At 34.4% G+C, this 144,179-nt stretch overlaps 1 protein-coding gene across 3 annotated transcripts; it reads right to left on the bottom strand.

The window, feature by feature from the left end:
- Nucleotides 1-34,528: 34,528 nt before the first annotated feature.
- Nucleotides 34,529-112,418, bottom strand: CYTIP (cytohesin 1 interacting protein). Of its 3 annotated transcripts, XM_051986352.1 has the most exons (10): nucleotides 112,322-112,418; nucleotides 71,123-71,442; nucleotides 70,143-70,219; nucleotides 58,823-58,872; nucleotides 58,556-58,610; nucleotides 52,834-52,936; nucleotides 52,327-52,420; nucleotides 50,393-50,462; nucleotides 39,889-39,955; nucleotides 34,529-36,719 (listed from the first exon to the last, which is right to left on the bottom strand). In XM_051986352.1, exons 2-10 carry the CDS (start codon nucleotides 71,133-71,135, stop codon nucleotides 36,244-36,246), a joined length of 1,005 nt encoding a protein of 334 aa, XP_051842312.1. In that variant the 5' UTR covers nucleotides 71,136-71,442; nucleotides 112,322-112,418; the 3' UTR covers nucleotides 34,529-36,243. The 3 variants fall into 3 exon arrangements, with proteins under 3 accessions (XP_051842312.1, XP_051842313.1, XP_051842311.1); XM_051986353.1 differs by lacking the exon at nucleotides 112,322-112,418 and having other exon boundaries at nucleotides 71,123-71,516; XM_051986351.1 differs by lacking the exons at nucleotides 71,123-71,442; nucleotides 112,322-112,418 and having other exon boundaries at nucleotides 70,143-71,101.
- Nucleotides 112,419-144,179: the final 31,761 nt, after the last annotated feature.

The following is a 144,179-nucleotide window of genomic DNA, read 5'->3' as shown; positions in this document are numbered from 1 at the left end:
GGGTTTTGCCTCTCTTCCTATTAGAGAAAGACCCTATAAAAGACAACTGATTATCCTATACCATGGTCCTACATTCTGATCACTCCTCAACCTTAGGCACGTCCTCTCTCTCTCTTACTCTGCATTGATCAACATATAGAAATTCATGAAAAATTCATATCCAGCCAACTATTATTGACCATACTTGAAGATGATCCCTGGGAGGTTCCCTGGGTTTCCTCCCAAATAATAAAGAAGATAACATCTAATCTAAATGCAAGACAGTTCATGGACCCATAAAGGTATGCAAAAACAAGCTCATATGCAAATAAACCTCAGCTCTATCATTCAGTTTCCTTAATTCTATTTTCAGTTTCTACCACAAAGACAGAAGGAAGAAACCAGACTTAGTTTGGAGATTTACAAGTTTTAGAAAAGCTTAATGTTTGAGTCTGAAATGATCATTTGGCAGAGTGGAAAGTTTAAAGGATAGGTAGGGAATCAGGGCTAAAGAAGAAAATGCCAAACCACTTCAGTATCTTTACCAAGAAAACACCATGAATAATAATGACATGTTATGGTCCGCAGGGTCATGAAGAATCAGACATAACTAAAGGACTGAACAACAACAAGGGTATCAAGATGCTTGGATTCTCTCCTTGGCTCTGGTACCATTTCATTCTAAAAGTTTAGATATGTATATTCTGTGATAGAGGAAATAGCACTAGATTTGAAAGATCTTGAGCTGAATCCCAATTTTTCTATGCCCTCCTAGGAGATCTGGATCAAGTTTCCTTTTTGTCTCAAACATAGTTATCTGTAAAATGAATGGTTTGTGGTAGATGACCTCTCAAGTCTCTTTGCATTCTAAAACTTACTGTCTACAGTTATGTCACTTCATTGGGTCTCATTTTACTGATCTAGAAAATGAAGAAATAGGATTATATAAAGCAGGTAGGTGTTGAAGTGCTTACCATGTTGGACTCAAGGAGATCAAAGTTCAAATTCTTGCACATGCTTGTCATATATTGGATTGCTTGCTGTCTGGGGAAGGGGGGAAGAAAGGAGGGAGAAAAAAATTAGGAGCACAGGGTTTTTCAGAGGTGAATGTTGAAAAATATGCCTTTGTTTTGAAAATAAAAAGATAAAAAACGTTCAAATTCTGTTTCAGATCCCTACTAGTGACTGAGCAAGTCACTTAGTTTCCCTATTTATAAAATAAGGATGATAATAGGACCTATATCACAGACTTATGAAAATGAGATGATTTAATTTAAGCATTTATATAGAGCTACTTATTATATATCTAAGATTTCTTCCAATCTTAAAATTCTATAGATGCTACAACTACTGATGTGAAGGATCATCAAAGGTTAAGTAGGGACAATAACTAAAAAACTGTGAAAACCACCAGATTAAATTTGATGTCATGTAGTTGGGAATTCAGAAACAAATGAAGAAAAGGGAATAGTTGTCTTCTAGAAACGCACAGCATGTTCTCAAATACACACACACCACACACACACACACACACACAGAGTGTTTGACAGGAAGTTTGCAGACCTAAAAATGAGGACTTTAATCTGAAGTTTGAGGTGGAGAAAGGAGGGCGCAAATGACTCAAATGTTAAAAATAGTCAGATTAATGCTATTAAGGAGAATAGATAGAATGTAAAAAAACAAAACCTTAATGGAGAAAGAGTTTAATAATTCTGAAGAACAGGCAACAAAAAATTATATATATATATATATATATATATATATATATTATATATATATATATATATATATACATATATATATATATATATATCTCCTGTGGTGTCTGTGTACCTATATACAGTGTTAAAAATAACAATACTGCAATACGACAATGAATCTATGATTTCATCAAAGGAGATTTTTCTTCAATGCTAGGGAGAAAGAATTAGAGATTGCAATTCAGCCATATCTGCTGATTCTTATAAACTTAGTCATGTTCCCCAAAAGTCCTCCATAGGCAATAAAGTCACATTTATGATGTATTGATGGCTTTTCTTTATGGCTTTTTGGTTTGCATCAGCAGGATGATTTTAGAGAGGCCTGGAGAGAGTTAGATGAACTGATGTTAAATAAAATGAGCAAGACCAGGATTTCATTGTACATAGCAACAGTAATATTACATGATGATCAGTTCTGATGGATGTGAGTTTTCTCAACAGTGAGATGATTGATGCCAGTTCCAATGATCTTGGGATGATGAGAGCCATCTACACCCAGAGAGAAAACTGTGGGAACTGAGTGTGGATTACAACATAACATTTTCACTTCTTTTGTTGTTGTTTGATTTTCTTTCTCATTTTTTTTCCTTTTTGATCTGATTCTTCTTATGAAGCAAGATAATTGTATAAATACATATGCTTATATTGCATTTACATATATTTTTTACAGTGTTTAACATATATTGGATTACTTGCCATCTAGGAGAGGGGGTGGGAGGAAGGGGAGGAAATTGGAACCTAAGATTTTGCAAGGGTCAATGGTGAAAAATTATCCTTGCATATGTTTCGAAAATAAAAAGTTTCAATAAATATATATATGTGTGTGTATATATATATATATATATGTGATAATATACATTTTTTGGTTTGTGATTATTAATAAATTATTTGTGATGAAACCAAGAATCAGAATCCTTCTATAGTAATAAAGATTTTTAATTAAAATTAAATTCTTAATGATGTCTTTCTTGCTAAAATAATTTTGATCAAAGTTGAAGTTTTTTTCCACAAAAAAGTTCTGGTATAAAAACTTGATATCCTAGAAAACATACATACATTATATGGAGAGAGAGAGAGAGAGAGAGAGAGAAAGAGAGAGAGAGAGAGAGAGAGAGAGAGAGAGAGAGAATGTATAATATAAAGAACTAATACTAAGCCAAGTATTAGAAAGACCAAGCAATATGATAGACTATAGAAAAATCCAGGAAAAGAGTCATAGCCCTGAAAAGACACTATCTAGCACCTGTTTTGTATTATAGAGTTAGTTTGACTCCTTCTTGACCTGGTGGACAAGAGTGATTAAGTTAGCCATCCAAGCACTAAGAAGTATCTGTTCACCAGGTACAGATAGACACTTGGCACTAGAAAAGAGAACATAGAAAGGAAGGAGAGGATTAAAAATAGTTTCATGTTTCTTCTATCTTCAGGCTCAAAAAAAAAAAAAAACTCCCAAGAATGCTATAGCTGAAGGCAGTGCTGGGGAATGAAGGGAAATCTCTCTCTCCAGAAGGGACAAAGGATAGTTAAATCCAGAAAAGGTAATACAACTCACTTAGATTTCCTGTCTACCTAAAGGTTGTTGTGGGATGATACAATGGAAAGAGCACTGAACATAGGATGAGAGTTCAAATCCTAATTCTACTACTTACTTCATTTATGACCTGGGCAAACCATTTCATTTTCTTGAACCTTGATTTCCTCATTGATATGATAAAGGATTTGATTTGATGAGCCATAAGTAGCCTTCCTCTAGATCTATGATCTTCTGATCTCATAAAGGAGGCAGTGATAGCATAGATCATCCTTGGGTCAAGATTGGGACCACAGGTCAGTAGGTATGAGGCTTTTTTGAAGCACATAAGACAGCAAGTCAACATAAAATAAGACAGCAAGTCAACATAAAATTTAAAGTACTATTTAGACAATGACTAGGCAGATTTATGATGACCTAAAAGTTATGAATAGAGAAGTCTCCACATGTTGTCAGAATGTGCTCACTTATAGAATGTGTATACTTTGCATAAGATCAATACCATATGATGTTTTGTGCTTTATATTCACACTTGATTTGAATAATTGGTTTGCTATATGTAATATAAGTTATAGAATATATATATCTGCTTCCAGTGCACATAATTAGGATAATTTAGTTGCAGGTAGTGGCTTGTGCCATGGTTTAAACAATTGCTTGCTGCAAACATCATACCCTAGACTTAGGAAAATTATCTCTGGGTTCCTAAGCCAGGGCTTGTTAGACATCAGGAAGCTCCAGTTACATAAATTTTGTGAAATTACTAATGTCAATCCACAAATTTTCTTGTTGACAATTTCTCACAAATTATTGTTAATCTGCTTTCTAGGAATTTAAATTTTCTGAGAATATGTGGTAAGAGATATACAAGCTAAATGCTATTTTGGTACCCACAAAATATTTAAATAGAGAAATTCCTGTAACAAGTTGGATAGATATAGGGGATTTATGAGTGGACAAATATATTAGGACGATATAAACAGAGTGAGCTAATTAGATGAAAAAACATACTCTGCATTGATTTGACTATGGAGTCCCTAAAGTATATTGATGTTAAGAATGATTTTTACAAATCTTATCAAAACAACTATGTGGAATAGTACAAATATTACCTTCATTTTATAAAAGAGGAAGTTGTGATGCAAAATGTTAAAAATGATTTGATTACAATTAAACTGATTTACTCCTGGAGTTGAGATTTGATCTCAAATCTTCTAACTTAAAGTCCAATGGTATGCACATGAAGATTTTTTTTTGTTTTACAAAACACTTGACTTCATAACCTCATCTTGGAAATTGTATTTTCAGTCCCAAATTCTTTCCATTCCTGCACTCTACCTTCAATCACTGAAAAGGCAAGAAATACAGTACTCAGCCCATTACTACTTTCCCATATACCTTCCAACATTTGTCATTTTCCTTTTCTTCCATTTTTATAAATCTGTTGGGTATTAAATCATATCTCAGACTTGTTTTAATTTGCATTTTTCATGAATATTCATTGCTTTGATTTCTTCCTCTGAAAGCTACCTGTTCATAATTCTGGGCCATTTATCAGGCAGGAAATGGCTCTTATATTTAGAAATTTGACTCAGTTCTTGACATATTTGAGAAAAGAATGCTTTATTGAAGAAACTTTCTGCAAGATTCTGAAATACACAAACACACTAGTTTCTTGCCTTTCATTTTGGCTGTATTCTTTTTTTTTTTTTGGTCAAAAGGTTTTAATTTTATGTAATTAAAATTATTCTTTTTATCTTCTGTGAAGTTCTCTTTCTCTTATTTGATCATAAACTATTCCTCTATCCATAGATCTGACAAATAAGTTCTTCCTTGATTCCCTACTTTGTTTATGGAATCATATTTTATGTGTAAATAAATACTCATATGTTATCATTAATAGAATTGTTGATTATTTCTATGATTATTTCTCTGACCTGTTTTTTCTTTAGGATTAGATTACTTCATTCCCAGTTAATTTTAATTTATTATTCAAAGATCCTTTGTTACATAAAATTTTATTGCATTATGGTTTTTTAAATATGTATTTAATATTTCTGTTTTTCTGCATCTGTTGATGAAGTTTTTGTGCCTTAATACATGGTCAATTTTTTCAAAACATATGCAAAGATAATTTTTCACCATTGACCCTTGCAAAACTTTGCATTCCAATTTCCTCCACTTCCCTCCAGCCCCTCTCTTAGATGGCAGATAATCCAATATAGGTTAAACATAGCAAAAATATATGTAAATCCAATATAGGCATATGTATTTATTCAATTATCTTGATGCACAACAAGAATCAGATCAAAAAGGAAAAAATGAGGAAGAAAATAAAATTCAGGCAAACAACAAAACAAGTGAAAATGCTGCATTGTAATCCATACTCAATTCCCACAGTCCTCTTTCTGGGTGTAGATGGTTCTTATCATCACAAGATTATTGAAGCTGGCCTGAATAATCTTTGGTTGAGAAGAGCTATCCATCAGAAATGATCATCCTATAATCTTGCTGTTACCGTGTACAATGAGATCTGGTTCTGCTCATTTCATTCAGCACCAGTTCCTGAAAGTCTCTCCAAGCCTCTCTGAAATCATCCTGCTGATCATTTCTTATAGAACAATAATATTCCATAACATTCATATACCATAATTATTCAGCCATTCCCCAGCTAATGGGCATCCACTCAGTTTCCAGTTTCTTGCCACTACAAAGGGGCTGCAACAAACATTTTTTGCCCATGTGGATCCCTTTCCCTCCTTTCCTGTCTTTTTTTTTTAAACTTCCACTGAAGCATAACAAATTCTACTCAGACTCTTATTTTACCCTTGGTTGTATCTTTCTGTTCCAAATGTGTTTCTTATAAACAACATATTGCTGGATTCCAGTCTCTAATCTAGTTTGCTATCTTCTTCCACTTTATGAGTAAGTTTATCCATTTCTCTATTGGAATACACGGGAGAGCTGCTGGAAAACACAGCAGCCACCTGACAGTGGCTATTGGAGTTCCAACTCAGAATGGATTTCCTCTTGTGAGAGGATGATACAAGGAGACTGAGGCAGTTGCTATTTTTCTGATCTCTCTTCTTCCTCGGCCTCCAATTTATCTCATTCCCAGCCCGCAACACATGTGTCAGCAAAGGCTGTCCTGCAACTCTTTCAGATAGTATGATCCACAGCTGTGGAGCCTCTTGGAGAATTGACACATCCCTTAACAATTCCCTGGGTTTTTGTTTGTTTGTTTGTTTGTTTGTTGTTTGTTTGTTTGTTTGTTTGTTTGTTTTTGGTTTGTTTGTTTGTTTTGCTATTATTTTCCCCCAACAGCATGGTCCACACACTGAGAAATGCAGGCAGCACTATCACTTCTGGATGATTGTAGCAGGTGTTGATCTTATCATGGAAGCAAACTTCCAAATGTAGAAGAGGACTATAGTCAGACATTTAAGTCTCTCATCAGTCTTCTGGCTCAGCCCTTTGATCTGCTGGCCCATTTAATTACCTTGACTAAAAATGTCTTACCGGGATTCTTCTTCCTTAACTTTGGAAGGATTCTTCTCATGAACAGCTCTGGTTCTTCTTGTAATTCTTGCCCCTGAATGTGGGGCATATGTTGGAATACACAGGAGAGCTTTGGAATACCCTGAAGCCACTTGACAGGGGCTGCTGGACATCCAATCCAGAATGGATCTCCTCTTTGTAAAAGGATGACACAAGGAGACTGAAAGGCACTTGCTGTTCTCTGATCTCTCTGACTGAGAGGACATTTGTTTTGTCCGACCTCTCTCCTCTTCCCTCTGCCTCCAATTTATCTCATTCCCAGTCCCCAACACCTGTGTCTGCAATGGCTACCCTGCCACTCCTTCAAATGCTATGATCCACAGCTGTGGAGACTCTCAGAGAATTGACCTATCTCTCTACATTTCTTCATCCTGTTCTCTCATATATATCCTTCTCTTTTTTGCCCTCCCCTGGACTTAAGAGTCTTTATTGCTTCTGACCACTTAATAGACTTCTATCTTATTCTTCCCTCCCTTTGTTTTAATTTATTTCTCTCCAATTTAGCTATTGATTTCTACTTTGCCCTCTGGTTCTAAAATTTCCCTTTTAATTCCAGGTTTCCTTTTTAATGTTTTAAAATATATCTAGACCTGTTTTTGATCATGATTTTCAATGATTCTTAAATGATCTCTTCTTGATATATATCTAGGGCAATTGTTTTTCTTTAGGGATATTTCACGTGTACTTTTTTAATATTTAGATTTTTAAATCGTTTCATGATGTCTTGTGGAGTCAATAGCTGCTACTCAACCAACTATAATTTTTAAGGAGTTATTTTCTTCAGGGAAGTTTTTTTTTTTTCCTAACCTCTTACAATTAGCCATTTTTTATCCTTAAGAACTTATTTTCTTGCATATTTCTGTCTTTTTATCCAAGCTATTAATGATATGCTCATAATATTCTTCTATAACTCTAATTTCCCCCCTAGTTTTCATCCTTCCATCCTTATTTAATTTTTTAAAATAAATTTCTTGCTCTTTTAAAAAAGTTCAGGAGGCAGAACCAAGAAGAATAAAGGCAGGAACGTGCCCAACCTCTCCCCAAAACTGCTCCAAATTCCTCTTAATGATGACTCTAACAAATTTTAGAGCATCAGAACACCCTAAAAAAAAAAAAGAACATTTTCCAACCAAAGGCAACTGAGAAGCTCCACAGAAAAGTTCTGTGACAAGAGGATGGGAGTCCAGCATGAAGTCCCAGTGAGAGGGCCTGCTGGTGCAAATATGGACCTAGCCCTAGCCCTGGGAGGACCTCCAAATCAGCAGCAGTCCTGGTAGCTTCCAGATTCCTCAGCCCAGACACCAAAAAGGACCTGGGAATTCAGCAGAAAAGGACTGTGGAACCAGAGAGAGACTCCAGTATACAATTCCAGCATGGTCCTGGCCCCAGACCTAGCCTGGATCCTGCATCAGCAATACGAGATCCGCTGCAGTGCTGGAGACTTCTGGACCTCTCAGCCCAGAGCATGAAGGCAAGAGAGGATCTATGGCAATGAGATGGGAGTCTAGTGTGCAATCACAGTACAACCCCATTCAGCAGAGCCCCAGCCCCAGCCAGCACACTTCTAAAGGCTCCAAAGCATAAAAGAGTATTTGTGGTCATATTCCTTTTTTTTCTTTTAATAACTTTTTATTGACAGAACCCAGGCCAGGGTGATTTTTTACAACATTATCCCTTGTACTCACTTCTGTTCTGATTTTTCCCCTCCCTCCCTCCACACCCTTCCCCAGATGGCAAGCAGTCCTATACATGTTAAATATGTCACAGTATATCCTAGATACAATATATGTTTGCAGAACCAAACAGTTCTCTTGTTGCACAGGAAGAGTTGGATTCAGAAGGTATAAATAACCCGGGAAGAAAAACAAAAATGCAAACAGTTTATATTCATTTTGTGATCATATTCCTAAAAGGATTTCTGAACACAGCTGCATAAAATCCCTGAAGTTTGGGACAGTGCACTCTCCACCCTGGAAACAGAGCCCTATTTTAACAAAAGGTTAAAAGCAGAGTAATAGGCTAGGAAAATGAGCAGAAAAAATAAACAAAAAAAAAATCTGACTATTGAAAGTTATGGTGACAAGGAGAATCAAAACATACATTCAGAAGATGACAATAAAGTCAAAGTTCTTACAAGCAAAGCCTCCAAGAAAAATAAGAATTGGGCACAGGTCATGAAAGAGATCAAAAGGGACTTTGAAAATGGAGCTAGGATTGCAATCAAAAATCACCTACCCAGCAAAACTGAGTATAATTCTTCAGAGGTCAATGAAAGAGGATTTTCAAGCAGTCATGATGAAAAGAACAGAGCTGAATAGAAAATGCTCTCAGGAAAAAAAAAAATCTAGAAAGTCTCCATGAACAAAATGAAATATGTTATATACAAAGTAATAGCAGTGTTCTGGGATGACCAGCTATAAATGACATTCTTAATTCTCAGTAGTACAATCCTCCACAATTACTCTGAAGGACTTATGATGAAAATTCCTATCCATACTCAGAGATGAAACTGATTGTAGCTGAATACAGATTGAAGAATTCTCTATTTTTCTTTCTATCTCTCTCTTTCTTTTTAAGTTAATTTTCTTGAGGGTTTTTATTCTCATTAGCTCTTATTTTCATTCTTATTTATTCTCATTTCTTTCATAGCTTGACTTTTATGATCCACAGAGAATCTATCACTCTTCTGATATGTGCTCTGCTTCTTATACAAATAGGACTCCTGTTCCCTAGCTACCACAACCTTTCTTTCCCTGGAACTATGACCTGGAGCTGGCTATTAGATAACAAAACTGTTAAATAGTATTTGTTCCTGTCCCCTGTGCTAATACAGGAGTATTTGGGATCTCTTTTTTCTCAGGCCTTTAGTCCCTTTAATATCCCTGGATGTTGGATTCATCACTTTTGCCATAACCTGGTACTGTGTCTTCTATTGCCTTACACTTCTAGCCAGTTCCCCAACCTTTCTATCTTTGTAAACTGTTCTGATCTTTTTATCAAAAATAAATGAAATTCACCTGTATCTTTGAATGTCCATCTTCTTCCCCGAAAGATTATGCTCAATTTCGCTGGTGCTAGTTGATTCTTGGTTGCAATCCAAGTTCCTTTGCCTTTCAGAATATCAGATTCCAGGCCCTTCAATCCTTTAAAGGTGGAAACTGCAAGGTCCTTGGTAATCCTGATTGTGATTCCTTGATATTTGAATTGTTTCTTTCTGGCTGCTTGCAATATTTTTTCCTTGATCCCTAATTCTGAAATTTAGCTACTATATTCCTTGGAGTTTTCATTTTGGGGTTTCTTTCAGGAGGTGATTAGTAAATTCTTTCAATGGTTATTTTACCTTCTAGTTCTAGGACATCGGGGCAATTTTCCTTGATGATTTCCTGAATGATGAGGTTTAGGCTATTTTTTTCATCATGGTTTTCAGGAAGTCCAATAATCCTTAGATTATCTCTCACAGATCTATTTTCCAGGTCATTTGTTTTCCAAAGAGGTATTTTACATTTTCTTCTATTTTTTTTCATTTTTTTTTGTTTTATTTAATTGATTCTTGATGTCGCATTGAGTCATTTATTTCCATTTGTTCAATTCTAATTTTTAGTGAATTATTTTCTTCAGTTACCTTTTTTAGCTATTTTTGTATTTGTCCAATTGAATTTTTAAATTAATTATTTTGTTCATTGCATTTTTTTTCACTTCACAAATTCTGTTTTTCAATGAATTGGGTTTTTTTTCCCCATATCTATTTTGTAAGGAGTTAAATGCTTTTCCCATTTCATCATATCTATTTTTAAAAATCTTTCTTTAGATAATTTCTGTTTTTCCTTTTCAATATTCTTTTGCAAAGATCTAATTTTCTTTCTCCATTTTCCTTTTAATTCTTTTAAGATCCTTTTAAAATTCTTTCAAGAGAGCCCTGTGAAATGGGAACCAATTCACATCACTCTTTGGGGCTTTATCTGGAGTTGATTTGACATTAGGAACCTCAGGGTGTGAAGTCTATTCTTCTCTTTCTCCATAAAAGCTGTCTATGGTCAGAGGTTTTTTTTTTTTTTTTTTTTATGGATTGAGATCTGCTCTTGAGGCAAAGAGGCAACAGCCTCTGGGGCCAATGTTTCTAACTGACTTCTGATGTTGAGTAGGGTAGGCATAGCCAAGTCTTGCATTCTGGGTTTCAGGAACTCACAATTTGCCTTTTATATTTGCTTTGGGTGTCTTACAGCAAATCTCTGTAGCTCTGGCTTCAGTGAAAAAAAAAAAAAGACTGACAGTAGATTTCCTAGGGTGAGAACTCCACAATGCCTTGACTTCCTAACCCAGGTCCTTGTCCACAGGCTCTCTGAATTGTGGTTTGGACTCCATAGCCTCTCCACAGCCTGCTGGACTGAAACAAATCTTTTCTGAAGTTCTTCCAAAGTATCTTTTTCTGGAGATTTATTTTACTCCAAATATTTGTGGGTTCTGCCACTCCAAAACCAGTTCAGAGGCTTAATCTGCTTTTGGTTTGAGAGAAGGTTGGAGGAGGTCAGATTGAAACACATCTACTCTCTACCATCTTGGCTCTGTCCCCAGCTGATCTGGCCTAGAAAAGAGATTCATTGTGATTTTTCCTAACTTTTCCCACTCAAGATTCACTGTGGTGCAGTTTTGGATCATTTTGGAAGACATTTTGGGGGAGCTGATTAAATTTTCCCTCTCTATCTTGATACTGCCCATAACCTCATTTTGGAAAAGAAACAGGAGTAAGAGTTTAACCAGAAGAACATAGTTTTGGACAATAAGAAAGAACTGATTGGCAATTTGGAAGCTGTCCTATTAAAGTAGATAGGGATCAGACAAAGACTTATGACCAGATACCATACTTAGTAAGCAGTATTTCATACAGGATTGGGATTATTAATACTCAATTTTATGTTTCCTCACAGTTCAAGCCAATGATGTTGGTGAAATAATAGTATAGCACTAAAAATATTAGTATATTCCTTCTAACCTCTGACTAAACAGTAAAAAAATTCTTTTGCTTGCATTGTAATAATAAATTCTAAAGTGAAATATTAAATAAACTAGAGTCAATAGTCAGAGATAAGGGGAGACCACTGGCTGTTGAGCAAGAGTCTATTCCTGAGAAAGAACAGCAGGAAACCAACAAATGAATTTGAAAAGTAATAAATGCATGATTTGTCTGGTTTTTTGTTTCATTTTGTTTTTACATTACCTAATTGTGGGATCTGGAAGGTCTCTCTTAAGAGTAGTTCACATGACTGGATCACACAATGTAATTATGAATAACATTTTGGTACAGATGATAAAACATTTGATGCCCTCTTAGATTCCCAAACTAAAGGAGTTAATAGTCATATTGTACTTTCATTAATCAAACCCCATTTGATATATTCTTCTGTTAGAATGGAAGTTCTGCAAGGGCAGAGACCTTGTTTTAGCTAAACTTGTGTCTACTTTAGAGTCTAGCACAATGATTTGTATACAATAAGTGCTTAATATTTGTTGGATGAATGTGTTACCAAAAAAAGGTAGAATATATCCAAAAGAAGCAGGATAGCAAGAAATTTGGAAACCTTGCCAAAAGAAAAACAGTTGATTGAATAGGGATTGTTTCATGCAGAAAAGATTTGGAGGGCAGGGATTCCAATCATCTTCAACATTTGCAAGGCTGTCTTAAGGAAAAGTGAATAGACATAGACATTATAAAGATGATCTGCATGGCAGAACTGGGACTAATAGATAAGAAGTAAATGGGAACAGATTTTAGTTTAATAAAGAAAACTTTCCACAATAAAATCTGTTATATGATAGAATGGACTACATTCTGAAGTCCTGAATTCCCTCCAGCTAAACCTGTTTAAAAAGTTGTATAACCATTTTCTCAGTGGTATTCCTGAATAGAATTGATTAGACTGCATAGTTTCTATTTGTCTTTTCAGTGATAAAATTTGATGATTTGACTTGAGGTTCATCACACCTAGTAGAAAAAGAACTTTTTAAATAGCCACAAATATTTCATTTAAAGTCCCACTTCTGATACATACTGGCATGTGACCCCAGGCAAATCTTTTGTTGAACTCCCAGTCTGCCAAGAAAGATTGCAAGACTAGAAGGTGCAGGGTAGGTGCTTACTTATACTTGAAGCGGGACTTTTCTTATTAGGGCCTCCCTGTATTGATGAAACCACAAGTCTAATAATAGTAATCATCATAATAATATTTGGGGAAGTATGCATTTTGTTATTTTATGAGTGATAAAAGATTACAAGGATAATTGCAATGTTTGGGCTAGCTTTAAATGTAATGTACAGGTTAGCTTTCTGGGGGATCTCTAGACAGGCCTTGGTCTTGGGTGGAGAAGTAATGAAGGCAGGAAAGCCACCAGGAGGCTGGTCAAAGATGGAGACCCGAATCTTCTCTGCCTCTGTGTCTGAGACTCCTTTAAATACCTTAGTACAATTGCATCACTGCAACACACTGAGCATGTGTCAGCTGTAGAACCATTACATCACCATATCACACTAAGTATATGCCAACTAGAGTGATTACATTATTACATCACATTAAGTATATGTTTAGAGAACCATTATCTCACACTGAATAGATGCTTAACTCTAAGCATCCTGCTGTCCTTGATTCAAGTATACCTTTTCAGAGTTCAGGCCCTGTACAGATAATCAATTTAATTCAAATAAAACTGGAATTATACACAATTCTCTATCATCAGATCACAAACTAATTAATGCCAATTCCTAAAAGCCAACTTTAAAGGGCTAGATGATATGATTTCACTGAACCAGTTCATACCTTAACTGGTGAAATATTTTAGTGATGAATAGAGAAACAGAAAAATAAAGAGAAGAGTGAATTTAAAATTCAGGGAGTGATTTTTGAGTGTTCCAATGGATATATTCCATTCCTACTATTTCAAAAATCCATTGTCACTGCCTTCTACAAATTGAACTAAAATGCATAATTATTCATAAAACAAAGCATTAACTAAAAGTACAAGAAGAAAAATAATAAAAATCCATTCACTGAATATTCCAGGATAACTGAAACTTAACAGTGTTCTGTTGCTCTCTGTGTCTGAGCTACTTCCTGGAAGTAAGTTGAGTTTTTAGAAGTCTAATGAACTTTGTGAAACAACCAGTAATGGGAAAGTTGTACAGGGCTCTTAATGATCCCAATCTGTTCCCTGGCACAAAAAACTTCCATCTTTTTAACACAAATGTTCTCCCAGTGATGCTGTATGTTATGAATCTTGGCACAGCTACATTTCTGATGAATCAAATTTGCTAGTAATGCAAAGAACAATAGAGAGAAAAGATGGGAAAAAAATAGACTGATGGATATTTCTTTCTAGCCTGCACACAATAAATAGTATAGTGAGGATCTAATCTCCAATTCTGTTAGGAAATCCTTTATGCTATACCTCTGGGAATATGTTCATATATCTTCTTCTTGAGCACTTCCAGTGAAAAGCAATTCCCTGCCCCTTCCATTTTTAAATAATCCAGTCATTGGGAAATTTTTACTTTCATTTAACTAAAACTTGCTTTCCACCTACAAGGGATTTTAAACATGATTTAGTAGAAGTCCTTAATTTAACATATAGGAAAGGTAGGCTCAAATAGGCTAAGTAACTTGCTCCAAGTCACAAAGGGAGAGACAGAGTCAGAATCTGAATCATTTAACCCCAGAGGCTGTGTTCTTTTAATTCTAAAATCTTGTTTATTTTAAGGAAATGTCTGATCAAAAAAGGAAGTGGGACAGTATGAGGAAAACAAGGAATAACAGATGAGTAAGGGAGCATTCATCACTGGTCTCCCCTGAAATATTAAGAGACTTAGAAGTTTCCAATAAATTTAGATTCTCTGTGCAAGAACAAGGGCCAGAGGATAAAAGGATAAGACAGTTGTTTGAGTTAGATTTGCACCAATGGGAGAATTCTTCATTGTGATGAAGTCACAAATTAGTTAAAGAATCTCAGTGGTAACAGCACTTTGCACGAAGCACAAAGAAAGAGTCAATGAACTTCTAGTGGCTTAAAAGGTAAAGCAGTTACTAAATACCTGAGATGACCTCAGAATGCTTAGTATAGTTATTTTTTTCTTTCCCTTTGGTCCATGCAGTCAATGCTTTTGGAGATTCTTTTAATTCTAGAAACCAAATTGAACTATACCTTAAGCAGTAAATCCAAAAATATGATGACATACATTCTGTCATAAGAATAAACTTCATTAATTAACATTTGAAAAGTAATTAAGAAGAGAGGAACCACACTTTATTGTCAAAAGATAGAGTAGTTTTCTTGTGGAGCTTAAAAAACACCTGAAACCATTAAGTTGTACATTTTTTTTAATGTTTGTTTTAGTGAGTTATGAGTTTAACCCCTGGGAATAATTTCATCAAGTAGTTGAGAAATTGTAATAAAGACATCTTCACTACCACAGTGATAAGTAAAATATTTATTTATCTTTTTGTTCACAAAGATAAATTTGTTCAGGCCAAACTCCGTGTCATGGTTAACACATAAAGAACTCATGATCTTGGTTGGAGGGGTGTGCCATAGCTCTTTTTCTAATGCATAACTTAGATAAATGTCTGTAGGTTCCACAAACTTTTATTTCTCATTACATTTGAAATTTTTCCTTGCTATAGAATACTAGGAAGTCAGTAGTGATATGTTTTCTCTTTCTGCTGCTTATCAAATGAAGTATGTAGCTCATACAGGACAGCACTTAGAAAATTTCTGTTGGGCTTAGGTATATTCTGCTCACAGGAAATTCAGGGAGGGGCTCCACAAGTCCTTTTGCTGTCTGCAGAGAGGAAGAAATAGAAGTCTTGAGTGTGTTGCTTTAAAAAAAAAAAAAATTCTGCTGATTAGATTGCTCTTTTTGCCTCGGTGTTCTGTCTTCTCCAAAATAGCCATCTCTCTACACTGTTGTCATAGGGATCAAGAAACAATCCAGTGCTTATTTTATCCTTTCAGAGTCAGATCTTTCAGAACCGAATTGGTCCAAGTGACCAGAACAAAGGTGTTATAGAAAGGGTCAGCTTCAAAAATGTTTCTTGGAATGTACTGTAGCAAGATCTTCCCTTGATCATTCCCACTATGAAAAGAAATTATAGAATCTAAAGGTTTGCTGTGAACTTAGAGAACATTTAATCCTATTTTCAAACTGATAAATCCTTTCAATGATGAGCAACTAAATAAATGACATTGTAATTCTTTTTTTTTTTATTAAGCAGTTCTAATTTTCAAAGTTTCCTTTGTTTTGAACTTTATATTACTTCTTACAACTTATATCTATTGGCCCTTGTTCTGTTTTCTAGTTTGGATAAACTTTTCAAATATTTCAATGTCACACTCATGACCTCTCTCTTAGATTTCTTTTCTTTAGGCAAAATAGTTCCAGCCAAACAAAATACTTTATAATTCTGTGTTTCTTCATTAGTTTTGCTTCTTTCTCTAATTATGCACAAGTTTTACCATCGCTCTTAAAATATAGCATTTACAATGAATTCTAGACCTGTCAAAAAGCAACATAAAAACTAGAACTAACCTTGTTTTGGGGACTGTGTTTTGATAAATAGAGCTGAAAGCAGAGATGAACTGGAATGAGATCATCCAGCTTGCAAGAGGAAATAGTTGAATTAATTTTTGTGAGCATTTGCATCTAAGAAATGAACAAATATTATAAGTCAGGTCTTGATTTATTATTTTGTTGATTATTTAGGCATAAGAAAGTGATGGAGCGAATGTTAATAATGCAGATTAAACTTTAAAGTATTATGTGCATTTTTTAATTCCATAGAACTAGTCATTAAACATTTATCAGCATACCCCTGGCCCAAAGTCCCATTAACTTTTTTAACATCCCACTAAGAATCTAGATGACATAATCAGTGGAACTTATAATCAAGAAGACCTGAATTTCTATATTGCCTCAGACAAGAAAGGAGCGTATAGCTTAAATTCATTAAGAGGCAGTTTGTCAATTACAAATAAATTAACTAACATAAATGTGTGTGGGGATGGTAGGGGTAGTGGTGAGATTAACCAAATTGGATTAAAAGAAGAGAAAGAATACATAAAAGATTCAGCCTTATACTCTTAGCTTTTTGGAAAGAGGTGGGTTAGAGGAACAACAAATATTTGTTAACCCATTAAACTAGGTCTTTGACTAAGCTTTTAAAAAAGAACTATGATAATTCATTGAATTTCTCTGATTATACAATCCAGGGACAATAAATACCCTAACTTTATCATTCAATTGCTTCCTGGTGCTCATTTATTCAATATTATATTTCAGTGAAATCCTCTCCTTTTTAAATTTCAGGAATCCCAAAATATATTAGCCATCTCATTCCCTTTTTTCTTCCACTAAAATCCTATCCAAGTCCATATTCTTTTTTTTTTCCCCTAATGTCTCAAGGACTTCTGGAATGTAATGGAGAGTAATGAGAATTAAATATGTTAATCACAAAATTTTCATCATAATTTGGACCTTTGCCTAATTCCTTCATTAATTTCTAACTTCCTTAAAGGAAGGAAGTATCACTTACAAAATCTTTTTTATGTTCTCTAGAATTTTTTGCAGAATTTAAATTTAATTTTAATTTTAATTTTAATTTTTTTTTTATTTTTTATTTTTTAAATTTAAATTTTAATATTTCAAGAGTCTATAAGAATAATTTCAATGATCCAAACTTGAATTTCTCTGCAACTGGATAGGTAGCCTCCAAAAGTTGATACAACTGAAAAATTCATCACTGACTGGCCAGTCTGATGATGAACCTCTCTCTAAATTAGGCCAGTCTTAGGATGGCAGACATCAAATCTAGCACCAGCCCCACACTTGAAGTTTATTAAGCTTAGTAGGATTTACCAGAGTTTCTTCTAGCATGACTTTCACGAATCCATGGTTGCACCAAAATAATGAATCAGATCATCAAAGGCTCAATACACAGTAGGCACTTGAATCTTAAATGAATTTGAATGAAATTGAGAATTGGTTCCAGCCTGATGGTCTAGGAGAGAGGTTTTCTGAGTTTTTTGAAAGGCCAAGGGGTAACATTTCTAGATAATACTCAGGACCTTCCACCAGCCCTTCCAACTATAAGCATCATTAATGACAAATATTTAGGGGGATGTAAAATATTTATAGCAGCTCTCTTTGTAATGGCAATGAACTAGAAATTAGGGAATGCTCTTCAATTGGGGAATAGCTAACACATTGTGATATATTAATGTCATGGAAAACTACTGTGCTATGAGAAATGACAAGCAGTTTGATTTTAGAAAAAAAAATTGAAAGAAATGAATTAGATACATGTGACATAATAATCAAAACCTGTAGTAATTCAGTATTTGATAAACTCCCAAACTACAGCTTTTGGAATAAGAATTCACTATTTGACAAAAATTGCTAGGAAAACTGGAAAATAATATGTCAGAAACTCAGCATAGACCTACATTTCACACCCCATACCAAAATAAGGTCAAAATGGGTACATGATTTGGGCATACAGGATGATACCATAAACAGATTAGGAGAGCAAGGGATAATTTGCATATAAGATCTTTGAAGAAGGGAGAAATTTATGATCAAAGAAGAACTAGAGAACCTTATGAAAGGCAAAATGGACAACTTTGATTACATTAAATTAAAAAGTTTTTTGCACAAACAAAACCAATAGAGACAAGATTAAAAGAGCAGTACAAAGCTGAGAAAAAAATCTTTACAATTTGTATTTCTGATAAAGCTCTCATTTCTAGAATATATAAAGAATTCTTTCAAATCTATAAAAATACAAGTTATTCCCCAATTGATAAATTGCCAAAAGATATAAACAATTTTCAGATGATAAAGTAAAGCCATTCATAGTTACATGAAAAAAATGCTCTAAATAACTACTGATTTGGAGAAATAAAGATAACACCTCACATCTCACAGATTGGCTAAGATGACAGAAAAAGATAATGATAAATATTGGAGGTGATGTGGGAAAACTGGGACACTAATATATTGTTGGTGGAGCTGTGAAATGATTCAAACATTCTGGAGAGCAATCTGGAACTATGCCTGAAGGACTATAAAACTGTGCATACTCTTTGACCCAGCAGTGCTATTGCTGGGTCTGCATCCCAAGGAAATCTTAAAAGAGGGAAAAGATGCATATGTGCAAAAATATTTCTAGCAGCTCTTTTTGTGGTAGCAAAGAATTGGAAAATGAGTAGATACACATCAATCGGGGAATGGTTGAAGAACTTGTGGTATATGAAGATAATGGAGTATTATCGTTCTATAAAAATTGATGAACAAGTTAATTTTAGAAAAGCCTGGATAGATTTGCATGAACTGATGCTCAGCAAAACAAGAAGTCTTTAGGGGGAGAAGTGAAGGAGACAGACAAACTGCCATAAGCTCACCACCAACCTCCCTTTTCCTGGTCCTGCTGCAAAGTGAGTCTGGCTTATCTCACTCCATCCCCTAATCCCTCCTACAATTATCTAGACACACAAAAACATCAAGCCAGCACGAAACAGTGAGAAGGACCATTTTGTAAACACATGTAATAGAATCATTGTCCAATAGGTAATTAGCCTTAAGTGCTCGGTTGTCTTATTCAAGCACACCTTTTAAGAGTTTCAGCCCTCTACAACATTGTACAAAATAACAGCAAGAATGTGCAGTTATCAACTATGAAAGACTTGGTTCTTCTCCGTGATTCAATGATCCAAAGCAATCTCAATAGACTTAGGATAGAAAATGCCATCTGCATTCAGAAAAAGAATTAAGAAGATTAAATGTAAATCAACACATGCTATATTCACTTTTTTAAAAATATTTTTTAATTTCTCCCATGTTTTTTCCCTTTTGCTCTGATTTTTTTCTCCCAATATGATTCATAAAGTAATATGTATTAAAAATAAATAAATTTACTAAAAAAGAAAAAAGAAAAACATGAAAAGAATTGAAGGAAAAAATGAAGAATGAAATGAGCAGATCCAAGAGAACATTGTATACACTAACTGCAATATTGTTCAAAGAATAAGTGTTATGACTAAACTTCTCTATTATAAATATTCAAATCAATACAAAGGGCCCTATGAAGGAACTTGGTGCTGTGCTCTATGAGCAAAACAGAATTGAAATTAGTCCAAACAAAATGTGAAATGTACAAAATTAGAGAAGCTACCCCAAATGTTCAAATGGACTATTTGTGATCAATCTGTGGCAAAGCATTTCAACCTCATATTGGTCTGATTAAAGCCACAATCAGGCACACTGTAATATAAATGTCATTTTGGTCCTTTTTGAAAATGAAGAACAACAACTAGTTCCATGATTCCCAGTAATATAGTATCCCCCCAAAGAAAATTGTTTTTCAAATATGGTTTCTCATCAAATGTGGAATGGTTAAATTAATTATGGTATAGAGTATTATTATAACATAAGAAATGATGAATATTTTGGAATCAGAGAAACCCAGAAGGACTTATATGAACTTATACAGAATAAAGTAAGCAGAAACAGAAGAACACTATGCAATAACTGCAAAAATGCAAAATTAAATGCCTTTGGAAGACTTAAGAATACTTATCAGTGAAATGATTAATCACAACTTGAAAAGATTGATGATTAAGTATGCTTTTTGCCTCTTAGCAGAGATATGATAGAATAGAGATGCAAAGTAAAAATTTTGCTTTTATTTTTTTCCTTAAATTCTAAACTCATTAAAATGAGCTAAAATGAGCATCTCCATATATAAAATAGAATAGAAAATGTTGTGAAACTGCAACTCTATACTATGAACTGTTCCTAAAGTACACAATAAACTCAAAATGTAAAATTTTAAACCTATCTTGCTTGATTGGCCTGTCTTAATACTGCATTTTCTTCTATTTTTTACAGTACATTTCAAAAGCATGTTTCAATGAAACTCTTTACATTTCTTTTTTTCTGATTTTTTAAAAAATCAATCCTATCACTAGCTCTCCTTTCACTCCCTAATAGACTCCTTTCCCTTTTGAGAAAAAATAAAAACAAAACCTTTGTAACAAATATTAATGGTCAAACAAAAAACTTTGCGCATTGACTATGTCCAAAAAGGGAAGGCATATATTCAAATGCGCTGATTTATTTTACTTAACTACACATTTTTTTTTTTTTATTAGAGGGCTTCTATTTGTAGGTTGGGGAGTAACAGTGATGACATTCATGGACCAGAATTGGGATTGTAGACTAGTAGACTTGGGCTAACAGATAAAGAATTTATACTGGCAGCCAGTATCCCCAAAATAGAGATTACATAAAATACCCTATATATGTTACTACATATAATTTGTATAAATTACATGTGACATATATCTGGTCTCCTGTTTGTAATTCTGATGCAAGAATATACATTATATACTTGGATGAATCCTATGTGCTTGCTCTGCTATATGTAATTTTAATTTGTGTATTATTATTTCATATTTTCTGTCTGAAATAATTGTCTGGGACAATCCTATAGGAAAATTAGAGGTTGTTTTTGAAATACACTACAAGTAATCGCATCTGGTGTGATTTGCAGAGATTGAAAATTTTTAATTAAGGGGAGAGTGAATAGAGAATTTTTTTTTTATTCTTTACAAAAAAAAACTCTTTAAATGATAACCACCTTTAAAAAAACTTTTTATGAAAACTACAAAGTCAGCTAAATGGTGCCATGAATAGAATGCTAGTCCTGGAGTCAAGAAGACTCTCATTTTCTTGAGTTTAAATCTAGCTTCAGACATATACTACCTGTGTGACCCTGGACAAGTTACTTATCCCTGTTTTCCTTGGTTTCCTCATTTGTGAAATGAGCCAGAGGGGGAAAAATGACAAACCACTCCAAGATCTTTAACAAGAAAATGGGTCAGAAAGACTTGGACACGATTGAAATGACTGAAAAATAAAATGAAAATAGCAACATGATATTACTAAGTGCTACATAAAATGATGTTTCCCTTTGTCTTTGGGTTGTGGGTTGTAAAACTAAACTAACTTTCATTCCATAATCCACTTGTCTGAGGAGAACCTGTGTCTCATATATGTAATCATCTGTCACTTCTGTCATTTTAAGAAAAAATGTAGTTCATTTTACCCTGTAAAGTTGTTGTTAGGCAAAAATGTGGCATGAAACATGTCAACAATTAAATAGATATTTATGAATGATCTCAAAACTATGTAATCCCGTCATTATCACTCCCTTTTTACTACCACTTCATAGAAGTAAAAGAGTGCCTCATGGAGTCTCATTATGTACTTTTATCTACTTTTGCTCTTCAATCCTTTTAGTTGCATTTGACTCTTTGTTACCCATTCAGTGTTTTCTTGGTAAAGATACTGGAATGGTTTACCATTTCCTTCTCTAGCTCATTTTATAGATAAGGAAATGAGGCAAACAGGATTAAGTGACTTATCCAGGGTCATAGGCTGAATTTCAACTCATGAAAATTAGTTTTCCTGATTCCAAACTCAGTGCTCTATCAACTGTGCCACCAATTTTCCCTTATCTGCTCTACCTTTTTTATAAATAAAAAATTAATAACTGACCAGCCTTATTATTCCTCCTGGGGATGAACTAGATTGGTTCCCAGACAATAGATAAGGAAAGACATTCCAACTTAATGGAAACTTTCAAAGCTTGGGAAATTAGTGACAAAATCTTCCATATCTTAGAGTTACCTCTAAGTCAGAGTGGCCATTTGTAAAGTCACTGTTTGGTAATTTTTTTTTTTTTTTTTTTTTTACACAATGGAGAAACTAAAATCTTTTTATACATGTAAGCCCATTCATCCAAGATAACTTTGAAATAGACAGGAGAAAAATAGATTATTTTTTTCTTTTGAACTTTTTACACTACAGGAAAAATCAAGGAGTCTTCATTCATCTCCCTGTGAAATTCATGGCTTGACTGTCTATAAGCACATTCACTTTTTGTTCTCCTGATTTGCCACTACACTTCTTGCTTCTTACACTTCCTCTATTACATCAAAGATCTGTTCAAATACTTTACTTTCTACCTAACTGAGGCAAACTGTAGTTTTCTTTATCTTTAGTGCTTACTACCACCCCCTCACAAAGTTATTGGTTTTGTTGTTATCTAACTACTCTGTGTTTATCTTCCTGTACACATTCAAAATCTACATTTTCCATTAAATGGGTTACCCTTTGTTCTAGGATTCTGTATGTCATACCTTGCATACATGTCTGACTACTTCCTAAAATTATTGAAGCATCATCCCCGTATCATTGCTAATAATGTATTAAAAAAAAGGATTTTTTTTAATTTTCTAGATTTCAAAGATGAAAGTGAGTAGCTTTTGACTCACTTTTAATGTCACAGATAATGAGATGACTAAGAAGGTATTTTTCCAAGTATTTTCACCACAAGTGTGGAATTATGATTAACTGTAATGCCAGAGAAATTGAGGCAAGATAGAAATTAGAGAGTTTTTCATATTTTATTTGAGAGGGAGAGATTGTGTTGGGACCAAATGGAACCATATTTTGGTCCCAGGGCTGAATGAGACTATCATCTCCAAGAATCCAGCATCCAGTAGGAAATGTGAGGTTCCTATGAAATATATATATATGCGTCTCCAAGCTACTGGGGTAGACTGAGGCAGGAGCAGAGTCAGAGCACTGAGAGCAGGAAAGGACCGGTTCTGACAGGTGGGGGGAGGCAGGGGACATTCTGATAATTTGGGATCAAGAAGAACAATGACACAATGGGGGGAGACAGGGGACATTCTGATAAGTAGGGAAGATCTGGGGTCATGATGTCTAAGATAGAAGATCTTTCTCCATATCTGGATTTAATACTTACAGTTTATAATCTTAGCATAGCCTGCCCTAAATTATATCAATTCTAATGATCAGGAGGGAAAGGTGGTGATTAAGGCAGAACAATTAGGAACTGAGGCAGAACAATTTAAGGGAAACTGAGGCAGAACAATTAGAAAGGAACTGTGGCACAACATAACTTGTCATTGTTTGAATTTATAAAAGTCAGTATGGAAACAACAAATGTGCTGACATGCTAAAATCCAACAATTTTCTAAAAATAAATTCCTTACTTATCTGAAACACCTATCAATACAATATAGCCTAATTTCTGAAGTTTTGTCTTGACTATACAGGGCCTAGGTCCTAGGGCATCATGCCAAGTGAAAAAAAATCTGAGGTCCCTAAAAAAAAAAAAAATTAAAAGAAAATAAGTATTTACTAAAAATTAAGGGAGTGAATTGCTTTTATTTCCTGAATCGCCAGGTTGGATAAATTAGAACATATTTAACAAATATGATTATTCAGAGAGATAAATAAAAAGAAGCATTGTTATGAGGGGAAAAAACAAAACAAAACAAAACATTGGAAATGTGGAAACTGAGTATTATAGTAGATAGAACTCTGCAATTGGAAACAAGAAGTCAAAAAACATTAATTTAAAAAGTACAGTCACAATAATCTATTCCCACTCAATAAATGTGCTAATGCAAAAGCTACAAAGAAAGACATAGTCTCTAAGCTCACATTCCATGGGGGAGACAAGTCAGATCTGATTCTTCATGACCCAATTTTGGGTTTTCTTGATAGATACTGAGGTGGTTTGCCATTTCCTTTTCCAGATCATTTCACTGATTAGGAAACTGAGGCCAGTGAGGTTAAAGAGCTTGCCCAGTGCCACATAGCTAATAAGTATCTGAGGCTGGACCTGAACTCAGAAAGATGAGTCTTCTTACAAAAGATGGAATTTTAGCTTTGATTTAAAGTAATCCAGGGAAGCCAGGAAGAGAAAAGGAAAAGGAGACATTTTAGGTATGGGAGACAGCCTGCAAAAATGCACAGAAATGAAGTGACTGGTGCAAGAAATAGCAAGAAGACCAGTGTCTCTGGATTGCATTGTACAAGGAGGCATGTGAGATGTAAAAAGATCTGAAAAGTTAGGAAGGAACTAGATTGTGAAGATGATCACAGATCTTCGATAGGGAGCTGCTACAGTTGATTAAAAAAAAAAAAAGGAGAGCATTTTAGTCAGACCTGAGCTTTATCAAGATTAATTTGATAGCTGAATGGAAGTTGAAAAATATAGAGATGACAGAGGGAGATCAACCAAAAGTCTATTGCAATAATCTAGATGTGAAATGATGATGGCCTATACCAAGACGGTGGCAATGTCAGGGGAGAAAACAAGTTTATGCAGAGATGTTAACAGGATGGAAATGAAGGAAAAAACAAGTTCAAGTCTTGCCTTTTACATTTATTGGTCTGTAATAGGCAAGTCACTTAACTTTTATGAGTCCCAGTTTTCTCTGTAAAATGGGCATAATACAACTGCCTATAAAGATCCCTAGACCAATTTTTCCTCTGACTGACTCCCTACAGAATACCAAATAACCAAATATAGCCTCAAAGGCCCTGAGGCAGGCAACCACACCTCCCAGCTCTACCCCCTCAAACATTTTCAATCTCTCTCAGAGAAATTCTGAGACAAAACAAAGTATATAGGAGAGGCCATCAGGGCAATCAGTGTACCAATCCAGCTCAAGCATCTCTACCACAGAATTCCTACCACTCCCCTAAATATGAGTATTGGTAATCAATTCTATGATTCCTTTTTAGCCTGTTCTCCTTTTTGGAGAGCCTTTCCCTCACATTCCCCCAGCTATCTAAGCCTGAACTCCAGAAATAGTAAGAGCAAACCTTATCTTTAACCATTGATTCTCAAACAATTTGGTCTCAGGTCTTTTAAAAATTAAATATTCCAAAGAGCTATGTCTCTTTATATGCACTATATTAGAAATTAAAACTGACCATTTTGAAGTACTCATCAGTTCATAAAAAATAATAACATATGTTAAAACATAAAAGAATAATAAACCCATTACATGTTAAAACACTAAATAATAATCCCATTAAATATTAACATATTTTATTAAACATGGTTTTATATATATATTTCATAATTAGAAAAGTAGCATTGTTTTACATCTTTTTGCAAATCTCTTTAATGCCTGGCTTAATAGAAAACAACTGAATGCTTGTGTCTGCTTCTTCATTCAATCTGTTGCTATGTATTGTTTAAGTTGAAGAATCTGAAAAAACCCTGCTTCTTACAAATATATAATTGGAAAAGAGAGAAGTATTTTCATAGTCCTTTCAGACAATTGTGGATATTTTTCTTTTGTAAGATACCCAAATTCAATAAATGATAATTTCTTTAAGTTTAATTGCAGTGGAATCTGAAACCATACCAATAAAGTTTTCTTAATTGTTAACATTCAAATCCGTTGGTCTGTCTTGTACTATGAAAGGATCTATGCATAATCTTATGATGTTCATTTGGAAAATTTAGGTTTACTGAATTATGTACATTTTCCAAACATTAACACATTTCACTGTGTAATAGGCAAAAAGATCCCATTCCTTAATCACACTGCCAATCTCATCAGAAAAGTCTTTCAGTTTTGGGAAGTTTTCAAGCTCATAGTATTGGAAACAAGTTTTCCAAAATTCTAATTTTTGCCTGAAGGCTCAAATGTTATCATTGGCAACAAAAACTGTTGATTGTTCTCAAAGTAACAAGCTCCCTACATTCATTTTTGAGCAAACATCTGCCAAATATTCAAGTCTGAATAATCATTGTTTGTCTGTCAGTCCTTCTCTTGAGTAAAAATGATGTTCCATGGGAAAAAGCTGCCAGTTCAGCTCACAAGTCAAACAGTCACACAGACAAGACAACCACTAACCTTCAGTTGGTAGCAGAAGTTCTTCCTACCTGCTTCCCATTTCATCACCAGAATACTCAAACCATGTACTTAAGAGCCAAGATTTAATAAAATTAATCATTTTAATTTTTTCATTTAGAACATTCTTAAGTGAAACTGACATTGATTGATTGATTTGAATGTATACTACAAAAAATACAATGGACACTCTGTGCAGTTGCTACAGTTTTATGTTGTTTAATCATTTTTCACTCATGTCCAACTCATTAAGATCCCTTTTGGTTTGATTTTTTGGTCAAAGATACTCAATTATCTCCAATTCATTTTACAAATGAATAAAGTGAGGCAAACAGAGTTAAATGACTTGCCTAGGGCCACACAGATAAGTAAATACTTAAGACCACTTTTGAACTCAGAGGAGTCTTCCAGTGCTCTATCCACTGTGCCACCTAGCTGACCTATGTTTTATATTAAGGTGGCAGTAATTTTATTCGTCATTGGTTGTGTGCCATCAGTGCAAATGCCAAACCAGTTCCAGGATACACCTCAAAATTGTTTTTTTTTTTTGTTTAAGTTTTCAACACTTGAATATTTCAGCATCATTTGTGTTGTCAACATTGACATAAAATTTTTTCTTTAATAATTATTTAGTGCTGATACCAGATAAACACATGTTAAACAGCAAGTCAGGCCACATCTGTAAATTCATCCATTTGTAAGGCAAAAATATAATTCTACAGATGAGGCATTAACTCAGTTTTCATGTTTGCAGCTTAATCTTTCTTTTACAAGTCATGTGATTTGTACAAAATTTTACTATATTTGTGAAAGAATGAGAGTGAGAAAGACAAGTAATATCTTAGAATACTTCTGAAAATAGTTTTGACCTCTCCTACCCCAAAATGGGTTTTGGGGATGCTAGAGTGCAGGGACTAAAATTTGAGAATTGCTGTCTCAGACTATCAGCTATTGCCCAGAACCAGTTGATATTCCAAATTCTTTGAGTGACATAAAAAACCTAACAGGGCCGAAGAACCACTTAGCAACTATAACTTCCATGACCCCTTTCTCTGTGTTTACTGATAAATCCCCAGTCAACTCTGATATGATTTCTCTTCTTCAGTTTTGGCGTGTAAACCTCCTACCTCTCAATTATGTCATTACAAACTTTCCAAGTATATTTTTGAAGTGTAAACCTCCTCAATATAAACCTTACAGGTGTATTTAGGTAAAGCAAATCTTTCCTTCTGAGAAATTTTATATTCATCTCTTTATTTTTGTAGCCACAAATCTAAAAAAAATGTTCTTCTCTCTGATATAAATAGAAAATATATAAACTTTAGGAAATCTCTGTTCTTTGCTTAGAATTAACTGAGAAACTCTAACTAAACTTATGTTGAAGTATTGTATTTTTATTTTTTTGTTTTTAAGTATTTTTATAATTACATGTAAAAACAATTTTAACATTTAAAATTTTTTTAAGTTCCAAATTCTCTCCCTGCCTGTTCTCATTGAGAAGGCAAAAAATTTGATATGGTTTATACATATGCAGTTATGCAAAGCACATTTCCATATTAATCAGGTTGTGAAAGAAAACACAGAAAAAAATAGCAAAGAAAATAAACGAAATTATGCTTTGATTTGTATGCAGACTCCATCAGTCCTTTCTCTTGAATTTGCAAGCATTTTTCATCATAAGTCCTTCAGAATTGTCTTGGATCATTGTATTGCTGAGAATAATTAAGTCATTCATAGTTCATTACCACAAAATGCTATTACTCTGTTCAATGTCCTCCTGATTATGCTTACTTCATTTTGCATCAGTTCATGTTTTTCCAGGTTTTTCTGAAATACGCTAAAGTATTATAATAAATCTGAGCTTTACCTCCTAGATGTCTGTTTTAATACTTTAGGCCAGCAGCAGTACCTATTAAAATATCTATGAATATCTCCATAACACACCTAAAACCAGAGTTGGGACTAGGAGCCTTGCCCCTCCTCCATATCATGTTCTCCAGGTTTCCTCCCCTCCTAACAAAAAAAAACAGCAAAAGAAAGGGTATTTAATACTACCTCGCAGTTGTGAGAACACTAGTTCTTCATGCTTTACAAACTCTAAATCATCATGTAAAAAGTAGCTATTATTAGTAAAGCTTAAGTAGCCTTGATATCCTTTGTACTCAAAAGTATTCTTGACATAATAGACATTTATAAAAACATTTATTGGATTTTATTTGGTACAAAAAGAAGATAACTGTGATGATGTAACTAAAAAAAAAAATCCAACAAATGTTTCAGCTATTTCTTCCATCCTCTTCCCAAAGGAAAATGTCTAAAAAATAGAAATGTTTTCCCAGTATTGCCAAAATTCCTATTTTAGAAAGCTAAGAACATAGCTAGGTGTCTGAGAAACCAGACTTACCCAGTATCTATATTGCTATTTTTTTGCTCTAGGGAAGTTACTAACAGAAGGGACTTATGGTTTGATTAGTAAAGAAAAAACCTAAGTGAGGAAATTTTCTATCAGTAAAGGTGAGCATCTTCTATGCAAATAACAGTCTAAGAAAACTATCTGAAGCATGGAGGAATTAAGTAAATTGTCCATAGGGCCCAAATAAGTCAGATATAGGACTTCCATCCAGTCTTCCTGACTTCAAAGCTGTTTCCTCTCAAATAAATATTGAGTTCATATTAATAAAGGAATTTACATTTTATAGAGCCTTTCTCTCACAATATCCTCCTGAAATATTTAGTATTAGTAATCCCATTTTAAAGCTGAGATACATAGAATTTGATCAGAACCACAAAGCTAGTATATGATAGATCTACTCTTTTAAATCATTGTTTAATCTGTCAGGTGCTTTTGTCTATATACCGCCATCATTTACTTTAAAGATTTACCTTAATTCTTTTTTTTCTTTTCTTAATTCTTGGGTTCTACTTACTGTAGACTTTGGTACTAAAACTAAGGCAAATTTTTATATTTTATCTTCTTCCCTGACCATATTTTCTTCTATTCCTTTCCTTAAATCTTTGACATTTTTCACTCTACCACTATCTTTTACAAATTTCTCTTCCTGAGCCTAATCTGTGTCATTCTTTTTTCCTGTCAATTAATTTTGCTATTTTTCTTCACTCCATTGTCTTTCTTCTAGTTATTCCAGATCTATGTATCTACTTCTAATCAATCAATCAAGAAGCATTGATTAAAGGCATACTATATCATGGGCATTATGGTAGGCACTAAGGATACAAATATAAAGAATGAAACAATCATTACTCTCAAATTTATATTCAAAGGGATGATACAAAAGAGAAACAATGCAATAAGAATAAGTATATATGTGTGTCTATATGTCCTTATAGTCAAATATGTATATAAAGTCAATATTGGTTAGATATATGTAAGATACATATAATCATACATATAGAAACATTTATCTAGTCAATATTATTTATATACACACATATTAATATAGATATGACTACAGATATATGACTATATCTATGTGTATATATGTACATATATTGATATATGTATCTATATATGTGTAAGTATATATATATATATATATGTGTGTGTGTGTGTATGTGTATAAAACACAAATGTTCTGTTTATCTATCCACCCTTTCTTCCATCTTTTCTATTTAGGTATTACCACACTCCTTCCTCCAAGTTGTTACTTCTATCCCATTGATTTATCTAAACAAAACAAGGAGCCCTTCAGATTTCTCTTTTCCTCCCTTCCCATTTATACCTCCTTTATCCTCATTTCTTATCTGTCTGTACCATACTTTGCCAAATGTTTGGTCCAAAGAACCAAAAGAAAAAAAATAATTTGAAAAGATTAATGGAAGAAAGAAAAAGACAAGAAGATATGGAATATAAAGAGTGGAAAACAAAAAGAAAGACAATGAAAAATAGAAAATAAAGTGGGCCAGGGGTACCCTAATCAAGTATTCCTATTGGTCTTTCCCCTGAAAGGCTATCCTTCAGTTATAATTGCAACCTGGAGTCAAAAAAACAAAATCAGTCACTGTATGATCTAAGACCATGGCATCTCTCAGGTCTCTCTTGTTATGTTCCTTTATTAATAAAATGAAGTTTTAGGCAAGTAAATCTCTTAGGCCCCATCTACCCAAGCGTGTGTTGGTAAATATTTAAAATATGATCTCCAAAATTTAAGCAGCATCATTAACATTTTCTCCATCACTTTTTAAAATGTAGGCAATTAACAAAACAATAAATAAAGTTCCGATTTTTGTTGTTTACTGATTGCCAACTATAATGCTCACACTGAAAATTTAACAATCAGATTTCAGGTTCCAGCTGGTTGTCACACACCCTTGTTTCCAGCTCTAAACTCTATATTTCTGTGATTTGGTTATCTTCCAAGATAGGAAGCCTAAAACATTCATGAAAGGACATGCTGCTGCACAGCTATCTTTTGGGTTCTTTGCATTTTTCATTATTCTTTTTATAGAATTTTCCATATTACTCACAGAAATCTATCTGTACTTATCCTCACTAATGTTGAGTCAGGATAGAGAACTAAGATGCTAAAACTTTGTTAGCATTAAAATCAAATTCAGAAACAGCCTCCCTTTATAATAACTACCTTTATTGCACATTATAAGATTTAGAATTATATATGTTATTTTTCCAACAACAATTTGGCCAACTTGAAGTCTAAGAAGTCATATGCTTAACAATCCCACCCACATCCTGTTTTTTAATCAGTGGCAGTCTCTTTGATTCTGAAACTCAAGATCAGTGTCACAGACTGTGGTCAGGAAATGAGAACACTGTCTTCAAACAGACCTAGTTAGATCTAGTCAAAATTAACTACTATAGATTTGGACCTATTTTCAGAGCATTAAAAAAAAATCACCTCTTCTTTCCATCTTTCCTCTCTTCTCCTCTTCTCTTTTTGTCCTACCTTCAATCTCTCTCTGTGTGTCTCTCTTTTCCTCTGTCTATTTCTCCCTCTCTTTCCCTCTCGCTCTCCCTCAGTGAAAAAAGGCTTTTCATTAGCATGAAGTGGTCTATAGCAATTAGTTACAAGTAGAACCATGCACCCACATCTGGAGCAGAAAGCATTAGCCTTAGCATATAATTTGTTACCATAAAAGAGAAGCAAGAATGAAACTTGAGTGTTCCCACTTACTTGTATTAGTGTTTGTAAATGGGAGGTAAGTCAAGGAATTGGGTTGTGCATTGAAAAAGTTTCATTACTTTACTGGTATGTTTTTCAGTCAGCTTTAAATTCTGTCATTGCTAGGCTCTGGAGTTGACTTGTAAGGACAATTGACTATGCATTCTTGGGCCATTTAATGTTTTACTGATTTATGATCAATTCTAATCTATTGTTATATAAGTTTAAAATGAATTTAAACCAGAATTACCCAACTTGGTCATGGTGCAGTTATATAAATCTCTCTGTTAACCCAAATAGTCACAACAACTCATAATTAATATATCAAAACTTCATTTCTACTGGACTCTAATTCCATATCACCAATTGCCTGCTGTAGATCTGTACCAGGATCGATAGAAATATCTCAGAATCAGCCTATTCAAATCGGAATTCATTATCTTCTCCCCAAATTAGACCTCTCTTCCTAAATTCCCTGTTTCTGGCAAGGGTACCACCATTTCCAGTCATCCAAATTTGGAATCTTGGAGTAAACTTCAATTCTTTATTCTCCTTCATACCCAATTAGATTCCAAATCTCACTAACTTTATCTTGACAACATTTCTTACATCTGTCCCTCTCTCTACACTCACATGGCTACCACCCTAGTTCATATCCTATGATTTTCATCTGGAATTTTTCAATAATCTTTTAATTGGTATCCTTAATTCCAGTCTTATCCCTCTCAATTTCCCCCTCCAAACTGTTGCCAAGTTGATGTAACTAAAGCATAAGTCTGATCTGGTCATCCCTCTGTTCCAGAAAGTTTAATGGCTATATATGATCCATGGCAACTGATTAGATGGCTTCTGGGTCTCTTCCATATTTACATGTATGATCATATAAGTGACCTATAATAGGAAAAATGTTTTTGGCATAACTTGGCTGCAGAATGTTACCAACAATGCTTTATATTTGAGAAGTGGCATAAAAAACTATCAAAAACATTTTCCACCCCCACCCCCCAACATCACCTCTCAACTATGTCTTGTTTGTGTACATTTATATGTTGTCATCTTCACTAGAATGTAAACTTCTTAAGGGCAGGGCTTGTCCTTGTCTTTTCTGTACACCTAGAACTAAGCATAATACCTGGTTTAAAAAAATGTTATTAACTAAATATTTGTTGACTATTTACCAGTAGAACATATTTTGGAAATAGATGACCCAATATGCCATTGAGAGCTTTGAATTAGAAAAGCTAGATCAGGAGTAATTTTCTGTCACTTCCCCAAAAGTTTTTGATGACCAGTGTGTGTATCAAATGCATCAAATATGATAATGCCCTTGCTTCCTGCATTTGTGCTGTTTTGTTAGATTTTTAGATATTGCTTTTTTGGAATCTATTTACTTCTAGTTTTTCTCCTACTTCAGTACTGAAAGAATCTGTGATTTCATTGGCATATATCCCAAACCTTTCTACATAGTTGACCTTGGGTATGACATTCCTAAACATGACATTCTATTTCTGGATTGTAACTTTATATATCAGGGATATCCTTTCTCTTTCTGTCCCCAATTACTTTGTATAAATTTTCTATTGGCATAGCTATATATGTTATTTTCTATTCCCAACTTCCAAGTAAAATGTCATTTCATCATGAGCGGAGACTATTCTCCTTTGTAGCATAGTATCTTGAACATAGTAGCCATTTAATAAATATTTAATATATGAGTGAATGAATGCCATTTAACTCTTCTGGGGCACAGTTTCCTCATCTCAAAGATGAAAAGATTGGACTTGATGATCTCCAAGGTCACTTGCGGCTCTAAATTTCTGATCCAATTATCCTGTCACTTGACCTGTAAGATGAAGAAACTGGAAGACAATTCTTAGGTTCCTGTACAGTTCTAAATCTATGACTGTATTACAAAGGTTTCTGAAGATCAGTTATGGCTAGAAAAATTCATCACCCAGTAGCCACCCTCATTAGCCTCTCTACACTTAGCTAGCTGGTGCTTGGATCAAAGATTCATAGTTCATCAATCAGCCTATACACAAATATTTTTAAATTTGATAGGACTTGCTTATGATCTCTTTTCATGGCCCTTTATAATTCAAGGTCACCTCCATATTACAATGGGCTACTGGAGTCATAATAGCCTAAAATAATTACCAATTATAATGAAACTTGCCTATGTCATGATTTCCATCCTGTTAGATGTATTCCAGTAATTTAAAAGTATATCTGACATCATAAATGATAAAGAATCATTTCACTACCCTAGGAAGATCTGAAGCAGAAATTTTCTCAAAATTGAGCCAGGGAATTCAAATATTGAATGTATCATCAAAAGGTGAGTAAATTGAGACCTGAGAGAGATATTGGTTAAGCCAAGCCCACAGTCCTCCTTTCCCACATATTCTCACTACTTACAAAGTTTTGGTTTCCTGTCTTGTGCTGGGTGACAAAATGTGTTTTTCACTTTAATTGCATGACATTCTGCAATTCCCAAAGAATATGGTAAGACCCAAAGAACTGCTGATTACTGGAGGGCTGATTTTCAGGCTTCCTGTGAGTTGTTCATGAGGCAACTATCAAGATACATGAGGTTTTGAATTCAGTTTTCCTGAAATAAATAAGGCTTATTTATTTCTACTGGCTCTCAGAGAGGTACGATTAAGTTGAAATACTGCATTCATTTGTACCAACATTTAGTCTGATTGGTCTATCACAAGCCTGAAGAGAAATAATTACATCTAAAAAAAAACAACACACACAGTTAGGACTTATTTGGCATCATCTCTCAAAATATTGCTACTGAGCATAATTTATTGGTAAGAGATAAGGCTATCAATTGCTCTCAAAATAAACAGGATAGAAAACTTGCTTGTGGATGACCAGAACAACAGAAACAATCAGAACTTTCTTTTCACGTAAATTTTTTCTCAAATAGAGTACAAATGACATGTTTAAGCAGTATCCTAAAACTGTGAATTTTAAATCCTTCCTTTCATGGTGGCATAATTGTAGAGGGAAGTGTCCTATGAAAACTTGATAGCACCAATGCAATATCAAATATTATTTACTGGAAGTCCAATTATATTTCTTTCTTCTAAATTCTATATTGCTATGAATTCAGAAATTTTTAAAGATCACAGTAGAAAAAGACTTTTCATTATAAATGCTATCAGGTTTTTTTTCACTATTTCTCCAAAATTATGAAACTTTTGGATTATTTTAGAAGCCTATTCATGTGTGGTAGTAGACCAAACTCTTCTCTCTTTTTCCCCTTCTCCCGACCCCCCCCCAAAGAAATACATCTTATTTGAAAAAAACTAAAAATTATTATTGGTAATTCAGATGATTTTCTCCAGGGTGAAAGTAATAATCATCTTCATCCCAGGAGCTTTGAAGCCTTAGTAACTATGCACCCTGATGGATAGAAGAATGTTCAAAAAGGTACAAATACAATTTGGGAGGTGACAAGGAGAAATGTCTTGGGATCAAATTTCTTAGGCCTTAGGACAATGCAGAGAAAATTATCATAAAATCTAAATATGTTGTGAAGGGATCCAATCCTTATCCCATCTTCAAGAAAGAACACACTTGAACTAGCCTTGAAAAATGAGAATCTCTCATGCTTTTAAAGCTTTCAGGGGAAAGAGAATTAATAATTATGCTCAATAATCCATTTCAAAGTTTTGATAACCCCTTTTGTTAGAAAGGATTTTTGTTAGTTTTTTGTTAGAAAAATGTATCCTGATTCCCAAATTAAATTTGGCCTGATATATCTCTGATGATCTTTTATTTTACCCTCCCTTTATGGCATAGAGAAGTATTAGTCTCCAGAATCTGCAGTTAATTTATACATTTAAACATACATTGATTTAAAATATACCAGATTATACATTGGTTTTAGGGAAATCCACTAAGCAGCCTGTGGGGAGAAAAAATTATTTCAAGCAGTCATATTGCTTGAGGCATTCAGGTTGGTTTGTTTGTTTGTTTTCTAATTTGAGTCTAAAAGCTCAAGCTTATTTTTCATATGGGCAATATAAATAATAATATTTCCCTTTCTTACACAGGCAACACCAGATTGACATGTACTTTCTTGTGCATTAATAAATCAAATCTATCCTCAACAATTTGTTTAAGTGGGATAATCTAAATCATTGGGTCCAACCCCTTTATTTTATAGATCCTCATCTATTATAGCCCAGAAAAGTAGATGAATTGCACAAAGTCACCCAAATAATAAGGAGGAGGTTGGGAGACTTATCTCCCTTGTGAATTTGGTTGTTTCAAAAGTGCTTTAGAAACAACAATAACAACAGCAACAAAATGTAGACAAATCATTTAAATAAAGGCTACTATTGCCTTGAGGTCCCTTGTCAGTTTCATAAGCCCTCTCCTGGGTGGGCTGAAGTTCAGATTATCCCATATGTTTTGATTACTGCAAGTCCTTATGGAATGAGCTCATTTGAAAAGGGCTCCTCCCTTGTCAAAATCGGCTTTCTTCCTCTTCCACAGCTCGGTGCAGGCCAGGGATGAATTTCAAAAGTTGTTTCCGAACACTTCCCCTTCTGCTTTTTCGTGGCAGAGTCCCAAACACGCTAACAAAATTGCTGCCACCCCCCTCCCACAAAGGAGACATGGAACCACTGCTGGCAGTACTGATGTTCCTGTTCCTCCTGGTGGAAGACTTCCTCAGTGCCATGTCACCATCCTTGAGGAAAAAACACTCCTCTTCCATGCTGGTCTGCCGGCTCAGTGTTTCCTGACATGAATCCTCAGACATGCAAGTTTGATAACCATCCTCACTTTCCACAGTCATGGAGCTCAACCAGCTCTTACAACTACTTTCACTGGAAAGGCGGCTGTTACGGTTCTGGTAAGAGGCAGCCAGTCCTGATGAGCTTTCCACTAAAGAGTCCTCTGACTGCAAACTTTCCAGCCCTGAGCTGTCCACCGCATCACCTAAAAATGAGAAAATAAGCCAGTCATCCTATGGAATGGTGATGAAATCCCTCTGCCCACAGATTTGTTGCATAATAAACTCAACAGTAACCCAGATTTCTGCAGTGAACAACAGTCCTCTAAAGTAGGTAGTATGAGTGTTATCTGCACATGAAACTGAGGCTTAGAAGATGAAGGTGCTGGCTGGTAAGCATCAGAGACAAATCATCTCATTCCATATCCAGGCCTTTCCTTAATATCAAGATATCATATACTAAAGACAATGATCATTTCTTTAACTCCTACTGTTTGTCAAAAGTAAGAAAGAAGAAAAATAAAGAAATACAACATTTTCCACTCTAATATATCTTTGGTGAGTGGTCCTTTAAAAGTCTACATAGAGGAATGCAAATATTCATATTAGGCTTTAAAGTTACTTCATTCATTCATTCAAGAGCCTAGAATGACCCCATAACCATCCAGAACCAATAGCTAAATTTTAATGATCAGTTCCTAACTTTAGAAAGTCTAATTTCTCTATTTTTGATAAACCCATTAAAGAATATAGAGAATATTATCTGCACTGTAATTACTTAATAATTCTAAGAGTTTATTTTTAAAATGTGGGTATAAACAGTGATGATATGAGTAACCTGAGCTTTCTCATTTCCATCCAATTTTTGTTCAAGGTAGTCCTTTCTGAAATGCCACCCTTCTCTCCCAATACACATATATACCCACACAGAGAATCACAATTATCTTATTTCACAGCATTTTGAACTCTTTTATGTAATATTTTATCTTGTTGTATTAATCTTTAACCAACTACCAGCTATTTGATCATGACTAAGTCATTCAATCTGACAAGAGAAGATAATACCTCTCCCTAACAGGGTGGTTGTTAGAAAAGCACATTGTAAATCTTACACCACCATAAGGCAAACTTTTATTACTATTTTTATATGTCTTATCATCTCATTAGACTGTTGGTTCTCTGAGGATTGGGCCTGTGTCTTATTTTTTCCTGAATTTTCCCCTGCTACTTGGTATAGTAGTACTACATAGAATGGACACTAAATAAAAGTTTCCTGAATGATTCAAGAAATGAATCTTTCCCAATATGCAAATCATAATAATACACATCCACAACTTTGTAAACATCAAGAAAAATAAAATTAAATATATCTTTGGACATTTTTATTTCATGTTTCAATGTTCATTGAGTGCTCATAGCACACATCCCTTTTGGCTCAGTACTTCAGTGTACTTCTTTAATAAGAAATATACATTCTAACAAAATCCACTTCAAAAAAGTTAAAGCCAAAACAAAAAGATAGACTCAGTTCTTAATTGTATCCATATGGATTATATATAATTTTTTTCTATTAAGATAGATTTCAGTTCATATTCAACTTGTTTTGGGGCTATTTATGGAGAAATAGAAACCAATTGTAATATCTACTTAAAGCATAATTACTTAAAGAAATTTGCTGCATAAAAATAACATAGTACATACTAAAGTTAAATAAACATACATGTGTATGTGTATATATACATGTATGTATTATATTTGTTTGTATGTGCATACATAAATACATATATGTATAAATGAGGTAGTACATGACTTAGTAAACTGAGGTAGAGTATTGTACCCATAGCGAGAAAGACCTGAGTTCAAATTCAGCCTCAGATAATGACTAGAAATGTGAGTTTTGACAAGTCACTTAACCTCTATTTGCCTTAATCCACTTGGGAAAAAAATAGCAAACCATGCCAGCATTTTTGACAAGAAAATCTCATGGGCAGTATGGCTCACAAGGTCATAAAGTCAAAAAGTACCCCAATTGGCTTTACTTTTTCTCAAAATCATATTTGATACTACAATTAATTAGTAGTATGATTATTCTCTGCCCTTAATTATGGTGTTAGGAAACTGAGATCAAATTCACTTATTCAGGATCTCTTCCCTCATTCCCATCTATTCCACGAGTTTATTAATTCTTCTTGATCCTTAGAAAGATCACATTCATATTTGATGAGGACCCTAGAAAGTTCATCTCCCACTGAAGAACAGATCCCACAATCCTGAAAGATTACAAAGATTAATCAGGACAGCTCAGTGCTCCATATCTTAACAGTTATCCTTAGGTATCAAGCCCATGGGTACAGATAAGTCTTGTGCTCATAGATAACTCATGCATCATTTAAGTCCTCTTGGACAAAGAAAGGTTTGAAGGACTATCATGTTCATTTTTTGTTAGTTCATATTGGATTCTGTAGCAAATGAGGAAATACTGAAGCTCCTAATTGTCATATTCCAATCACTTTTAGCAATCTTCACATTTAACCAAGTGGTCATTAGCTTAAAGACCCTTTAAAGACCTGGATTTATCTCCTAACTCTATTCCTTATTATGTGACTATAAGCAAGTAAATAATTATATCTTGGTCTTCATTTCCTACTTGATAAAATGGGGGAGGTTGGAATTGGTCATAGGATTTTAAAATGGAAAGGACTTTTAAGATTATGGAGATAAGTGCTTATCATAATAGGTACCTCACTTGATCTTCACACAAAACCTTCAAGACAATTACTATAGTTTGGTTTTAAAGATAGTTTTAATAATATGATATTTTTATCTATTTTGAATATCTCTTAAATTACATGAAATATTTTATTTAGGTGTGAAGATTGTAAGAGTGATTGAAATATGAGAAATGCAAAAGTAGTAAATATAATTTTAACCCGTTTTCTTTTTCAAAATATGCTGTTCTTTCCAATGCAACATGATATTTTTAATGTCTTTTCCAAATCTAGCCTTCCACAAATCTATGATTCTGCCATCTTTTCCCTAAATGGAAACCATAAAGAACAATAACTCTAGATAAAATATAAAAAAGTAGATCCCCAAGTCCAAGTATCACATATGAACTCTAGAAGCACTTTCCAAAAGTTTTCCCAGATATACAACAGAGTAACTGAGGAGTCAGGAATAGAAGATGGTTTTCCAAATTGCTACCAGATACCTCTTCTATAAAAATGCATGTGCAGGTCAGGGAAGGGTAAAAGACATCAGTGCTAATGTAAACCTTCCTTAAATGACAAAGACCTTAAGCATCAATTCCTGCTGAAGGCCTTGTGCAAATAATAAGATGAGTATGTGGTTTCTGAGCAGGAAACCAGCATTTACCATGAAGCAGGCGTTGTTCCTGTAACTGCAAAGCTCGGAACTCCACCCATTTTTCCCTCAAGGTTTGCTATAAGAAAAGAAAAAAAAAATTACTAGTTAGTGAAGAATTCTGAAGAATTGCAGGATATAGAGCTCAGAGGGATCTTATAGTTCATCTATACCAACTACAGATGATAGAGAACTTAACTTGTCCAATGATTAGCCCAGGGTCACAAATATATTAAGTGACTGAACTGAGCCTTCAGTTAATAAAAAAGCATTTAATAACATTTACTTTAAGAAAAGTCTTGTGCTAGCCATTGAGAACACAAAGGGTTAAAGTCAAATAGATCCTGCCTTAAAGGAATTTTCATTCTAGAGAGGCTTTTCAACATGCACATATATAGTTATATATGTACCAAACACCTTTCTTTGGTGGGAGGAGAGGCAAGGCAAGGGGAGAGACAAAGGCTTGAGGTGGTTATTGAAGGAAACTAGGCATTTAAATATATATATATATATATATATATATATGTAATTGGCATTATATATTACATATGTTATATTATGCATATTAATATATATTTTATATATATATTATATACACATAGGCATTACAGATCATAGGCAAGGGAAACAACCAATACAGTAAAAAATAAAAAGAGAATGTCATATGTGGTAACCACAGAAAAGATTAAATTTAAATTCCAGTATATGGGCGGGAGTAGTGTGTAATAAGGAATTATTAAGTTAGGATGGGGCTAGGGTCTGAAGACCTTTAAATGCTAAGAGGGACATTTATGTGATCCTCAGAATTAGGGAATAGGTGAGTAACATGATCATACCAAAACTTTAGAAAGATCACTTTAATGACCTGAATTGAGATTCACTCATTTTCTGGACTTTCCACTGCTCTTTTCATTGTAACATAATATTGCAGCAGTTTAGTGTGAGGAAGTAGGATTTATAATTAGTTTTTCCCTCCTTATTTTAGAAGTATGAATATATGTATAATTGACAATATTATTAGCTTAGGTAAGTAGCTTTCTGGCACCAAAACCACCACACTCATGTGGAAAGATTCTTGTTAAATAAAGGAAGAAATAGGTTTTTAAGGCATCATATTTTGGCCCATGAAAGTACCAGTTGGCCCATGTGTATCAGTGAAATGAGGGCCATGTTGGTACTATGTCTTTTATGGAAGTTATGTATGGGGGAAAGTATAGATTAGAAAGCAAAATGCAGAAAGTAAAAAAGTAGGGATAAATGAAGAATTCACAGGGAAGGTGCTAAAATCTGCCAAAAGCAATTAAGCTTATTCCTGCCTTTCTATAGATTCTGCACAATGATCAACTTTAATTTCTCAAGGTCAGGTAACTCAGCAGTGACATATTTTACAGCTATTTGTGTCTGCCAATATGCTATGTGGCTACTGCTCTCTTGTTAATCAGAGCAATAAAAGGTCTGGCTTGGTTCATTCATAGTTCTTTCTGGACTAAGAGGGTGGTGGCTTTGAGCCTACTTCACTGCTTAAATCCTAGTTCTTATTGACAGTCCAGCACTAGCTTCATTTGGAAGTCTCAGTCATGATCCTGGGGCAAGTAAGGCCCACAGAAAAATTTGGCATATGTTCCACTGCCCCTCCTCCATATAAAGAGCATCTACTGCCACAATTCTCTTTCTCCTCCTGACTTAGTGTAGAGCACAGCAAATGAAATAAGCTAGCTATAAAAGGCAAGAAGGGAAATTGTAGTTTGTTTTTTTGGCTTAGGACTGATGATTTTACTGGTATGGGGAACTTCTGGTGTGGAAACTGTCTCCATTAATACAGAGTGCAATTAATTTGTACTTCAGAATCTAAAGTGTTGTCTTCAGTACTGAGAGTTTAAAGGGTTGCCCATGATCATACAACAACTGTGTGTCAGAGAAGGCAAAACTTGAAGTCAGATCTCTCAAAATCCATAACTTCCACCATATACTGAGCCATACTGCCTCTTACTTCTGAGTTTACTAACCAGTCAGACCAAGCCAGAGTTTACCAGTTACCTTATTTTGACTTGAATTTGAATTTGAAAAAAATATATTTCCAGTCAGTAAGACTCAGAAATTTCTGTAGATCAAGCAATAAAATACAAGTCATCACTTAAGCTGAAAATAATATTATTAAAGCATTAAAAAAAAAGGCACAGAGAATTTTCTAGTTTTATCCAGGTTTCTGGTTAATTTGCTTCTCTGTAGAATCTGTACCTGCTTTGATGCAAACTATATTCAGAGGTTTGATTCAGACTTCCATCCATGTTAATAACAGAACTATAAAACATCTTTCTGACTCTGAATTGCATATACCTACATCATTCCATCAATTCCCTGACTATGAAATATTCTAGTATACATTCCTCCAGTTTGAAGGAAAGGAAGAATTCTTCATCTCAGAAATAAGTTTGATGATAATGATGACATTATTAACAATAATCATGTCACGGCATCCTTTCACAGCACTCTCTGTGGTAAGTGTTTTCCAAAGAGCTTTTCATATACATGATCCCAACTGATCATCTCCACCACTGCTATGAAGTGGGTAGAAAAGATAATTTGCCTCATTCTTTGAAAGAGGAAACTGAAACTGAGAAAATTAATCAACTTACCCAAGAGCACAGAATAAGAGCTTTCTAGTATTCTTAACTATTTATCCACTGTACTTTCTTAGTTTCCTAAACTGGAGTAAAAATAACCTCTACAAAGATTAGATAATGTGTGACATTAAAAAAATCATTTAACCTCCTCAGGCCTCAGTTTCTTCATCTGTAAAATGAACGTGTTGGAACAGGCAACCTCAGAGGTCAATACTTATTCTTACGGAGCTGACATTTTTTTCTGGGAGAGCCAACATGTGCATACAAAAATATGGACAGAGAAATATATGCAAACTAAATACAAAGTCAATTCAGTGTAGTTAGGGAAGACAGAACCAACAGTTGGGGATGCCAAGAAAGGCTTCATGCAGAAGGCACTTCTACAGTTAATTGTGTCTTCAAGGAAGAGGTTTGTTACTATGAAGTGGAGGTGAGGCTAGAGATGAAATGAGTGTGAGAAACAATGAGAGGACTAATTTGTACTGTAGCTCCAGAGATACCCAAAAATCTAACCAAAAATGAGTGATTCAATAGCAATCAAAAGCAGTGACTTAAAATAAAATAAATTCTCTATATGGGAAAAAATCAAAAGAATTAAAAATAGTAGAAAATGTGATACAATCAATATAAGAAAAAAACAAATGACCTGAAAAACAGATAATAGAGAAACAATTTAAGAATTATTATGCTCCCTAAAACAATGACACTCTTTTAAAAATCATAAATAGAAAGTGCTTAGATCTGACTAAGGGCAAAGTGAAGACAGAAAGAATACACTGATAGCCTCCTAAACCCCCAAAATGATTCTACAAATGTTATAGTCAAAATCCAGAGCCTACTTATCAAAAGAAAAAATAACTCCAGAAAGAACTTCAGGTATCAAACAACCAGATTTATAATTACATAGGACATGTCATCTACCAAAATAAATAAGAGAAGATCATGAAATACCAATATCCAAAAGATAGGAACTTATAACTAAGAAAAACTAAATTGAACATTTTTACTAGAAAAAATTGAACATTTCTACTAGGAAAAAAAGTGGATATTGAATGTAGGGACTCTTAACTGATTTTTTGTCAATGACCCCATTGGCAGCCTGGTACAATCTATGCATCTCTTCATAGAGTAATATTTTAATGCATTAAATAAAATATTTACATTAATAAACAAAATCAATTATATTAAAAGAGTTATCAAAATCTCTCTATATTTTAAAGTGCTCAGCCCCCAGTTCAAAAACCCCTGTTTCAATGGAATATAGACCTTTTAAATATTCATGATGAAAAGGTCAGAATTAAATAAACTTTGAAAGGTAAATGCAAAAGTCAAGAGAAACCTAAAGGTAAATTTATTTAAGCAACTGGAAGGGGATATATAATGAGGTAGGGAAAATATTCTAAAAGGAGCAGTAGAATATATTCCTTCATAACTTTGATGATTTTAAAGGTATGAAGGCATTAAATAAATAAAACAGAGAACCTGAAGGTAGATTAGTTCTATTCTGAGTGTTATAAAAGAATAGAAACAATGGTTAAAGAATACACTAGTGTAACAAAAGTGATGCCCATCCACAAAAGGACTATTTAAAACATTTTTTTTTTATGCAGAGAAGAAAAAAAAAAGATTCAGAAGGGAGCACAATCAGCACAGTGTAAAGTAACTTACAAGGTACACACACATGGTACAAAACAGAAAGCCACAGTTTTATATTGATTCCTCTCATGCGGTATATATGTGAATACATGTGAGATTGGGGGTACTATTTTAATTTTGCAATTAAAAAATAAAATAGATAAGTTGAAGCCTGATTGTGAGTAGTTGTAAATGCTGAGAAATCATTTTATTCTACAAATAAAAAGTAGCTGATGAATATTTTTGACTAAAGATATTAGTTAACTCATATTAATACCACACATTTTAATTTGGAAGCTGTGTAAAAAATGAATTAGAGAAGGGAAGTAGGGAAATAGCCTAGATGAGAGATGATAAAGACCTGAATTAGGAAGTTAGAATGGAGAGAAGAGAAAAGATGTGAAATGTTGTTGATGTTGAACTGACATGACATGAAAGACTATTAGACATGATGTAGATGCTGATTGAATTTGGAGGCTGAAAGAGGAAGGAAGCAAGAGTGACTTCAAGATTTTTAGTCTGGGTGATTGTGGAGATGACGGTACCTTTTGACCACTAGAAATAGAGAGGAGGCATAAGTTTGAGGACAAATATAATGACGTCCATTTTTGTCCATGTTGTATTTGAGATGCTGATGGGAAATCAAGGTGGAGCTATATGGTAGGAGTTAGTCATGCAGGTCTGGTATGAAGAAAAGAGATTATGGTGAATCTGTAGATTTGGGAATCATTTGCATAAAAATGTTAATGAGCTCATCTGGAAAATACTATACAATTCTGGAATTCTAAATAATCAGCACAATATTATCCCCAAGCAAGAACCTATGGGAAGTCTCATAATTTATAAAAATTCCTTCATCCATTATGATTTTGTATAGGACATTCTCCATTTTAATGGTGAATACCTTTGGTAAGTACACATCTCAGTGTTTTATGCTTCATTTGACATTAATAATCAGAGGGTCACTGAACAGCCTTAACTCTGTTAACTCATTCATCAAGGGATCCTGAATGGTTTTTATAGAGGCATAAGGGAGTTCTTGTTGGAAGCAAGCCTTTAAAGCTGAATTTTATGCTACTAAGTCAAAATTTTTTGTAATCAAAAAATGAAATAAAAATTTGCATTATCTGTACCTTTCAGTCAATTGCATAACATTAAAGATATGGTCTGCTGCAGATAATTGTTTATGAAAACCTATCTATTCCTTTCTCATATATTCATCAAAGATATCCTTGATATATGTGGATCTCATAAATATTTTATAAAGATAATAATATAGTTATTGATGTTCTCTAAATCACCTTTTGTGGGTAAATAGATTCTATGATTTTTTTTCCCATTCTTGATTTCTTCCCTTCCCTGAGGTATCTTGTAAAAAGAGTCCCCAATGCTCCCAACACTATTTGTGCTCCCATACCAATTCTCTCAGAATACATATTGTCTAGGCCAGTCACTCTTCCTGACTTTGTCTTCTTAAGTGACACTTCAAATTCCTCATCAAGCTTATGGGGAAATGAAGTAATAATGTTCAAATTCATTGATTTCGCTTATCAATGATGCATAATATATCATTAAAAAAAACACTGAAAATGCATTCCATATTCCTACCATTTTATCTATAGAAATGCAGGATATAGCCATTTGAGTCTCACATCAAGCTTTCTGTTGATTTCTCTTCATTTTTACCAGGTCTCATTCTGAAAAGATGACAATCTATTCTACTTTTAAAGGTGTTTAGCAGAAAGTATTTCTCTTGCTCTCTCAGGAACTTTTTCTAGCATGGAGTAATCTAATCCTAGTAATTAACCATTATAAAATTTCTAGGACAACCTAAATGAAAATTATATATAGCTCAATAACTACATAGAACATTTTATTTCTGGTCTTCAAATGGGAGTTTTTCTACTATTATCTGGATATTTTTAAGAGATGTTTTGAAGACTTAAGTAATATGCTATTCTACAAACCTGAACAATGGTGGGGTAATTGGAAGTTTTTGCCCTCGAATTTCATATATCTCCACTTGTGAAAGGGATCAAGTGTTTTCTGGCTAAGACACTTTGAAGATTCTTTTGGCTTATTCATTGTGGTCATAGTTTTTCATCAGTTAAATCTTTGCAGAAAATGATAATCAAAATTATCACTGTTGACTTTTTCATTTTTTTTAAGAACTGAAGGCTGTTTTAAGTAAGTTAAATGAAGCTCTTATTATTGTTCCCAGTGCCTTCTCAACTTTATCCCTCCTATTTTATCATAGGTTTTGATCTTTGCTCTAAGTTATTGATGGTTTTACTGCACAAAGACTGGTTTGGATGACTGCCACATCAGTAACTAGTCATTTCCTATATGATAAGTTTGCTTGTTCAGAATGCTCAGTCTATATTCTGGAAGAAGATATCTAGGTATGAGACTTCTGGGAAGTCTACTAGTGTCTGACTTTTTTTGATTCTTATAACTGAGCCAAATTCTCTAACATGTTTTGTACCATCACCCCATCCTTGCATTAAAATTGCTGAATGTCAAAAGATACATTGACAGTCTGAAGGACCTTGTAGAAAAAAAATCTATTTCCTAATGTTTTGGAACAAGATATTGTTGCACAAGCTGAAATCATAATGGTAGCAAACTGTGCAAACCCTTTGATTCAGTGCTTTGATTACTAAGCATATACCTCAAAAAAGTCAAAGAAAGAATGAAAAGCCACACCTGTACAAACATATTTATACCTTCAATTTGTATGGCAGCAAAAATCTGAAAATGTTAAACAAATACCCATGAAGAAGAGGTCTGAGAGAATTATTATATATCTCAATAATGGAATATTACCATGAAAAATGATGAATATAACAGATTCAGAGAAACCCCAGAAGACTTGTATGAATTTGTGCAAAATGAAATGAGCAAAACTAGAACAGCTATCATAGTAAGGGGAATAACTTTAAAAGACATAGGAATTCTGGTTGAGGCAGTAATTAGTCACAACTTCAGGACAATGATAAGGAATTCTTTTTTCTATCTACTGACAAAGTGATGGTCATGGACCAGAATTGTTAAATAATACATACAACTTCATACATATTCATTTCAAATTATTTCATAATAAATGTATCATTGATTTATTTTGTGTCACTCTACTTATTTTGTACAAGAAGAGTTCTTGGAGAAAGAAGAATTGATGTTGAGCGGTAGAAAGGGAATAAAAGAAATGAGCATCAATAAAACATTTTTAAAATACATAGAAGAGAAAAGAAGGAAGTTCAGAAAGGAAGAAAAAACAGTAGTTTTATTACTGATGTATTAAATGAATATACATTTTTAAAGGTATATATAAGTTTACAGCTTCACATACAAAAAGACTAAAACAATAGTACCTTACATTTTTAATAACACCATATGGATTACAAAAACCCATTTTCACAATCTTATGAACTAATTCTACAAGAACTATCACCCTCAATTTAGAGATAAAGACATAAGTATTTTGTTCCAGGTCATGTGACAAGAACCAACTGCCAACTCTGGTCACCCACTTCCAAGTTCTGTGGTCTTTCTATTACCCTTGCTACCTCTTTGACTTAAAAACTAAATTAGAAATGTAGTATTTCGAAGCCAGTCCAACATTTATCTAATAGCCTTCTTATACTGGGAATGCTTCTGCCATGTAGCCCTCCTCTCTTCTGATGGATGAGTTGTTTTCTTGGACCACCTTTCTATGAGGTTCATCAGTCATGTTTACCTCACTGACAGTTCCACTCTTTATTCTTTGAACTTTACCTTCCTGACAACAATATCCTTCCCCTCTCCCAATTACTGGCTCACTACTTGTTACTAGAATATAAGTTCATTGAGTCTAGAAACTTTCTTTTTTAAAAAAAATTATATTTATATCACTAGCATATAACATATGCTGGTATATTGTAAGTGATTAATAAATTTTTATCTAACTATAGTGAACACTGATTTTATTCTCCAAAATATCCTAAGTTATATGCAAAATACAATAAAAAAATTAGAAGGCCTAGATACCATCCTAAGAGATCTTACAATCAAGTTGGGGAAATAAAACATGGATATGTGCAATAACTAGAGAATGATTTTTGATATTAAATGTTGCTGTATATGTACTGGACTGTGTGTTTTAGTTTATGAATGTGAGTTTAGAAGAGCTCAATGACAGACAGAAGGGGCTCACAGGTTATTTAATCTAACTCTTTCATTTTTCAAATGAAGTACATAAGATCCAGAGAAATTAAGGAACCAAGGTCACACTGAGATAAGATTGGCACCTTGGTCCTATGAGATTAAATCCAAGACTCTTTCCAATGTGCCATGTTGTTTCTCAAAGGATAAGAGCTAAGCTCTGAAAAAATGATAAGACTGAAATTGATGAGAAAGAGATAGAGAATATAGGGACACAGGAGTGGGAAAGTTATAGAGACAGTAATGAGGCTTTTGTCTTGAGCTCTTAGAATACTCAGATTTATGGAATCACCTGAAAATTTGGCATATTCAATATTTCCTAGGGAGACTTGGGAGAGATGCAGTAAAGCTTGTTCCAGGTTCAAATTACCATATTCTAATTACAAGGGTCCTAAGGAAGTCAGGTCTACTCTGATACATTATCTCTGGCTAGGGAGGATATTTGGATTCAAGAAAACAAAGGACCAGACATAGGCAGAACTTAATATAAACTGATATCTCCCAGCTAAAATGGAAACAACTCAAAACATTCAATTCAATTCGTGTGATTATCTGAGCATCAAGTGTAGATTGTGTCCTTGGATGCTTGAGGGAAAGCCTGAGGACAGCCTCACTGGCAGGCCTGTTGAATATGAGCCATTTCTAGCCCTAAAGACACACAAATTGCCAGTGTGCTTTCTAGATCCACTTCTCCACTCTAGAGACCTGGACATTTGAAAATTTCAAGAATATTTCCCCATGCTACTATTTGTCTTATCAAGAGGGTCACCTGAAGAAACTGGTACTCATTCAATGAGTCCTTTGATTTACCTAAGTTTCAGGAGATGACCTTAGATTTTCCCAATAAAGAACGCTATACCTTGTTCAAAGAGAAAGAGAGATAAAGATAGAAAGTCGAAGAGACAGAAAAAGAGACCGAGTGAAAGAAAATGAGAGATTAAGGCAGAGACAGAAAAAAAGAGATACATACAGAGACAGATTGAAAGACAGACAAAAGATAGAAAACAGAAAATAGAAATACAGAGACAAAAAGAGATAAAGGCAAAGTCAGAGATACCAAAACAGAGACTGAAAGAAAATGAGAGACAAAAGGCAGAGACAGAAAGAAAAGAGATACATACAGAGATCGAAAAAGACAGAGACGGAGAGACAAAGAGAGAGAAAAATAAATACCTTTATTTCTACAATATAACACTGGGAGCTACTATTAGTTGGTAAAAGACGCAACTTCTGCCTGCAAAGGTCAGCTCTCATTCTCAGAGAGGAAGGAAGAAAAGGAGGGAGGAAGGTCCATTTGTATGGAAGGGTGAATTTAGGATCCTACTATTAAGTCATGTGGAATGTGGGACTCTGACTTGGCATACAAATGAGTGCTATCCTATGCTCCTGGATTTGGTAGTGCCTCATAAATCCAAGAGATTTGTATGTTAACCCCCCGCAAACTGCAAATCCCAGGGATTTTAATGGTGTGTCCTGTTCCATGCAATGTGTCCTAGAGCAATATTAACATTCTTACTCTTCAACATGATTATAGACTTGCCGAGGCTGCTAGTACAAGGGCAACAACAGAACCATGAAAGGATAGTTTCAGGGGACAGAATGTATGAATAGTAAAAGGACATAAAAAGAGCATCAAGACCAGTCATTCAAGAACAGCCATGTAATTTCTGTCTTTAGCAAAACACTATCATTTTGTATAATGCTGCTCTTTAAATTGTTGTTCAAAATACATCTCTACTCTTTTGAAATAAAAAGCAAATCCCAATGCACACAGTCAGACATAGGCACACGGAGTTTGTCAAGCTGTGTTCCTTTCAGTCAATTCTGGCACATTCTATATAAGCATCTAAGGAGGAAGAGGTAGTGATTTAGTACTGGTGTGCAGAATTTGATGTTCATGCAGATGGAATTCTCTCACTCTTGACCATTCAGCACTTTAGACTCTCATCATCACATTTCATCTTCAAGGACTATCTCAGTTTCTCAAATAGACCCTCATTGCACATCTCATTCATTCAAGGATGAAAAATGTGCTACGTGGCATTAAATTAAATTACCTTCAGAATCTGCAGCTTGGCTTCAAGCTCTGCCCTTCTAAGAATCATTGTTCCATTAACTGTCTCTAGCCTGTGTTAAGAAAAAAGGAAGGGAGGGGAACATTTCACATAAGAAACATTTGATACAGTGTATCAAGTAACATAGAATATCTTTATGCTAATTGTGATTGTGAATAATGAAGTCAAAACAATGCATTTTTATGCTAGGAAAGTGGCACAAAATGTGCTGGAACTTATTCACGATATAGCCACTAGGAGGACTAATGCTTGTGCTAGTCTAATATAACTAATTATAATTACTAATAACACTAATTACACTTACACAGGAATTATCATTAATTGGCTGACTAGCTGTTATGCTAACTAGTTAGCAAATAATTGAGAAGCTCAACTATTTCTATACAACTAACTGATCTCAAATGTTGTCCATGGACACTAAATTTTGGTGCTAAGTCCCAACTTAGTTATCTCAACTTAGTGCTGTCTCTGGAGAATAATATAACACTCAAATTCTCAGATGTCTCCAAAAATTTCTGATGAAACTATAAAAATCTTCCTTGAGAGGGAAACAGAAATTAAATGTTTTGTATAATTAATAAATTATATATCATTTAATCTTATCTAATCTAAGAATTTGAGTGCTAAGTACTAAGATGAATATTTTGGCAACAATATTTACTCTACACTAAAAGAATCAATACTGAGAGGGCAAGATGAATGATTGTTCTCTGCCAGACAGATTTAAAGACAGAACAAATAATCATTTGTTCAAAACTAGATTTGATGTGTTCTAGTGTAGAGATAGCTAGATGGTGCAGTGGGATAGAGTACTGGGCCTAGAGTCAGGAAGACTCATCTTCCTGAGTTCAAATAGAGCCCCAAACACTCACTTCCTATTTGGGTGACCCTGGACAAGTCCCTTAATCCTATTTGCCTCATTTTCCTCATGTGTAAAATGAGCTGGAGAAGGAAATAGTAAACCACTCCAGTATCTTAGCCAAGAAAATCCCAAACAGGGGTCATAAAATTCAGACATGACTGAAGTGACTGGACAATAAAAAAAATCAACTTCAGTTTTAAAGCATTTAGATCTGAAATGGATTATAGAGTAAAAGGGCATTTGTTTTTCTTTTATTCTAAATGAATTGGAGTTGAAAGAAAAACAATAGTAGAAGGATGAGAATGCAGATTTTCCTGATTAAAAATGTAGTTTTAATTTTTTTTAAAGCAAAACTGTTGCCTAGAGCACTAAGACACTGAGTGACTTGACAAGGATCTCAGAGCTTGTGTGTGTCAGAAGACAGACTTGAACAATAGTTTTTATCTTACAGGCAGTTTTGTCTGTACTTTGTAACACTTTCATAATGTAAAAAAGGAACTGGAATTTTTTCATATGAATTATTGGTTCTATTGTTTTAAGCAACAGAGCAAGTGTTCTTAACCTGAAGTTCATGAATTTTTTTAATGTTTTGATAAATGTATTTTAAGTATAATCTATTCCTTTGCAAGTCTATGTATTTTTTATGCATTTTAAGACATAATTCTAAGAAGAGTTCCACATGTTTCATCAAACTTCTATAGGGTTCTAGGATCCACAAAAGGATTAAAAACCCCTACAAAAAGTGCTTTATCTGTGCAAGTTAAACCACCAAAATCCAAGAAATTCCTCTGAGCCCCCCCAAAACTTATGTCAAGTCCACTATGTTTGGAATATTTTACAAATGAAAATGAAATCTTTAACCCTAAAAACCTAAGTATCTGAACTCAAGATATACTGATACTATGATGTTCATAATTTCATTTGAATGAAATAATTGGAAAAATGTGTTTATACCTGATGGAAAACTTGGACCATATTGCCTTCTCCCTTACTTTCTTTGAGTAAAAATAATTCTAGAAAACAGGTATTTCTATACTAGGTGCCAAATAGTTACCTTAACTTGTTTCCTGCAGATTTTATCAATTCAACCACCTGCTTGTGAGTAAAACCTTCCATGTTAACTCCATTGATATTAGCAAGGATATCACCTGGAGGATGAAAAAAGAGAGAGAGAAAGAAATTAATGTTATGAAAAAGGATGCCTTCCTGAGTTTATACTTCAAAACCAAACCAAAAAGCTTTTCTCAATTAAGAAATAAAAAGAGGTTGAAAATTCATTTTAATTCAACAGGCCTTTGGAATAGATATGGAAGATAGGAACATATGATTAACCTTTTCTATAGAAAACGTTTATTTCTAGCTAAACACTTAAAATAGTTCCTCTAGTAAATGTAGAAACATTATGGGATACAATACAAAGAGATGAACTTGTTGTCAAGAAAACCTGAGTTCAAATCCAGCCTCTGACATTTATTAGATAGTGTTCTGGTGAAGGAAGCCCATATTGTCATCCCTCCCCTAGCCAAATCACCCCATTAAAAAAGCAGTATAAGTTAGTTACCAGTCTGTAGTCCAGAACGGTAAGCTGGACTTTCTTCCTGTACTTTATAAATACATGTGTACAACTCATCCAAACAGGTGTTTTGGTTCTGCATTGGATAAGTCTGTAAGTATGAAAGCAAGATTCAGGATTACTATGTGAAACTTTCAAATTCATTTGTTAAAAGCAAAAATTTCCCCTCTTAATTTGCATACATACCACATGTAAATTTCCCTTCCCCCAAATTACAACCAGGGTTAGTGTGCAATTTTGGACAATCTTTTGTCACTATGGATCACCATAAATTGTGTCATCAGGGAACAAAGCCTACAAATTGCAAAACTTTAAAATAGAAGGGTGAGTTAAGAGTAGTTCAAGAGATTAGTTATTCCAACTTTAGAGAATACTCATTATTGCACATTTTTTAATTAATACACTTTTCCTTATTTCTTAAAGGAACAAGAATCATGGTACAAGGAAAAGAAAGGCATCCCCTTTATGTTCATTTCCACCTGGGGATTTTCTTACCTTAGAATAAGAAGATGTAGGTATAGAGAGAAATATGCAAAAATTAATTATTTTAAATTAGTGTTCCACAAATAATGACAATCTGTCCCACATTTATAGAGAAGCATAGTAATTGACTCAATTATCTTCATTTCTGAAAGCTTTGTTATGCTTGCCCTGAATACCTACAGACTCATTAGTCAGAGAACTAAATTAGAAAAAGTTATGTTTCTCCTATTATATCAATTTGACAAAAATATTATTTTAATTTGTCACAGAAACACAGAGTATATGTTGGATCAACACATTGTCCCAACATCCTAAGCTTAATGAGTTCCCCACCCCTTGTTGTTTAATGAGGCCTAGTTTTGCACTGAATCAAAATAAATATTTTGATTTTAGCAATTGGTTTAAATATTCCTAAACATAAATTAAATACATCAAAATGAAACAACTGAGTTCTGCATCAGATTCTATAAAATTTCTTTTTATATTTATAATTTTCTTTTATGTTATATAACAAGAATCATCAATCAAAACAAACATTTCAATACAGAAACAATAAGAACAAAAAGACAGTCAAATCTTTCAAGACAATAGAAAACCATTCTTCAATCTCTATGTATATAGTAAATTTTTAAAAGGGTAATATTTCAGGTTTATCAAAGAGACTCTTATTAAAATCCATTAGAGTTCCATTTTGATGCTTGATCATGGTATGAAGAGATCCTATGTTCCAAAAGATTGAAAATTCTGGAGTCTCCTATCAGGTTGAAAAGGGTTTAGTTATGTACTTAACAACATACTGTTTCCTAATGAACATCATATTTAAGTTGAGAGATGCTTATCACCAGATTTTTTTTTTTTCTGGCCACAGCATAATATGATGCACAACAATTGCAATCTGCATTGGTGAAGGGAGTTCTCATACCAACAATTGCCAACCCTGATTTATAAGATTAAAAAAAGATACAATGTGATGCTACACTCACAAATGCCCGCACCTCCAGCCAGTTCTTTATCCATACCACCATACTCCCTCTATGAGCTGGTTGGTACTACAGATATAGTTATCTCCCATTTCAGGTATGAGGAAACTGAGGCTGACTGGTTAAGTGACTTGCTCAAGCTTTCATTATTCAAAACCCAGATTTTCCTGGCTCCATGTTCAATGCTCTAGCTACTGTGTCATGCTAATGCTCTGAGCACAGTATTGGCACAGTGAAAAAGGGAGAACCTTTTTCTCTAACAGATTCTCCAGAGTCAGCTACTTCATTTTCTCTTTTCCTCTATTTGTAAACTGTTGAAAATAGATACTTGGAACTGACTAAAGAGCATATAATTCTTCGTCTTTTTTTTACTGGACCAACAGAATGAGCAAATAGGCTATAAATTATTTCATTCATTAATTAAAAACTAAACTCTAAATAAAGAAAATTGTACAAACACAAATAATTAACAAAATTATACAAAGACTAGATGCCCAAGTATGCACTTAATATGGAGACAAGAGGTTTTGCAAAGGAGTTAATGATAGTCTCACTTAAGGTGGATGGATGGATGGGAGGAAGGGAGGAAGGGAGGAAGGAAGGAAGGAAGGAAGGAAGGAAGGAAGGAAGGAAGGAAGGAAGGAAGGAAGGAACAGCTATTCAGATTGTAAGTTATTAACTGATCCTGGTCTTTGAAAATGACAATGAAGTTTCCATTAACAGGCCTTTATTTATCAGAGGATAAAGGACTGAACCTGGTAAAGAAGACTTGTTTCTCACATAGTTCTGCTAGGAATTTGTATCATAGTGATCTTCGAAATTTTTGTCATTGAAATTTGAGGCAGTTGGACTAAATGATCTCCCAGGTACCCTCTGTCTCTAAGCATGATGATCTGATTAAAGTTTTACATCTTAATATGTATGCAGTGGGTATTCATTGTGGAAAGGACTTATGCATAGGAAAGAGGGTGCTCTTTTCTCCAAGAAAACTATATAGTCATTTTCCCTGATTCTGCAGTTGCTGTTACAACTCAGGTAATAGTTCATTAACACTCCTCCCCAAAGCAATATAAACTACAGTATTTTTGTAGCAAAACAGGGAATATATCAGTTGTCTGGAAAATATAAGTCATGTCTTTTTCAAGACAGCTGACTGAAACACAATTCAAACAAGCACTATACATTGAACTAATTTAAAGCAATGGTGACATGAAGGTAGCCAATAGGCCTTCTTTCACTAGGCCTTAATTCTTTTTCCCTAGGCTTATTCACTGCAGTTGGTTTGATATCATTTGTATTTTTTTTACATATGAAAAAGGTGTTCTTATAAGAAACATTTTCTTATTTTTAGACTGATTTTCCCATGCCAATGACAATTTTTCCATTTCTCCAGGAAATATCTGTAACAAAAGTTGAAAGATCATTGATCTGGGCTAAAAGGTAATTCAAAAGTCACTTAATCCATATAAGGAAACTAAATTCCACAATTTACTGAATGATTTACTAAAATCTCAAAGGTAGTAAATAGCAACAACAACAACAACAACAAAAAGATTCTAATCCAGGTCTTCTGGATCCCATATTAAAATCTCTAAATTAGAATCTTATACTGTTTCAGTTTAAGTTTAAGTTAAAGCATTGTGTTTGAAAATCTCCTTATCCAAGAACTAAATCAATCTGTGATTAAGTAATGCTTATTTCAATGAAATTTAACAACCTACCAAAAAATTTCTAATCTGCCAAATCATTTAATTCATCAGTGAAACATTCAACAATATTGAGTGTCATTAGAGTCAAATTTATTTTTCTTGCAAATGTGGTCATTCAGCAAGCAAGCAATGGATAAGACATAAATTATCACTACATATTTCCTTTATCCACCAATAAAATTAAATAAATTCCCTGCACATTGTTTTTCACCCATAGTGCACATCTATTTAATTCAATAAACATTTACTTTGACCCTATCATGGTACTGGATGATATAAAAACAATATGGGCCCTATCCTAATACAGGAGGAGTACACTAGCAAGTCATTACTAAGTAATACAATGTAATTTCAAGAAGGAAAGAATGTCTGCTAGGACTGGGAAAATGAGGCAAAAAAGGTATCCAACACCTTAATTAAAGAAGCACCACTAACATTTCAATGATTTTACATACAAGTATTTTTCATCATAGTGTTGTCTTTGATAGTTTCTACCTTTGATGGTTTACCAAAAATCATTATAATGGAAGTAATAAATAATGTCATTTAACATCAAATTGCTTACTAACATATTTGTAATAATGACTCTAGAGGAAAAGGCCCTGGATTCAAATCCTTCCTATTACCTTTATGACCATGGGCAAAGTCACTTAGCTTCCCTGTGCCTCAGTTTTTTCAATTGGAAAATAAAAGTGCTAGAGAAAAGAGCCTCTGAAATCCCCACTGGCTCTTTCTTAGTCTGCCACCTTATGAATATGGGACAGAATCATGAATTTGGAACCAAGGGACTCAAGTCCAACTCACGATCCTTCTAATGAAATCCCTGTGTGATTCTGAGTAAATCACTAACCAAGGGTATTCTGAGGCTCAAATATAATCACAATATAAAGCACTTTGCAACCTTTAAAATGCTATATAAATGCCAGTTATCCTTATTTTTTATGATATGTTACAGCCCTTAGAAAGGATGTAGCAATAATCCCAAAGGCACCTGGCCTTGGGAGTGATGTATTTGGAAATGATGTATTTCTTCCCCTAAGCTATCCTGCCCCAGTTTACTCTGTATGACCAGGATGCTAACACCACAAATGTTGCCTGTTAGTTGGTGATAACAGCCTTTTTAAGATTATTGAGCAACAATAATGAGGTCCTTAAAGTTAACTCAGACTTGAATGTCTTCCAAGTGACCTAGTGACATTTCAGGCCCACAAACACATCTCCAGAAGGTTGTGCATGAGCTCTACCCAGAGAACTATGGATACTGAATCGGCAACAAAGTCAAAACCAGACCACTCTTCAACTACACCTCTAAGCCATGAAATTAGCATATCAGTGACAAGAAGCATCTTGTTCTTCCTTTTCCCTATAAATTTAACTTCTTGCTCCTAATTTTTAATTTTTTTATTTTTGCTAACTTCTTTTGGAACTTAATCCACATTATTTGGCTTTACAATTATAATAAACTTTGCCCCTTTGACTTGGAGATGATTCTGAGCCTGCAAATTCTTTTGAGACACCACACAATGCTGATCTAGAGGAGTTCCCCTTTAACCTCAACATTATTGTCAGCCTCCAGGCCCCCAGTCTGTTGATAGCTCCGTTCCATAAGCTTTCTATTACACTGCTGCTATACCCAAGCAATGTTTGCACAGCAGCACAGGGGTGTGCTGGTAAATATTTACCAAATGGGTTGGGAAGAGGGCATCAGAGTAGTAGGTGAAATCCTTTCAATTTAATCTGCTTTACCAATACTTTTCTAAGTCTTCGCAATCAACAAAACAAGAAGTCAAGCCTTAATCTGTCACAATTACTTTTTCTGAAATGTAAATATTCACAATGAAACTAAGAATAGGTGCTCACAAGCTAGTTAGAGCTGGTCCCGGTAATTCCTGTATTTATTCCTTTCCAAGCCTCAGTTTCCTTATTTGTAAAATGAAGATAACTTCTAAAATTATTTCTACTAGTTCTAAACTATAATCAAATTCTCAAGCTATCATCAAAAGAAATTGAATGGACTCTGTCTTCATTAATCAGAGGCCTTTCAGTTTTCTTTGATGATAAGGTAAGGTGTTCATTTTTTTAGTCTTGTCAGACTCTTCATGACCCCATTTGGCATTTCCTTAACAAAGATACTGGTTTGCCATTTCCTTCTCCAGTTCATTTTTCATATCAGAAACTGAGGCAAACAGGGTTAACTGACTTGTCCAGGGTCACAGAGTTAATAATGTCTGAGGCTAGATTGAACTCAGGGAAAGAAATTTTCCTGAATCCAGACCCAGTACTCTATACAATATGCCACCTAGTTGCCCAAGATTAAGTTAAAGATTAAGGCAAAGGGAAATTTTCAAATTGTCTCACTCTTCAATTGCAACCATTCCCAACCTGGATTTTCCCTTTCCCACCCACCCAAGAACTAATCCAATTGTTACCCTCATATCCAAGACTGGTTCTCTTATTCTCCAGTCTCATCTCAACAATTATTTGAAAGAAGCTAAACATGACCACGTGAAATGTCCAGAAATTTTTTAAACTGCCTACCTGAATTTCAAATCCAAATGTTCCATTATCCTGCTTTTCCACAGTAACCAGCCTTCTGCAATGAAAACACTGCATATGGAGATCAAAACATATTTGGCACAAAATTATTATTAAGTAGAACTGCTATGATTAAGAACAAGTAATACCAATCCTAATTATGATGTGTATGTCTGCATGTTGATGCATATATGTACCTTTGCATGTTTTAAATAACCCAACACAATATGTTGACAAAAAGGAAATGAACATTTTTCCCCTATTTTTTACCTCTGTGGCCAGGAGAAGTCACCCAAAGAACTTGATCTGGTCAAAGCATTCTGAAAACAGGAAGAAGAAAGTAAAAAAAGGTAGTCAATCTTTTAAGTCTATAAACACATTCCTTAGTTTGCAAAACATTTGAGATCATCCACAAGCTAATTCTACAACTTTTGCTTGGATCCAGCCTCTATGAAGTCATTCATATAAAGCAGTTTATCCAGTTCTGTTGTGAGAAAAACAGACAAGAAGAACCTTATTTTGGAAACAGGAAAAAGCAGTATGCTCAAATATTCATCTCACAGAATAACATTAAGGCTGCTGATAATACCTCTGTCCTTTGGGATGATAATTAATGTGACAAAATTCTCCAGGCTCTAAAAAGAACTTCACGTCCAATGTATTTTTTTTAATAGCCTCTGAAAGGTGATCCCTATGAATTTATAGTCAACAGTTATGTTCCAAAAACAAACACATCCATAGCAAAATCAAAATGTTAAACATTATCATATCCTCCCTAGAAGTCTTGTATAGAGCCTGTGTGCTTAAGAAAAATTTGGGGGGAAGGAGAGAAAAGTGGAGGAAGTTGATGAGGATAAAGATGAGGATGAAAAAAATAATTTTTTCATAGATGTAAATATATACGATAAGTATAAAAATACTTATATTTTATAATAGTAAATATAGAGATAATATATAGCATATAAACTTTATATACTCTAAGTATATAAAATACAAAGGGGCAAAGAAGAGGAAATCCATATTTATATAGTATCTATTATGTGCTTAGTACATAATGCATGGTAGATGCCGTTATGATTGTCTTTTTACACTTGAGGAAACTGAGGCAAGGAGTTAAGCAATTTGCTCAGAATCAGACAACTATTATTTGAAGGTAGATTTGAACTTGGATCTTCCCAGCTCCATGTCAGATGCTCTATCTACTTTGCCATCAGTTAGTATGTTATATTAATGCACACACACACAAATGCATATACATATATACACATACATATGAGCAGCTGGGTGGTGCAGCTGATAAATCACCAGGAAGAATCATTTTCCTGAGCTCAAATCTACCCTCGGATACTTATTAACTATGTGATCTTAGGCAAATCCCCTAACCTGTTTGCCTTAGTAAATCCCCTAACGTATTTGCCTTAGTTTCCTCATCTGCAAAATGAGTTGCAGAAGCAAATAGTAAACCAATCCAGTATCTTTGCCAAGTAGACCCCAGACAGGGGGTTGTAGGACATGAGCTGTAGGACTCATGTAAGACATGAGTGAAATAACTGAAAAACAACAACATGGCTTATTTGTGAGTACACAAATGACTTATGTTGTCATTTATATAAGAAAATTCATATGTAAGAACGTTCTCTTTACCAACATAGATCCTGAATCTTCCATGACTCAGGAACAAAGCTAAAACAGGGAGGACTTCTTAAGTCCCATAGACATTAAAAGTCCTAGCTAGGAGGGCATCTAGTTGGAGCAGTGGATAGAATACCAGCCCTGAAGTCAGGAGGACCTGAGTTCAAATGTAACCTCAGATACTTAATACTTCCAACTGTGTGACTCTTATCAAATCACTTAACCCCAATTGCCTCAGGAAAAAAAAGTCCTAACTAGGGTAACGCAGCTAGTAGAAATGTCAAGAGTCTCAGATTGAACATAGGCATCCCTAACTCCAAGCCCAGTCCAGAGATCTCAAACACATTTGCTGACAGAATGTACCCCAAACTCTTGCCCATGTGAAATCCAAACCAGATTTAAATGTAGAAGTGTAATGGGCAGAAACGGAGCAGAGGTCCGAGCCCTTGTGGCTAATTACCAATTGGCCAATACTCTATCAGTAAATGCTTAGAGAAAGAATGGCCCTGCCCACTACACTGCAGTCTTGATGTGTTGTACAAGAGATTGGGTGGAGGATTTGGTGGGTGGAGTGAGAAAGCCAGAGTCACTCCTGGCTGGATTTCGATCGCCATTGCTCTCACTTTGTCACTATTCCCATTCACCTCCACAAAGAATAAAGATCAAGGACTTTCGCTTAGACTGACTGGCTGATTTTAAAGTACCCTGGGTGCTAATTTGGTCATCACATAGAAGGGAAATATTTAATAAAATAAATTAAAAATACAATGCAACATGGCCAATGTTAATTTGTAGTTTTCTAAGAAATAGGCCATCTATTTTTATTTGAATCTGCCAGAAAGACATCACTGCTACCTCTATGTTATTATATTTATATCTTATGCCTGTATATACAAAAGATTTATTATTTTCTTCCAGTGTGAGAACTCCTCCTAGCTATGCACATCACCTTCCACTCATCATTTAGTAGATAGGCCAAAGTAGGAGTCCTAAAGGGCACTTAAAAGTCATACTCTATCCTCCACTAAACTTGAAGATGAATTTCCTGCCTCCAGATGTAACTTATTTAGAAAAAGAAATATTAACTATTATGAATGGTATATGTAGGGCCATTGCTTAATTCACATGTAGCTAGGTAGCCAGGTGAAACAGTAGGTGAAGGTACTATATTTGCACTCAATAAGATGAGTTCAAATATTGCTTTAAATCAGTGGCTCTCAAACTTTTATTCTTAGTATCTTTATACTATTAATGGTTATTGGGGCAGCTAGATAGAACTTACTACTTACTAGCTGTGTGACCTTGGTTATTTAACCCCAATTGCCTCACCAAAAATAAATAAAATAAATAAATTATTAAAGATCTGTCCAAAGAGTTTTGTTTGTTTCTTTCTTTTATGTGAGTTATATGTATATTTGCCATATGAGATATAAAAACTAATTCTGAATTTGTAGAAAGGGTTTCAGAGACCCTCCCAGGATTCTCTGGACCACACTTTGAAAACCACTGCTTTAGAGACATGTTTAGCTGTGTCTCTGGAGAAGACATTTAACTTCTCTTAGCCTCAGTTTTTTCTTCTGTAAAACTGGGATATTAACAGCACTTAATGGCAAGGTTGTTGTTAGATCAGATAAGTTAGTATAGGTAAGCATTTTGCAAACCTTAAAGACTACATAAATGCTTACTATTTATTCACATGTAGCCCAAGGATTCAGGATCTTAAATTTCTCTTTTATTCACCTTGAAGCAGTTTAATTGAATAGCTCTTACAACTGGAATGCATGCCCTCACTGATAAAATCATAAAAGCATAAAAGTATTTAACTGAATGCAGTTTTGGTCATACATCAAGACTTGGTATCTCAGCAGCACAGAGAAGCACTTTTACTGTTTGGAACCCAGATGAACATAGCCACAGGTGGGCAGATCCTACTTAACAGTTCATAAGGGGATAACCAGGTCCCTATCTGGGGAGGGGGTCTATTTTGCAATTGGCAATGAGTAAAAGGGGCTGAAGATTGAAATTAATGCTACCTACTAAAACACAAATTATATAATAAGTCTCATTACAAAAAGCCAACTCAGTCTGTGAAACATTTGAAGGTCAATGGCTAAGTCATCTAGCAGGGAGTTAAAAAGTGTTCATTAAACTCAGACGAAAGAGAAGGAAAAGGAAGAGAGAGGATGACAGGAGCTTACTGGCATGATAATAATGAGATCACTCCCTGAGAGCCTGCACAAATGGAATATACATGACATGTGTGACCCAACAACAGTGCCAGTAACCTTCTCACTTGGGCGGTCTGTTCTTTGGAAGGAACAGCCTGTCACCAAAGCTGGAAGCAATATTCCTAGGATGCTGGAATACCCAGTACCAAATGCTTTCATTCCAGTCAGGCTTCCTGTCTGGCCTAATATCCAGGATTTGGCACCCAGTCAATCAAGTTAATGCAACGGAAAGTCGGTATCTTATTCCCCCTGATCTGACATTTGAGCACTTCATTTTTCTCTCTCACCAATTTTAAACCCAAGCTTGCTTCAAGTACTGAAGGGTGAAATGAGCAAGCTTAAATTTGTGGGAGCTTTTGAGACAGTGACCCTTGATGCCTGGTACCCTGAGTCACTCGTGGTCTAAGTTACCAAGGCCATCCATCTCTCAGAGTGGGCAAAGGCAGAATCTGAATGATGGGATACTGGAGAGATGAAGGCACAGCAATGTTAGTTTAGATTCCACAGACTGAAAACAACTTATCATTCATATAAACAAGTCAAGGTCAGCCTTCTATCCATCTGCATTGCTGGAAGGAGTTTCTATAAGGGTATTGCCTTCATGGATGAAATCGCAGGCCCAGATTACATTCAATCAATCAATATTAAGCAAGTTGGCCCTCCCTCACTTAAATCTAATTCACTTGAAAATTTTATGTATCACCTTCCAGCTATCACAGTCCTCTTTGAGAATAAAGAACAAACAGCAATAACAGCAATAAGTAAACTGGTCATCTGGACCTTAAACATCACAATCAATCCATCTATTATTCTTAACATATTTGATAAACTTCAACTAATGTTTCTAGAAAGAATGATTGGATGAATGATGTAGCATCTGAATATATACTTGATATGATTAAGTATCCGCAATAGTTACTACCTTTAAATGCTGAAAAGGTAAGTCACTTATAGGCCCCCCAAATTTTGTTGCTTCTCTCTCTGAAATCTTAACAAACAAATGTTAACTTCACTCAAATAGCATGACAGTATCCTATTCAAACAATTTAAAATAGGGGAGAAAATGGGGTTAGGGATGAAAGGTGGAATTTATATTAAAATATGGCTTTATAGCCAGTCAAACTTGGGAACTGAAAGCAGTATTTTCCATAATTTATACCAATGTAATAATGTTTCCCAAGAAAGAAAAGAAAAAGAATGTTTTCAATTATAAGAAATCACATTCAAAGTTAACAGATTTAGTTCTGGATCTTTGAGATTATCAAGTCCAACAACTTCAATTTATAAATGAGGTAGAAAAGTTAAATGGCTTGATTAAGTTATCACAGTCCAAGTGGCAGAGGAGTAATTCAAGTTCTTCTCCTCTGATTCCAAATCCTATGTCTCCCTTCCTACCACACTATCTCTCCAATGTCTGACTACATTAGTCTGACAAATTGAATAACTAACTGTCCCCTTAAATTCCTGGCAACCACAATTGTGAAATAAAGGAATGAATTTCACTGTGAATTAGTGAGAGCAACATCACTGGGATCATTCAAGCAGAGGCTGATCAACAGCTTTCAGAGAGAATGAAAAAGAGATTCACGCATTAAATAATGCACTTGGCCAGGTCACTGCTCAGATTCTATACAATTCAGAGATTCCGAGAATCCCTATGCTCCCTTTGCAGAATTGGTGCTTTCTCCCAACTAGAAGAGAATCAGAGAGGTGAAGGGAACTTCCAGAAATCATCTTGTCCATCCTCTGCAGTCAATGAAAATCAAATTCGGATTCTAGGAAATAAGTAACTATATCTAGGAAGGGAGATTTCACAATCTTTCAAAATACCCTTTCCAGTGCTAACTAACCCTTTTCCTCAAACACATACCAAGCACAAAGCTAGGTGAGGAGCTGACAGGGCTAAATATCAATAAATATCCATTGATGGACTGATCTGGGTTAAAAGAGGTGCAAAGGAAAATCAACTTATGTCAAAGTCTAAATTAGTTCCTACTCAGATTAGCAATGAGAACGTTTTAACCACTTAACATTTAAATCAAAGTGTTCGCAGCTTGACACCATCAACATCTCTGACATGTGGCATGCCCTGACATGAAACCCACCTTTTTTTCTTTAATCTGTCAGATTTTAGCAGTGTATCGCTGGCACTGCTCCCTGATTCACGTGAGTCCCCTATTAAATAATCTGCTAAAATGGAAGAAGGAGAACCTGAGCAGCTACCAGAGGACTGGGACTTGGGCCTTTCCCCGCAGTGCTGATAGCACTATTTGGGGCTGCATCCTGTGATGTCTTACCCTCTGTGGACTGTCCACCCATCTATAACCATCTTTCAGTGTTGTGGTGATGGCACCAAAAATCATGAATGAGAAGCTGGTGTGTGAAGCACAGCATATGCTGGCAACAGCTGTCTTTTATTACACATTATCTAATATGAGAAATCCAGGCTTAGCAATTTGGCAGGGCTGCAAGGCACACATTCAACTGTGCAGGAAGCCTGGTCAGAGCTTAACCCCTTAGTAGTTCCTAAGATGCAGTCTCCAAGTTCAATTTTATTTATGATTACCTTCCTGTCACCTAGGGACTTTCTTTTTTTGCCTTTAAAAAAAATAAGGCATTTATTAAGCACCTATCATGTACCAGGCACTGTGCTAACCTTGTGTCTGCAGAGACTGGTGCCTTGGTAAGGATGCAGCTCACTGGGGCCTTCTTTCCTGAATCCAAATACCTTCGCTACAAGCTCACAACTTGGCATATAACAAGCACTTAATAAAGACAGACTGGCAAAAAGTATATGGAATCTACCTCATACTGAACGTGTTAAAAAAAAAAAAAAGTACCTGGAACTACAAAGGAGGTAGGCCTCTTTCCAGCATCTACTTCTGCTGCCCAGTAACAAGAGACTATTGCTTCCTGTAGCTAACTCTGCACATTCATTTCAAGAAACTGTTTGGGGCCATTATCCACAGGTGTGCATTTAGTTCCAAAATGAAAAGTTGAAGTTATATTCACTACTATCTTTACCACTCTTCCTTACACCCAACACACACAAACACACACACACACACACACACACACACACACACACACCCCTTTCCTCCCCCTTGCTCATCTTCACTAGCATTCACACCTTCATGATTTTTTCTTTCAATATACTTTAAAACCTGGAGCAAGAGTTTAAACTTGAAACCTAGCCAAAGGCAAGAATATCCTACAAAAATAGTACAGCAAAACTGATTTTTTTTTCCCAATTGGCAATCAAAAGGAGAACTTGGGCAAAGTAATTTCATAAGAATGTTTAATCTAGTCTCAACTATTCAGTTTTAGCAAAATTAGGTGCATAAGCTCAGGCTTGCCATGACACTCAATGAAAAGGGTTATTTTCCTTTTTTGGAAAGGAATTAACTTGGGATTTCTCTCAAATTATTAAGTGTTCATGTGTTTTTTGAATATTCAGAATAAATGCTATGGGTAGCTAGGTGAGGCAGTTAGATAGAGTGCCAGGCCTGAAGTGAGGAAGCCCTAAGTTCAAATTCAGACTCAGACACTTACTAGTTGTATGAGTTTGGGCAAGACAGTTAAAGATGTTTGTCTCAGTTTTCTCATCTGTAAAATGACCTGGAGAAAGAAAGAGCAAACCACTGTTTTGCCAAGAAAACCCTATAGGGCCATAGAGCCAGACATAATTGAAAATAATTCAACCACAAGGAATAGATGCTATAGATTATATGTGCCACTGCCTTATAATAAAAGCAGAAAAAAAGACAGAAAATATACCATAAAAGAGTAAGCATAGTGCTTATTACCCTGGAGGCAGTCTATAAGTAGAAGACAGTGACAGCATTCCTACACTCATGTTCTCAGAACTTTTCTTGGGAAGCCCCTTTTGTAATGATTGCCTGTGTAAAGAAAGTATAACCAAAAATTATCAGAGTAGCTATTAGTCACAAAATACCCTTGAGGTAAAATAGGAAAGAGCAGTTTATAGCTTGAAATACTGTGACTTCTAGATTACATTGCTAGTACTAGTGACTCATGGGATCATATAATTCAGACCTGGAAAGAACCTTAGAGATTGTCTAGTCCAACTTCATCTCATTCTACTGAGAAGGAAACTGAGGTCCTGAGAGGAAAATGAATGTATTAAGTGACAATGCTGGGAAGAGGGATGTTGTTTGTGCTTCAATCTTGAAGAAAATCAATGGCACCAGAAGGCGGACATCTCAGCTTGTTAGAGAATTGGATCTAATTGAGGCAGAGCTGGTCAAAGTCATCAAACTAGCTCTTTCCTCCAGAGTCCACCAAGACCAATTGGCAAGGCATAGGTCAGGATGACTGATGATGGGCCCAGATGCCTGTACAAAAGAATAATCAGGGGAGGGTGGGGGTGGGGGGAGGGTGGGGAGGAATCCTCATAGTTTCCAGGAGGAAGAATAGGTGAGATTCAAATCCAGATGCTCAGTACCAATTCAAGACTCTAGGATTTTTACACACCATGACCTTCTGGGAACTATCACATTTTTGAAGACTATCCCTTTTCTTTCAAACATCTTCCAAAGAAAGGACTGAAGTGCTTTCCAAAACTATTTGGGAGTAGGAGTAAAATACCAACTGTACAGACCATGGTGTCTGTCTGACACCTCCTACAACCACAGGTATCCTTGTATACACACATATACACACATACACACATATGATATCTATTTTTAAAGAATTCTAAAGACAAACATCCAAAGGATTCAGAAGATTTTTCTTTAAAAAAGAAAGAAAACTGTGGGCTGGCCAGCTACAGTTTTATAGAAACGGAAGCCAATACTAACAAGAAGTATGAATTGCTGATGTCAGACATAAAAAAATGTTGAAAATAACAAAGTGGGCAGAGAAACACCTGTCTTTTTGGTAGCCAACCAGGGATCCTACTGCCTGCTAATCAGAGTTCCTGCCAAACTAGAGACCGGTCTCTAGTAACAAGCTGGAAAAACATGAATATTAGTATATTCTTAATGTGGGTTTTTGTTTTTTTTTTTGGTCAAATGAATGCCTTGAGAGATTTTGACATATTTACAGATTTTAATTTCCATGCCCTATGTCTTTCAAGGATGAAAAAGTACCATAGAAACAGGGTTATTCTCAGCACTTCCCATCAGAAACCAAAAACCATTTCTTCCAGAAAGACATATTGGGAGTATGAGCTTAACTGTTGAGAGGATTACATTTTAAATGAGAATGGGAGGAGAAAGGTAAGTAGAGATACAATGGGATGAAGGAATGAGGATGAATGTTTACATATGGGTGTCCATATTGGTGTTAGGATAGTAAATACATGTATGTATATTCTGTGCATAAAAATAAAAATGGTATCATAGAGAGCTGACCTCATAACTAGGAAGCCAAAGGTCTGTGGCACATGATAGCTTCATGATCTTGGGTAAGTCATTTAACTTCTCATTTTCTTGAACAACTTCCTAATTTTATGTAGTGCTAAGAAAATTATGCTCAAATTGTTGAGGAAGTTCCCAACCCATAATGATGAAATGTCATATTAATGAGAACTAGCTAAAGAAAATAGAGGGAAGAATATGTATGCTTGATGGTGGAAAAAAAAAATGAAAGAGGAATAAATTTAGAAGAGCTAATCCCTAATATCAAAGTCACAAGAAAGGAAGAGGTCTACTTCCCAAGTATAAAATGATGCTCTAACCAGCAGCTCTTAATTACATATTATGCATAAGAAAGCAACTCTATAGTTACTACAACTAGAGTATGGCAATCAAAGTCTTGTCCTAGATCAGAGATATCAAACATAGTCCCATTTGTCTTCAACTAGATTAAAATGTAATTGGGAAACATTAACAAAATAAATAAAAATATAATAAAATTTAATGTTAATATGTGTTTTTCTAAATCAATATGTGGCCAGCTGGGATCTTTATACATAGTTTAATGGCCATATCTATTTGAGTTTGACACCATTATCCTAGAATACCAAAAATCAGAGAGCACTAGCATTCATTCAGCAACATAGAAGTACATGAACTAAATAGTAGGACCTATTTAGCAAGGATAACTCATTAAAATATGAACTATCCTATGGCATGCTTCTTCTGCAGCAGTAGCCTTGATGTATGCTAGAGATGCAGTGTATAGAGGCCATCGTCATAAGATCTCTTTCTCTTTCTTCTCTTATTCACCCCCCAGCCAAGGACACATATACACACAGGTTAAAGTGTCAGGGTTCTTCCCTATACAGGTCTTGTATCCCAGAATCTCTAAGCAAACCACTACCCTCAAATGAATTTATCTTAAAGAATTGGATTGAGAATAGATTTCATGCCACTTGACCTTGGTGACATAATTGTTAGTTACAACTCTGCTTTATAGCTAATACTTTTGAAACTTGCATTAATTATATGGGTTATCATTCTATCTCATTCTACAGTAATTTTTTTTTCAAATGCACATATTGGTAGTTGATTACAACAATTGTCATAACATCATGCCCATTAAAGAAAAAAAATCCTTTTCTGAATTGAGAAAAATTATCTCTCAAAACCATAGCTAATTATACCTTCTCTTTAAGTATTCCTAAGCAAACAATGAATAAGATAGAGTGGTCCACCAAGTTTAAATCTGTCATCTACTTTGATATTCATTAAAACTTTACCAAAAAACCCCACAGAACATTTAAGAGGACACAATTACTAATATACAATTGAGTAATGATAATTTTTATCATGAAATGTTTCTGAATATTTTCTACTTTAAAAGATTCTATCCTGAATGATCTTGTTTTAGATTTTAGTGGGATTGTACTTGGCCAATTTATTAACTAAGTATTTATTAAAAGCAGAACACTTTGCTTAACCCTGGGTGAGGTTCAAAGCTGTTATAAACCAGTGGGCCTCCCTTCATAGTCTACAATTTAGTAGTAGGGTAAAAACATACATAAAGACGTATAATACATGAGAAGTACCTAAAAGAGGTATAAACAAAATCCAACATGAAGTTAGAGTGTGGGGGAAGGGAAGGAGGAGAAAAGATATCAATTTTAACTGTTAATAACAGAACCAGCAAAGGAATTATGATTAGTTTATTTTCTAATCTATTTAACAAATAACTTTTTTTTAATAGTATGAAAGATGCAGAATGAGGAAAAAAAAGTTCTGAAGAGGTTAGACTGAATATTTTCAGAAGCATCATCTCATTCCAAAAGAAATACATGATCCAGAATCCAGTAGAAAAGCTGAAGAACTGTATTATTAGCTGTAAAAATTTAGTGAACTCTCCAGAAACCAGACCCTAATATGATTAAGATCTTAAAGTGCTTCTCAGCATGGTACAGATGGTTTGGAAGGGGAAGAAGAGGGAGACAGAAACACACACACACACACACACACACACACACACACACACGCAGTAACAGCTCACACAGGCTGTCAGGGGTTGCAGAGAAAGAGCTCCGTGATCCCATGAGCTTAAGAACCTCAGTTCATCCAGAGCATTTCTCCAATAAAGAACAGAAATACTGTGTCACACGTGGTTTTATGTTTCACCAGAGTCGTTGGGTACCCAGTTTTCCATTCGCGCCCAGTGCTTCTGCCTATCTCACCACTCTCCTTTCCAAGCTCTGACTGAGCATCTAAGCTCATGCTTTAGGAGCCCACATGCTGACTGAGGAATCCACTGCCCGGTGACTGAAAGATCCCCAAAGTACAAAATGGTCATCGTACCTGCTTTCGTGCCCGGGGCAAAGTGGCCACTGTGTCTGCCAGCATTTGGATCCTTTTATTATCCACTTGTGGGCTACCTGTGGGTGCAGAGTACAAGCTATAAGCTGGGCCTGTGCAGTAGTCCACCAAATTGTTGTTCTGCTGGATAAGCCTTTGGAAAGACATTGTGCATAAAGGTCACTCCAGCTCGCACATTGCTTAGCCTTGCTGGCCAGGGAGAACTAAAAGTATAACCTTCTTGACAAGCAATCAAAAGTAGCAAAGCGGAAAGAGTCCCATGTGACTTCTGTGGTTGGAGGTGCTTGTTACACAAATCCCTTTTTGCAGATCACTCACATTTCTCAGTGCCTTTTTTTCAAGCCCATAGGAGAGCTGAGAGGTAGTTTTTGCAATTAAAGAAAATCAGCTTATTTTTTTTTTCATTCTTGGCAACGACCAGAACTCTTATGCTTTCATGTGCTATGACAGTTTGTGTTCAAAATACCATCTGCTTTTTTTTTTTGGTGGGGGTGGGGGAAACGTTCCCAAGTTTAATTTGTTAAATGCTATCATATTTTTTCTCATCCCATTCCCCAGACCCCTCCCCACCCTAAGCACACATACATATACACATGTAGTTCATATTAGAGACCCCATGCAAGTCAAGATATGTGTCATGAAGTTCCTGAGATTATCAGTGATAATTGTAGATATTGGTTACAATGTTCTGTTTTTCTGTCTTTCTGTCTCTATGCCATTGTCTGTGTCACTCTCAGTCTCTGTATCTGTGTGTTTTTCTCTCTCCCCTCACTCCTTTCCCTTTTTCTCTCACCTCATACTAACTCTAGTACATCAATGCTCATCAAAGACATATTACACCTTTCACTTAGACTATAACCATTCATCAGTGTTTTTGTTATACTTCTCTTTTATCTGAACAAAAATATTCATCTTTGTGCAGGGCAGTGAGCTAGAAAGGCCCAATTTAGTATCAGACTCACCTCCTATAAGCATACTTTTCTATTCCCCAGAGTCAGCAGGTGTCCAGGACCCAGGACCTTGGCAGTAGACAAATGAGATGGCAGGAGTGTATGGTCAATTGGTCTATAAATAGACAGAATGACAGAAGAACCAATCCAGGAAAGAGAGCTTGATAACATGAGGGTTTTTGTTGTTGTTGTTTTTAATTCTTAGAGAATGTAGAATGTAGTAATTTGCTTGATGACAGAGAGAAGTAAGGAGGTTTTCAACAGATGGTTTAATGATCACTTGTTGGGGTTGTAATATGAAATTAGATAAGTATGTAAAATGCTTTCCAAACCTAAAGAGAGAAAAAATACGAGTTATTATCATTTTAGGAACTTGCTGACAACTATGGATTGAAATACATAATCTCTAAGATTCCTTCTAATACTGAAATTCATGATTCAATTCTGGGATTAAATAAAACAAAATCAAACAGGGAAGAGTTTCTGTTAGAAGAAAAACAACTAGAACAGAGGTCAAGAGAAAACTGTGTTCTTGTAGCATTTATCACTAACTATGGAGCCTTGAACAAATGATGTAAACTCTCTGGGCCTCAATTTTCTCATCTGTAACATGGGGAAATTTGAGCTGGAAAATGATTAGAATTCCTTTCAAAACTAAAATTCAACAAATCTCTATGTATATATGTATTTATGTATGTATGTATGTATAGTTATGAGATAGCCCAAAAATGAATCTCAGAATTCAAATAGCATAATATTTTTTAAGCTGAGACTGAGCTCCAAATTCAAGAGCAATATAGTCTTAACAGACCTTATCAAATAAAAATAGTAAAATTTTTAGTTGGCCTTCTTTCAAAATAAGTGTGCCGAGTCAGCTACAAGAGAACACTTTTACAATATATTCCATGTGTAGGAGGTGCCCTTCAGGTGCCCCCATCCCAATCATTTTGCTCAAGTTTCCATAGTTAGCATGAGTGGCAGCCTCACCAAGAACGGTGACATGACTTATACTATAAGGCCCCAAACTATAACAAATACTTAAATTCAAGTCTTGATAGCACCACTTACAGTTGATAATATGAATCATAGTTTTTGGACTGGAAGATAAACAGAAGCTATCTAGTCCTAATTTCTCATTTTACAGATGAGATTTCTCATTTACAATGAAACCAAGATGTAAGGATATTAAGGATTTGTTCTGAGGCAAGTAGTGCAGACAATGAGCATCAGAAACTTCATTTGAATGCAGTTACTCTGAATCCAGAGTTCATCTAATCCAATTACAGGTGAGGAGACGAAGACCCAGCAAGGTTAACCCACTTAGGACACCACACTCACATAGTAAATAGCAAAGCCAGGATTTAAATCCACTTTAGAATTCTCTGACACTTAGTCCAACATGCCTTCCTCTATAACATAATACTTCATGGGTGTTTGTCCTAGGCCCAACACTAGTTTTATAAATGAAGTCCCATGTTGCAAATCTTTTCTTCAAAATTCTGGTCTTAAGAGATATAAAGTCCTAAACTTTTCCAGTTAGGGAAAGAAATAGTATTCCATTAACCCAAGAATAAACTAATTTGAAGAAATTGTCTCAGTTTCAAGCCAAAATCAATTCAAAATGATAGCTATCTTAGCTCCATGATGTGGCTACACAATAAAGGGCTGATTTTAGTTGTCAGAATAAATATTCACCTACATACAACACGGAGACAAGGCACTTGTAGACATCAGGCAAGGTTGAAAATTGTCCCCAAAACCTATGTTACTATCCACCTGTGGCCTTATGCTTTTTCTATAACATAGTCAACTGAGGTTATCACAAAATAAATAGCTATATATCTTGGAGAGTAGAATGTTCCTGTATTAAAGATAGCCAAGTTTGTTTTTTTTGCTTTGTTTTGTTACATATACACTGATTTATCAACTAGGTGGCACAGTGGATAGGGTACCAGGCCTAGAGTCAGACTAGAATTCAAATATATCTTCAGATACTTACAAGTTATGTGACCCTGGGCAAGTCAACTCAGTTTCCTTATCTGTAAAATGGACTAGAGAAGGAAATGGCAAACTACTTCAATATCTTTACCAAAAAAAAAAAAAAAAATCCCACATGAGGTCACAAAAAGTTGGACATGACTGAAATGATTAAATACATACTTATCAAAAGTAATATTAAAAAGTGTTCCTTGAGTCACCCTTTCTCCCTCCACCTCCACTTCTTCTTTACCCCTCCCTACACGTTGTTCTCGATGAGTCTGCCTACATCGACTTCTCTGCCTACACTACATGGTATTATTTGAAGAATGCCAGAGAAAGAACTTTTGATCTCTAGTAGGGTGTCTGAAATTCCACCAATGGAAATTAAGGTCAGGCCTCTGCTTATTAAAATGTTAAAACTCCTGGAAGGAGTAACACTTTAAGTCATTATCAGCTTGTTGAGAAGCTCAGGAGGAATAACAATCCTACCAGGAATTTTTGGTGAAGAATACTAAGTTCAGGGCATCAGCAACTTAGTAGAAAATGAAGATCCAGGAAGGATGTACCACCTACGTAATCAGGAGTGGAAGGTGGCACTGAAGGCTAAAATGGACAAAAAATGTGAAAAAGGAGAAGTGGGGGTAGTGCCTTAAAGATAAACTTAACTGACATCACTGTTTGCAAAGAACTGTCTCTTAAGATTAGTTACAAAACCATGAAAAAAGGAAATGACTTCAAGGAGAATGACATTCAGTATAAAGTCTGATGCCTAAGATTACCAGCTTCCTAGTGGTATCCCAAACAACTGAATGAATAGGAATATGACACATAGAACAGCTTCTGAGGGGGGTATTGACAAAGAATCTTAAGAATCAACATGTTAAAGTTTAGGATTATACTTAATAATTTTTTTCCTTTCACAAAAGAAGAAATGAGATGAAGGTAAAAAGCCAAAAACATTAAACACTCGTTTATGTTTCAATGCAATTTTGTAAGGTTAATTGTGTTTGTTTAATTAAGGGTTTAGCATGTCACCTGCACATAAAAATATTTAATAAGCCTGGATTCCTCAAGTAAAATAAAAGGCTTGCAAAACTGAAACATACAGTACTTACATAATGCAAATCTGTTTGCTTAAATAGGTGTTTTTAATCAAGACAGCTTTAAAAAAAAAAAACAGCTTGAGTAAAACAAGTATAAACAAAGATCTGATTCAGAAACTTTGATAATTTTATATAATCGTTGTGACCATTAGCCAGATACGATTCTCACTGATCTTAAGCTATGACATATATATATTTAAAAAGGAAAGTGAATTTAACTTTAGCTCATACACACAATATATAAAATCAGAGCCAATAGTAAAATAAGTCTGTTCTGTTTTATTATTGGTGAAAGTATAAAAAAGTACTACATTGGATTCTAAAGTATTCTAATTTGTCCAGGTCAAAAAAGCATGAGAAGCCAATGTAGTCAGGGAAAAGGGATAGAAATAAACCATCAAAGGAGATTAAATTGAATATTCTCAGATCTTTTTTAAAATTTATAATAAGTATTTATTATTATATCATATTATTATATATTTAGTATATATTTATATATATTAAATTTATAATAAGTAGAAATTCTTTATTTGTCCACTTCATAAACTTCTAATTGATTGAAATAATTATTAACTCTTTCTTTTATTCTATTTACTTTTGTGCCTACATTGGTTTTTTAAAAGAATTCTCTGTGTGTATATATGTGGGTGTATGAGAGCAAAAGAGGAGAGAAATATCTATAAAAGTATTCATGTGTAAAGTGAGTAGGAGTATTTTTTTACTTTGGAGTCTATCAATAAGGGTGTTAACCTCAGAGATACAATGAGCTAGTGCACTTACCTGGGGATCTCTATAAATAAAGGCTCTTCAAGTACAATGAAGAGTTTTATATTGTAAATGAGACATATCTTATAGAAGCATAGTTACCATATAGTATGGTAGAGAATAGTAAAATGGCCATGGTATTATATATTCTCAGAAATAGAAGGAATCTCAAGGGTCATCTATTCCTGAATACATGCCTGAACAGAAATCTCCTCTACAATATCACCCAACAAATGATTATCTAACCTCTGCTTGAAAACACCTCTTCTCTCAGAAAAGTTCAGACTTTATTTCTTGTGTGCAGCCTAAATCTGCCTCTAAGTAGCTCCTACCAGTTCCTTCTAGTTCTGCCCTCTAGATTAAGACAGAACAAGGCTAATTCTTCTTTCCTGTGACAGTCCTTCAAATATTCAAAGATAATTTCTTGCCACATGTGTGGCACATGTGCACATACACATGCATATATATGTAAAAAATAAACACACAATATTTTTATTGCCAGCCTAACTAATCTATTAATTAACCAAAAAGCATTACTTAAGCTCCTAATAGGGCCTGAATAATATCTAGGCTCTAGGAATAAAAAGGATGGAAGAGTCAATGATACCTAGATGCATGGGTATATAAAAATATGTATAAAGGAATTTCTTGGTCATGGGATAAATAAGACAAAAGACTAAACATTTTCTTTGATCCTCACAAACTCTCAAACCTTTCCAAAATAGGAATTATGCAAAAAAAGATAAAAAACATTTCAGCTGAACCCACTGGGATCTAGACACTAAGAACCCTAACAAAGTAGCAATATGAGCAAAAAAGACTATTCTTTGATCCTTAATACTCAACATACCACTCTCCCACCCATCATCATGCTCTAACAAGATACCCAGCAGTTGATCCACAGGTTTGCAATCAAACTTTACTCTACCATGTTCTTCATCCTTACAGAAAACCAAAAAAAAAAAAAAAAAAAAAAAAAAAAAAAAAAAACAAACAAACAAAAAAAAAAGCTTACTGACTGAGGAACAGAGAAAATTAGAGCAGGATATGTGTGTAGCTCAGTGGCCCTTCACTAAGTCTGAAGAACAGAACATAGTACCCAGCTAGGACCTGTTCTTCTCCCATAGAAATCACTTAGGGAAGAGATTGAGGCTGGTGAAATGCGAATTGCTCAGCATGGGAGAAGGCTGAGATAGTTTTGAGTTCTAACCCACCATGAAATTACCATCAAAAGGAAAGGAGTAGAAATTCAACACTAAGGAATTATTAGGGAAAGGGGAAATTTGAATTTATCAAAGATCTCAAAAGAAAGAAAATAATTAAAGACTTTAAACATAAGCAGATAAATGAGGAGTGAAAATATTAATATATTAATAACAGAAGGGAAGATCAGCTAAAAAAGTCTGAATACCTTTAAATAAATATTGCAAGACAAAGGAAAATCAATTAAATCCCTGTGGATTTTTAAGATCACATGGAATCACAGAAGGATGTTCGTGAATGATTTAAAAAATAAATAGAAATTATGAAAGGATAATGTATGATAGGTAAAATGTAACCAAAGAAAGTTCCAAAAGTATAGGGACTGTTTGGTATTATCTTTGCTCTCATCACAAACCTTGGTATGAAAAATCAATATGAGAAAGGATTACCTTTTCATCTGTTTTATGCTATATTTTCAATTTATTAAATTTTGTCAACATAATAATACATGGCACATAATACATGACTATTGCTTGTCACTTAAACCCTCAGTGCTTCCAGGTTACTAAAACTGTTAAGTTCGAATAAGTTGTGGCTCTCCATTAAGAGACAATGCTTGACAGCTATAATATGCACATAGATTACATATATACTTGATCATTTGAGATTAAAATAAGCACCAACAGTGGGAAGGATTCAAAAGAGCCTTAGGAAGGAGGTGATATCATTGCTGAGACTTTATAAGGTTTCAGAGAGACAAAGTTGATGCACAAGTACATTTTAAGCCTTGGGGAGAGGGAGATATAGCCTATGCAAATATAATGATTCTAAAGATGGATGCTTGAAGTATAAGAATCTTCATTATCCTTTTCAACTGGAATGTAGCATATGAGATAAGAATTAATGTGAATTGAAGCTGGCAAGATAGGTTGGACTATGACCCAAGGGATAATAAAATAGTTCAAGTCCTTTAATTCAGCAGTGTTACTGTATCCAAAAGAGATCATAAAAGAGGGGAAAGGACCCATGTGTGCAAAAGTATAGCAACTCTTTCTGTAGTGACAAGGAACTGAAATTCAGTTCCTATCAGTTGGGGAACAGCTAAATAAATTATGGTATATCAATTTAATGGAATATTATTATTCTATAAGAAATGATGAAAAGACTAATTTCATAAAAGCCTAAAATGAACTGATGCTGAGTGAAGTGAACAAAACTAGAAGAACATTGTAAGCAACAGCAAGATTTTGTGATACTCAACTATGATAAACTAAGCTCTTCTCAGCAATGTGGTGAACCAAGACAATTCTAATAGGCTTGGGATGGAAAATGCTATGTGCATCTAGAGAGAGAACTATGGGAAATGAATATGGATTGAAGCATCGTATTTTCACCTTTTTTTTTTCTTTTTCATGGTTCTTTCCCCTTTTGTCTTGATTTGTCTTTCTCAACACAAGAAGTATGGAAATATATTTAAAGGGATTTTACATGTATGACATATATCAGATTTTTTTTTATTATCTTGCAGAGGGGAAAAGTAAGGAGAAAATTTGAACACAAAATCTTACAAAAATGAATGTTAAAATTATCTTTAAAGTGTACTTAAAAATAGAACACTAATGAGAATAAAAGAAAAAAAAATTAAGGTATGTTAGAAGTAGATTATTCAGGTCTCTAATTGCCAAACTGAAGAATTTGTAACTGATCAATAAAAAGCATTTTAATTATTTAGAATGTATTGAGCACTGTGCCTGAGGGTGTAAAGAAAGGCAACACTTCCCCCACCTCCCTGTCTCTCAGGGATTTTACAGTCTAAAGCTGGAAACAACATAAAAGTAACTAATGTACATTCAAGAGAGAAAGTAAATGGAAGATAGAAAAAGCACTAGCAGTGGGGCCAGCCTGGGAAAGGCCTCCTGGAAAAAGAGGATTTGAGCTGTCCCTAAAATATTTTTAGTAAGGAACTGCTATAGTCACACCTATATATCTTGAGATTTTATTTTGTCATTTATATGGAAAATGCAGTAAAGGAGGGAGAGACTGGGGTGGGGGGAGAAGGGGAAAGATAATTCAATTAGGAAGTTATTACAGTTGTATATGTAAAAGGCAATAAGGGCTTATCTGTGGTTGTCTTGAAAGTAGAGAGGTCACAGACTTTGGGGAAGGATATGAGAGGTGCAGTGAGCATTCCAATCAGCAAGCTTGTGATGATTGTATAAAAAGGTTGAGAGAGAGGAAAGAATCTAAAAACAGGTTACAAACCTGTGTGACTTGGAGGACAGTGGAATTCTCAAAAGAAATAAGGATATTTAGAGAAAGAGGGAATATAGCAGCAAAATTAATGAGTTTGAATTTGGATAAATTAAGCTTGAAGAATTGACAAAGTCATCCACGGAAAGCTGTCCAGCATTTAACTGGTGGTGCAGAATTAGAGTTTTAGTGAGAGATTTAACCTGGGTATTAGGATAGCTTGGTGGAACAATGGGTAAGACATCTTCTTGAATTCAAATCTGGCCTGAGGTATTTATTAGCTGTGTGACTCTGGACAAGCCACTTAACCTTGGTTGCCTCCATTTCCTCATTTATAAAATGAGCTGGAATAGAAAATGGCAAAGCAGTTCAGTATCTCTGCCAAGAAAACCCCAAATGGGGTCACAACTGAAATGCAAACATGTCTGAAAAATCACTAAACGCATCAGCCTATGTATTTGGATACTTGGGAATAATGGTATTAAGCTATGGAAGCAAGTGAGATAACTAAAGAAGAAAAAATGTGAAGATAGATGACAGGTTTTGTGAGATTTGAAAGGGAAAACAAAAAAGGGAAAGGACAGAAGTTGGCCACTGATCCAAAGAGATGATAAGGAAATTGGAAGTGGTCAATTATTAACCGAATGGGATGATAACAGTTTTATAGTTTACTTGGCATCTGACACAGTGTAGTGTACATAGTACTTAGCTTATAAATAGTTATTGAATTAATGAGCACAAGCGTTGGAGTTAAAAGACCTACCTGAAATCCTGTCTTTGCTACTTGTTCTTTATGTAAACTGGAGAAGTACTTTCTCTTTCTGAGCCTCACTTTCCTAAATCTCTAAGATGAAGAAGTTGAATTTCTAAGTCCAGCTTGGATGACTTCTAAAATCTATTCCAACCCTAAACCTTATGAATTCATGATTTCTAGGTCACTTCAGAATTTCACAAACTGAACATTCATAAAAACTCAAAGTAAACAATTCCTTTATAACATAAAGAGCTCAATTTTTACTTAACCTTATCATTGCCTAATATGCCTGATCATAAATAAGAATGATACCCAGAAATGTGGTGAAAATAACTTTACAATATAACTTCCTAGAAGACTAGCATTCTGTTTATGCCCTTAAAGTTGGTACGATTTAAAAGAAATCTAAAGAAACTGATATTTAAAGAATGGTCAAAGAAGAAAAAAATAAGGAATGGTTAAGATTTCTAATTTTCTTTTATATAACAGAGTTGGAGACAGCATAAATAGAAGTGGTTTTGTTCTTATTCAGTTGTTTAGTCCTATCTGGTATTTCTTGATCCCATGAACCATACTGTCAATCAGGGTTTTCTTGGCAAAGATACTGGAGTGCTTTGCCATTTCCCTCTCTAATGGATTAAAGTAAATACAGGTTAAGTGGCTTGCCCAGGACTACATAACTAGTAAGTATCTGAGGTTGAATTTGAACTCAGGTCTTTCTTACTTCAAGCCTAGCTCTTTATGCACTGAGCCAGTTAGCTATTTTCAAGCTAATGAATATAAAAGAAAGTCAGGTAGATTATGGTCAGAAATATGGTTTTAAAATTACATCACAATCCTAATATATCATACTATAAGTACATAGAACTTTCACATCTATTATTATATTTGATTGCTACAATAACCCAATGAGTAGACAGGGAAAATATCACTGTCCTCTTCTTATAGATTAGCAAACTAAGGCTCATGACTTTGTATGACCATCATAGTCTCTCACCTATAAATAAAGTATTACATTAAATGGCTTCTGAAATCCCTTCTTCCTCTAACTCTGCAATTTTATGATGCTGATTCTATAACATGCCTAAAGTCATACCGCTATTAAAGCTTGGCACAGTGCATGGCACATAGTGGGTGCTTAATAATTGCTTGTTGACTAAGCCACAGACCTAGAATTGCTTCCGGCTCCAAAGTCAATCAATATTTTTTCCATTATATCTTATCACTGCTTAACAAACAGCACTAATCTAAGTTAAAGGACTTCAAAGAAACTCATTGGTAGAAGATACCAGACATCCTATTAAAGTGACATCCTTAAGGTGAATTATATTGTCAATAGGCATTCACAATTTCATGCCATTATGTGAAAACTAGTTTTATTATAAGAGAAATAAACACCATGTGGAATCCAAAGAGTTCATCATCATTTATACAGAAGTTTCCCTATTTATAACAGTACAATACAGGAGGAGAAAGAACCATAATCTCCACCTAAAGGAGCATGGCATGGAAAAGGGAGATCTGCAGTCAAGTTGGGGAAAAACCCAAAACGTCTCTCTCCCCTCCCCCGAAGTTGAGTAAAGTGATGGCAAAAGTTGCATTCTTTTTCTCTTGGGAACTGCTAGAACATGAAGAGCGCATGTATGGCCTTTTTATCTACAAGGGTCTCCGCTGTGTAAGCAGTTTTACAGTCTAATATAGACTGTCTTGACTCCTAAGGACAACCAGGGAGTCCCATTTAGGATGCAAAGAACAAATTATGTCAGTTGTAGAGGGAGGAGGTCACTTCGTCCTTGACACATTCAGGGCTTCCTGCATACTCGGGATCCAGTTTTTCTGGAAAATACAGCAACTCAAGTTGCAAGGATTCACTTAACATTCCTTAGCAGGATGTAATGAATAACTGCCCCCCACCACCACCAATGATACTCTCTAGTACTATTACTTTCTCCTTTTTTCTTTCTCCTCATTATCTCCCACTCATCTCTCTTCTGTACTTCATGAACTCTGGAAATTCATTCATTATCCTGCGAAATGATACCAACTCTAAAATTCATTATCCTCTGCCTGGGACCTCTCTATCCCAATGATGAGAGAGGGTGAAAAGTGGACAACAGGGAATTTTTGCAAATTCTTCATTTAAGGAGGGCTCCTTGACAGTGATTTCTTCCCTGGCTGTTCATTGAGTTGCTGTAGCAATAAAATATGTAGCAACAAAAGTATGTGAAAGTTCTATGTAATTATAGAGTGGTATATAAAGATGGTGATGTAATTATAAAATCGTGGCGTTGTCTCATCATTTTCCATCCTGGGTTCAGCGCTTCAGTTTCTTTTAATGCATTTTGTCTTCCTTCACTGGGATAGTGAATTCTTTGAGAGCTGGGACAGCCTTGTCTTTCTTTGTATTCCCAGCACTTAACCAGAGTTTCTGGTACATATTAAACTCTTAATATTTATTGACTATTGACTTATGTACCATGGATTCTGTTTATTCAAATAGATACTTAGTCCCTCAAGAAGAGGATTCTTGGGGCAGCTAGATGGCAAAGTAAATAGAGCACTGGCCCTGAAGTCAGGACCACATGGATTCAAATCCACTCTCAAACACACTAACTGTGTGACCTTGGGTAAGTCACTTAACCTCAACTGCCTTGCCAAAAAAAAAAAATCAACATAAATAGAACAGAATTCTTGTAGCTTTTGGTATATCCAAAGGTCTGCACAGTACTGTGCATGTAGTAGACCCACAAAAACATGTGTTGATAAAAAACAGAACAAATCAAATAAGTTTTCTTATGAAGTTCACTGTTTTTTTTCAAGGTAGTTTCCAGTTGTTTAGCTTTCTATTACTCTTTCCACTCTCATAAAATCACAGAATTTAGAGCTAGAAAAGATCTCAGAAGTCATCTAATCCAATCCTTTCATTTTAGAGATGTGAAAACTGAATCTCAAAGAAGTAACATAACTTGTTCAAAGTCATATGGGAAGTAAAAGGCAGAACCAGGATAAGAATAGCAAATTATTTTGTTTTAACCAAGATAAGCACAAAGTGAAACAAACAAACATCCTTTGACTTCTAAAAAAATATTTGGTGATAGCATGTAATTTCAACATACTAAAAAGATTTAAAAAACCATAAGGAGAATGATGTGGATAATGACGTATACTCAGCAATCCTCCTAATGACCAAAAGCATAACTATCAATTATGGTCCACAGAGCAACTAGAAGGAAAAGCACTCTGACATCAATTAATAAAGAAATAATAAAGAAAATAATTGTCATTATTGTTAATAAAGTTAATAAAGAAAAAAATCACTTAAGGGATTCAAAGACCTTGGGAGGAGCCTCAAACTTTATATGTTCATACGAAATAAGTCCTCATAGAAGAAAACACATCAAGATCCATAGTGTGTGAAAAGAAACTAAGAAGCCCCACAACACCATAGGGACATTAGGGCAGAAATATAGTCCTTTCTTTGCACTCATATTAACATAATCTGCTTATTGCATTGTAGAAAGCCAGGGAGTACTACATATTGTTTTCCTGAATCCATATAATCTGTTTAATCATTTCTAGGACAACTTTAAAATGTATTGTTTTTGAACTACCCAGAAGACATGGGTCCAAGAGGGATAAACTTAAAAAAAAAAAAAGCTGTTTTAGGTAGTTAGCTTTTATTTTTGTTATTGCTATCGGATTGTATTATTTTCATACACAACTTTTTTACATTTGTACCCTAGACTTTCATTCCTGTGACAAAATCAAATAAATAATCCATAAATGCCAAAATATTATCATTTATCATAATTCACTTTCCAACATGTTGCTTGCTTGCTTTCCACCAAGAGCTTGGCTCTTAAAACAGGATTGTAAAGTTGTCCTAGCAACCAGAAAACAAAAACTGTATAAGAGCTGGTGGATTTATATCACCATTTGATCTCCATTTCTTAAGTTTGGCACATTGTATTTAGGATATGTTCTCTATTTCAGAGTTTAGAATGGAAGTTTCTGAAGAGTAAGAACTATGCCACAGGAACATAAGACTAAAAGGTCACATATTCCTTTCTTCCATAACCTAGCAGTCTTTGGAACATTTTCTCCCTTCCAGAGTACTAGTTAATTATTGACTTTGCTATCTTTGTTACCTCCTGCAGTAGATGAGTTGGAGATGGGGAGGGAGGGTGCAGAGAGGGAAGCAAAACACATTGGTTTTAAAAGTTAACAAATAAAATGTCTCTTGGATGACAGCCTGTGATATTGGACTGGCTTTTTCTTTATTTTTGTTTGCTTGTGTTTATTTAAACAAAATTTAAATTGTTTGAAAAGCCAAAAAGTCATGTAAACAAACCAATTTAAATTGACCCCCCCTCTCTCCCTCAAAAAAAAAAAAAAAAAAAGATAAGCCAAAGGGAAATTGACTAATTTTGCTAATAGACCCATAAACATACTTTTAATTTAAAAATTATGTATTTATTTTTTAGTATTTTTTAATTTTGAGATTCAAATTCTTTTCCTTTCTCCAATCCCTTTACTAATCCACTGAAAAGGCAAGAAATATAGAATCAATTATACATGTGAACTCATTTAAAATATATTCCATAATATCCATGTTGGAAAAAAAAACAAAAAAGAAAGGAAAAAAGTGAAAAAAATAAGATTGTTCAGTTCATACTCAAGTTTTTCAGTTGTTTCTTTGGAAGTATATAACATGTTTCATTATGAATCTTTTAGAATTGTCTTGGATCATTTTATTGATCAGAATAGCTGAGTCTTTCACAGTTGTAATCATCATTATAATATTGCTGGGTGTTTTGTTTTTTAAAAAAATACTTAAAACTTGAATACCAAATAGAAAAAAATAAGAAAAAATTTCATGTGCACAGCTGAACATAATAGAGAATTCAAAATATAAGATGATAAATTTCCATTTTAAGAAAGCCTTATGAGAAATACTAATCTTCAGAGCTATCCAACTTTGCTTCCTTGTAGGTTTTCTTTTGTTCTCTGCTATGAACTTTTTACTTTATTATTTTTCTCCCCTTTCCTCCCCTCCAAATCCCAAATAGACTACAATTAAATGCAAACATATATGTGTGTGTATGTATATGTATATATACACATACACAGACATACTTATATGCTCATACATGCATATATATGCATAGAAATCTATAATCCTGCACAAACATACACATATGTATATATGTACATATATACACATACAAACACACACACACATATATATACACATATAGTCATATACATCTATGTAAGACTATATGATACTCGTTTGTCCTCTGTTTTTTTGTAGGTGGATAACATCATCCTTCATAAATTCAAGTCTTTGCCTGTTTTTCAAAATCTGGCAACTCATTATTTCCTATACCATGGAAATATTCCCATCTTATACTATTTAGTTATTTGAAATAGTCTATAACAATGTTGATTTATATGGCTGATCTATAGTATGATTTCCCTATTTTTTCTTTTGATTAAATCTATTTTAGCTTTAACTTTGATTATCCCTGAAATCTTTTTCTAATAAATTCTGTTCCTGATAATTATTATGTTTGTGTAAATCTCTTATTTCCTATCCCTATTGATTCCTCTCTTTTATTTCTTCCTGCTACCTTGCCTTACCATTAGTTAACCTATTCCTCCCTCTAAGGATCCCTTCTTTATCTTCTTTCCCTTCTTCACTGACCCATTTCCATTAATCTACATACCTTCTATATTACACTCTTATTCTCTTCCCTCCCCCTCATTTCTCAATACATTTAGAAGACTTTTCTACACACACACACACACACACACACACACACACACACTTATTGTTCCCTCTTTAACTCATTCTTAAAGTGAATAGGACTCCAGAAAAAAAAAGCCTCTCTAATTCCTCTGTCAGTTCTTGCTCTTGCACATCATTTGTATAAGATAATTACTCTTTTTACCTTTTGTACAGTTTTGCATTTTTAGAATCACTTCATACTCAGCTCTACCCCAATCTTTCTTTCTAAGTACCCAATTGATAAAGACAATCTTAGACATATGGTTTATGTTTCTACTTACAAAACATAAACAGTTTGTCCTTACTGAGTCCTTTGAAATTAATCCATGATATTTACCTTATATTTCTCTTGGATCTCATATGTCAAATTTTCCATTAAATTCAGGTCTTTTTGTAACAAAATCTTGAAAGTCTGGCAATTCATTGAATATCCTTTTTTAATGTTCAAAATTGTGCTTACCTTTCCTGGATATGATATTTTCAACCATAATCCTGCTTCTTTTGCTCGTCTATATTCTAAGACCTTTGGTCTTTTAATATAGCTGCTGCTAAGTCTAGTGTGATTCTAATTGTGGCTCTGCCATATTTAAATTTTGTTTTCTTGTTGCTCATAATAATTTCTCCTTGATCTGGGAGTATCAGAATCTGGCTATGATGTTCCTATATGTTTTCCTTGTAATATCTTTTTTAGGTGCTGATCAGTGGATTTTTTCTATTTCTGCTTTGTCCTCTTGTTTTAACATTTCATATCTATTTTCTTTAATTATTTCTTGTATTAGTATGTCAAGATTTTTTTTTTGATTATAGCTTTCAGGTAGTACAGGTATTCTTATCTTTTCTTTTCATGATCTATTCTCCAGAGCTATTTTTTTCTCATGAGATCTCACATTCTTTTCTATTTTTCATTCTTTTATTTTGTTTTATTATTTATTGGATCTTATAATTTCACTGACTTTCTCTTGCCTGATTTTAGTCTTCCAGGATTATTTTCTTCCTTAAGATTCTGGATCTCTTTTTCTAATTTGCTGACTTTATATAATTCTGTTTTTCTTGGATTGTACTTATTTTTTAAACTTTTTCCTCAATCTCTCTCATTTGATTTTTTTTTCCCTCAAGTAGGTGACATTTTATTAGGGGATGAGGGAGGTAGGGAACAAGAAGTTCACTGAGAGGTAAATACAAAAATGAATATAAAGTAATTTTTTGTGGTTGGAGTGGAGAGCTAAGATGATCAACAGAGAGAGAGAAACAAGAAGGAAGAAAAAAGGAGAAGAGAGGGAGAAAGACAGTGAGGGAACAAAAGAGGGAAAGGAGGGAAGAAAAGAGAAAGAGGAGAGAGAGAAAGAAGAGATGAAAAAGAGAAGTGGGAGAGGCATGTAGAAGGAGAGCATCCCACTCTATCACAGGTTTCTTTCTTTCTTTCTTTTTTTTAATTATACCTTTTTATTTACAAGTTATATGCATGGGCAATTTTACAGCATTGACAATTGCCAAACCTTTTGTTCCAACTTTTCCCCTCCTTCCCCTCACCCCCTCCACTAGATGGCAGGTAGACCAATACATGTTAAATATGTTAAAGTATAAGTTAAATACAATATATGTATACATGTCCAAACAGTTATTTTGCTGTATAAAAAGAATCGGACTCTGAAATATTGTACAATTAGCCTGTGAAGGAAATCAAACAAGCCAGTGGACAAAAATAGAAGGATTGGGAATTCTGTGTAGTGGTTCATAGTCACCTCCCAGAGTTCTTTTGCTGGGTGTAGCTGGTTCAGTTCATTCCTGCTCTATTGGAACTGATTTGGTTCATCTCATTGCTGAAGAAGGCCACATCCATAAGAACTGATCATCATATAGCATTGTTGTTGAAGTAAATAATGACCTTCTGGCCCTGGTCATTTCATTTAGCATCAGTTCATGTAAGTCTCCCCAAGCCTCTCTGTATTCATCCCGCTGGTCATTCCTTACAGAACAATAATATTCCATAATATTCATATACTACAATTTACCCAGCCATTCTCTAATTGAGGGGCATCCACTCAGTTTCCAGTTTCTGGTCACTACAAAGTCTCTCATTGGATTTTTTAAAGTCTTTTTTGAGTTCTTCCATGAATTATTTTCAGGAATGTGACCATTCAACATTAATTGTTGGGGTAGGTGAAGCTTTATTATTAATATTCTCCTCCAAAGATTAAACCCAGTTTTGTTTATTCCCATAGTTACTTTCTTTGGTTAACTTCTTTCTCTTTTGCTTGTTCATTTTATAGCAGATTGCTGGTATAATCATCTCTAATGGTGCCTCTGGCCTCAAGTTCCCCAGTTCTACACTCTGACCTGAAACCCAGAACCAAGAACTCCACCTTTTGCTAAGGGCCTGCAACCAGAAGTGTTCCTGACCCACTGCTTCTCTACTCAAGGTTTTGTGTTACTTCCTACTTGCCCAGGTAGCATCTTGGGAAGACAGTTGGGCCTGTCTTCCTTATAAACAGAGATTCCTTCAGTCTTCCCCGATTCAGATGCCTGACTCTTCATTGTCTGGGAAGTGAAAATTCTAAAATCATCCCCCTCCCTATTTCTTAGAGCATAATAATATTCCATTTTCAATTGATTAATATCCCCTTGATTTCCAATTCTTTGTTACAACAAAAATCACTGTTTAATTTTTTTTTTACATATAAGTCCTTTATTTTTTTCTTTGATCTCTTTAGGATACAAACAGAAGTGTACCTACTTAATTTTTTTTCTAGAAAACTTGGGACTTGAGATTAATCATGTAAATATTAATTGGAAATAGGTTAAGTTGCCATTTAAAAAGAGAGCTATGGAATGGGTTGAAGAAACACATTTAATAATATATACTCTACAGGAAACAAATATATACTAAAATATTTAAACTGAAGGTTTGAATTTTTTCTTTAATTCCATTGCAATTTCAAGAAAATAGTGAATAAAAATCCTGGTTTCTTGAAGTTTATGCCAGGAAAGCATAACTTTGTTAGTAGTTTCTATATTGCTAAAGGGGTAACTTGGCAAGTAGTGAAAAAGCACCAGACCTGGAGTCAGAAAAGACCTGAGTTCAAGTGTCTAGACACTAGCTGTATGATTCTGGGCAAGTCACTTAACCCTCTTTGCCTCAGTTCCTTCATCTATACAATGAATTAGAGAAGGAAATGGCAAACCACTCCATTATCTTTGCCAAGAAAACCCCAAATGGGGTCATAAAAAGAGAGACATGAAACACATGAACAATGCAAAACAACAAATAATGCTGAAGACAGTTTGAGCATGACACTATAAAAGACTCATTATGCTTTTTGAGAACTGGTTCAGTTAAATCTGCAGTTTTATCACCAAAAGGCCAATCACTAGATAATGAGTTTTTTGAACATGGAAACAAGGAAATATGGAAAAATATAAAATCATCCTTATATCCATGTAATCCCTTATTCATTTCCAGTCTCCATGGCATAATGGTAGATAAGGGGACAGAAGATGCTAAGAATCACACAGATTTTAAATTATCTATAGACTTTAAAATGACCTTTGGTACTTTATATTAGAGATCCTTGCCTACCAGCCAATGGACCAGTTACTGCTAGGAGAATTATATTAGTCTTGATATTCTTGTTATAAAACACACATACAAAAAAAAAAAGAAATTGAAACAAAATGCAAAGATGGATCCTTGAATCCTTCCTTGGAAAGGTAAAGATAAAAATGACAGAGTTGGTTTTATAATGTGTTCAAATAAAAAAATTAATATTTCATAATATATATGATCATCTTATATTTCATAACCAATTATATTTGCAAAAATATTATCATGAAAATAATTAAAATTTGTGAATCTATTTCAGTTACTGAGAATTAAAAAGCAAAGAAAATTTACAAAGGATTTAATAAAGGCATCCAAAGAAAGTAAGCACTCGGGTATTCAGCGACTTCAATGTAATAACGTGAAAACATGAGAATGCTGAGAAATATATGAGAAAGCATCTTTTAAGAGAGGAATGAGGATGCTAAAGACTTGTAGACTAAACAGAAGCTTCATAGTATTGTTTCCTAAACACTTTAAGAAAAAAATTGGTAAGTAGTGAAAATGGCAATTATCAAAAAATATTTAGAAAAATAAACTAGATTATATCCTAATAGGAAAAAACATTATTGATATAGAAAGTTATTCGAGAATTGTTGGGGTATATTCAAACTACTGACTTGTCAGAATAAAGCTTAACAAAAAGCAAGCAGAATGAATAATGTGAGAAAAACATATGGTATACAATTAAAATAATTCAATCCTGAACAATTTTAATAAATAATCAGCAATGAGAATTGAGAGATGGATGTCAGAAATTACATCAATATCTATTATAATAATTGCATATAGAAGTTTAATCACTGAAAATGTATTGTCACAACAAGAAAACCAAGAGAGACCAGAAATCACCTTAGTCAGCAAACATTTGATTTCCTTACCAAATGAAAAGAGGTGGCAGCCAAAGGCAATACTAGTTTAGAATATAAACTTGTTCATAAAATATTAGGAAGAAGGATGATGGATACTTATGAACAGTATTATTTCATAAAGCAATGAGAAGCAATGAAAATTTAAACCAATTTAAATAAAGCTTGGCTCTAAAGAGATCCAATTAAATAAAGTAATCCCAAGGGCATTATAGGATGAAAGTTAAATGAGGAAAACAAATAGAAGGGGAAAGGGGAAAGAAAAATAAAGATTACCATATCAAATTGTTTTTGCCATCCTGAATAATGGAACTATCACAGTTAGACCCTAACAGCACAATCCTGGTTGTACTTATTAAGGAAGTAAAATAATAATAATACTAATAAAACAAAGATAAGAAAAATAATTATCCTGGACTAAGTATATATAAAAAAATTTCATGCTAAAGGAATCACAACTGAAAGAGCACTGACCAAGTGCCAAATATTTTAAAAAGTAAATGTCACCAAAGTAATGGGGGGGAAAAAAGCTTGGAGTTTATTAAAATTCTCAATGGGGGACCAAGAAAACATCAACAACCAGCAATTTAATGTCTCAATATTCAACTTGTACAAAATCTTGATGGAAATCACCTATAAATGGATTAAAGTCTTCTTCAATAGGAAGATTGGTAGGGAACAAGAGTTTTCACAAACAAGTTTCCTCAATGGGCCACAATATTACAATTTAGAATTGACTGAAAGACATAGGGAAGAAATTCCACTGTGTTTATTTGCTCATTAATGAAGAAAGCATTTGATTCATTGAAACAAAATGCTACCTGAAAAGCTCTCTTCAAACAGTATCTCTTATCCATACATCAAAATCATTCAAGATTCTTTGAAAGATAAAATAATAGAATTTGTCTTATTCAACGCCTCTCTTCCTAAAGGCATACATGATGAATAGAAATAGGTTATGACATATAAGCAATGAAGGAACTGTGTGATAGAAAAAAAAATTGGGCTGGTCATATGGTAAGGGTGACCCATCACAACATCCCCTATTTTTCTTAGTGTCAAGAGAAACCAAACATGATAATGTGATGAACTTATGGAAGAACCTGAGCAAAAGTCATGTATCAAAATCAGATAAAAATCTGCATCAATGCTGCAAAATTCTGTACCAATGAGATCACAGATCCATGACAAAAAGCACAAAAGATACATATGAAAAAAAATTTTAAAAGATGTTTTATTTAGTAATGCATGAATGAAAGAAGAAAATTATAAAAACAATGACAGATTATTTAAAAGAATGTGGTCAAAGCAATACTTGGGCAAATTTATAACAATGATTGTTGATAATAAGAGAAAAACAGAAACTCAAAGTTGAGTTGGCATTTCAAGAACTTGATAAAAGAACAAAGTAAAAACACAAAGGGAGAGTGGGAGAAAGAACATTTTCAAGATCAGAGAAAGAATGGATGAGATGGGAAAATAAAAATAAAAATAAATATAATAAATAAAACCAAGAACATTTTAAAAAGAAAACAGAAACAAGAAATGTGCTTCATTTTTTTAAAGGAGAGAGAAAATAAATGATCAAAATACCTTCTTTTAAAAAGAAGAAATAATGAATACAAAGGAAATTAAGAAACTTATTAGCAATTATTAATTCATAATATATGCTAAAGGCAATGGTTCAGTATATTGAATACCAGAAGTACCAGGCCTGGAGTCATAAAGCACTGAGTTCAACTTTGACTTCAAACACATACTGTGTGTCTCTGAAGAAGTAATTTAATTTCTATTTGCCTCTGTTTCCCCGACTACAGATAATAATAGCACCTATCTCCCAGAATTATTGTGAGGATCAAATGAGATAATAATTATAAAGAACTTTGCACAATGCCTAGCACACAGAAAGTGCTATGTGATTATTAGCTATTATTATACTAAAATTTTGAGAGCTTAAAAAATAGGTGAAAATATATAAAAATATAAAGTATTAAGACTAACAAAACAACAAATGATTACCCTAAATGCAATAATCAGGTAATATATTAATGATCTTCCTGGAAAAAAAGTTGCCAGGATAAACTAAATTCTTAAATGAAATAATCATAAATTTTCAAAGAATAAATAACCACTATGCCATTTAAATTGGTTCTAGATCTACTAAAAGAAAACAGTCTACTACCCAATTCTTTATATTAAAAAACAAACGGTTTTGCATTCCAAACTGAGCAATGATAAGGATGATGAAGAAAAATTATTCACCAATATCATTAACAAAATTCAAAGAAAATAGAAAGACAAGAATATTAAGAATGTTGAAAACTTGATTGGCAGATTCATTCTGTCATGTTTCAAACTATATTATAAAACAAATGAAAACCATTCAAATGAAAATATTAAATCAAGTATTGGAAATTAGAAAATGGAATTTTTGTTTGATATGCATTTTTTAAAATAAGATTTTTACCTGGACTTTATATATGTACTTTATATCTGATATAACTATGATGTAAATGTTTTGTATATATTTTGAATGTTTTTCTTACTCAATTATACTATCAAGGAAATCTAGAGAAAAAATATATATAGAGAGATATAGATATCTGTCATTCCAACATACTGAGGCAAACTCTTCATTTGAAGGAACATAGTATATAATATTACAAAGATTTTATTAATAAAAGAAGGGGAAAAAAGGAAAATAATTCATTCAATCATTACTCCCTAAAATATAATAAAATCACAAGCCATTTATAGTAATCACCAATACCCCTAATTTCTATGTTAAGGGAGAACATAAATGGAGTGTTCACTTGTCCTGGACCATCTCCCCATGTGAGGTGAGAATAAAGTCATTTTTTTTCTTCCCTTATTTCCCTTTTTAAGCCCCATTCATGACCTTATGAACCTTATGTTATTATGATTTATTCTCCTTTATTAATAACATGGAAATAGGGACAAGAACCTATACATAGATAATATGAATGTATTCAGAAAAGACTAAATAAAATATAGTTGATAATTTGTATTTTGTTAAAGTATAGGAATAAAACAATTTCCACATATAATTTTTCTTTCCAGCTCTCTCCATTCCATGCCACTGAATTTCAGACTACTCTTTTTCCTTCTTCCATAACTACTGGAAATGCAACTTCCATTCCAGGGACCCTGGGCTCTAATTGGTGAATTTAGACTTTATCTTCTAAGCTTAAGCCCACCACGCCTTTTTTCTTACTGTGTCTTTGTGTTCTTTATTGGAATATAAGTTCCTTGAGGCCAGGAAATGTCTTGTTTGCTTAAATTTGTATTATTATTAATGGTTTGCAAAGTATCTGACACATAGTGCTTTATAAATATGTTTTACATTTATTCATTAATGTGATAAATTCATTTATAATTAAGAGTCAATATTATATATAATGAAGGAAAAGATTAAAGTTACTTTCATTATTCTCACCCTTCATAGCCATCACCAGGGAAGCAATTCTTACAAGGAAGGGTCCAACTATCCCACCAACTGTCAACCAACTGCCAGACACAGGGGAAGGAAGTGAGCCAAGCTGAGGCAACTAAGGGCCTGAGGGGGAGAAGGGAGGCAACTGTGTACACTTGTACAATCGCCACCATCAGCTTCACGACCCTTTTCCCTCAGAATGTTAGCAATTAGGAGGGTCTCTCAGATCACAGGACCTTCTTTCCAAGCCATGGTGGAGAGGGGGCTTGCCTTCCTCATCACCAGCATCAATAACTGCTGACAGCTGCTACCAAGAGATAGATTGGCACAGGAGCTTTGGGAATGTCCGTGCCCGTCTCTACCAGGCCACGAGGCCTTCTGCTGGAGGGCTAAACGGTGCAGTAGAAGATGTGCCGGGTCTGGAGTCAGGAAGACTCGAGTGTAAACCCAGGCTTTGACACTAACTAGTTGTGTGGTCCTAGGCAAGTCACTCAAGCTCTGTCTCTCTGTTTCCTCCCCTGGAAAACTGAGATAATACTAGCACTTACTTACTAGAGAGGTTGTGAGAATCACGTGGAATAACACTGTGCTCAGCACAGTGCCTGGCTCATAGTAAGTGCTTAATAAATATTTGTTCCTTTTCTCCCTCCTCTTCCAGCCCAGACCTCTTAGCTATCAGCCAGGAAAGCAATTCTTTTGCAAAAAGGTCTGTGTGGTAAGGCCCAAATGAAATAATGGACATAAAGCCCTTTGCAAACCTTGAAGTGCAATATAAATGTCAGCCCTCATCATTATCAGTCTCTATAGTCACCAGTCCTCCAGCCTTATAATGATTTCAGTCCCTGAGCTTTCTACTGTGTTTCTGCTGAGCTCGAACAATGTTTTTAGAGCATCTCAGGAGTGTGTTGGTAAATGTTTAACAACAGGGCTCTCAAAAAAAAAATTCATCTATGTATTTTTAAGTTTAATTAAATTAAGGTTTAAGATTAATAACTAAGATTTTAAGAATAATTCAAGAAATTAAGATTTAGAATTCTAAAAATTAAAACAATAAATCAATTCCTATTTTGTAATGACTGCTGATCTCTAAGGGGTGCTCATAACGAAAATTAACAATTATTTAGGAAGTTGTCATCCCCACCAATTGTTACCCAGTTGCCACACACAAGGAGAAAAAACCAACTCAGCAGAAGTAACAAGGTACTCCAGGGGAAAGACTGACATAAACATGAACAAGTAATTCAAACTACTACCAGCATCTCAACTCTCTCCTGAGACTTGGTTGAGATAACCCAGGTCACTGAACCTGAAAGTCTTAAGAATAGCATTGCTTCCATCAATGTGACCTTGAGCATAACATTTTACCTCTATGGACCTCAGTTTCCCATATGTAAAATATGAATAATACCACCTACCTAATAAGATGGTTGGGGAAGAAAATAAGTTAGTGTATATAAAATGTCTTGTAAGCCTTAAAGTGCTATAGAAATGCAAGCTATTGCTTTTAATAAATACCTCCTCACTACCACAACTATTTGTTGAAGAAACTTAGTCATTGATTTGCACATAACTAGATAGTAACATAGCTAGAATTTGAAATCAGATTTTCTAACTGGTAATTCTATTTTTTCTTCTACAAAAAGCAATTGTGTACTTGATTACCACCATTAGATCACTCCCTCTGCTTTTTCTCCAGACTAAAACTAACAAACAAAAAACAAAAGCCGTTCAACATTTTTGTTTGTTCCATTGATATTATATATATAATTTCTTCCATGTAAGTAAAAAAAAATCTTATTAAACTGACTGGCAAATGATTACTTCTAAGAATAAATGAAATTTAAATACTTGTATTTCCTCACCTTGTCATCAAGAGGAGAGAGTAATTCTGTTACTTAGTACTCCAGAACCAGAACTGGTCATTGCAATCAATCTGAAGTCAGCCAACTTTTGGTTCTGTTTTTATTTTATTGTACTCACTGTGTATGTTACTCTACTGATTCTGTTTAATTTGGTCAGCATCATCAGTCATATGTCTTTCAATTTTTTTTCTTCTAGATTCCCCACATTAATCATTTCTTATATTAATTAATCTCATATTTTTGTGCATATGCTTTAGTTAGTTCAGCCTTTCCCAAGGCAATGGGTACCCATTTTGTTTCCAGTTGTTTATTGCTAGGTTTATTGAATTAATTGAACATTACATAAAGTACTAAGCTGATCATGTCAACATGTACAAAGGTTTTCTGTCTTTATCCTCTTTGTGGTATATGACAACATGTAAGACCTCTGGGTCAAAGTCTATGAAGAATTTGGTAGTTTTTCTCATGTATCTCTAGTCTTTTTTACATTTCCTGATAAATCCAATCTTCCAACCTTTTAATTAATCCTTTTTAAGTTGACCCCTGTTATGGGCCAGAACTCTGAACGTGAAACAAAGATGCTTACAAGGTATTAACTAAGTGGAACTGATGAGACAATGGTTATCTAGTTTAGCATGGTTCAGTATGATTGATTTAATCTTAACAACAAATAATTTTTTCCTAGTGATATAGTGATTGGTTTATATCCAGTGTGGAGCATATAAGCAGGGACTGAGAGCCCCAGAAGACAAGCACACTAGAAGCTCTCAGAGCCAAGGAGACAGAAATTCATTTCACCTTCAGTCAGGCTCCTGGTGGCTGGCCTGGCCTCCTGTACTTCCCCCACTGAGACCAAGGCCAATCTGAAAGCTCTCCAGAAAGCTACCCAGCCCCAGAAGGAGATAATAAAGGATTTGGACTTTAACACCTGGATGTTCTTGTGGTGATTACTGAACTGAAAAGAAGGCTGCTTCCAGAAGCCCCCAAGAAACCTGAACCAGAGAACATTATAGTACCCCAATTTTTTAAGTTCCATAAAACATACACATGACTATTCAATTAACTTATCAATTAATTTAAAGTCATTTTTCTAATGCTATTGACAATCTCAGTTATCTAACCTTAATTTGTTTTTTTCTTAAAAAAAAAAAAACACGAACACTTTGCTGCTGCTTTGGGTTTTAAATTAATTGCTTGAATATATTTCCTCTTTTATACTTTCTTCAGCATTTTACAGATCAAATCACCAAGACTTTAGGAGTTTGACACATCAATTAATTTAGCACTCAATCCTGCTGCCTACTGCCTGCCATCCAGCCATCAGCCAGGGGATGAATATGTAGGAACTGCTCTTACTAGCTTGGCAATAAAGTAATCTCAAAGAACTTTGATTAGTTTCACGTTTTCCTCAATTTCTAGAAATCGCCTCTGTCTAATAAAACTTAATACTAAATCTTAATTACAGGAAAGCGAGAAGACATTTTATCCTTTTAAAAATTATTTCATGGTTACTTGGAAAGCATCCTAAGAAAAATAGCACTGATGGGAATGCTGGCATCTCTTCACAAGTTATTTGAAATTAAGTTTTTAAGAAAAAATTTTAGGCAGTTTTTGAGACTGTCATAGAATCTGAGAGTTGGAATATTAGAGTTTAGAGATTATTAAGCCCAGTAGTCCTTAAATTCCTTCTGAATTAAAAACACTGTAGAAATGCCAGTTATGATTATGATTATGATTAGTCTATTGTCACTAGCCCTAGTGATGCTTCTATTTCCTGAGCCCTCTACTGCATACCTGATGAGCTCATGTGATATTTATAGAGCAATATTGGAGTGTGCTGGTAAATGTTTAGCAAACAGATTCCCCAAAGGGGAAAAAGAAAAACAAAAATGAATGTACACACATTTAACTTTAATCTACATTATTAATACTTTTTTTAGTCTGGACAATCAACAGTCAACAGTAAACAAGCCTTGATTTGTCAATGGTGATTTCAAAGATGAAAAGCAAGTCAGTTGAGAGCTGGTTCCAGCAAAGGCTGGAACCTACCATTACCAGTGTCCTTGTTGGCTAATCTACAGTCCTCTGCTCCCTTAATTGTAAAGTGAGGGGTCCCTAAAATCCCTTTAAGTTCTAAATCTCTGGTCCTCTGAAGCAGCTTATCAAGGAAGATTGCTGAATCTCTGTTTCATAATACAAATAGACCAGAAAAATATCTGCTCAGAAAGTTTTAAATGAAGTCCTTTTGAAGACAAGCACAATGAACTATTTTTGGCAACTATTTTTTCTCGTTCCTTTTTAACACTAGTTAGTGCCTTCCTTCTCTTGTTCCACTCTAATTTAAGCCAATATATCTTGTTTTTATGTATTATATTACAAACTTTCTACTTCATCAAAATGTGATGTCTTTGAGCAGGAACTGGTTTTTGTTTTTTTGGTCTTTCTTTGTGACTTCAGTGCTTAGCACAATGTCTAACACAGAAGGTAGTTAATAAATGATTGTTGACTATTTAGAGCTTTTTTCTAGGATTGGTAACTTTGAGACTCTAAAGAAAGGGCAATATCATTTTAATCTTTCAGAAAACAAGATGGAAAGCTGGTTAGTTTTACTTCTATCTCATGATTAGGGGAATGAACATAGTTCAGGATGTTAATATTAAAAACATGACGCTAATAGAAACAACACTCCCTAATGTAATCTGAACCAGATTAAAATACAATAAAACATTGATAATGCTAATATGTGGCTTTCTTTATGTGACGCATAAGGATATTTATGTAAGAAGGGCTTATTGGCCCCCACTTCTATTTCAGATTGACACCACTGAGATAGGAGATTGGAGGGCACTATCAAGTTATCATTCTAAATTTGTGAAGGTCTGTTCTTGTCAGGTTAAACATGTTGCTTTTGACTCATTTTTAATCTGGGTGGATGTGGTAACTTTGGCTTATGTCAATTAACATCATTTAGTCTGGAAGTTATATATAGAAAATTCACCCAAAAAGATTCTTATCAACAAAGGAATGGAAAATATTGTTTCACAGTCATTCGAGAGTGGGGGCAAGAGGAAGAAGAGATGGTTGAGACATCTTGTTCTCTCCATCATACACATCTCATCTCTGCATGAAAACTCTCACTTGCTTCAAAGGAAGATCTGCCACAAGAAGAAACAAGTAAGAACGTGGAGAAGCCTGAGTAACAGGAACATGATGAATAACATTACTTAAAAAAATATAGCATCTGATGGTACCAATGGAAAAATTTCAGGCTATACAAGATTGAAAACAGAATACACAAAATACTGATATAAGGCACAGAGAGAACTAATTATGAGCATTAATTTAAAAGAATGAGGTTTTTGAGTAGCAAATCACTACAAGCAGCTTTCCACATCAAATGCACCAGATTTCAAGACTTTTTTCATAAGCATTTTAATGAGCTACTGTTTAATGTTAAGTCTGGCTTACATACCAGTTTGTTCTTGTTGGCACAAATATGGACAGAAGAAATATCAGGTGTCCCCAGTTCTACAACTAATCCATAGAAAAAGCACTTTATAATTTGTGGCCTCCATCCAGGTCCAAAAGAATCAAATAAAGAAAATCCCAAATAACTAAGATTAATCATAAAATTATAAATTTAGATCTGGAAAAGCCTTTGAAGGGCTTTCAGTCCATCCTATTTATTTTACAAATGGGGAGACTGAGGTCTAGAATGGAAAAGTGACTTGCTTGGGGTCATTAAATGGCAAGGGCAGTATTCCAACCCACGTCCTCCAACTCCCACCCAATACTTCCATGGGCAGGATACATATTAAATTAAGCGATTACTGGATTATAGAAAATAAATTATTCTTTTAAAAATCAGATAAATCCTGATTTTAGCTCTAGTATTGATCCCAAGAACTTGAAAGAGGAAAAAAAGCAGTCATTTGAATTGACATAAGATGCTCTCACATTGGCAATTAATCTCCAGCATTTGGTGAGCTTCTGTCCCATATAGTATACACTAGGCTATTCTTATATATCACTTTCATCATGATTACAAGGGCTCTGTAGTGTAGGAGTTATTTCCAGAACTGCTTTGCTTTAAACTGAGTTTTGTACCAAGGAAAGGTATAAGGGTTCTTTACCTTTTTCTGTATTTGACAGTCTGGTTGAAGCTATGAATCCATTCTCAGAATAATGTTTTTAAATGCATAAAATAAAATATATAAGCTTACAAAGGAAACTAATTATATGCAAATACAATTATCAATTAAAAAAGGATGCTATGAAATCCATTTAGAGACTCCACATTAAGAAACTCTGCCCTAGATTAATACAAAGCCAATAAATTAGTTGATCCACAAGCTGATCCATGGTGACTTTACAAACTTTTTGAATTAGTGGCAGCCAGGTTTAGGCTTACTAGATTCATTATGAAACAGGATAGGAATCTAACCACACCACACCCAAACCCCAGTCTTCTAAGAGTAGCCCAAAGACCTTGCTTTCCTGAACTATTATGTGTTACAAAGGTTTTCTTTTTCTTTTTTTCAGTTGTTCAGTTGGGAAAGGTGGTGAAAATAGGATATAAGAAATGCTTGTAAAAAGTTTTTTTTTTTTAAATATACAAAGAAAATTAAAAATTAGCAAAAAATAAAAGGACAATTTTCTCCCAATTTAAAAAAAAAACTGTCTCAGAGGCAAACTGAAGAAAGAATACTGATAAGTTAAGAATTTGAGAACCACTACTGGGCTTATACCCCAAAGAGATACTAAAGAAGGGAAAGGGACCCATATGTGCCAAAATGTTTGTGGCCGCTCTGTTTGTAGTGGCCAGAAACTGGAAAATGAATGGATGTTCAACAATTGGAGAATGGCTGGGTAAATTGTGGTATATGAATGTTATGGAATATTATTGTTCTGTAAGAAATGACCAGCAGGATGCATACAGAGAGGCTTGGAGAGACTTACATGAACTGATGCTAAGTGAAATGAGCAGAACCAGGAGATCATTATATACTTCAACAATGATACTGTATGAGGATGTATTCTGATGGAAGTGGATTTTTTGACAAAGAGAAGATCTAACTCAGTTTCAATTGATCAAGGATGGACAGAAGCAGCTACACCCAAAGAAAGAACACTGGGAAATGAATGTAAACTGTTTGCATTTTTGTTTTTCTTCCCAGGTTATTTATACCTTCTGAATCCAATTCTTCCTGTGCAACCAGAGAACTGTTCGGTTCTGCAAACATATATTATATCTCGGATATACTAGAACATATTTAACATGTATAAAACTGCTTGCCATCTGGGGGAGGGGGTAGAGAAGGGGAGGGAGGGGAAAAGTCGGAACAGAAGTAAGTGCAAGGGATAATGTTGTAAAAAGAATTACCCAGGCATGGGTTCTGTCAATAAAAAGTTATAATTATGAAACAGCAAAAAAAAAAGAATTTGAGAACCTATTTTAATCATTTTTGTTTGCACAATGTTTTTTTTTTTACCTAATTTCATCACAGAAGCCAAGGGAGAAAAGAATGTTTTGCAGGAAGGGGTGGTCAACAGCATTAATACAGCAAGATTATTCAAAGCAGGATGAAGACAGAGAAAAGACCATCACATTGCTCAGCTAGTAAATATCTTTGTTGACCTTTCAGAGAACAGTTTCATCAGAAGAATTATAGAATACAAATTATAATGGTTTAAGAAGTGAGTTGGTAGTGACAAAGTCCAAGCAATAAGCAAATAATTAATACTGCCTAGAAACTGGGCAGTGAAAGTAAGAGAAAAATAGATTAATAGTTTGAGAAAATGATAGAATCAAATAAAGTTTTTTGAAATTTTTAAGGATGAGGGAGATATAGGAATAATGTGTAGGTCTCAGAAAAGGAACCAATATATAGAGAATAATTGAAGATGAAAGAGAAAAGGTGAGAGTATAGGATCAAGGCCACAAGACAGAAGTCCTTGTCAAGGAGAAGAGCAAACTCTTCTTCATAAGTTGAACCAAAAAGAAGAAAGAAAAGAAGGAAGGAGGGAGAGAGAGAGAGAAAAGGAGAAAGGAAGAAAGGAAAGAAGGAAGGAAAAGAGGGAAAGAGGGAGAGAGAGAGGATTGGAGGGAGGGAGGAAGAGAAGAAGTATGGAAGGGAGGGGGGAAGGAAGAAAGGAAGGAAAATTTCAGTAAGGAATAGATGTAGTTCCTTCCTGCACAGATCTTACATTCTACTGTTAGAGACAATACATACAAATAAAAGTATACACAGAATGTATAATTATAGCAAAGCAAGGGAGAAAGGGATTTGAGAATAAATGGCAGGGCAATATAGAACAGATTAAGTATATGGGAAAATTATGATTTAAGGAAAGTAAAGAGAAAACAGAGATGTTGTATCTGGAAGAATACTGAAATTTGGAAGAATGTTATTATTTCTACCATACAAAAAAAAAAGAAAAGAGAAAAAAAGGGGAGATGCTCACTCTTATTTGAACTCTCTCCAAGCTCTTTCTTTTCATCTTTTCCATTAATATTATCTTACACCATTAAAAAGTAAGTTTTCTTATGCTCAAAAAGTTATCAAACTGTGCATACCCTTTGATCCAGCAGTGTTTCTCCTGGCCTTATATCCCAAAGAGATTTTAAAGAAGGGAAAGAGACCTGTATGTACAAGAATGTTTGTGGCAGCCCTGTTTGTTGTGGCCAGAAACTGGAAACTGAGTGGATTCCCATCAATTGGAGAATGGCTGAATAAATTGTGGTATATGAATGTTATGGAATATTATTGTTCTGTAAGAAACGACCAACAGGATGATTTCGGAAAGGCCTGGAGAGATGTACATAAATTGATGCTAGACCAGGAGATCATTATATACTTCAATAACAATACTATATTATGATCAATTCTGATGGACATGGCCCTCTTCAACAATGAGATGAAGCAAATCAGTTCCAATAGAGCAATAATGAACTGAACCAGCTACACCCAGCGAAAGAACTCTGGGAGATGACTAAGAACCACTACATAGAATTCCCAATCCCTCTATTTTTGTCAACCTGCATTTTTGATTTCCTTCAGAGAGTAATTGTACACTATTTCAAAGTCCGATTCCTTTTGTACAGCAAAATAACTGTATGGACATGTATACTTATATTGTATTTAATTTATACTTTAACATATTTAACATGTATTGGTCAACCTGCCATTTGGGGGAGGAGGTGGGGGGAAGGAGAGGAAAAGTTGGAACAAAAAGTTTTGCAATTGTCAATGCTGAAAAATTACCCATGCATATAACTTGTAAATAAAAAGCTATAATTAAAAAAAAAAAAAAGGTAAGTTTCTTGGGGCAGCTAAGTGGTGCAGTGAATAGAGCATCAGCCCTGAAGTCTGGAGGAGCTAAGTTCAAATCTGATCTCAGATACTTAACACTTCCTAGTTGTGTGATCCTGGGCAAGTCACTTGACCCTAATTACCTCAGCAAAAAAAAAAAAAAAAAAAAAGTAAGTTTCTTAAACATAAGTACAGTCTTGTCTGCTTGTATTGCTAATACCTAGAAAATAGCAAGTTCTAAAAAAAAAGCTTTATCTAAAAACAAACAAACAAAACACCCTAACAACCAAAACCCAAAGCCTTTTTGCACATGCATTTGTGTGTGCTAACCTTCCTAAGATTATTTTAGAAGGAATAAGGAATTAAAAAGGGAAGAAGATGAATAATTTAAATTGCAATTATCAATGCAAAATTTTCTTTTGAGGACATGAAAAAAATTAATTTAAAACTGTAGAGTTCACTTCTTCATATTTTTTCCTTTCTCAGAGTTCAATGTGCACATGACTTGTCTATCTTTCAAGTGATGGGCTATTCTCTGTGAATTTTAGTATTTACAAAATGTTGATGGATATATGTTAATTAACAAGCAGACACTGATATCGACCAAAGCAACATTAATTTTCTCATTAATTCCAGTGAATATGTTTCTTATGGCAAATTAGATAAAGTAGATTGGCTTGTAGGTAAATACAAAATAGATAACTTGGTAGGTAGTCCACAGAAGGGTGAGATAGAGGGCATATTGCAAGCAAAGGACAGGGAAATTTCCACTAATTTTGTGAGGAGATCATACTTTTAGTATTTACTTATCAGTCATTCACTTTATCTCTGTATAAGATTAGTAGATTTCTTGATTATGTCATCATTTAGCTGCTTGCTAAAGTCTAATGAGTAATGAGTAGTTCCTCTATGACTCAGGTTCTCTTGTTTTTTCCTGTTTGGTTTAACTTTCTCAAGTCTCTTAGTGACAAGATATATTTAATTTTGGCTCCAAAGAACCAGTTTTCTTTTTTTCCCCATTTTCCCCTTGAATCAGTTGTTAACTTCATATAAATTTAGGGTATTTCTCATATAAATTTATCTTCTCCTTTTCCCCCCCTAACTTTTCTACATTTTTTGGTACCATTTGACTGTGTGTAAAAGATATCTCTGTAACAGTACATTAAGCATCAGCTTTCCAATAATAGAAAACATCCTATAACAGGTACATCTAAGATTTACATAAGGGCATTTCATTAATGTGGAACAGAGGGAACTGAAAATGATAGTAATTTCATGGTGGAGGAATGGACACATTCATGATAATGATAACTATCATTTTTTAAAGAGATAGCATGAAAGACTAGCTACGTGAAGTTCCTAGAAAATAACATTACCTAGAAATAACATCATGATAATTCAAGAAGAAGCTTCATGGGAAAAAGAAATCCTATCTTTGGTAAGTGAACAGTAAGTGAACAAGGGCTTGTGGAGGCCATGTTATATGTATCCCTCAGTAGCACAGACATTAGGAGACTTGTAAGACTGGTTAAATCAGAATGATTTGGGGTTTGGGAATTATGTATAGTATAATAACAATATTAGCCAGTATTTCTAAAGTGTGCCAAGGTTTTTGAAGCATTTTTCAAATATTACCTCATTTTATCATCATGGCAACACTGGGAGGCATTTTATCATCCCCATTTTACAGAAGAGGAAACTGAGATATTAGGGTTAAATGATTTGCCTAGGATCACATGGCTAATAAGCATCTGAGAATAGATTTGAACTTAGATCTTCCTGATTCCAGTATTCCTTCCACTGTGGATCTAACTGCAAATCAAGATTTCCCTGAAGCTTACAAGGCCACAAATCATATGAAATACTCTTTCTTCATACTCCATTTCCCTTTTTTTCATTAAGAACAGAAGTGACAACTTCCTACCCCTTTTAAGTATTAAATTTCTTTATTTTTTTCTCACTGAGCATTTTACATGTAAATTTTCATTAAGTAAAGTAATTTTATTTTGCACCTAACTACAAATATTAACTTTTATCTATTATCTATTATATTCCAGACACACTGGCCACATTTTTCATTCTAGACATCATATCTGCAGTCACGGCACCTTTGCATGGGCTATCCCTTTTTCCTGAGACACAGGAATATCACAGCCCTTCTCCATCTTAGTCTAAAGTCATTATAAGTTATTTCATTTGAAAAAAAATCATCCGATGGCCAACATATAATGTGCCTCTCCAAACCTAGTCTGGCAGGTCTTCAGAGAAAGACCTATATTACAATCTCTTGAGACCCATCTCAAAGCTGTTCCAGTTTGGCAAGACCAAAGGACATAGCTCACTGATTAGCCTTGGAATACTGAATTTCCATAATGTCAGTACCAGAATAGAACTTTGTTAAAGGAAATAAAGTGACATCAGGGATTTTTTTTTTCAAAAAAGCAAATTCAATCCCCAGCTTTAAGACTTTTAGGAGACTATGTATTTTAAATACCAAATCCTCCTTTTCAGTCAGGACGAGGTTTATCTATAGTCCTGCTTTTATCTCTTTTCCAAACATAGGGCTTATGGTTTAGATTTAGAAATAGCAAAAACCTCAGAGGTCACCTATTACAACTTTTTTCATATACAGATGGGGAAAACTGAGGCCTAGAATGATTTTTAGGTGAGAATTCTTAGTTTGAACCCACATTTTTAATGCCCTCTTCATTGTACACTGATTGTCCACTGAAATGAATGGACCAACCCAGCAACACTAAGCAGAAAGTATTTAGAAAAAGACAAAAACAAAAACCTCAGAACAAACACCATTGCCTTAAAACTAGAATTTAATCCTGTTTGCTAGTGCTGACTGAGGGACTCTAAGCTTCCTAACAGTCTCCTATTAGCTGACTTCCCTCTACTCCACCCAAAGACCGCCGAAACCTCAGCTTATATGTTATGTCCCTTCTATTTAGCAGATCCTTGATCCTACTTCCCTCACTACACACGCACACAGGCAGTCCTATGACAATGTAATCAAGTCCCAAGTGTAGCATATCTTAAGGCCTTATGTTGTTCAGTTGTTTTAATCGTGTCTGATTCTTCTTTATCTCATTTGAGATTTTCTTGGCAGAGTTGGTTGGCATTTCCTTCTCCAGATGGGAACTGAGGCAACCAGGATTAAGTCTGAAGCTGGATTTGAACTCAGAAAGATGAGTCTTCCTAACTCCAGGCCCCTCACTCTATCCACCACACCACTTAGCTGCCCCTTGAATTCAAAGGGCCTAGATTTTTGACTCTGTTACTCCTGTCTGTGTAAACTTGGATTAGTCATATAATTCTGTGTATCAATTTCCTCATTTATAAATGAGGGAATTGAATTAAATGTTCCTAAGTCATTTCTAACTTGTATGATAAATAACACTGAGAAATAGCTCTCCAAATTTCAAAGATGGCCATCAATCTCTTTTTCTTTTCTTAAAAAAATAGTGACTTCTCTCTCTTATATTACACTCAGGTCTATCTCCCTCAACCCTGAAAAAAAAAAGAAGCAAAATTAACCAAACAACTGATCTCTCCTTATAATATTTTGAAAATCCACAGAAGTGTTGTCCCCATTCTTTACTACAAGAAAGATTATTTATCCAAACGTGACCAAAGATGGTCACTATAATTCATCTGAATTTTTATATTTTTTAGTATTGTTTTCATTTGTCTTAACTGTAGTTATAGAATACTTTCTCCTTTTTTTCTAGTTTTCACTTTGCATCAGCTCATATGTCCCCCTATGTTTCACTGAATTACTTTTATTTATTTTTATGTCACTATAACAAAACTAATCCATTATATATCTTAACTATTATTTGTTCAGACATTACCAAATAGATGGGCACCCACTTTGTTTTGTTTTTAGTTTTTGGTAATTGTTATTTGCTACCAGAAAAAAAAATTCAATGAATATTTTGGTATATATATGGAACATTTCCTTCTGTCTTTGGCTTCTTTAGGCCATAATTCCTGTGGCAGAGTCCCTGAGTTGAACTTTAGTATCAACATCATTTTTTAAGGCAATTAGGTGACAGAGTAAAGAGAATGAAGGACTAGAAGACATCAAGACCTGAGTTCAAATCCTGCCTTTAGACACCACTAATTGTGTGGCCTTGAGCAACATAGTCAACCTTCTTTCTACCTCAGTTTCCTCTTTGAAGCATTATTTAAAGGTTAGCTATTTAAGGGGAAACAAGCAAAGCTTATAGTACTTTTTACCTAATCATTGCACTTGGTTGGTAGTCCTTTCATCCTTGTTTTGTGTAAGTTATATCCATCTCAACTATAAAAATGTGAGCTCTAACTACATTTATTTGTTGTAAGGGGAAAATTTGATTTACTCAGGGAAGGGAATTGGTGAGTTAGTGATTCAAAAAAAATTAAAAACCACAATAAAATCTATAACACAGAGATGAAAAAAGTTCAAAATATCCCCAAAGAACTATGGTGTTAAGATTAATATTTGTTTTGTAAAGATTTGTAATAGTTCACATTTTTTCCATGAGCAATATTATCTTTGATTTTTTTGTATATAGGAATGTTTGTGTTTATCGATGATTATTTAGATAATATTTTTAAGAACATTAAATCCCTTAAGTTCATAGATGGGATTAAGTTCATCTCGATACCTTCCACAGTGCTTATTAGAGTCCTGAAAATAATGAGTGCTCAGCAAATATTTGCTAAATAAATAAAATTGAATATGTTCACCTATACTTGTCAACCCTGAACTATGGTATGTCAGCACACTTTCAAGTCATGATGTGGAACAATTGATGATCTTTTTCAGCTTAACAAACTGGTGGAGAAACCCATCAATGTGCAGTGTTCTTCAATTAACCCCTTTTACAAAGCCCTATTGTCTTACTATCTTCACACATTAAAATTTTTATCAAAAGTTTTAAGAAAAGTTTTTGATTTATTTTAACCTGATGATCCTAGAAATGAGAATGGCAGGCTACAGAAGCAAGGAATATTGGGAATTATCAGATAGTTCAAGAAAGACTTATGGAAGATAGACAAGGATAGGAGTTTTCTGAAGCATTTTAAGACTACTACACTGAAAGGAATCATTGGGGTTTTCTCATCTAACTGGCCCTTGGTTAAGACTCTCCTCTATGATATCAAAATAAGAAGTTACTCATGAGACCTTTGTCTGATGACCTCAAGTGAGAAAGAACTCACTAACTTTTTGGGTCAACCCATTTGTAGCAACTTTATTAAGAAAATTTCCTCCTTTTAACCTACACTCTTTTAGACATGACTTGGTCCAAAGGAACTTAGTATTACCTAATTGGATTTTTTTTATAGTTCACTCATTTTCAGTTCTGCGTGAGACTTTGGTATTTACAAAGCCACAGCCAAATGAATCATTATACCACCAGAAAGCAACTGCCACCAAGGGCTGACTTGAAGCAAGCTACAAGATGTTCCTACAAGTTGGCAGGGCACCATTTGCAATTTGAAACTTGGCTCTTGGGGTGACAGCTAGGGCTGCCATCAGGGAAAAAAAAAAGATGGAGATAAGAGATGAAAAAGAGTGATTGTGGAGGAGTGTGAATTTCTATGTATTATTTCTTTGGCTTTAGCAAAGAAAAAATAGTCAAATAATAAACATTAGGGTGATTAATGACCTTGTATATGTTAAGCTTCAGTGGCATTATACTACAGGAATCTAACACTTATTATCTCACACCTGGGACTAAAGGAGAAATCAAGTCTGCCCAATCTGAGATCAAAGGGAAGTGAAGGGAATAAGGATGTGGATTTATTTCCCTCTAAGTGATATACATCCTTCTACACATACCTCAAGAGAAAACTAGATTAGCATGAGAATATGTTTTCAAGAAAATAAAAATAAATTACCTGTCAGAGAATACTCTAACTAACCTACTTTCCTTTTTACATTTTTAAAATTAAATCTTTTTTTTTCCAGTTGAGCTACATTAATTGCCACTCACTCTTGGACTTGGGATTTAGGACTAACTTAAAATGGCTAGAACTGGAAGATCATCTTGGTCCATAGATGCAGGTGAAAACTGGGGAAATCTAAACATAAATGCATTCAGTGGTACACTAGAGAATATTTGTATGACTAATTATTAAATTTTTAGAATGAATTTACATTTTGGAAATAATCAGACCTTGCAAACCACAACTTGATTATTTTGTTAATTATCTAGACTTAAAGAAGTGATGAAAAAATTTTAATAAAATGAATTGAACTTAAAAGTATGTCATATACTCATTATTTAGAAAAATATTTGTTAAATTTTACCAGCACACCCTTGGATAGACTGAACAGAGATTTGTTGTATTAGATGTGGTTATGATAGAAGCTGAATCTGAAAAGCTGATTCCTGACCAGTCAAGATCAGTCTGGGTTTAGGACACATATGATATTAACAAGATCAAAACAAGAGTTGGAGAAGAAAAGCTGACAAATTAAGGACATTGTTTCTCAAATACAAAAAATGTAGCAAATAAGTGACATACAACAAGATAGACAAAGAATGAATAGAAGCATATAAGGATGGGTGAGTACATCATGTAATTATACAACAGCACATATCAGGATAGATGATATAGAAAATCTAGGTATCCAAGGTCAGGGCCCTAGAAGTAGGGACACAAGTTGCCAGGGACTTCATTACTCTTTCTCATCTAGGAAATCCTTTTATGATATGCTTTATAGATAGATTAAATCAAGAACTTGATAATCATAAGACTTATGTCTTCATATTGTTTGTTTTACTAATGTATAACTAACAATATATTTTGTCACCTTGGGCACATCACTTAACTCTCAACCTCAAATTCCTTAACCCTAAAATGAGAGGATTGGAATAAATGACTCTAATTTCTTCCAGTTCTAAAATATCATTCTAGTTGATTTAGTTTGTACCTTTGATGCTAAGTCCTAAACCTGCTATAATAGGGCTCCTGATGTTCTCTATGACCAGGACCAGCAATAAACTCAAAGTACAGGATAGGAGAATACTAGAAGGTACAGAAAGAGGAGGCATGTGCATATTTATCAGAGTTGGAAAGTACATGGATGGGAGAAGTCAGGTATGTCTTAATTCCTTTTAGAGGAAAAATTCAGAAAAACTTTGATTCATGCAAACATTTCATAATGTCTTGGTCTTCTACCACAAAAGTATGTTTTTCTGTTTCCTTTTCAAGAGGCAACCACTCAAATCTAAGAAGACTTGGGTTTAAGCCCACATTTGATGCACCCTGTTAATGTGGCCATAGGCAAATCACATAATCTCTAGGTATTCCAGACAGTCCTTTAGGATTTATCATCACTAGAATGATAAATTGCAAAGAAGGTATTGACTTGCATTGGTAGAAGTAGCTTCCTTACCTAAGAGTTTCCTAAATCACTGAGATAGAAAGTTGTATTTCCACCCAGATTAATTTTACTCAGCCTTCCCAGAAATAAGAATACTCCCTCTGGATGGAGGTAGAAGCATTTGGTTTCCTCATTTTTCATTGCCTGCTCCAGTAATGTACAGAAGGGTTCTGCCAACAACATGAGCTACTTCCAGAATGTTTTCTCATCTTGAGCAGCTCCCAGTCTCTGTCATCGCTCCTGACTTTTGAGTCTTTCCATGTGTTGTACAGTGAGGGACTCTAGTTACTCTGCCCTTTTTCTTTGGCATCTTTGGTTCCCAGGGGTTTCTGATTGCAGCCCTGACTCTCTGTCCTAATTCTCTAAACACGTAAGGTTTTCTCTGCTCCTAAGAGACTGGTTTTCTTAACTGAAAATACTCTTGTAAATCATTGTTTATCTCATCTCTCCTCTGGGCAGCTTCCCCACGTCTCTCAAAGCTCTATGATTTCCAGTGACTAGCTTCCCCTCAAACTCACTCAATCCCAGCTCCATCCAGTTTCTTTGACCCTTTTCGCACTCCTGTATTCTCTCCTTGAATGCGTATGTAAGTATATGTACACACACACATATACATGTATATATAGGTATATGTGTATGTATATATGTATTGTGTATATGTCTATCTTCTTCGAACACGAGGCCTAAACCTCCGCCTTACAAAATCTATTCTTCTCTTTATTTTCTTTGATCTGTTCAAGTCTGATGACTGTTAAAGCACCTTAACTTCACTCTAGCAGTAAATTACTGATGTGGGAAAGCAAAGGCAAAGCAAAGCAGCTTCTGGGCTGCTGAGCCACCCAAGAGCTTGGGGCATTTCTCATGTCTCTACAATCATAGCAGATTTGGGTTATATCACTGACAAAAAGTGACGCCTTCTCCTTAACGGGGGCTGTTCCTTTTAAACACCATTTCATTTCTATCTAATATCATTCCCACGAGGGGCAGCATGGAGTCCTAGCTAGAGAGCCTGCATAGCCTCAGAACCAGGAAAATATGCATTCTAGGCTTGCTTCAGACACATTCGCTATGTGACTCTGGATAAGTTATATAACTTCTCAATTACCCCCTGTGCAGTTCTCTAAGACTGTAAAATAAAAGGCACTTCAACTCATGAGAATGGGTCTTCCAGATTCCAAGTCTGGAACTCTAACCACTGTGTCATCTAGCGCCTTATATAGCCTCAAAGGCATTAGAGCTAGAGTCCAATTCCTTCATTTTACAGATGAGAAACATGTTTATCTTCATTGGCTGAAGGGAATTTAATGTGTCAGGAGGGGAAACCCTGAAATATCAAGGCTTGAGGCAACTGTGAAAGAGAAATATTCTCCATAGTATATTTGACTGGATCATACTCTCCTACAGTATTGTATCATTGTGGTTAAAATCTGATCATTTGTCTCATTCTGATCAATTGTATAAATTTCCAAGTTTACTTTCTTCTTTCTTTTCTTGCAGCCTGGTTCAGTGAACAGCAAAGGTAAAATAAATTCACCAGGGCAGAGGCAGGTAACACCATGTTTTGCGAGAGCAGAATCCAGTCTTTGCTGACTTTTGCTTTTGATTTTGATGCGTAGAGGGCAGGAACTCTGTATCAAGTATCAGGGCCAGAACTCTGGAGATGTATACTTGAAACAAGAATACTTACAACAAGGTGTTAACTCAGTGGAATTGGTGAGATAATGGTTCTTTAGTATACATATACTTAGTCCTTAGCATGGTGATGGTTCTCTGTAATGATGTAATTGTAATAGGATATTTATGTATTTGTATGTAATGGAGTATTTAAGGGCTGAGAAGATTAGAAATAGAAATATTCCATCTTTGGCCATGCTCCTGGTGGCTCTCCTGCCTCCTGCACTCCTCCACTAAGATCAAGATTGGGTCAGACTGTGACAGACACAGACTGTGAAGGAGACAATAAAAGACTTTAGATTCTATTCCTGACTAGCCTAGTGGTGTCTATCCTGCTGAGACCAAGGCCCATCCGGAGGTGCCCCAGAAAACTAGCCTGGACAATACACTGATGGTTTATGTATCTGGAGATAGATCCCTCAGAAGAGTAATTTAAATTTCATGGCATTATTAACAGCTTCTTTCCATCATGTTCCCCACTTTCTTTCTGACTATTACCATAGAAATCTCATAAGTATATAGTTAAAACCTTTCTGTCAGATACAGCCAAGATAATTCTAATATTAGGAACTTGACTTTTTCAGTCATATTAGTAACACCACCACCATTCATTAAATATTTAGGAAGCACTGGTAAGATAGAAAAAAATTAGCTTATGATTAAAAAAGGTGACAGCATGGTCTAGTGGATAGAGAGCTAACCTTAGAGCCAGAAAATCATACTTTATCTCACATATATTGGCTGTGTGACTCCTGAGTAAGTTATTTTACTTCAGTGGTGTCGGCAGCTCTCTAAGACTCTAAGATTCAGGGAAGTTGCCAAAAAGACATTAATAGAGAGAGTTCCCTATGGACAATAACTCCAAATCCAGCACTTGTTTGTATCCATCCTAGAAGGGAGAACTCTTATTTAAATGTAACTAGATTAGTAAGTTACAAATAGGACTAACTTATTTAACATAGGAAAAAAGGGAAAATCAAATTAACTTACTTTTTAACTATTTGAGTAGAGACTCCTAGGATTAATGATCTTATCTATTTAGAGATAGATAGATGATAGATAGACACATATACATATATAGATTTATATGTAGACATATATATATATTGTTCTTCATTCTGAATCCATGAAATGTACATAAATTAAAGAAAACAATATTGCCCATGAAAATCAATCTACCCATTCTATATTCGATATTTTCCACATACCATAGAACTTGTCCTTGCAAACTCAAGAAAGGGATTTTTCTGTTTGTCCAAGCCAAAGTCTCAAGCTTTTTCTCAGCTCTGGATGAGTGTGTAATCACATCACTTGCTGTGAAATAAAAATGCTTTATCAAACTGGAAAAGAAACACAACCTCATGCAAAAGCTATATCTAACCATTCTGTCTTTCCTGAATTAAGGCATTTTGGCTTCCAGCTTCTCATTCCAATGAGTAAGAAACCTGTTGAACAGCACCCCAAACACATGACCACTAAAAGTGAGGGGAAAGTTGATGTGGGCTTCTAAGAAACCCAAGTATTATTATTATTATTATCTAGAAAAGGGAAAAATTGTTCCATCTTATAATCTATACCAGGAATGAAAAATTCAGTCTCTTTCTAAAGCCTACTAACAAGAAAGTGTTTTGTTCCCAATGTTTACAATGACTCAAGGCCCACAGAAAAATCTGTTTTGAAGGCTACTTCCTATAACCAAAATACATACTTTACTTCACTCAGAATTGATTTCATAAGACCAGCTTATTGTAAGATTCTTTTCCCCAGTCATCTTTTTTAATTTTTAAGTTCAAGCCCCATTTCTTATGTAGCAGCTAATGTCAACTAAATTCTACTCTGCATTCTTATAACATTTGATATTTTCTCTATACCTGTATGTATGACTCAATTAAAGTCATACTTATCTAAGAAATTTTTTCCAAGCAAGATCAGTTCATTTTAATTAGCTCATAATTTTAATAACAATAATATTAATAGCTAATATTTATATAGTTTAAGATTTGCAAAGCACTTTAGACATATTTCATTTGATTCTTACAACAAGTCTGTGGGTAAATATTATTATTATTCCCACTTTATAGATGAGAAAACTGATACTTAGAGTGATGAATTTATTTGCTGTATTGGATCACACAACTAGTATTTGTGGTAAAATTTAAACTAAGGATTTTCTGACTCCAGATCTAGTACTCTTTCCACTGAATCCATTTATTTTCTTCAGCATATTATTCACCAGAAACACTACTGAGAGACAATATTTGTCCCTTTTAGAAGAAACAGACAAGACAAGCCTGATCAAATGAAAAATTCACACACACACTTAAAAAAATGAATCTAACAGGTATGATTTGGCAAGGAAGTCATTTCAGAACTTCCACAAGTTAAGGACTTTGCCCTTTAAGTGGCATATAATGTGGAAAATCTTCTGACACTTGAAAAGTTCTATTTAACTATGGTATCGAGAATTAGCAGTTGGCAAGTTAGGGCTCTTAAAAAATCAGAAGACCATTCTCACCTACACTACCTACATTTTTGTACAGAGAGGAAATTTGTTCCTAATAACCAAAACAATTCATTTTCCAGCTTTCTTCCGGGCAGCTTACTGGCTACTATTCTAAATATAACAACTGCTTATTATATGAAGAAAACATACCATAAGAGATACTGACTGTCACAGAATTTGTGTGATCGACTCCATTAGCTCCTTCCAATAAAGATTCAAAATGTTATAGGCATGGGAATGGCAAAAAGCTGAATACATTACACTTGTAAAGTAGATCCTGCTTGTCTTTTAGGTGCTTTAAGTATTTGGCGCTTCCAACTGCTAGTCAAGACAATTAAAACTGAGGAAAAAATTCCAAATGATTTAGGTGTTCGCACTAAATATTCCCTCCTTGCTGTCTGTATGCTACTTTTTATTCTTCTTGATCCTTCTGGACTGGACTCGCTTTTTCTAGAATCCTTTCCTTCTTCCTGTGCCCCCTTCAGTCAATGCTTCTGTCCCTCTTTCCTCCTATCCCTTGGCAAAATTTCTATTTTTACAGAAGGGAGGGGCCTGTGCCACAAGGACCTTAAAGCACTCTTCCCCCAACTTCTGAAGCTCTTACCTGTCTGGGACACTGAGCAAGGTGCAGGGAATGGCGACAGGTGCAACAGGAAGATGTGAGGCTCAGAGTGAGGCTGAGGGGAGGGGACAGCCAGGGAAGCAGGAGGGAGGGAAGTTTTGTATGCCATTTCAAACATGACTGAGTGCCAATCATAATATAATTTCTCTTCCAAGTTCTTAAAAGTACTTTGAACATTAACTTATTAAGCCATCCAAAGGCTTAAGTAAAGGGAGGAGCAAATATTATCTCTTTGTTCTATATCTTAAGATAATCAAACTCAGTGCCTGAATTTACTTGCCAAAGTTCAATTAATCAGTGCTGGGAATGCATTAAAACTTAATGAGTATGTTTTCTTTTACAATCCAGGGCTCCAGCCACTGAACTCCAGTGACACCTTTGAAAATATGTTATCTGGAAATATGATATGAACTATTTGGACAAATTGCTAATTAACAGATGCCCTTTTTACTGAATTCTAAAATAACTTTTTGGAGTGTAAAAACTGCCCTCCATGCTACTTCAGCTTACCCATAACCAGTGCACAGAAGGTATTCTCTCATCTTGAATAATTTCTCATTCATAGAATACTAGGATTTAGAAGCAAAGATCCCATAGATCATCAAACTGAAACGACTCATTTCTGCAGGGGAAGGGGGGGGAGGGAGAATTAAGAACAGAATGGAAATTGGCTGAAGTTGCATAAATAGCAAACAGGAAGCAGGGAGTCAAACCCAGGTTTTCAGTGATGTCATTGAATCAAAGGATATTCAGTGTTCATTGACATGCTGTATACAATTTCAAATAATTTTCCAGAATATTTTCCAATTGTATTGCTGCTAGGCCTACACTCAAAAGAAATCTAAGAAATAGGAAGAAAAAAAGTAAAAAATGTAGAAAAATACTTATGATAGCTCTTTTTGTTGAATCAAGAAGCTAGAAGTTAAAAGGATGTTCATTAATCAAATAATACCTAAGTTATGGTATGTGATTATGAATTTCAAAAAGACATGGAAAGACTCCTATGAGCAGATGCTAAGTGAAATGAGCAGAACCAGAAGAACAATTTGTACTACAATACCAACATTATAAAAATGGAAATTTTTGAATACTTACAAAGTGATTAAAAATGAAATGAATCTAAAATGGAACAATTTCTATAATGTCACTGTAAAAACAAATATCTTTGAAAGCTGTAAGAGCTATAAACAATACAATGAAGACCAAAGTGATAGATTTAGGATAAAGAATATGAGACACATATATTTTTGTATATAACCATGGAGAGAATTAGGTTTACTTGACTATGCATATGTAGGAATTTGTTTTTCTCTTTTTTTCCAATAGGATAGAAGTGAGAGAGATAATCAATTTCTGTTAAATTTTTAATATCCTTAAAAACAAAGAAAAGTGGGGGATCCTATGATGTGGGATGCACTTGCAGTTGAGTGCTATATTATTAGTTTATCCTACTTGTTTTCCTTTGTTACCAGAGAATTCTCATGGAATGAGGGGCAGTCTGGAAATGTCTGAAATTTTAAAAATCAAATTTTTTTTCCAAAAGAAAAAAACACAAACTCAGTTTCTGGTTCCAAAATCCAGGAAACTTCCATAACATTAGGGGACAAATTTCATCTCCCTTATATGTATGGAAGAGCTGTAGAATGAATGAGACCAATATTATGATAGTGGGCACATCCTAAGTAGAAACCTATCAATATATTTTAAAAATTATAAATCTACCTTCTAATAAAGATTAAAAACTTGTGCAAATACATTTTTACTGAAACAGAGAACATTTCTGTGTCTTCTTTTGTTTTCTTTTTTGTTTTCCTCTTCATCAATGCATTGGATCTACAATCCCACTGATGTGAGTATGCCCTCCAAAAATGAAAATTGAAATATATTTATACTGCTCATTCCATTAACTCTCAATTCTTATCTAGCTCATCTTTTCTCTTAAATTCACTGGAGGGAAAATCACCCACAAGTTGCAGTCCCTTGACATCATATGGGTACCAATAAAACATCTGACTAGCCTATGAGCTATCTCTTACTATCATTATATGCTCAACCATCTTCTTTTTTTGGTCACAAATTTTTCTAAATATATATTTTTATACTAATTCATCTTTAGTTCTATAACAATATAACAACCTATAAATAAAATCACTAGCTTTATTTCTATATATCTAGTGAAAGACAGGGAAATAAAGATTTTTTAGATGTATCTTTTCCCAAAACGATTTGGGTGAAAGCAGGGGCTTTCTTTCTTTCTTTCTTTCTTTTTTTAACATTGTTTAGTATTTATCATACAGGTTATCTTTTTTATTAAAGGCTCTATTTTTCAAAACATATGCATGCACAATTCTTTAATATTAGCCCTTGCAAAACTTTGTATTCCAATTTTCTCTCCCTTCCCCCATGACCTCTCTTAAATGGTAAGTAGTCCAATATATGTTAAACATGGTAGAAATATATGTTAAATCTAATATATGTATATGTATATGTATATATATATATATATACAATTATTGTGCTACAAAAGAAAAATCAAGCAAGCAACAACAAAAAGAATGAAAATGCCATGTTGTAAAACACATTCACTTCCCACCCTCCTCTCTCTGGGTGTAGATGGCTCTCATTACTCCAAGTCCATTGGAACTGGCCTGAATCATCTCATTTTTGAAGAGAGCATCAGAATCAATCCTCATATAATATTGTTGTCACCATGTATAATGATTTCCTGGTTCTGCTCATTTCTCTTAGCATCAGTTCATGTAAGTCTCTCCAGGCCTCTCTTGTGATAATGATTCTAGTACAACAGTTAAAGAATGATTTGTAGAGGGCCAGACCTCTGGAAAGGTATATTTGAATCAAGGACAGCAGGGTGCTTATAGTTAAGCACCTCCTCAGTGTTATTGATGGGATAATGGTTCTCTAGTTAAGCATGTACTTAATATGATGTAATGATGTAATCACTCTATTTGGCATATATTTAGTGTGACATGGTGATGTAATGTTCTACAATTGGCACATGCTCAGTTGCTATAGTGATATAATTGTATTGGGGCATTTAAGGGCTGAAAGGACTGGGAACTGGGAGTCTCAGACATTAAGGAGACAGAGAGTTTCAGACACAGACACAAGAGAAGACTCCAGACTCTAGAATCCAGATTCTGGACTCCGAACTCCATCTTTGACCAGTCTCCTGGTTGCCCTCCTGCCTTCATCACTTCTCCACCTAAAGACTAAGGCCCATCCAGAGATCTTCCAGAAAGCTAGCTCGGACATTACATTTCAGAAAGCTAGTTTGGACATTACAATGACTACTAAATATTTCACAGAACACCCACAATGTCCACTATATGGAACACAAAAGTACAAGCAGTTTTTCAAAATATCTGTGATTAAGTAATAGTAACCCTTAATAGAAAGAATACCATCAGTTATAAAAATAAGCTATAAGCAAAAGTAGGGATTTCTAGCTCTAAAATCTAATAAAATGCTAATGTATATGGACTAGGTTATTATATGTCATAATTCATTTTGCCTCTCTCTAGGGATTTAGTTATTTCATGGTGAAGACCATCTTTTCTCTAAAATTAGCATTTTTGAAGTATTTAATATATAATATTGATTTTCCAGAAGGTAGCAAATGAATATTAATAATTGACAACAATAATGATATGGAGAGGAACTCAGTGGAAACATAGTTCATCTAATTTTCTCACCTGGACATTCAGAGTTTCTTTTTGTCTATGCTTATGCTTTAGCCAAACTGATTTCCACACCATTCCAGGAATATATTCTCTGCACATTTCCTCTTCTTGATCATCACTCTGTCTGAAGTTTGCTTTTAACATCTCTCTGCCTGCCCATTTCTTAGCTAATTTTCAAAATCTGATCAAATTTCATTTCCTTTGTGAAATTTTTCCAGATTCTCCTTTCTTCATGACTCCTATTATATTCTTTTAAGTACATAATGACAATGATGGTATATAATGTTTTGTATATAATGTATATAATGTTTTGGCATTTGCAAAACTTCTTTTTATGGGTTATTTTATGTAATCCTCAAAACAATCCTATAAGGTAGATGTTATTACTATCCCCATTTTGTAGAAAAATAAATGAAGACTGAGAAGTTAAACAATTTGTCCAGGACCACAAGGCTACTAAGTGCCTCAAGGATGATTGGAACTCAGGTCTTCCCAAATTCTGAATCCAATATCCTATTCACTGTACCACCATTTTATTTTAAGCTCAATTATATTCCTGCTATATTTATCTCTGCTCACAAGACATTAAGGTCCAAGAGAACAAGGCCAATTTGTGGTTTTCTGTTGGAATACATGGGAGCCACCTGACAGTGACTGCTGGAAATCCAACCCAGAATAGATCTCCTCTTGTGAGAGGATGATACAAGGAGATTGAGAGGCAGTTGCTGTTCTCTGACTTTTCAGAGAGACTGTTGCATCATCTGGGGCATTTCTCCTCTTCCCTCTGCCTCCAATTTATCTCATTCGCAGTCTGCAACAACTGTGTCAGCAAAGGCTGCCCTGCAATTCCTTCAGATGTTATGATTCTCAGCTATGGAGTCTCTCAGAGAATTGACCTGTCCCTTAATAATTTTCCATCTTTATTTCTTCCCATGTCTCACAATATAGTTCCTTGCCCATTAGTAGGTGCCCAATGAGTGCAAAATGAAAAAATGAAAGCCTTTTGGCTGAATTCATTTTTGCCAATAGCCAATAAAAAGATCCTACTATGTTCCAGGTACTATCCTAAGTGTCGGAGATACACATACAAATCTGAAAAAGAAAAACAGTACTTTCCTTCAAGGAGCTTCCAATTTAATACAGAAAGACAATACACAGAAGAAAACTGGCAAGTAAAATAGGAGGAAAGGCATCTGGTGAGGGTAGAGAAGCCAAAGAAATCCCAAAATGCGGGGCTGCCAGACAAATCAAATAAGTCCAAAATCAGTTCAAAATTTTGTGGATATGTTTAAGAACAACAGCAACAACAACTAGAAAATGAAGAAATTACTAAGAAACTTTTTTAAAAATTCTAATTTATAGAAAATAAGATATACTGATAACAAATTAGTAAAGAAAGTTAGCCTGCCTTCAGAACATTTTATATCCTTAAACTCTGAAAAAAGTCTTGTTAGCTAACATTCCAATATAATGGTCAAAGACCTCCCAGTCTAATGGAATTAATTAAAAAGTGCCATGATGAGATTTTAAAAAGTATAGAAACCACCTCAATCACAGAAACATTTGGATTCCTTTGTCAATTAGAAAGATATGGCAGACAAAGGATAAAACCAGTTTTGAATATAAACTTATTCCTAAAGACTTTAAAAAAAGAAGGGGAGCTTAATCAATCAACAAATCTCTATCAATGGCATTTATATTTGTTCAAGGGCTGCTCATCTACCTTTAGTGTCTACTCTACCTGGCATTCAACTCTCACCTGGGTCTCTGATAAGCTATGGTATGTACAGTGGCCATGCCCTGGTAAACTATCTTGGTAGATAGGCTTAATCAGTTTGAAAGTGACAGATAGGCCACAAACCATGTGGTGTCTATTCAAGTATGTGAAGACTTCCTGCAGTGGAATGGGCAGGTGAGAACAGTTTGGTCCAATAGCCATGAAAGCAGCTGAAGCAGGCATTGTGGTATGGAAAGATATCAAGGTTATCTACTGCATCCAAGACCATTGCCCCTTGTTTTGACTTTTGTCTTGCCTTGCATTTCAATGACTCTGGAAGAGAGATTGAGGCTGACAAGTTTGTACAACTCATCCTCACTTAAATCCAATTCACATACAAGTCATCACCCCATGTTGTCATTGGTCTTCTTTGAAAATGAACGATAGACTTCCGGCCAAGATGGCAGAGAGGAAGCACACTGCTGTGTAACCTCCGTGTTTTTCTCTCACTATTCATTTCATTTCATGCCTCTGAATTAATGCTCGACTGAAAAAAAACATACAATTACTTACCAAGAGAAACCATCCTTGAGACTCGTCAAGAAAGGTCTGTTTTTGCGCGAGGGCGGGGACGGTACTTAAATCGGAAGCAGTCTGTGGGCAGCAGCTGCAGCGAGAGCACAGAAAGCAGCTCAGAGACGAGCAGAGTGGAGAGGGGGTGGGGCGTGATCGCAGCCGTCTCTGAGAGGAGAGCTTTGCTACAGGATTAGATACTTTGCTCTGGCAGCAAGTCAGCAGCCCAGCAGAGAAGCTAAAAACACCGAGGGTGAAGAATACAACCCCAAACAGCTGGAGTCTCTCGGGACCTGGCCACCCCTCCCCCACAGTGTCTTAGCCCGCTCGGATCTCAGAGCGCTCGGATCTCAGCGCGCAGGCGCCATAGCACAGTAGGACCCGTGCCTCACGAATACCCTGCCCCTCCCCCAAAGAAAGCAGCCTCCATTCAAGGGTTTTTTTTTCTTCTGTTTCTTTGATAGTTTGTCTTTGATTATTAGACAGAATGAGCAAGAAACTGAAAAAGAATTTAACCCTTGACAGCTTCTATACAGATAAAGAGCAGACTCCAAATCCTGAGGAGACTAAAAACAAACAGTCCCCAGGTGAATCCCCAAAGGAGGAGATCATATGTTCCTCAGCACAGATGAACCTCATAGAAGTGATTAAAAAGGCTCTCACAAGGGAGCTAGAAGAAAAATGGGAAAAGGAGAGGGAGGCTTTGCAAAAGGAGAGAGAGGCTTGGCAAAAGAGCCTGGAGAAGTCAGTTAAAGAGAGAGTGGATAAAGAAACCAAATCCTTGAAAAATAGGATTGGTGAACTGGAAAACAAAATTGGCGAAATGGAAAAAAATTCCACAGAACAAAAGAACTCAATTGGACAATTAGAAAAAGATCTTTAAAAAGTGAGTGAAGAAAATACCTCACTGAAAATCAGGGTCGAACAATTGGAATTGAATGACTCGAGGAGACAAGAAGAATCAGTCAAGCAAATCCAAAAAAATCAAACAATGGAAAAGAATGTGAAATACCTTCTGGGGAAGACAACAGACCTGGAAAACAGATCCAGGAGAGACAACCTGAGAATCATCGGACTTCCAGAAAAGTATGATGAAAAAAAGAGCCTGGACACTATTTTCCAGGAAATTATCAAAGAGAACTGCCCAGAAGTCATAGAAACAGAGGGTAAAATAGACATTGAAAGAATTCATCGATCCCCTACTGAAAGGGATCCTAAAATCAAAACACCAAGAAATATAGTGGCCAAATGCCAGAACCCTCAGGCGAAGGAAAAAATACTGCAAGCAGCTAGAAAAACCCAATTCAAGTATCAAGGAGCCACAATAAGGATCACCCAGGATCTGGCAGCATCCACATTAAAGGATCGAAGGGCCTGGAATATGGTATTCCGAAAGGCTAAGGAACTTGGTATGCAAGCAAAAATAACTTACCCAGCGAGATTGAGCATCTTTTTCCAGGGAAGAAGATGGATATTCAACGAAATAAGCGAATTTCACCTATTTTTGATGAAAAAGCCAGAACTTAACAAAAAATTTGATCTACAAGCACAGAACTCAAGAGAAATCTAAAAAGGTAAAGATTAATCTTGGGAACTATATTTCAGCTATAAAGATGTGTAAAGAATACATGTATACCTTGTTCTAGAAACTAGATGTGGAAAGGACATTGTACCAGGAAAAAGGGAAAGTGGGGGTACTATATTTCTTGAAGAGGCAAAGAAAACCTGTTATATCTGAGAGAAAGAATGGAGAGGGATGAATATAGTGAGTATTTTACTGCTTTCAGAATTGGCATTAAGAGAAAAATTTTAGACATATTCAATCTATGGTGAAACTTCTCCCACCTCATTGAAAAGTGAGAAGGGAAAAGTGAAAAAGGAAGGAATAAGCTAAGTGGAAGGGAATACGGTAACTGGGAGGGAAAGGGGTAAGTTAGGGGGAGGAATTCTAAGGGGAGGGAAGGATACTAAAAAAGGGAGGGCTGTGAGAAGCAAATGGTGCTCACAAGCTTAATACTGGGAAGGGGGGTAAGGGAGTAAGAAGGGAGAAAAGCATAAACCGGGGTTAACAAGATGGCAAGTAATACAGAATTGGTCATTTTAACCATAAATGTGAACGGGGTAAACTCCTCTATAAAGAAGAAGTGGTTAGCAGAATGGATTAAAAGCCAGAATCCTACAATATGTTGTTTACAGGAAACACACCTGAAGCGGGGTGATACATGCAGGTTAAAGGTAAAAGGTTGGAGCAAAACCTACTATGCTTCAGGTGAAGCCAAAAAAGCAGGGGTAGCCATCCTGATCTCAGATCAAGCTAAAGCAAAAATTGATCTAATCAAAAGAGATAAGGAAGGGCACTATATCTTGCTAAAGGGTAGAATGAATAATGAAGCAGTATCTATATTAAACATATATGCACCAAGTAGTGTAGCATCTAAATTCTTAAAAGAGAAATTAAGAGAGCTGCAAGAAGAAATAGACAGTAAAACTATAATAGTGGGAGATCTCAACCTTGCACTCTCAGAATTAGATAAATCAAACTACAAAATAAATAAGAAAGAAGTCAAAGAGATAAATAGAATACTAGAAAAATTAGATATGATAGATCTCTGGAGAAAATGTAATGGGGACAGAAAGGATACACCTTCTTTTCAGCAGTTCATGGAACTTATACAAAAATTGACCATATATTAGGACATAAAAACCTCAAACTCAAATGCAGTAAGGTAGAAATAGTGAATGCATCCTTTTCAGACCATGATGCATTGAAAATTACATTCAATAAAAAGCCACAGGAAAGTAGACCAAAAAATAATTGGAAACTAAATAATCTCATACTAAAGAATGATTGGGTGAAACAGCAAATTATAGACATAATTAATAACTTCATCCAAGAAAATGATAATAATGAGACATCATACCAAAATGTATGGGATGCAGCCAAAGCAGTAATAAGGGGAAATCTCATATCTCTAGAGGCCTATTTGTATAAAATAGAGAAAGAGAAGGTCAATGAATTGGGCTTGCAACTAAAAATGCTAGAAAAGGAACAAATTAAAAACCCCCAATCAAACACTAAACTTGAAATTCAAAAAATAAAAGGAGAGATCAATAAAATTGAAAGTAAAAAAACTATTGAATTAATTAATAAAACTAAGAGTTGGTTCTATGAAAAAACCAACAAAATAGACAAACCCTTAGTAAATCTGATTAAAAAAAGGAAAGAGGAAAATCAAATTGTTAGTCTTAAAAATGAAAAGGGAGAACTCACCACTAACGAAGAGGAAATTAGAGCAATAATTAGGAGTTACTTTGCCCAACTTTACGCCAATAAATTCGACAACTTAAATGAAATAGAAGAATACCTCCAAAAATATAGCTTGCCTAAACTAACAGAGGAAGAAGTAAATATCCTAAACACTCCTATCTCAGAAAAAGAAATATAACAAACTATCAATCAACTCCCTAAGAAAAAAACCCCAGGACCAGATGGATTTACATCTGAATTCTATCAAACATTTAAAGATCAATTAACTCCAATGCTAAATAAACTATTTGAAGAAGTAGGGATTGAAGGAGTCCTACCAAACTCCTTTTATGACACAGATATGGTACTGATACCTAAACCCGGTAGGCTGAAAACAGAGAAAGAAAATTATAGACCAATCTCCCTAATGAATATTGATGCTAAAATCTTAAATAAAATATTAGCAAAAAGATTACAGAAAATCATCCCCAGGATAATACACTATGACCAAGTAGGATTTATACCAGGAATGCAGGGCTGGTTCAATATTAGGAAAACTATTAACATAATTGACTATATCAACAACCAACCAAACAAAAACCATATGATCATCTCAATAGATGCAGAAAAAGCATTTGATAAAATCAAACAGCCATTCCTAATAAAAACACTTGAGAGCATAGGAATAAAAGGACTTTTCCTTAAAATAGTTAGGAGCATATATTTTAAACCTTCAGTAAGCATCATATGCAATGGGGAAAAACTGGAACCTTTCCCAGTAAGATCTGGAGTGAAGCAAGGTTGCCCACTATCACCATTATTATTCAATATTGTATTAGAAACACTAGCCTCGGCAATAAGAGTCGATAAAGAGATTAAAGGAATTAGAGTAGGCAATGAGGAAACCAAACTATCACTCTTTGCAGATGATATGATGGTATACCTAGAAAACCCCAGAGATTCTACTAAAAAGCTATTAGAAATAATTCATAATTTTAGCAAAGTAGCAGGATACAAAATAAATCCCCATAAATCCTCAGCATTCTTATACACCACCAACAAAATCCAAGAGCAAGAGATACAAAGAGAAATTCCATTCAAAATAACTGTTGATAGCATAAAATATTTGGGAATCTACCTACCAAAGGAAAGTCAGGAATTATATGAGCAAAATTACAAAAAAGTTTTCACACAAATAAAATCAGACTTAAATAATTGGAAAAATATTAAGTGCTCTTGGATAGGCCGAGTGAATATAATAAAGATGACAATACTCCCTAAACTAATCTATTTATTTAGTGCTATACCAATCAGACTTCCAAGAAAATATTTTAATGATTTAGAAAAAATAACAACAAAATTCATATGGAACAATAAAAAGTCGAGAATCTCAAGGGAATTAATGAAAAAAAAATCAAATGAAGGTGGTCTAGCTGTACCTGATCTAAAATTATATTATAAAGCAGCAGTCACCAAAACCATTTGGTATTGGCTTAGAAATAGATTAGTTGATCAGTGGAAAAGGTTAGGTTCACAAGACAGAATAGTCAACTATAGCAATCTAGTGTTTGACAAACCCAAAGATTCTAAATTTTGGGATAAGATTTCATTATTTGATAAAAACTGCTGGGATAACTGGAAATTAGTATGGCAGAAATTAGGCAAGGACCCACACTTAACACCACATACCAAGATAAGATCAAAATGGGTCCATGACCTAGGCATAAAGAACGAGATTATAAATAAATTAGAGGAACATAGGATAGTTTATCTCTCAGACTTGTGGAGGAGAAAGAAATTTGTGACCAAAGATGAACTAGAGACCATTACCGATCACAAAATAGAAAATTTTGATTATATCAAATTAAAAAGCCTTTGTACAAACAGAACGAATGCAAACAAGATTAGTAGGGAAGCAACAAACTGGGAAAACATCTTTACAATTAAAGGTTCTGATAAAGGCCTCATTTCCAAAATATATAGAGAACTGACTCAAATTTATAAAAAATCAAGCCATTCTCCAATTGATAAATGGTCAAAGGATATGAACAGACAATTTTCAGATGAAGAAATTGAAACTATTACCACTCACATGAAAGAGTGTTCCAAATCACTATTGATCAGAGAAATGCAAATTAAGACAACTCTGAGATATCACTACACACCTGTCAGATTGGCTAAGATGACAGGAAAAAATAATGATGAATGTTGGAGGGGATGCGGGAAAACGGGGACACTGATGCATTGTTGGTGGAGTTGTGAACGAATCCAGCCATTCTGGAGAGCAATCTGGAATTATGCCCAAAAAGTTATCAAACTGTGCATACCCTTTGATCCAGCAGTGTTTCTATTGGGCTTATACCCCAAAGAGATACTAAAAAAGGGAAAGGGACCTGTATGTGCCAAAATGTTTGTAGCAGCCCTGTTTGTAGTGGCTAGAAACTGGAAAATGAATGGATGCCCATCAATTGGAGAATGGCTGGGTAAATTGTGGTATATGAATGTTATGGAATATTATTGCTCTGTAAGGAATGACCAGCAGGATGAATACAGAGAGGCTTGGAGAGACCTACATGGACTGATGCTAAGTGAGATGAGCAGAACCAGGAGATCATTATACACTTCGACAATGATATTGTATGAGGATGTATTCTGATGGAAGTGAATTTCTCTGACTTAACTGAGTTTCATTGGATAAATGATGGACAGAAACAGCTACACCCAAAGAAGGAACACTGGGAAATGAATGTGAACTATTTGCATTTTTGATTTTCTTCCCGAGTTATTTTTACCTTCTGAATCCAATTCTCCCTGTGCAGTGGGAGAACTGTTCGGTTCTGCAAATATGTATTGTATCTAGGATATACTGCAACATATTTAACAGATATAGGACTGCTTGCCATCTTGGGGGGCGGGGAGGAGGGAGGGAGGGGAAAAAACAAAACATAAGTGATTGCAAGGGATAATGTTGTGTAAAAATTATCCTGGCATGGATTCTGTCAATACAAAGTTATTATTAAATAAAATAAAATTTAAAAAAAAAAGAGAAAAAAAAAAGAAAATGAACGATAAACACCAATAATAACACTTTAAGAACCAATGTCCTAGGCACTGTGCCAAGATTTAGGAGTACAAAAGCAAAAGATAGTCCCTGCTTTCAAGGAAGACACAGTCTAAATGAGGAAGCAACATATAAAACTATGTACAAACAAATTGTGGACAGAATAAACTGGAGATAATCAACAAAAGAAAGAAACTAGTTTTAAAGGAGATCAGGAAAGACTTCTCACAAAAACTGGGCTATTAACTAGGAAAGCCAGGAGGGGGCAATGAGAAAGGAAATAATTCCAGAAATGGGGGACAGACTACATATTAATTGTTAAAACTCCTGTCTTCAGATTAAAAGCCTCCCCCAAGTCCTCATTGCTTCTCTAAGAATGATTTTTAAAATATATTTTATTTTGAAATCAATAATTAAAAATGTTCCACCCAGTAACATGAAACTCGGAGTTCTGTAAATAGTATTCCTTAATTATATACTTAAAAATCTTTTTTTCAAACCTTATAACTTGGAGAAAAGTATTCTTCACTCTATTCTTATGAAACCTTATTTTACATATGATTCTTAAATAATAGCAGCCCTGACTCCTGGCATATTTTCAAGTATTCTGTATACTCTCACTTTGACAATTTATATGCAAGAACTTTACATAAAAATCTTTTGCATAATACATAGTTGTTGTTCTATTGCATACTTGAAAATTCAGCTAACAAGATTCAGGCATAGTTAAAGGAATATATTTCATAACAAAAATGCTTTCCAATTCTTACAAATATTTCATTTTCATCTGAACTAAAATCTTGCATCCAGCTTCAATCATTAAGTAGACAGAATATAGGATGTACTTTTTACCTTTAATCCACTAGAGGGCAGACTGTTTTCACCATCAGCCAGTCTGCCAGACAAGATTTGCTAAGAATTAATGTTCTAGGATACAAATAATTTGGTATTTCCATGATATCGAACTGGCACAATAATTTTAAAATAATGAGGACTGTGGGTGGAGTATATCTATGGTTCTTCAGGCATCAGTTTTCTCATCCACAAAATGAGAGGGTTAGACTACAGTGCCTTTCAATGAAATCCCAATATATAATGGTTATTAACGGCCAAAAAGACTGAGAAAGGATAAAATTTTATTAGAAGATGATAATCTCTTCCCCTCTTAAATATATTATTTGCACTTTATAATGCACAAATAATGCTCAAAAAAAATAGAGGAGTCCACCTAATTATCCTCTTGGAGTATTTTGCTAAAGAAATCAAATTTTTATTTGATCCATTTTTACCGTTGTCATTAAGCCCTTAACATCTCACAACTAAGTCAGACAACTAGCCTCCTACCTATCTCTTACTTTAAACCTATTATGTATATTTGGAGCAGCACCACCTTTTTATCAAATCCCCTTCCCTTCTCAAATACTTGACATGGCTCCTCATTGTCTACAGGCTAAAACCCAAACTCCTTAGTCCAAAATTCAAAGTCACATTATAGTTCCACTTTACATATCCACTTTTGTTCATCTACTATTTTTTACTGCAGTCTTCAAATGGATCTACTCAATGTTGCCAAAATATGCCTTTTTTTTTTTTGCCTGAAATGAATTACTCTTTGCTCTTAAAGTTTTCATGCAAGATCTAATAAAAATTCCAAGCTGGATTCCTTTCTTGATTATTCTTATTTGCAGAAATCATCATTGTTAACCCCACCAATAAACATCTATTAAGTATCTACTATGTGTGAATAGGGGACACTGTGCCAGGCCCTGGGGATGCAAAGATTATTATCAGACCAATTTCTTGCTCTGAAGAAGCTGAAAAAAAAAAAAAGCAATGTGACATAGAGAAAGTACCAAATACCGATCCATAACATCATGAGTTCTTACCCTGCTCTAACTATACTATGTCCCTTAATATCTGAGACTCAGTTCCCTCACCTTTAAAATGGGATAATGATGCTCATTATTATTCCTCACAGTACTGTTGTGAGGAAAGCAGTTTACAAAATGTAATGTGTTATAGATATGAGTATTACTGTACTTCAGTTAGGGATACATCACATGTCAGGGAAAAGATTAAACAAATTGGCTTAAGCCGAGTGCCAATAATTGACCCAAAAAATGAGTTGTCCAGGAATTCAAAGGACTTTATCGCTGAAGTCTGCAATATTCAGGGAGGGCCTTGGGACTTGAATTAGGATTTAAAGGAAAGGTAAAACTAAGCAAGTAGAAAAGAGAGGAAGGCTTTAAACCTTTCAGATGGAAAAGATGACTAAAAGGTTTTAAAACAAGATATGTTAAAAGGACTACAGGAAAACAGGAACATGATACCTTGTTGATGCAGCTGTGAATTGATGTGCTCATTCTAGAAAACCATTCAGAATGATCTCTCTAATCTTCCTAAAGTCACTAATCTCTGCATTTTCTATGATCTACCCATTCTATTAGTAGGTCTATACCCCAAAAACTATTAAAGGAAGAGGAAAGAAGCATACTTACAAACATTTCTGGGACAGCTTTTTGGGGCAGTGTTTAAGAACTGGAAGTTGAGTGCTCATCAACTAAGGAATAACTGGACAAGTTATAGTACATGAATATAATGAAGTATTATTGTGCCATAACAAATAAAGGCATTGTTTTAGAGAAACTTTGGAAGTCTTATATTAACTATTCAGAATAAAGTGAATGGAACCAGAATAATTTCTATATCAAAACAATAACATAAAGAAAGACAGCTTTGAAAGGCTTAACAGCCTAGATCAATGACCAAGATTTCAGAATTCTGATAAGGAAGACAATCTACCTTCCAAAAGAAAGGAATTAAAATCAAAATGCAAAATGACACATGCATTTTTTTTAATCAATGTGAATTTACTTTTCTTGGTGATGTGTATTTGTTACAAATTTTATTTTTTTTTCTAATGAGAGGAGATGTTGAAGAGAGGGAGGCTACTGATAAGTTTCCTCCACAAAAAAATAAAATAAAGGAGAACAGAAGGAAGGCCAGAAGGAATTACAAACAAGACAGCTTTGTAAGTTACATGCTGAAATGCATTATATATTTTAAAAAGAAAAGCATGCTGTATATAAGAGACTTGTAATTTCATGTAAAATCTTCTCCTATTCTACAATATATATATGTATATATACATATATACATATGTATATACACACATATGCACATATGGAAACACTCATTTTATTTGTTTGCTAAGTTTAGAATTAAAAAAAAAAAAGAAAGCAAAGAGCAAGAGAAAGAAAGAGGGTGAAGGAGAGTGACGGTATATCAAGCAAGATGTCACAGAAAAAATTCAATTAGATAATTATTTGTTAAGTGTCTACTATACGCCTGGAACTGAGAATGAAACAGACATGCTTATAAAATAAATTGACTTTGTTAGTTAAAAGACAGTGTCTTTAGAGGAACTGGGGGAAATAATCTAATAGATAGATAAGGACCAGACTATAGGGGCTTTTGAAGACCAGATTAGTGAGACTGGACTTTACCCAGAGGGTAATTAGAGTAGCATAAAAAATAGAACAGGGATATGGGCTGAAAATGTGATATGAGCCAACAATGTTAAGTAACAACCACAAAACCTAACTTAATCTTAATACATTTTGAGAGACATAGTACCCAGCACTAGGGAGATGATAGATTGTTGTACTCAGCCCTAGAAAAAAAGCACGTCTATAATGTCATGTTTAGTTCTGGTCAGGCTATCTTCAGAATGGACCTGACAATCTGAATAGAAAGCCAAAGAGGGTTGACCAAGATATTGGCAACCTTGAAGCCATGCATTGGTTTAGGGAACTTGTTATCTTTTTTCCTGGAGAAGAAAAGGTTTCTGGGAGATAGTGACTACTGTTTATTATTTGATAGGCTGTCCTATAGAAGAAAGTTACAGTATAGACAGTTAAAAAAGGTTTGTAATAATTGGAAATATGAAAAAATAGAATGAACTGTCTTGAAAGAAAATGTTTCCTCCCAGTAGAGATTTTCAAGTGAATATTGGAAATGTTAGAAAGCTGTCCTATAAAAGTCTGGGCTAGAATAGATTTCTGGGGCCTTAGTTTCCTAATCTGTACAACAAGGAGGTTAAATCACTTGATCCCTAAGATCTATTCCAGATGTATATCTGTGATGCTCTGAGATGGCCTCTGAGGTCCTAATTCTAAAATCTGTGAGTTTCTAATATCCCTAATAACATACTAAAAATGATACTTTTGAATATTTCTTTTTTAAACCCATTTCCTTCATGTGACTATATAGCATAAATGTCTTAATTGTCCTATTCTAATCTAGAGTTCCTTATTGTGCTATTCTGCTTCCAAAGCATTGCTTCTACCACAAGCCTCTAATACTGAAATCAGTTCATGGTCTTTCAGCATTCCTACCCCATTAAGGGGATCAAGAGGGAATACTGATGATTGTAATTAATTAGAACATTTAAAATCTGTTTTTCATTTAATTGCTTAACAAACTTACATAAAAAGGCATTGGTTTATATGAGTGACTAAATGAACAATCTAGTCTAAGTCTACCTGAGGAAATCAAGATTTCAAAAAGATAGTTATCTTCCTAGTGCCCTCAGCTATCCTCCATAATCCCTATCACCCATAGAGAAAGAAAAAGTGAAGGAAAGTGAGGAAGAGATGACAACAGAAAATAGGAAAGAGGAAGAAGAGGAAGAAAGATCTTGTGAGGAAGTCAACGAATAGCAGACCTCAGGATCAGGACAACTTAGGTTCAGTCTTACCTCTGGCTCAAACCAGTTTTGTGTAATCACTAATTGTGATGAAGACAGAAAGAAAAGAGGAAGAAAATTTGACAGGAGAAAGTGAAAAGTACACTTTAGAAAGGTTTACATCCTTCTCAGAATTAGAGGATAAAAATTAAAGCAGTAACAGGCTTTACCTATGTCAAGATTTGTATATGACCAAAAAACCGGAGACATCTCACTTGCCATTATTTGTGAAGATCCTATATTGTGGAGTCATAGGATTAGTATTTGAATCCCTGAATTTTATTTTCTCTGTGATCTTACTCAAATCACTTATTTCTAATCTAAGTTTTTGTTGTTGTTGTTGTTGTTGTTGTTGTTGTTATCTGTAAAATAAGGGGAATAGGCTCTGTGATCTCTGAGCTTTCTTCCAGATGCAGATCTGTGATTCTGATATACCTAAACAATCATGTGTAGACAGTTAAAAATCTTAGCTTATATATTCTTCTGTAATTATTCAGCTATAAATTCCAAAACAAAGATGTAGATGAAATAGTATATGCAGAGTTAGATTTGGAATCAGGAAGACCTGGGTTCAAATGCTACCTCAAATACCTCTTTAGATATGTGATCCCAATTAATTGCTTCTTCTAGGTTTAATTTTTTTTCATATACAAAATTAATAGTTTGAACAAAATGATCTCTAATGACTTCTTAATTCTAAATCTATGACCCTATGACCCTATAAGTTGAAGAACAATCATTTCTTTGTCTGTTTAACAATATATTTAACAATGAATAAAAATGGCACTAAAAATAACTTGTAAAACATCATAAATTTAATTGTGAATATGCATTCTATAAAATTTCTCTCTAACATAAAACACTTTCTATTTTTCAATCACAAAAGGTAACAAATAAAGCATTTATTTAGCTCTTTTAACTATGCGCTAGGCAATGGTGCTAAGGATACAAACTAGTAAGCAAGATAGTCCCTGCCCTCAAAAATCTTATATTATAATGTGAGAAGATAAAAACAACAACAACAACAAAAGAATGGCTAAAAAAGAAGAATAGTATTTAAGTACTGAAGTCAATTTTTTTTCCATTGCTATAAATTTAGAAATATTAGAGTTCAGGTTGAAAAGTCTCCTCTGATTCCTACCTTTGGTTCTCAATTTTCTTTCTAGATGCTGAATAATTATAGGTCTCAAGGAAACTATAAAATATGGGGTTTTTTCCCATTCTTTGTTGAAGAAAAAGATTTCAACTTCAATACATTTCATGTGCCCAGTGGGGATGCTTATATGAAAACAATACTACCTTCTTTTACAGACATTGTACTTTCTCCAGGAATATATCTGTGAAAATGTATGTGAGACAGGCCTAGGAAAATGGAGCTGGCTCATTCCTACTGGTTGAATACAAGAAAGATGCTAGAATTTGACTGCTTTCAATAATACGTTTTAACTTGGGATCTGTGGATAAATTTCAGAGGGTTCATGACCTGATTTTTAAAATATTTAATAGCTATTTTCAAAGTAATTGATTTTCTTTGTAATCCTGTGTATTTTGTTTTATGCATTCAAAATATTATCCTGAGAAGGGGTCCATAGATTTCACCAGATTGCCAAGGAGGAGAATGATATACAACAAAGAATGCCAGAAGTTTTTTTTTTTTAATCCATTGAAATTTTAGGCAAATATAGAGTTTACATAGATCTTATTCCTCTTCTTTCACTTTATCTCCCTATGAGCATCCTTAAAAGGCCCATGCAAAAGTTTTTTTTTTTTTATATAATCAAGATAACTTGCCAATAATCCAGGTAATGTGCCCATACATTCCAAATCACTATGCTCTTTAGTCCTATAATATCTTTAATAAAGTAAAAAAGCAAGACTCAAAAACACATATATAAAGCTTTTGCTTCTTCAAAGCAGAGAAGTTTTGAAATACATGGGATAATGAGTGAAATAAGTGGATTTGAGTTCACCAGGGATGACTGGAGAGTATGATGTCATATAGAGGAAGAAAAGTTTGAAGGAGAAACAAGGCAAATTATTAGAAATTAGTGAGAGACCATCATATGTGAGGATGGAAATATGGTTTTGGTCACATTATAAAAGTGTAAGTTAGGCAGAATAAAATAAAGGAGTGAATATGCATTGATTGCTCTCAAGTAGAAATTTTGTATTTAATCTCCTGGGGACTTGGGGCAACTTTGCTAATATGAAAGAGGTTTCAATCTAGAGAAGTCCTTGATCTAAATCACAGCTTCTTGTGTCCTCTGTTTCTTCAGCTATTTGCTGAGAAATTTCTACAAATGTTTTAAATCTCAATCACTTTCTTTTCTATGCCTTTCTAACCTTTGTGGAAGTGAAATTGAGACAGGAATAGATCCCCTCCCCTCTAGATCTTCCCCTGTAAAAGGGAGAGGAAAATCAATCACATAAAATTAAAAAAAATCAAAGGTGACAACATTATTTGGAAACACTGTTTCTTTTTTAATATCCATTTAAGTTTTCTGTTATTCTACACATTGTTAAATTACGTGATCATTAACAAGGAAATATCAAATCCTATGAGATTAGGGAATCAAAATTAATGAGGGAAGCCATGGAAATGGAAACAAGCTAATTCATTTTTATTTTGGTAATATGTGAATATATGACTATATATTACTGAATATATCTACTAGGCTACACCCTGAAAAGTAGATGAGCTAGGGGTATTGTTTCCAAGTGTATTTTTTTTTCATTTAGTACAATAATAGAAACACACTCTACCAGTACCATCATATACAAAGTGTCTCTGTCCTTTGTTCCACCAGAGAGAATATAGAATAAGTTACAGGGATTTCATTGAGGGGCAAAGAATATCCTCTGAAGCTATTTGATTCTTAGTACCTAATTCAGTGTCATACCTAATAAGAATTTAATGATGAAGAAAATGTTGACAATTATCTTTATGATATTTGTATTTTTTAAAAATCCATAAAATAAAATTCAGTATCTCATGCATTGATATAACTAATATATTAGCAAAATGGAAAATAATCAACCAATAAACATTTATTAAGTACTTACTATGTGCCAATTTTTTAAGCACTAAGACAGCTCTGCACCTAAAGAGCTCACAATCTAATGAGAGAAACAATGACAAAGAGAGAGAGAGAAAGAGAGAGAGAGAGAGAGAGAGAGAGAGAGAGAGAGAGAGAGAGAGAGAATGAGAGACACCGAGATGGAGAAAGACACAGAGACAGACAGACAGACAGAGAAAAAAGAGAAAGAGAAAGAGACAGACAAAGAGAGAGAGAGAGAGAGAGAAAGAAAGAGAGAGAGAGAGAGAGAGAGAGAGAGAGAGAGAGAGAGAGGAAGAGAGAGAGAGAGTCAGGAAGAGAGAGAGAAAGGAAGAGAGAGAAAGAGGAAGAGAGAGAGGAAAAGAGAATAATTTTTAATAATATATTAATAATTATTAATATTGATTATTAGAATAATTAACCAATATTTTCTTACAGGAGAAAATAGAAATAATTAACAGAGGGAAGACACTGGAATTGAGGGGTTGGGGAAGACTTCCTGTGGAAGGTGAGACTTAAAAAAAAGTCAAGTAGATCAATAGTCAGATCAGAAAAGGGAGAGCATCCAAAATGGAAGACAGACAAAATTCCCAGAGTAGAGAGAGACGGAATGTCTTGTACATCGAATAGTCAATTCAAAAGGATTCATTGGGAAAAAAGGTAGGGAGGAAAAGTAAGGAGTGATGAGTTATGAAAAATTTTGAACACTAAACAGAGTATTTTGTATTTGTTCCTGGAGGCAATAGGGAGCCAGTGAATATATTGAATTATAGTGGAAAAGTGGGGTGGTGGTAATATGATAAATAGACATTAATGAGACAATTAATAATTCGCATTTCTTTATTCCTATCAAGTCTAAAATACTTTTCTCACAACAACTCTGTGAAATGGGAAGGAGCAGTCATCATCATCATTATCATCATCATCATCATTGTTTCTTCATTTCACAGATGAGGAAAGTAAAACTCAGGAAAGAGAAATATCCAAGATGATAACTAGTAGGGATAATTATGGTTATCAAATCCAAGATCTGAAACCAGATTTTCTGCTGCCATTCCTTGTTCTTTCCACTCCATCTTGTTGCTTCTCTGTGAGAGTTAAGTAAATACGCTTTCTAATCCTCATTCTGCCATTAACTAGCTTCCTTAAGACAAGTCATTTACAATGTTTTGAGATCCAGTTACTTCTTATACTGGTCTTGCTCTCTCAGCTCCCTTCCCACTTGAACATATCAGGATTCTATTCTTTGTAGTGATTAGAATGTAAGAAAACTGGTTTTAAATTAGAAGAACATAGGATAGTTTACCTCTCAGTTCTCAGAAGGAATTTGTGACTAAAGAAGAACTGGAGATTATTATTGAACACAAAATAGATAATTTTTAATTATATTAAATTAAAAAGTGTTTGTACAAACAAAACTAATGCAGAAAGATTAGAAGGGAAGCAATAAACCAGGAAAATATTTTTATATTCCAGGCTTCTGATAAAGGCCTCATTTCTAAAATATATAGAGAACTGACTCAAATTGATAAGAATTCAAGCCATTCTCCAATTGATATATGGTCAAAGGATATGAACAGACAATTTTCAGATAAAAAAACTGAAAACATTTCTAGTCATATGAAAAGGTGCTCTAATCACTATTGATCAGATAAATGCAAATTAAGACAACTCTGAGACACTACTACATGTGATGTTCTTTTTTTTAATATATGATAGTTCTCTGGGAGCAGGTTTCTTGGGGAGGTTTTCTGGAGGCAGCCTTAGTTTCAATTCAAATCAATGATCACCCCAAATGCAGCCAGCTGATAAAATCCAAACATTTATTTTCTCCTTCCAAGTCTTATCTCTTTCCTTGGACCTGGTTAGCTTTCTTAGAGGCCTACCGCCCTCCTTGGTTCCAAGAGCTCTTGCAGCTTGTCTTTTAGCTCTTCCAGCTTCTGCCTCTAGCTCAACTCCAACTTGTGGCTTCTTCTGAACTGACTCACTGACTGAAGCTCTAAGAGCTTCTTATATATGATCTCTTAAAGGTGTGAACACAAAGGTTGACTCCTCCTCTGAGTTTGGGATTGTGGGTTTCTGACTTTTGAATCTCCCGAACTTGTGAACTCCAGTGTGGAAGCTAATGTGTGAACTCTCAAAGGTGTGAGCTCCAATGGAGGAACTCTAATGTGTGAATTCTTAAAGGTACAAACCCAAGCACACAAGCATTGCTTCCATCAATTCCAATGAGTTATCACCTTGTATCAAATTCTGGCTCATAATAACTACACACCTCTCAGATTGGCTAAGATGACAGGAAAAGATAATGATGAATGTTTGAAGGGAAGTGGGAAAACTGGAACACTAATGCATTGTTTGTGGAATTGTGAATGGATCCAACCATTCTGGAGAAGAGCTTGAAACTATGTCCAAAGAGTTACCAACTGTACATATCTTTTGACCCAGTAGTGTTTCTACTGGGATTATATCCCAAAGAGATCTTAAAGGAGGGAAAGGAACCCACATATACAAAAATGTTTGTGGCAGCCCTCTTTGTAGTGCCAAGAAACTAGAAATTGAATGGATGCCCATCAATTGAAGAATGTCTGAATAAAAAAATTGTGGTATATGAGTATTGTGGAATATTATTGTTCTGTAAGAAATGACCAACAGGATGATTTCAGAGAAGTTTGGAGAGAACTGATGCTAAGTGAAATGAGTAGAACCAGGAGATCATTGTACATGGTAACAACAAGATTATACAATGATCAATTCTGATGGAATGGCTCTCTTCAACAATGAGATGATTCAGACCAGTTCCAATGGTCTTGTGATAAAGACAGCCATCTACACCCAGAGAGAGGATTGTGGGAAACTGAGTGTAGTTCACAACATAGCATTTCCATTCTTTTTTTGTTGTTTGCTTGCATTTTCTTTTCTTTCTCACATTTTTCCTGGTTTTATTTCATTTATCTTGTGCAGCAAGGTAATTGTATAAATGTGTTTATATATATATATTGGATTTAATATATATTTCTACCATGTTTAACATATATTGGACTACTTGCCATCTAGGAAAGAGGGTGAGGGAAGAGGGAAAAATTGGAACACAAGATTTTGCAAGGGTTAATGTTGAATTATCTGTGCATATGTTGTTTGGGTAATTTTATAGCATTGACAATTGCCAAACCTTTTGTTCCAATTTTTCCCCTCCTTCCCCCCACCCAGATTGCAAGTTGACCAATACATGTTAAATATGTTAAAGTATAAATTAAATACAATATAAGTATACATATCCAAACAGTTATTTTGCTGTACAAAAAGAATCGGACTTTGAAATAGTATACTATTAGCCTGTGAAGGAAATCAAAAATGCCATGCATATGGTTTTTAATTTTTTTTAAAAGCTTTAATAAAAAAGTCTTTTTTTTTCTTTTACAGAAAGCCCAATCCATATTCTCCTTTCTTCTGCTCACTTATTTGACTCTGTGTGATCCAGTCTACTTATAAAAGTGTTCACCAGTGAGCTTCTTAGTCTACTTGCTTCAATAATCTTTCAATGGACTCAAAGATCTTTCAATAGTTATAGGAGTAAATCTTTATCAAGATGTTAATAAAATATTTCTGCTGTAGGAAAAGTGTGCACATTCTGAAACACTCCTGCATATTTCCCATATGGAAACTAAAGAGAGTGGAAGAGGAGTTCGAGGGGTACAAATGAAAAAGGCATAGGATGGCCCATACTTATTCCTAGAGAGTACTAGTTAATCATACCATAGTCTATCATCTATCCCTTTGTTTCAAAGGGGCAAATAGCCAATTCTAAACACAACTGAATAAAACTAAAAAAAAATCAAGGATAGTTTCAAAGTGAAATGTAAATTGTAGGCCCATAGTTTTATAAAGCCATCATTAATAATTGACAAACACAATAATGGCCTTTAAAATTCAAGGCGCCTATTTCAGAGCACGAAATTGCATCTATGTCAAGATAATAGATACTTAACCATAACTTTCTGAATAACTTTTTGTTTAAATCTTTTATATTCTGAATCAAATAATCTTTTTTAAAAGATTTAAAATGATTAAATATGAAGTGGCAACATTCTCGTTTTCACCATATCAAATAACTGGCTCTTGCTTTGCTATTAAAACATATTAATAAGCTAAATAAGTAGATGAATAGACAAGTATCAAACTCCATGGCTCATTTCTAAATTCCACATCCACTTAATAATTCCAAATCTTTCTCAAAGGCTGAGAATAAGAGATGAAAATTTTTGTTGCTGTTGAATTGTTCTGCAAGTTGTGTACAACTTTTTGTGGTGCCCTTTTCCAGTTTTCTTGGTTAAAATACTGGAGGAGTTTGCCATTTCTTTCTTCAGCTCATTTTTATAGATGAGAAATCAAGGCAAATGAATTAAGTGACACCTCTAGGATCAAACAGCCAGTAACACTTATCTGAAGCCAGTTTTGAACTCATGAAGACGAGTCTTTCTGATTCAAAGTCCAGTGCTCTAAGCCTCACATATCCAAAGAAATAGTACTATTGTTTAGTAAATGTTGATATAATTACTAAATTGCTTTGAGTGGTAGATCCCAGAATCAATTTTAGAGCTAAAGAAGACCTTGGAGAATATGTACAACTGCTCCTCTGTTTTGTCTTGTTACTACCGCCCTACTGGTGAAATCAGAGTGGGATTCCGAGTGCCAGTTCAATTTCAAGTAATCCAGCAATTTTATGCAATGGGCTTCCTTTACTCTCATCTGTCCTACACATTAATAGATTAATTTTCTGGAAATAATGCTTATATCATATTGCTCATCTTAAAACCTTATCTTTATTTTTAATGTCAAAATCTTTACCCTACTACTTAAGGTCTTTCATAAACTCATCCTAGTCAACTTTTCTGCTATTCAGTCATATAAACACACACACACACACACACACACACACACACACACACACACACACATTCTCCTCCAGGCATTCTGGTCTCTTCATTGTGCATATGCTGCATCTGCCTTTACTCCCACCATTCCCTCTATCAAGTAGGTCCTTTCTTTCTCTCCTCCACTTATCCAAATGACATTCATGCTAGAAAATTAAGCTCAAATTCTACTTCCATTATGAATTTTTTCTAATTATTCTAGCTTACACTAATCTTTCCTTTCTCTGAATTCTTACATCTATTCATTCATTTGGCACTAACCAAATACTACCTATATATATATATCATGTGTTCTTCTCACATAGCTTTTTTTGTATATGTATCTCCAAATAGGTTATAACTTATTAAAGAAAAGAAATTATGTATTTCATTATATCGTCATTATTGAGAATTGTGTAGTTGAAAATATAATACTTGATTTTATATTTCAGCTTAAATCTATTATGGAAATTATTACATTTGGAACTTCAGTAATTATTTAACTTACATATCTAATCCCAAAGGAAAATGATTTCTAATTAAATGAAATTTTAAAAAATTCTCCCCAATATCCAAAAGGAATGTAAAACATCTGAATGTTACCTAAAATTAAAGTACCAATAGATATGCCATTTTTGACACATAGAAAAGAGTTGTAATCACATTTCTAATTCTTAGATTTAATGAGAATTCCTGGTCACATTATAGAATACTTTGAGATCACATCAGAATACATTGCTGTTATTTTTCTACAGTTTGACATCAAACTCATTCTTTGCTTATAGTGAATTTACAAAGGATAGTACCAATTTACAAGCCTGGTCCTGAAGATCTTTCCTGAAACTCTTAGTCCCAAAATACCTGTTAAAAATCAATTTATTTTCCAGAAATTTTGGACAATTTTCTCTGTCACTATAACTTTACTGACTGGTGAGGCAGTTGGAATCTAATGAGTTTATGATCTTGAGGAGTTTGTTAAATTTCTAATTAAAGCAATTGGAAGAAGAAAATACCTACTATCATTTGGTTTAATTTGAGTATGATCTATATTTAATGAATTAAGACACCTCTTTTTAAATCAGAGCACAAATATTTTCAACAGTTTTTCCCCCATATTTACTCCTATTATAGCAATGAGGCATCTGATAGGAGGGCACAATTTTTTTCTCTAAAACAAACAAGACTACTTGAGCATGATGAAAATATTAATTAAATTAATTTTAACAAACATTAATGTCCCTTCTATTTTTAAGCATTGTACTAGGAGTTAGCATATAGTAATAATAATAAATAGCCTATCCCCTCAAGAAGTTTACAATCAAATCATTAAATTAGGGTTGAAGATAGAGAAGACACTCTTTGCTCACACTAACAGATGAAATTAAAGTTCTGTTTTCATTTTTTCCAAATTATGATGTTGATTTCTGGATTTCTCCAATGTCTGAAAAAAAGGGACTGAGGACAAGAAACCTGACTTTTAAATGACAGCTGTTCAAAGAGCTTTGATCTGTGAACTGAATTAGGACTTGGAAAGGCAATGAAAAGCCTTTGGTTAGGAAAAGTATTCTCAGTGGAAAGGGAGAAAAAAGCAAATTTCCATTGCCTAAGTGTTCCTGCCAAATATAAGCTGGGTGACTTTTAAAAAATCTTCCCCACAAAAATATACCAATATGCACGATTTCAAGAAGTCATGAGATAACAAATGATAGGACACAAAAACTTTTGTATTTTTTTAATTTAAAATAGAGCTTTATGTTTCACATAAACAAGTGCAGGGAGTACTTAATTTATTATCTTTTACACTTTACAAAACAATACATTTTCAGAAAATATGAACATATAAAATATAACATTTAGGCAGATAATTATTTACATCTAGAGGCAGTCGAAATGTTAAGCAATAAAATTAAATGGTCTAAAATAAATATTTTTATGACTTGCTGTATGTTTAAACATTTTCAATGTGTCACTGAGCTGTTACTGAGTTCTAAAATACTGTCATTTCTAAGTAAAAAGATTAGCATTATATAACTATATAAAACTGCAAAACTCTGCAAAGCTTTTACACAAACTCATAAATCAATGAAACATTTAAACATCATTCACTTATCTTTGAAATTTGTGTTGCCTTTCAATTAAACAATTAAAAAGTTAGCAACTACTAAAATTCCCATCTGTGCAGAAAATATATACAGTTCTCTTAGATGTGATTTATTACACATTTATCATTTAAAAACATATTGTACATTTTCAAATTCCTCTTATACATTTGCTCTGACTTATCTTTTAAAATGCAATATCTTCTGTGTTACTTAGAGTTTTAACTAAATAATTTTCTTTAAAATGTCTAAATAAGGATCTTTATCACAGTAGGTCAAGAAATATTTTGCAACATCAGAATAAAATGGCTTTTATATCTCAACAGTGTGATTCTTATACAGTCATGCTACAGCTGCATAAGAAATTAGTTTAGGGAAAAAAATGTTATTTCTATTAGTGCCTTAGAATCCATTCCAAAACTCTTCATTAGAATCTAAAATTAATTTTTCTGATTGTTTTTAGGACACTTTTGAAACATGAAACGCAACTGAAGAAAATCCATCTGGGACAATCTTCTCCAGTACAGGCTAAGAGTAGTGAATGAATAGACTATTGATCAGCCTGGCAATGGCAATTCATGCTCACAGATAATAATTACTTGAAAAAACAAGCTTTAAAAATGTATAACAGCTATCAATTCAGTTAGACTAGCATAAAGACATAATTTATTTGGACAATGTTTTTACCGATGTTCAGTCATACAAACTTTGCAATAAATAACATACCCTTTCCAGGCATAACAAATAATCATGTCTACACAACAAATGAAAGCTATATGAACATTATAAATGTTTTACATGTTAACAAAAATGATAAAAACAGAAGGATTGCATAATATCATCTTCATTTAGTTACAGATATAGGCCTAATTCTCAAATCTTTTTTACACCCCCCCCCACTTTTTTGTTTCAAAACATGCAACACTAATTTCTTCCTACAGTTGTGTTCTAAGTAATTATTCTGTCTGGGATGGATGTTTCAAAGTAGTATCTGACCCTATTATTGTTAGACTTGTAGAGATATTTTATGTAAAACAGCACATCCTACTGGTCAGATTAAATAAATAATTCCTTAATATAAAGAAGTATACACTGGAAGAGATTTAATTTCTCTCCCAATTTTTTGTTAACTTTAAAATTATATGTGTAATCTACTTGAAATTTATTTTCTAAAAAATGAAATTCATATATTGGAGATAATTATATTTTTGTAAGGTTCAAACAACATGGCATGATGGTTGAATATGTGATCATTAATATCAAAAAAGGTTAAAATATGAAACACATGTATATATTTATGTATACACACATATGAATACATATACACACTATACACATCACAATTCAGGTAATAATTTCCACTTTTCTACACCAAGAGTTGACCTGTAATGAGATTTAGGGAACAAATCAAGGGAAGACGTTTCTCAGACAACAAAAAAATCTAAAACTACTTTAAACATATTTAAATATTAAAATAAAATTACCAACAAATATCTAGATATTTGCCCAATTCTATATATAATATATATAATGCCTAATTGAAAAATTAGCCATCCATGGGAAGTCAAAGTCTTGTTTAGGGAAAAAAAATGGACAAGGATAGAGATATGTTCAATTGACATAATCAAGCAAAAGGAAAAAGAGATAGGAATTAAGGAATGAGGCAGACTGAATGAAACACTAGAAATGGTGAATTTCTTTAGTGAAGAACTTTTCTCAAGATGAGAGAGAGGGTGGGGAGGAATGAAAGAATGAACATCTGTACTTAAACTTGTACTAAGACTTCTATATAAGAAAGTTCTTAACAGCACCAATAATCATGGTGGTGTGGTTACTATTCTAGAGACAAATATTCTGGAGAATGATGTCAAAGATGCCTCAGAAAGCACTGCTAACAGTAAGGTTGGTGGAGGTGATCAAATTGAACTATTTAAAACTTCAAAAGATGATGCTATTAAAATGCTGAATTCAATACGCCAATGAATTTGATAAACAGAACAGTGGCCACTGGATTGGAAAAGATCATTTATATCCCAATCATAAAGAAGGGCAATGCCAAGGAACATACATATTATTGAACAAGTGTGCTCATTTCACACAATAGTAAAGTTATTTTTGATTCTGCAAGCTAGGCTTCAGCAATACATGAATCAATTATTACCAGAAGAGCAGGCTGATTTTCTAAGAAGCAAAGAAACTAGAGACCAAATTGCCAATATTCGTTGGATAATGGAGGAAATAAGGGTTCTAGGAAAAAAAAAATCTACTTCTGCTTAATTGACCATACAAAATCCTTTGACTATGTGGATTACAAGAAAATGTGGCAAGTCCTCAAAGAGATAAAAGGACCCAATTATATGACTGCCTTTTTTTTTTTTTTTTTTTTTGAGGAACCTATAAGTGGATAGAAGCAACAGTTAGAATCAACAATGGAACAATTGATTGGTTTATAATTGGGAAAGGAATACAACAAAACTGTATATTGTCTCATTTAAAAAAACAACAACTACTTTTGTTGTATTTATTTAACTTATAATGCAAAGTACATCATGCAAAGTATTGAATGTATCAAAAGCCAGAATTAAGGTTGCAAGAAAGAAATATTAACAATTTTAGATATGCAGGTGATACCACTCTGATGGCAGAAAATGAAGAGGAATTAAGAAGCTTTTTGATGAGAGTGAAAGAGGAAAATGTAATAGCTGTCTTGAAGCTTAATATCAAAAAACCTAAAATGTTGGCAATTAGTCCTATCACATGCTGGAAAATAGACTGGAAAGTAGAAAAAGAAATGGAAGCAGTATCAGATTTTATAGATTTAATTTAT

This window comes from Antechinus flavipes, chromosome 3 (genome assembly GCF_016432865.1).
Source record: "Antechinus flavipes isolate AdamAnt ecotype Samford, QLD, Australia chromosome 3, AdamAnt_v2, whole genome shotgun sequence".
NCBI lineage: Eukaryota > Metazoa > Chordata > Mammalia > Dasyuromorphia > Dasyuridae > Antechinus > Antechinus flavipes.
The sequence above is the reverse complement of the archived record's forward strand: the minus strand, read 5'-3'. Positions and strand labels throughout refer to the sequence as shown.

Coding starts and splice junctions, on each gene's coding strand:
- CYTIP (XM_051986351.1), bottom strand. CDS start 70,307: ATGTCTTTCCAAAGGCTTATCCAGCAGAACAACAATTTGGTGGACTAC. Junction 58,873..70,142: donor TGCCCCGGGCACGAAAGCAG/GTACGATGACCA, acceptor TCCTGTTTTCAG/AATGCTTTGACCAGATCAAG. Junction 52,421..52,833: donor CCGTTCTGGACTACAGACTG/GTAACTAACTTA, acceptor TTCATCCTCCAG/GTGATATCCTTGCTAATATC.